This window comes from Microtus pennsylvanicus, chromosome 12 (genome assembly GCF_037038515.1).
Source record: "Microtus pennsylvanicus isolate mMicPen1 chromosome 12, mMicPen1.hap1, whole genome shotgun sequence".
Lineage (NCBI taxonomy): Eukaryota > Metazoa > Chordata > Mammalia > Rodentia > Cricetidae > Microtus > Microtus pennsylvanicus.
The window spans coordinates 8,071,741-8,215,919 of NC_134590.1; the positions used below are offsets into that span (position 1 = coordinate 8,071,741).

The window sequence follows — 144,179 nt, forward strand, 5'->3', positions numbered from 1 at the left end:
TTTCTCATATGGTAACCTTGCTTTTTTAAGTGAAAAACATATGTAGCAAACTGAGGGTGAATTAAAACCATTTTCACTTTCCAGTACTTAGGAGTACTGGCTTGTGGCTAAGGATTGAACATGTGTACACTACAGAAATGCTGTTAGAAGTATATCCTCGGCTGTAGAGACAAGGCGTCACCATATAGTTCAGGCGGGCTTCACACAGTCTTTCTGCTTCTGCCTCAAAGTCCTGCTTGCTTATAGCTTGTGTTCAGTAATCCCAAGCAGAAGCAGGTGGATCTTTCTGAGTTCGAGGTCAGTCTCTGATTTACAGAGCGAGTTCCAAGACATCTAGGGGTGTTACATAGAAAAACCCTGTCTCAAAAAAACAAACAAAAAATAAAACAACAACATAAATATTACTTTATGAAGGCAAAGAAAAGTGTTACAGAAGAGTTGATGTGGTCAATAGGTGTGATATAAAGTTAGGAGAACTCAGTCCAGGTACTAATACTTTATAGCAAGTGGTTTCCTCCCTAAGTGAAAAGTGCGACACTATTAGGATTGGGAGCTCTAAGGAAGGTAGTAATATCCTTTCATTTGAAGTGTTTGGGACCATATGAACCCAGCCTCGTTTGGTTAAAAATTACAGAAAGATGCTGGAATTAGCTTAAGTAGGGAGATAGGGCTCATTAACTATTAGATTAATAGGGAATTCCAGCACTCAATTTCTCTTTTATGTGTTTTATGGGTTGAGTGCCCATATGTATGACTGTGCCCCACGTGCATGCAGATACTGCGAGAGGCCAGAAGAGGCTGTAGGATCCTTGAACTGCAGTTACAAATGGTTGTGCATTGCCATGTGGGTGCTGGGAAATAAACCCACATCTGCTGCAAAAGCAGCAAGTGCTAAGCCATCTCTCCAGGCTTTATCATTATTATTTTTGGTTTCCTTTTTGAAATAGGCTTTCTTGCAGCACAGGGTTCCTGGCTTGAACTTACTATGTAGCCTAGAATACCTCCGGAGTGTGGCATTACAGGCATGGGCTATGAGGCCCAGCTCAGCACCCATTTTCACTCTTCTCTTTGCACTACAGTCCGGCTTTTCTACACTTTTCAATAACTAGACACACACACATGGCAGCTTTCTACATGTTTCAGTAACTAGTCTATATCCCTGATTGAAAACCACACAGCACCTTCAGATTTTCAATTAGGATTCTCTCTAAGTGGCCCACGGCAAGTGGCGAGTGCTAACAGGTCTGAATGCCATGGATATTGAAATATTAAGGAGACCAACTGCATTCGATATAACTCACTCACAGGATCTAAGTACAAGTAACAGCCTTTGGGTGTGTGCGACAAATTCACATTAATTCTCAAAAGGCAAACGCAGGTCGCACGCCTTTAATCCCAGCACTCGCGAGGTAGAGGCAGGAGGATCTTTCTGTGTTCGAGGCCAGCCTGATCTACCTACCGAGTCCCAGGACAGCCGGGCTACACAGAGAGAACCCTGTCTCGAAAAACAAAAACTTAAAACAATAAAACAAAAAGACAAACGTAGACCCAACAGCGTGCCAAGCCAGAAAGAACTCCTGTCTCGAAAAACAAAAACTTAACAAAAACAACAAAACAAAAAGACAAACGTAGACCCAACAGAGCCCTCGCCCAGCCTTCAATCGTCGGGGTTGGGGAGTGTCACCTGCGGCTGCTGACGCTTCAAAGGAGAGCTACGTGGCGTCTCCGCGGTCTCCGGCTCTTCTCTGACGGAGACGCCCAGAGGGCCCTTCCCTTGATCCACCGCCAAGCGGCCTCAGCCCTGCCCTGCGCGCCTCCTCCCAAATCACTGCCGACTCCCTACCTCCAGCCGGACTGGCCTTCCCGGAAGTGCCATCCCGCTGGGGGGAGGAGCGAACGGCAGCTCCCGGAAGTGCCGGCCGGTGGGGTAGGCGTGGCGAGTCGCCGCACCCGGAAGTGGCGGCCCGCAGGCGGGGCTGCGGCTGCCACGTTGGAGCGGAGCGTGGAGGTGGCCCTGGGCTGCGGAGGAGGGGCGGCGGCGGCGGATCCGGGGAGAGTCCGACGTTCGCCGGCTGACGCAGGACAGGTCGCGGAGGCCCGCCAGCTGTGTCTGCCGTTCGGTTCCTGCCCCTTGCCAGGTTCGGTGTCCGCTGCCGAGGCCCGAGGCCCGTTCTCCGCTGACGGCGCGCTCCTGTCTCGTTTCGGCCCCGCCGGGACAACGCCTGGAGTCGCCGCCGCCGGGTGATCGCGCCCGTCATCCTCCGCCAACGTTTCCAGGCTGCCCTGCTCCGGAGTGTGTGTGAGGTTAGGACCCTCCAAGACTCTGCACAAAGAGGTGCAATCCCCGAGGGCGTGGAAGGGAAACGGACCTCAGGATTATTTCTTTCACTTAAATTCGGTAGAGATTTTTTTTTTTTATAAATTGTGTTTGAACTCTTGCCAAATTTAAGGGATTACTGACTACTGTCTACGATTGTATTCTTTAGCGTCAGCAGTCGCCAGTTACAGCCTATACTTCAGACGTGTAGGATTTTGCTGCTGTTGTTACAGTAAATTAAATTGTAAAAGAATTGCCTGGACTTGTGGGCACATAAACTTTTTTGGAGGGGAGCTTGTAGAACTAATTCTGCAGGGGTTTTTTTTGAAGTTGCAAGAGTGTTTTGATAGGTTCTCCAAATTGTTTGACGAAAGTTGGCACTCGGTTCTTTTGTTTACAATTGTAACTGTTAAAGGGATCATTAGAAGCTTACTCTTTCCCTTAAATCCTGATTATTCAGAAGTTAGCTGTGTACTGCCCTTTTGAGTAGTTCTGCCCTTGTTTCTCTAACCCGTAATTATAGCTCCCAGAAAGGTTTTTAGGAACGAGAACTTTTGGATAATTAATTGTTGCCTGATTGTGAATATGTTACACGCATATGGAGTTCGGAAATGGTGAGGTTTGAGATGAGTTTTGGATTTTTCTGATTAATTTTGTGTGAACAGGTTCTTTCTTGAACTATGTACAAGTAGAAAGACGTTTGTAAACTGTAAAGCGCAGTGACTATCGCTCTTTTGGCAATTTCTATTCCCCTTTGAAGGCTTTGGGCTGTCTTCCTGGAAGAACGTGTTTCCACTGTATGCACATGCCTGGGTAGAATTTTCTGTGTAATTTCATGGGGTTTGAGAATCCCACATTAAAAACTTGTAAAGCGATACTGCTACGTTAAGTTCTTTTTATTTCTTCCTCTCTTCTTCCCTCCATCCTTCATTGAGATTGGGTCTATTGTGGCCCAGAATGGCTCAAACTCACCAAATAGCCAAGAATGACCTTGAATTCTGACCCTCCTAAGCTTTCCTCCCCAGTTCTGGGATTCTGGCACGTACCACCACATCTGAACTGTTTCCTTTTTTGTAGGTTAATTTCACCTCAAGTTTTAATCTTGTAGATGAGTGTGTTCAGCAACCAAGGCATGGTTAATTTTTGACTTTGGTTGAATGAGGTGAGCCTGGGACAGTTGATAATGCCGAATGACTCTCGGAGAACCAATATTTCTCTTCTCAGTGAGATATTTTGCTCACATGCACTTTTACTAAAGTGCCAGTATGGAATTTGTATTCCTCTTTAAGAGTCAAAGGTGCCGAGGCCAGGACCTCTGACTGCTTGCCCGAGGTGTGGCGTGGCTCTAAGGTGTTGCGAGGTTGCTACCTTTGACAGAATAGTACTGTTGGGTGTTCATATTCCTTCATAAAGCTTGCAATTTGAAAGTCAGTTTCGGTCTGCAGAGATGGCAGTTAGGAGCCAATATTGCCATTCCTGGTACCCACATCTAGTGGCTCACAATCACCCGGAATTCCAGCTCCATGGAATCTGACTCCTCTGTACCTAGACCTACATAGACACAAACACGGGTCATATAATTTTAAAAATTATAAAGAACATTAGTAGAAAGAAGAAAGTTTTCACTTAAAAATAAGTTCTTGTCTGGAACATTCCTCAGATGTTAGGTTTTCGTCTCTGTTTTTTTTTTTTTTGAGGCACATGATGACACTCAGGATGAAACCCAGGGCCTTGGAAATTCTAGGTATGCATTGCGATGTATGTGATGTGATCTGTATCCCCAACTCTTGAAACAGGAGCTTATCCTTGTAGCCCAGGCTGGCCTGAAACTGCTGGTCCCCTGCCTCCTAATTGCCGTAGATTATATACCTCTGTGTGCCACCTTGCTAGCACTTAGATGTAGTTTTGAAGACTTGTTGGGATAGACCTTTGTGGGAGAGGAGCAGAAACACATCTGTGCAGTGATGTGCGATTTAGAGCTGAGACTTAGGCTGATGTTCAAGTGTAGGGTGTGTGTTCCAGGCCTCAGTCTACCTGCTGTGCTGTAGGTCCTGTCTTGTAGGTAATAGATGCAACCAAACCACTGTCCTCAAAGTGTCCATTTCCTGTTTTTATTATGACTGTGTTCTGGGTAAAATGATCCTGACTGCAACAATAATGTACAACATGACTACAGTCACATAATACTGAAAATCCACACGAAACTATAAGATAAGTTGTAACTGAGAAGTATAGATGGCTTCATTTAATCCCTCATATTCTAAGAAAGTCATCTGTAATTAAATAAATGAGTGTTTCTAAGAGAGGGAAATACTCATATATTCAGTGAGACTGTATTTTCGTGGCATTCTTATAGATTATGGTAGTCTTGTTTAATTTGATTCAGAACTTGCTGCCTAGTTCTAGACCATATTGTAACATAGGGTTTTCTTTCCATAGCTGGCCCCAAGACTTCATTCTGTGCAGGCAATAACAGGAACTACGTTTACTGGACCCTTGAGCTGGGCACGTGAAGGAATGCTTTGAGCTCCTCCTCAGCTGGTTCATGGCCCTGGCTATCTCCGTGTTACACATTAACTAACGGTGGGGATTAGACGGCCCTTGTACCTCTGCTGTCAGGGAACTGTAATTCCACTCAGGAATTTTTTCTTTTTTTCTTTGGTTTTTAAGACAGGGTCCCTCTCTTGTAACTTTAACTTTAGAGCCTGTTCTGCAACTCACTTTATACACTAGGCTGGCCTTGGAACTCACAGAGATCTGTCTGTCTCTGCCTCCCAGGTGCTGGGATTAGATTTTTTGGGAGGTAAGGTTGTTCGAAGCAGGGTTTCTCTGTGTAGTTTTGACTGTCCTGGAACTCCCTTTGTAGGCCAGGCTGGCCTCGAACTCACAGAGATCCACCTGCCTCTGCCTGGGATTAACCCCAGCTTTAAAAAAATACATAGCTATTCATTTGTTTTTTTTTTTTAGAAATAACTCTGAAATTAACCCCTTCCCCACTTTGCTAGTATTTTTTCCCTTTTTTTTAAAAGCAGTTAAAAATTCACAAAAGAAAAGTTATATCCAACTCTAGTCATTTAGCTTATCTAGGTCTCGGTACATTTGTTTCCCTTTAACTATAACATTCAAAATCGAAACGAAACTTGTATATGTTTTCTACATACCTCATATGGATCACATGCATGCAGAGACTCTTGGAGGCCAGAATGTCTTTGGGAACTCAGACTGCAGACAGTTGTGAGCTGCTCTGTGGCTGCTGGGAACTAAACCTGGGTCTTCTGCATGAGCAGTAAGCACTTTGAATCACTGAGCCAGGTGTCTAGACACACCCTAAGCAATATTGAATCCCAAAAGAATAAGACTTAATACCTGATTAAAAATTGACATGATACATAAAGCAGTTAGTAAAATGGCAAATTTGAAAACATAAATAGTATATGCACCAGCTGTGGTATATTGGTTCATGCTCTGGACTCTGAATCCAGTGATCCGAGTTTGCATCTCCATGGGACCTGTTCCTTGAGGAAGAGACCTGGTCAGTCATCCTCATCAACTCAGACCATGAAGCCCAACATAAATGCGCTGTCCATGCAGGCTTCAGCTCTGCCGGGTTTCATGCATGTTTCTCTTTGTTTTCTTCAATGGGATATAATAAAGTATCTAGTTAAAATAGGATGTTATTGTATTCTAAAATCCCTAAAGTGTGACCCTGCTGAAGTGAACAGTCATGAGCTTATTGAGATCCATGTGAATTGGATTTCCATAAATGAACAGTAACTGAATTTTCTATTAAAGATTAAATCAGTTGGCTGAGAGGAGGAAGAGGGCTCATGATAAAATAGGTCCTTTTTTTTCTCTTACAAAATCAGAATCTTTTTTCACCTTTAATTGTCTTAGATAGTAATCTTATTTTAAAACCTGGTCTCCTGAGTTCAATTCCCAGCACCCACATGGCAGCTCAGAACTATCTGTAACTCCTGATCCAGGGAATCTGTCACCCTCACAACAACATACATGCAGGCAAAACACCAGTGTACATAAAATGCAAATAAAAAAATTATTAAAAAAAAAGGCTGGGTCTCACTGTGTAGCCTGCTTGGCTTGGAACTTACTGTATAGGCCAAACTGGCCTCAGCCTAGCAGAGTTCCATCTGCCTCTGCCTCTAGCAGAGGTACCTGCCACCATGGCCAGCCCTCCCTCCACCTTTCTTTGATATGGAGAAGTGAAGCCAGGGCTTTCTCAGGTTAGCCATTGGTAGGTACTCTTTCAGTGAGCTGATTCCCCCTTACTTGCCTGTGTGTGTAAGTAGGTGTGCTGGCTATGTGTGTGTCTGTGTGTGCGTGTGTGTACGTGCAAGTGGAGGTTAGAGGTCAACCTGGGAATTGCTGATTGGCTAGACCTACTCTGTAAGCCGCTCAGCTCTTCCTGTTTCATGCTGAATGTTAGGATTATAAGAATGCAGTCTTTTTTTCCTTTCTGTTTTGAGACAGGGTCTCACCAGGTTGCCCAGGCTGGTCTTGAATTCATTCTGTAGCCCAGGATAGACTTGGGTCTGTGATTCATCCTTCCCTCCTTCTTTTTCTTCCTGAAAAGCTAGGATTACAGCACAAGTAACAAAACACTCATTCGTGTGTGTGTGTGTGTGTGTGTGTGTGTGAGAGAGAGAGAGAGAGAGAGAGAGAGAGCGAGCACAGGTGTGCAAGTGGAGTCAGCTGTGTGTACTGTGTGTGTCACAAGATTATGCTCAGGCTGTCGGGTTTGGCATCAGCCACCTTTATCCAATGAGCTATCTTGCCATCCGTTTCTTAGTATTTCTATCTAATATTTTTCTTAATTATTGTTGTTGATTTGAAACAGGGTCCCATGTTCTAGTCTAGCCAGGAAGTCAGGAAGTAGCTGAAACAGGGAATGTCCCTGAACTTCCTCTGGAGTGCGAAGGCTCTAGGACCCTGTGTGGTACCACCCATGGCATGTGTATGGGGTTGATCCCAGAGTGCCTGGCATGCTAGCTCGGCACCCTGCCCTCCCAGCTATATCCCGTTGATGATGGTAGAGACAAGAACTTGAATTTGGGAGTTAAACTGAGTTCAGTCTTGGCTGTCTCTGAGTTTGCACAAATTGTCATGTGTAGAAACTTGAACTGGAAACTGTTGGAATGTGCACAGTTCACATCGGAAGCCCTTCTCTGGACACTGATGAAAGGAGCTTGGTCCTCTGAAGAGGCGTCAGGACGCTGGCAGGTGTTGTGGAGCGTTGATTGTGTGGCAGTGAAACCAGAGGGTCTGCCGAGGAAGGATATGATTGTAAAAGTCCCGGATACAGGAATTTGATTATTCAAGCAGGCAGCGAAGAAGTACAGAGTAGAAGATGTGAAGTCTGTAGATTTCTGCATCTGTAATCTCGGAGAGTAAAGTCAGTCAGGAGAAATCTAAGCACATTCAGCAGTCCAAAGGTAAATACAGAGAGATAGTGCTGTTGACTTTAACTGGGAGTGCGAGAGCAGCGCGATCGTGTGAGCCGGGAGTGGGGAGGGCTCAGTGGTTGGAGCACTTGCTGCTTTTCCAGCACTACAGCCACCTCCACCTCCAGGACCAGTGGATCTTACACTGCCTTCTGGCCTCTCTGGGCACAGACACATGTGCAGGCAGAGCACCCACACACAGAAGAATAAATGTAGAAAAGATTATGTGTGCTAACTTCATTTGTGCAGCTAGCAGTTGGCGAATAAAAAAACCTGGGGATTGATGTCATTAAATAAATTTTTTTTAAAAATTGCAAAGGTAGAACCAAAAATGTGCTGAAATAAAAATAAAGATCTCAATTACCAGAGAAATAATAACTACACAAAAAGAAAATGAACAATAGCAGAATATAAATTACAAAACCAGATAGCAGAGCTGGTCACAATGGCCTGCATTTACAATCCCCGTGCTTGAGACAAGGGGGATCCCTGGGTTCACCAGCCACACAGCTGAGCTGTATTGGCAAGATCTAGGCTGATTGAGAGACCCTGCCGTAAAAAAGAAGGTAGATAGCTTCTGGGGTAGATTGCTGGCGTGCGCACACATACATACATATGTACATATGTGTATACACAAACACATATGCATACTCACATTTTATATACACAATAAATAATATATACATTTTATACACACAGTATAATAGATATACACATTTTATACATATACACACAATATGTGTATAGTGTGTATGTCTGTATCTCAGAATATGATGGACTAAGACCAACCACATCTCTGGTATCTGTAACTTTTTTTTTTTCCCCCGAGACAGGATTTATCTTTGTGCAGCCCTGGCTGTCCTGGAACTCACTCTGTAGACCAGGCTGGCCTCACACTCAGAGACCCGCCTGCCTCTTCCTCCCGAGTGCTGGGATTAAAGATGTGCGCTACTATCACCTGGCTGGTATCTATAACTTTTAAATGATTTAAGGTAGCCAAACAAACTTCTGATAAGTTCACCATGCACACTCTAAGTTATTTTACTATTTCCAGGACAGTTAATGGAATCAGAGTGGTTTAAAGGTACGCTGTAAATGTACATGTAAAGGAATCTTTTGTTTGTTGTTTTTGAGACAGGGTCTGTCCTAGAGCTCTCTGTGTGGGCCAGTCTGGCCTCAAACTTAGAACTCCATCAGCCTTTGACCCCCAAGTGCTGGGACTAAAGGCAGCACATGGCACACAGCTGTGAAGGTTTAAACCCCAGAAAACTAGGTGCGATATTACATCCCTGGGTTCCCAGCACTTGGAGGCGGAGACAGGATTAGTGGAGCTCAGGAGTTCAGTTAACCTGGGCCGCACAGTGAATCTCACTCTCAGACAACAACACAATGAGATACTGATCTCAATATGAGACATACTTATGTACATGATAAAGCTGTTAAGGCCAGGTCAGTGGGAATGTGTGCTCAATAGATGTGTGATGATAAAGTCACCTTCATGAAGCTGAGCACATCCCAGGAGGAACAGACATTTCCGGTAGGAGGCTGTTGAGGAGAGACCAAAAAGACACTATATGGATATGAAAGACAGTGAGATACGGACCTGACAGATGGTCACTTTAGACGAGAAAGTGTTGATTAAGGTGTCACTGTGGATGTGGACCCTGAAAAGCTGATCATACCACAAAACATCATTGTATAGGTTCCATGTATACAGGGAGAAGGGGAGAGGGAGGGGACGGGATACAGATTTTAGTGTAGGGAAACTACTTTGTGGAATACTATAGTGGTAGATACACCTAATTAGACACTTGCCAGAACCCTAATATAAACTGTGAACCGGATAATGGCTCATGGATTGAAATACGTAAGCCGGGCAGTGGTGGCACACACCTTCAGTCTCAGCATTTGGGAGGTGGAGGCAGGTGGATCTCAGTGAGTTCAAGGCCAGCCTGGTCTACAGAGTGAGTTCTAGGGCAGCCAGGACTGTTACACAGAGAAACCTTGTCTCAAAAAAACCATATTGAATGAATGTTAGGGGGAAAGGGACAGTTGTGGTAACAGTACTTTTTAATGCAGTCTCTCTCTTAAACAAACCTACAGGTGCTCTAAAGCATAAAGCCTCTGTTTTTTTTTTTTTAAAGAGTATTATTTTTATTACCGGATTTTGTTTTTGTTGTTGTTTTGGGAGACACTGTCTCACTCTGTAGCCTTGGCTGGCTTGGAGCTTGATATATAGACCAGGCTGGTCTCAAACTCACAGAAACAACCCCCACAACATCTCTCTCTGGTGCTGGAGTTAAAAGCATGTACTACCACGCCCAGCTATTTATTATTTGTTAGTTTATAGATGTGTGTGTGTGTGTATATGCCTAAGTGTATATGTATTATGCGCTCAGTGAGGTCAGAAGAATAAGCTGGGCCCCTGGAACTGGACTTGGAGGTGGTTGTGAGCCTCTGCATGAACAGCCAATGCTCTTAACCACTGAGCCATCTCTTCAGCCCCATAAAGATTATTTTTGAAAAGTCAAAATTATCTAAGCATAGTCAGAAGATTAAATTTGACAGCCTAATTTTTTATAATTAGGGCTTGGGTAATGGAAGGCCTTGGTTCAATCTCTAGCACAAAAAGAAAAGGAAAATCAGAAAAGAAATAGAAAAATGGGCAAATATGTATGAACCACAATCACATATCATTCATAGAGACATGCAGAGCAGAAGTACACAGAGCTAACTTTTTTACCTCTTAAATTGGTAAAAATCTAAAAATGTGGCTTTTCACTCCAGTCAGGCTGAAGAGCAGGGGTGGACATGTTACTGAGAGTGTAAAAGGATTCAGTTGCCACAGAAAGCAGCTGGTGGTATCTGTAAAAGTTAAAATGGAGCATGTCGTTTCTATTTTTAGTTGTGTATAGGTGTGTGTGTATCTGTGTAGGTGTGTGCAAGTGAGCGCGGGTAGCCAGAAGAGGGCTTCGGATGCCCTGGAGCTAGAGTTAGGTGTTTGTGAGCTGCCCAGTATGGGTGCTGGGAACCAAATTTGTCCTCTTAACCGCTAACCCATCTCTCCAGTCCTGGCATTTATCTTTTAACCTAGCAATTTAACTTCTAGATATTTATGACCGTTCTTACCATAAATGAAATAACATGTACATATGCTGTTTGAGCCTTGTGAAAGTAATGAACAGGTGTTCTAGATAATTAAATCATGGTATAGCTTACAATAAAAATTCCCTGAAAAATTATTCATGAAAAAGGTAACAGAGACATGGAAAATATAGCACAATATCCTGTGGGGTTTTTGTTGTTGTTTTAAATGACAGTAATTTTAATGAGAGTAAACAAGAGGCATATGGCTTTACATCTTGAAGTGACCAATTTTCTAAAACTTTCTTCTTTAATCTTAAATCTACAATATATCTGTTTAATTTTAAAATTAGTATTATCTTATTTTCTTTTGACAGTTTACCTATTTATTATTCTTTGTGTGTGTGTGTGAGGGGGCTATTTTGCCTGCATCTGTATCTATGCACTCATGTGTGCTTGATGCCCGTAGAGGGCGGAAGAAGGTGTTAGAGATGATGGCTAGCTGCTGTGTGGTCGCTGAGACTTGAACCCAGGTCCTCCAGAGGAAGCACAGCCAGTGCTTTTAAGCGCTGAGCCATCTCTCCAGCTGTTCTCTCTTTAGGCAGGATCTTACACCATCCATGTTCAACTCTCACTCCCCCTGCTTCAGTCTCTCCTCGTATGGGAATTACAGGTGTGCACTACCTTACCTGCTCTAAAGTTACTGAATTTATTTTTGTGAGGCAGGCTCTCACTCTGTAACACAGGCTGTCCTGGATTCACTGTGTGGTCCGTGATGGCCTGAGGCCTTGAGCGCTGTGATTCTCCTTCAGCTGCTGAGTGCTGGGATTGAAGGCATACACTACCACATTTGACTATGGAAAGTTTTTTATAATTGCCTAATCCTACCGCAGAAAGATCTGTCATGTTTACTATGTTGTTTTCCTTCCTCCTGGGAGGTTCTCTCCTACCAGGGCACATACAACTCAGCTTCAGTGCTAATTTATGTCTTTTTTTTTTCTTTTTCCTTTTTAAGTTTGAGACAGGGTTTCTCTGTGTAGTAGTCCTGGTTTTCCTAGAACTCACTATAGACCAGGCTGGCCTCCAACTCCCAGAGAGCTGCCTGCCTCTGCCTCCCGAGTGCTAGGATTAAAGGTGTTTGCCACCACTGCCCGGCACTTAGATTTTTCTTATGGGGTGTTTTACAGGATGATTTTTTAGTTAAAGGACTGTGTGTTGAACATCCCTAATTGAAGCATCTGGAGACTTTCCTATTTTGAAGCATTTTAAACTTTGTATCTAGGCATGCTCAGTCAGTAAGGTCTAGAAAATATTCTAGTATCAGAAACTCTGAAATCTGAAGCATTTCTGGTCCCCGTCGTTTCAGATAATGGGCATTCGTCTGTATATCCATAAAGAATTAGAATAATAGAATATTTGTTCCAAAATAGTCCCTTGGTTGATGTCTAATATTGAACATTTTCAAAAAACAATGCATTTGTAGTATTGGTACTTGGGTATTATTAATATTTTAGTGATTTGTTCAGTATGTCTCTATGTATTTTTTTATATTCTGTGGTATGTACTCAGTATTTCTCTGTGAAATGTTCATTTTAGCAGAATGAAGTTAAAGGAAGTAGATCGTACAGCAATGCAGGCATGGAGCCCTGCCCAGAACCACCCCATTTACCTCGCCACAGGTAAGTTCAAAAGAGAAGACAGTGTGATTAGCCTAATTCCTTGTCTGCTTTCTTCATTAGTGCAAGCTTCATCTTCTCTGAAAGGTTTCTCATTCTCCAGCTAGATACCTCCTTCTTCCCTGTCACTTTATCTGGTGACCTTCCTGTGTTTGCTGTGCGTACTTCATGGCGTTGGTCATGGGTTACATACATAGTATCCTTACAGTACCCAGGACTCAGGTTTATCTTTAGCCCAACAGAAGTTGGAACAGCAAATGACATAGCAAAGAGTTTCAGTGAATTATGAGCAAACTTAACAGAGGCACTTTTTAAATATAGCTTTGTATACTTAAAACATGGGGCTGTTTCTCCAGAGAGATTCTAAGATATGTATAACCTTTAAAACCTTACCTGTCACTACCCACTCATAGAGACGTCATCTCCCAGCCCTGTGCCAGGATCTCATTGCTGTAGGAACTTCGACATGCTCAGTGGCATGCATGCTGAGGTTTCAGCCACAGGTGTATTCATGACAAGCATGCTTTTAGTTTCTCTTTCATGCCACTTTCTAAGTCTTTGTTTTGCGGATGTAGTTACCATGCATATATTTTCTGTAGGAACGTCTGCTCAGCAGTTGGATGCAACATTTAGTACCAATGCTTCCCTGGAGATATTTGAGTTTGACCTTTCGGACCCATCCTTGGATATGAAGTCCTGTGCTACTTTCTCCTCTTCTCACAGGTATGAGATTCAGCCTGAAGGTCATATTTTATTTAAGTATGTGTTGTGGTAGGTGGCTTTCTTTTCTTTTCTTTTCTTTTCTTTTTCTTTTTCATTTTGAGGCAGGGTCTTGTGTAACCCAGGCTGACCTGGCACTCATTAGTAGGCAAGGATGCCCTGGACTTCTGCTCCTCCTGCCTCTGGTCGTGAGTCTAGTATTATGGGCAAATCACTACCCCTGCTAGTTATGCTATGCCTGGGACTGAACCCAGGACTTCGTGCATGCTGGACAAACACTCTACCAAGTGAGCTTCACCCGGCCCTGTGCTCTACCTCTGGCTATAATTATAATTATTAGAGACTTTAAGGAATAATGTCGGTGACATGAAAAACTTAGGAAAAATTGTACAAGTACATTTTTATGGAAATAAAATATTTATATATCTATGTGTGTATATGTCCTGTTGAATGTTTCACTGATGTTTTATGTAGAATGGCCGTAAGATTCCAGTTTCTAACATCCTTTTTTTTTGTCTCTTTTATTTTATAAAATACAGATATGAATAAAGAAGGGAGTATATGAATATTTTTGTACACACACATAATTTGTTTTTTTTTTAAAGACAGGATCGCTACTTAGAAATTTTTAATAATGACTCCCTTAACACTTTTATTATTCCTGTCCCATAGGCTATATTTTCATGAATACTCTTTAGTCAAATAGAATGCTTACTTTCTTGCTTTTTTTTTTTTCTTTCGAGACAGGGTTTCTCTATGTCATCTTGGCTGTCCTGAACTCACTCTGTAGGCTGGCCTCAAATTCATAGGGTACCAGGGGCTGGAGAAATGACTCAGCGGTTAAGAGCACTAACTGGTCTTCCAGAGGACCCGGGTTCAATTCCCAGCACCCACACGGCAGCTTACAACTGTCTGAAAATCCAGTTCCAGGGGCTCTGACACCTTCACACCAATGCACATAAAATAAAGATGAATAAATCATTAAAAAAAATAAAAAATAATTCATAGAGTTCCTCCTGCCTTTGCCTCCCAAGTGCTGGCATTAAAGGCATGTGCTACCACTGGCTGACCCAATGTCTTATTTTCCATGAAAGCAGTTGATTAGCTCTTTGTTGTGCAGGTAAACAAATTTTGGAAATATTAAGTAACTTGCCCAGGGTTGCACAAATGATAAAGTCATTGTAGTAAAGCCATTTTTTTAAAAAAAATATTTATGTATGTATTATAAATACAGTGTTTTGTCTGCATGTATCCCTGTAGGCTTAGAAGAGGGCACCAGATCTCATTAGAGATGGTTGTGAGTCACTATGTGGTTGCTGAGAATTGAACTCAGAACCGCTGGAAGAACAGCAGTCAGAGCTGTTAACCATGAGCCATCTCTCCAGCCCAATAAAGTCATTTTTAAGTTCAAGTAAACTTTCTATACTGTATTACTCTGCAGAGTCTTCATTGTTTAGAGATCTGGAAATCAAATACAAATATATAAGTAGACATTAAAATTTTATTTTACTAGGATTATAGTCAGCAGGAGTCAAAGAGAAACTACAGTTTGTATTACATAGATATAGACAAAAATGTGATTTAATATATTAAGACACTTAATTTGTTTCTAAGAATGGGTTATTTATTTTCTCCTTAAGGTACCACAAGTTGATCTGGGGACCTCATAAGATGGATTCCAAAGGAGATATTTCTGGAGTTGTGATTGCAGGCGGAGAAAATGGAAACATTATTCTTTATGATCCTTCTAAAATCATAGCTGGAGACAAGGAGGTTGTGATTGCCCAGAAGGACAAGCATACTGGGCCAGTGAGAGCCTTGGATGTAAACATTTTCCAGGTTTGACTTTGGTTGACATTCATTCTTGGTTCTTAGAATATTTGTTCTTCATTTGAAAAAAACTACTGACTTCAGTATTAGGAATGAAAGGGGAAGACTGCAGTTCAGACTTCAGGTTAGGAGCTGGACATAGGCATGGTGCACACGCTTGTTACCTCAGCACTTGGGAGGTGCAGGAAAAATTTGGATCAGGAGTTTGAGGCTAGCCTATGCTACACAAGACTATCTCAGACAACAACAGAAGCCTAGGGGGTTTAGGAGGTAACTCAGTTGATACAGTGCCTGCATTATGAGCACTCGGGTAGGATTTGCTGAAGGAGAGCAGTAACTGGCGACTGCTTTTGTTCCAGAGATGCAAAACCACAAGCACCGGGCCCTATGTGGCTAATGTGTTTAATTCTTTAACAGTTTAACCTCGGAACTGCTCTCTTTTTATAACATATTGCTTTAAAATAGTTTCATTGTCAGGAGACATATTTCATTTGGAAAGTTATAATGTTTCTCTAAAAACGTTAACTTTGATGAAGAATTTTGGATAATTAGGAAGCCACACATAAGATTGTTTTGAATCACTAGGAAAACTGTATGTATTAAAGTGAACATTTTAGTTTTAGTTATTCTGGGTTTTTAGTTATTTGTTATTTGATTATTGTTTCTTTTTGCAGACCAATTTGGTAGCCTCTGGTGCTAATGAATCTGAAATCTACATTTGGGATCTAAACAATTTTGCAACTCCAATGACACCAGGGGCCAAAACACAGGTATAACATTAATTGTTGATCAGTGTAAGGAAAGAAATCAAGCCAATCTTTTAAATGTATTCATGATGGTTTTAAGTATTTGAACGCAAACTAGTACTTAAATATCATTAAATTCCTTGTGGCATAGTAAAGTATTGATAAATATGTTTCTCTTGTAAGGTGGAGGCAGGAGGATTGCCTTGAGTTTGAAGTCCTCAGGAATATAGAATGAGACTTTATCTAAACTAAAGTGTTGCTGGGTATGATAGCACAGGCCTTTAACCCTAACACTCAGCAGGAAGAGGCAGGCAGATCTCTGTGAGTTCAAGGCCAGCCTGGTCTACAGAGTGAGTTCCAGAGCAGCTAGGGCCTTCATAGTGAGACCCTGTCTCAAAAAATAAAACAACTATAGTCTTTCTACAAGGTATCTTATTGTGTAGATGCCCAGTTTTACTGGCCGTTGGAACTGCTCCTGCCATTTTGAAGTCTTGAAAGGTGGCTTTAATGATATAGTCTGCTACTTATAAAGGTGTTTCCCCAGTAGTCCAGCCTCCCATTTTTGTCCTTTCTGATGCTAGGTCACATTCATTAGCCATCCGTTTTGTAGTTTGTGGTCTGTCTTGCAACAGCTGCAAATAAAGAAATGGCTTAGTTTATAGCAAGAATCAGCAAATACTTGTTGGATGAGACAATATTAAACAACACAAAGTAGTTGGAGCTCTGCAGATCTGTATTTTAAACAATGCCTGGCTGTGGATCTAATTTCTAAGTAATAGATTTTATTTTTTTAAAAGATTTATTTATTTATGTGTATACAGTATTCTGCCTACATGTACACCTGCAGGCCAGAAGAGGGCACCAGATCTCATTACAGATGGTTGTGAGCCACTACTTGGTTGCTGGGAATTGAACTCAGGACCTTTAGACAAGCAGACAGTGTTCTTAACCACTGAGCCATCTCTCCAGCCTAGTAATAGATTTAAAAAAAAAAAAAGAAAAGCTAAAGGGTCAGGCAGGCATGATGGTCCCCCTTTAATCCCAGAACTCAGGAAGTAAAAGCTGGTGGATCTCTGTGAGTTCCAGGCTGGCCAGAGGTACATACTTGAGACCTGTCTGTCTCAAGAAAAAATAAAGACAGAAAAAATTATAAATGAAGAATAAGAATTTATGATTAAATTTAATTTTTAGTTTTTTGAGACAGGGTCTTACTACGTAGCTCTCTCGGGCTGTCCTGAAACTCAACACTGGCCTTGAACTCAGAAATTGACCTGTCTCCAGAGTGCTGGGACTAAAGGTGTGTGCCACCACACTTGGCTTTATAATTAAAGTTGAATATTGTAATATCCTAGTCTGTTGCTGGAGTTATACACTGCCCAAAACCAATTTGGGAGAGAAAGGATTTATGTCGCTTACATGTCCCGATCAAAGTCCGTCATCTCTGGAGGTCAGGTGGCTTGGTCAGTTACTTTCCTTCTATAGCCTAGACCCACGTGTCCAGGGAGGCACCCCACATCAGTCAGCAGTCAGAAAGTGTACAGACACACCCTCAGAGCTAGCTGATAGAGATAGTTCCTCAGTTTTGGCTCTTCCCAGCGACTTCAGTTTGATAAAACCAACAGCACAGCATGGAGATGGTTTTTAATGGTTTGTTCCTTAACAGCCGCCAGAAGACATCAGCTGCATTGCATGGAACAGACAAGTCCAGCATATTTTAGCATCAGCGAGTCCCAGTGGCCGGGCAACTGTGTGGGATCTTAGGAAAAATGAGCCGATCATCAAAGTCAGCGATCACAGTAACAGAGTAAGTATAGGGTTGACTTGTGACGGACATGAGTGCTTCTGCTGTGTACCCTGGGGCTTGTTTCAAGAGATCAAGGCTTTGTAAAATTAAAATTGTCTTTTTATCAATGACTTAATAGTGGGATGAATGCCCCCTCCCCCTTAGTGACAGTAATTAAATACCCAGGAAACCATGTTGGGTATGTTTTATTATTTATTTAATTTCATTATTTTGATTTTTTGAGACAGGATTTTTCTGTGTAGATTTGGAGCCTGTCCTGGAACTCACTCAGTAGACCAGGCTGGCCTCGAACTCACAGAGCTCTGCCTGGCTCTGCCTCCAAAGATTAAATGTGTGCTCCTCCCCCTCCCGGCTTGTTTTTTTATTTTTTTAAGCACTTTATTTTGTAATTTTATGTGCATGTCCATGTGGGTGCATGTGTGCCATGAAGCACATGTTGTGTTCAGAGGACAACTTTTGGAATCAGGTGGGTCTCAGAGATCAAACTCAGGTTGAAGTGGACTTAGTGAGAGGCACATTTGCCCAGTGAGCCATTTTGGTGGTGCCTCTCTCTCTCTCTCTCTCTCTCTCTCTCTCTCTCTCTCTCTCTCTCTCTTCCTCCTTCCCCTCCCTCCCTCTCTTTTTCTTTGTTTCTTAAAACTTAAAAAATACTTATATCACATTTATGTTTTTTGTTTGTTTGTCTATTTTTGGCGGTTATTTGAGCATTCACGCTCCATTGTGCACTTTTGTGCTGGTTCAAGGACAATTTGCATGACTTCTTTTCTCCTTCTTTCATATGGGTCCCAGAGATTATACTTAGGTCTTCAGGTTTGATAGTAAGTGCCTTTATGTGCTGAGCCATGGTGCCCACCCTGGTTAAAGATTTTCTAAAATAAGAGTGCCTAAGTCAGGATGTGTATATCATTTTAACACCACGGACCTGTTGAAAAGAGCCTTCCTCCAGATTACCATAGTGTAAATGGACCAGAAATTTTAAAACCCAAGTTCCAGTGGGACAAAGCATGCAAAAATAGTTTTAGTCATTATATAGACTGTATTAGAAATGAGTCATTATACTATATTATAATATAAATAAATATTATATATAAATACTAGAATGGTCATTCCCAATAATAGTAATGTCTCATTGTCTCAGGAAACTTTAGATGTTTAAGATATTTTTTTCTTTTTTTCTTTTTTTTTTTTTTTTTTTTTGAGGAAAGGTAGAAGGCTTTAGTTTTTAGTTGAGAACCTTATTTTTATTTTTGAAAGTCTTATATTTTAAGTTTGTATAAATTATTCTTAGTTACAGTATTGATAGTAAAATTCATTTTAGAATTATTTTGACTCTGAATTGCTTTATGTGTATCAAGTAGATGAATAAGAAATATCAAATGCAGCCAGGCCGTGGTGGCGCACGCCTTTAATCCCAGCACTCCGGAGGCAGAGGCAGGCGGATCTCTGTGAGTTCGAGATCAGCCTGATCTACAAGAGCTAGTTCCAGGACAGGCTCCAAAGCCACAGAAAACCCTGTCTCGAAAAACCAAAAAAAAAAAAATGCTTAAAACTGTTTAGTAACATTTAAAAGGTTCAAAACTAATCTCAGCCGATGCATTTTCCTGTTTATTTTAGTGGTGACATAGCCCTCCAATTTTAGGTCTGCTTCTCATAAAGTAACATGATTGCTAAGATGTGGCCTTCCCTGTCTGCAGATGCACTGCTCTGGGCTGGCGTGGCACCCGGACGTTGCTACGCAGATGGTCCTGGCCTCTGAGGATGATCGATTACCCGTGGTCCAGATGTGGGACCTTCGGTTTGCCGCCTCTCCTATCCGGGTTCTGGAAAATCATGCCAGGTACCATACTACTGTTTCAAGGAACTTTGTTTCTTTATTTTTAAATCCTAAAACATAATTACTACTTTTTATTTTAAACAGTAGTCAGGATTTTTTCTCTAAAATGGTAGATCATATCATGCTAACATGAATCCTTTGTTAAAGTATTCTTCGCCACTTTCTTTAAAATAATTAAGCCAAGCATAGAGATGTGTGTCTGTAATCCCAGCACTTGGCAGTTCAAGGCCATCTTCAGCTACATAGTGCATTCAGGAAATTAAAATCACCTAAAATAGTGGGTAAAAATTGGAGTCTATTAAATCTTGACACTGATTATACAATTAGATCCATATTAGCCATCATACTTAAGAAAATTTGATGCCATATAGCAACAGTTTAGAAACTGGTTTTATTCTATTTTACTTTAAAAGCAAACATTTTTGAGAAATTAGGTGATCTGCTTTCAGTTTGCAGTAATATATTGAGTAGATATTTTGAAAAATGGGAATTTTCTCATGTCTTAGTGTCTTTGTATTTCATTAATTTGGCAAATTTCTTATCGGTGATACCTATTTAGTAGCAAATTTAAGTAAATTAGTTCAATGTGTTTAAATAAGAAAATCCCTTTTAATATTATACTAATTTCTAGCCAGGTGGTGGCACACATCTTTAATCCCAGCACTCAGGAGGCAGAGGCAGGAGGATAACCGGGTCTACAGAGAGTCTCCCAGGACAGCTAAGACTTTAACACAGAGAAACGTGTCTCTAAAAACCAACCAACCAAACAAACAAACAAAGAAAATGTACTAGTTTCTAAGTACTTTGGGGACTTCCTGGTTAGTGACATGTGACTGAACTTTTAAGTCCTTTCCCCCCTTCTCCTATCTGAAGTTTGTGAAGTTTCTGAAGTTTGTGATCTGTCTATAAGATGCTCATAAAGGAGAAGAATTTGGCCAGAACCAATTTCTCCTTAAATGTTATATTTTAGTCTAGTTTTTAGTAGAAAAAAGATGCTGTTGAGGAGCCTTAATATTTTTCTTATTTTATTTAAGATTGAGTGTATTAATGTATACAGTAAAACACACAAAATTCTCACCTGTTTTAATTGCTTTCTTATTGCTGGGAAAATACACACAACCAAGGCAACTTCTAAAAGAAAGCATTTAGTTGGGGGCTTGTTCAGTTTCAGAGGCAAGTCCATGACGATCATGGTGAGGAGCGTGGCAGCAGGTACGGTGCTGGAGCAGGGGCTGAGCGCTCACACCTGATCCTTAGACAGCAGACTGGGCCTGACCTCAAAGCCTACCCCAGTGTTAAACCTTCTCCAACAAGGCAACACGTCCTAATCTTTCCCAGATGGTTCCTACAGTTGGGGACCTTTTATTCAGACATGAGCCTATGGGAGCCATTCTCATCCAAACCACTACACTAACTGCAGGGAACTGGCATTGTAGAAGGAAGACAGATAACTCTTCCATAACAGACAGTGTGCAACCATTGTACATGGCACCTTAATCAATCCTCATAACAAATAACTGGAGAAACTGCCATTGCATGTCTTACAGGCCAGAAATTGAAGGTTAAACTTGTCCAAAGTCAGCCCAAACACTGATCTCAGAGTTTTTACCACAGAGCTTGGGAATGGGCCGTCATAATTTAGCAAAGCCCAGTGCTAGTGACAGAAACAATCTCTAGTTGGCAGTTTTCTTGTGCTAATAAGTGGTAGATTACTTGATTATTTGGTCTCTTCCAGCCTTATAATTCTATGTTTCTTTAAAATCTGACCTTATATATTAATAATAGCATAATATATAATTTATTGAGCTGGGGAGATAACTCAGTAGTTAAGAACACTTGCTCTTCCAGAGGACCTGAGTTTATTTCCCAGCACCCAAATGTCAGCTCACAATCTGTAACTCTAGCTTCAGGGGAGTCTGATGCCCCTGCACTCCCATGCACACGTACGTGCGCGCTTACACACACATAATTTAAAAACATTTTTTTCTAAATGAACAAACTTTGGCTATTGTATTGTTGCTGTGTCAAAAATCAAACTCAGGGCCTTGTATATACTAAGCAAGTGTTTACCACTGAGCAAAATACTCAGACTTCTAATTATTTTTTTTAATTTATTATTAAAGATTTCTGTCTCTTCCCCGCCACCGCCTCCCATTTCCCTCCCCCTCCCCCAATTAAGCCCCCCCCCCCAGCCCGAAAAGCAATCAGGGTTCCCTGTCCTGTGGGAAGTCCAAGGAACCCCCACCTCCATCCAGGTCTAGCAAGTTGAGCATCCAAACTGCCTAGGCTCCCACAAAGCCAGTGCGTGCAGTAGGATCAGAAACCCATTGCCATTGTTCTTGAGTTCTCAGTAGTCCTCATTGTCCGCTATGTTCAGAGAGTCCGGTTTTATCCCAGGCTTTTCCAGACCCAGGCCAGCTGGCCTTGGTGAGTTCCCATCAGACCTCTAATTATATGCTCTTAAGAAATGCCCAAACTTAATTCTGCTTTCTCATAGAATCTCTGAGTAATGTAGGTATGAATATAGAAAAGACAAAATGATTAATGCTCACTCTCTCTAAATAATTGAGCACAGAAGATTGTGTGCGGGGGGAGGTGCAGGCATGTTTGTGGCAGCCAGAAATCATGCCTGATGGCTTTCTGAGCATCCCTCAGCCATGCAGTTTTGAGACACTGTCCTGGAGCTATCAGGTGAGCTCTGTGGGTCTGCCTTGCTCCATCCCTGGCTTTGTGTGCATGTGAGTGTGGGTGTGGGGCATGGACCCGCTCCACATGCTGTGGAGGTCAGTGTCGCCTCTCACAGAACCCAGGGACTGACCCAGGTCATAGGCCATTACCTGCGAGCCATCTCAGTGGTCTGTCTGTAGACGTGTGTATGGCAAGCACCTCACTACTGAGCCATCTTCCTATCCAAGGATTACACTGTGCATAGCCCAAGGATACACTGTATTTCCGCTATATTGACATAAAAATATCCCTTTAATATAGTGATCTATAAAACCATGTTTCTAGACTTTAGAGCTTAATATTTCTTTAAAAAGTATCTACATTTTTCTTTTCATTATACTCAATAAAGACTACTTCCTGGTAACAGAAGCCAAAAACAGGACTGCGGATGGAGGTTGGCAGTCGAGCGCTGGCCTCCCACGTATGAGGCTTAGTTTGATTTTTTTTTTTGAGACAGGATTTGTCTATATGTAGACCAAGTTGGACTGAAACTTCCAGAGATCCATTTGGTCCTGTCATATGAGTCTGGGATTGAAGGTTTGCGCTGCCCACATCACCCAGCTCTGTGAGGGGTTTTTATCCATGAGCTTTCTCATAAAACCCGGCCTGGGACCAAGTACTCCACAGTCCGTGTTGTTGGGCACTCACTCTCATCTCTGCCCCTCTGCACTGCGCATGGTGTTCAGCAGCCTGCGTCTTTGTAGCACACATGTTCCTGAGTGACTGTATGGTGTTCAGCAGCCTGCGTCTTTGTAGCACACATGTCCCTGAGTTACTGTATGGTGTTCAACAGCCTGTGTCTTTGTAGCACACATGTCCCTGAGTTACTGTATGGTGTTCAACAGCCTGTGTCTTTGTAGCACACATGTCCCTGAGTTACTGTATGGTGTTCAGCAGCCTGCGTCTTTGTAGCACACATGTCCCTGAGTTACTGTATGGTGTTCAGCAGCCTGTGTCTTTGTAGCACACATGTTACTGAATTACTGTATGGTGTTCAGCAGCCTGTGTCTTTGTAGCACACATGTTCCTGAGTTACTGTGAGTCATACTCAGGCCAGCCGTCTGGGCGTCTCCTGGGCCTGCACAGCAGTGATTGGAAATTTGTTTTCCTCAAGATTGAACATGACTTTAGCCCTAGTACTTGAGAGGCAGAGGCAGGAGGATCTCTGAGTTCGAGGCCAGCCTGGTCTACAGAGCTAGTTCCAGGACAGGCTCCAAAGCGATTGAGCATTTCCACCAGTCTGCTCTGCTTTTTTAAGCTAACAGTTTGAACTAGTAAGCGGACTAATATACGACTGTATCTTGTTCTCACTTGTTCCTCTCTCCCACTGTGTTTCTATAGGGGAATTTTGGCAATTGCTTGGAGCATGGCCGATCCTGAGTTGTTACTGAGCTGTGGAAAAGATGCTAAGATTCTGTGCTCCAACCCTAACACTGGAGAGGTAGGACGAGGAACGCTTCAACTTTTCAGCACTCATGACACTTTATTTCCATTTTATCAGCCATTTCCATATGGTTTTAAAGCCATGTAATTAAGCCCACTGGAGGAAGCTCTGAGATGCTGACCCATCAGATCTCTGTCAGGAACATTCTCCGGCTCATGTCCTTCAATGTTTAAAGTTAGTCTTTCAAGCCGGGCGGTGGTGGCGCACGCCTTTAATCCCAGCACTCGGGAGGCAGAGGCAGGCGGATCTCTGTGAGTTCGAGACCAGCCTGGTCTACAGAGCTAGTTCCAGGACAGGCTCCAAAGCCACAGAGAAACCCTGTCTTGAAAAACCAAAAAAAAAAAAAAAAAAAAAAAAAATTAGTCTTTCTCTGTTGGGACATAGTCTAGCTACAGCCTTTTAAAAAATGATTTATTTTTATTATATGTGCATTGGTGTTTTGCCTGCATATGTGCCTGTGTGAGGGTGTTGGACCTGGAGTTACAAACAGTTATGGCTGCCATGTTGGAGCTGGGAACTGAACCCAGGTCATCTGGAAGAGCAGCCAGTGCGCTCATCTGCTGAGCCATCTCTTCAAACCTAGTTACAGCCTTATACCCTTTGCCTTTCCTCTATTAAAGTGTATTATTGCAGGTGCTTTTGTAGGTGTTTTGATGCTAGGCGTGTGGCTCAAAAGTCAAGCAGTTGCTTGTTAGCTTGTGAAAGTCCTAGGCTTCATTTCCAGCCCCATTAAAAACAAACAAACAAAACCCCACAGTCTTCCAGCTGGCAAGATGGCTCAGCAGTAAAGTCTGGGAAGCTGAGTTTGATTCCTGGAACCCACATGAACAGGATGCAGTGGCTCCTGCAGTGAGACAGGAAGCAGGACCGTCTGGATGCTCATGAGTCAGCCATGGCAGAGACAATAAGGTGGAAGGGAGAACTGACTCGTGAAAGTTGTCCTCTGCGTGTGTACTGTAACATATGCCGACACACGTACCCATCACACACACACACACAGAGGAGTAAATGAAAACCAAAAAAAAGTTTTAATAGGTTTTGTTATTTTAGCTGTTGAACATTGAACTTAGGGCCTCGAGTAGCTTTATTTTCATTTTGTGTGTGTGTGTGCGTATGTTCATGTCCAGGTGCATGAGCACTTAGTGCCTATGACCTGGCTGAGAAATCGATAGTGCACCTTTGTTGGTTGTGTCTGCGGATTTTCTGAGACGGAGTCTCATTGACCTCCCTGAGTGGCTGGTCAGCTAATGCAGTAGTCCCCTGCCTCTGCCTCCCCAGCTGTCTGTAGCGAGTACCAGACCTGACTTTCCCTGTGGCTGCAGGAACTTGACCTGCAGACCTCATGCTTGCATGGCACACATTTTACACATGGCACTGTCTCCCTGGCCCTGTAAGAGCATTTGTAAAGTTTTCCCGTGTTCTCTTCCTTCTGTAGGAAAGTTAGAGGAGCTTTTGTTAGGATTCTTCAATAAGAAGAATGAGATAGGCATGTTTTCTTATGTGGCTAAAAGCCAGATTTGTCACTGAGTTCTTTCTAACTTTGGTTTAAAGTTTGGTTTTCAAATGACCTAATTATAGTTCTTTGGATCTTGCCATGCCTAAGCATTTGAAAACAGTAGCACTAGAATTTGATAAAATGTTCTGGCCTTTCCAGCTTGTCTCCTGCCATTTTAGGAAAAGAAATACTGACTAGCATTCCTGTTACAGTGGACCATCCCAGGGACACTGCACCGTAGCGGTGGGCCGTCCCAGGGACACTGCACCGTACCTGTGGGCCGTCCCAGGGACACTGCACCGTAGCAGTGGGCCGTCCCGGGGACCAATACTGCACCGTAGCAGTCAGGGACACTGCACCATAGCAGTGGGCCGTCCCGGGGACCAATACTGCACCGTAGCAGTGGACTGTCCCGGGGACCAATACTGCACCGTAGCAGTCAGGGACACTGCACCATAGCAGTGGGCCGTCCCGGGGACCAATACTGCACCGTAGCAGTGGACTGTCCCGGGGACCAATACTGCACCGTAGCAGTGGACTGTCCCGGGGTCCAATACTGCACCGTAGCAGTCAGGGACACTGCACCATAGCAGTGGGCCGTCCCGGGGACCAATACTGCACCGTAGCAGTGGACTGTCCCGGGGACCAATACTGCACCGTAGCAGTGGACCATCCCAGGGACCAATACTGCACTGTGGCGGTGGACTGTCCCGGGGACCACTACACTTTAAGAAGAACTCGCCATTGGTTTTCTTAGCTAAAGCCTTTTCTAAAGCAAATGTTCAGCTGTTCTTACTGCCAACATTACTTATTTTGGTTATGCTCTGGCTGCACCTTTTTCTAACTTGTGTTTATTTATGTTGGACTAGGTATTGTATGAACTTCCCACCAACACACAGTGGTGCTTTGACATCCAGTGGTGTCCTCGAAATCCTGCTGTCCTGTCAGCTGCTTCCTTTGATGGACGGATCAGTGTTTATTCTATCATGGGAGGGAGCATAGACGGTTTAAGGCAAAAACAAGTTGACAAGGTAATAGGAGTATTCAGGCTTTTATAACTGAGAAAAATATCCGCCTTGTATAATTCCTTTACAATGCTGCTCTGCTAGATAATTGACACTTCTATGCATGATTTGAAAAACTGCAACTTAGTTTATGTAGGTGACTAACTCATACTTCTTTGAAAATAGCTTTCATCATCTTTTGGGAATCTCGATCCCTTCGGCACAGGACAGCCCCTTCCTCCGTTACAAATCCCACAGCAGACCACTCAGCACAGCATAGTGCTCCCCCTGAAGAAGCCACCCAAGTGGGTCCGAAGGCCTGTCGGTGCCTCCTTCTCAGTAGGTGGATTTCGTTTTTATGGTTCAGTGTGGCATATTAGCCGAGACATTGTGGGGCAGCACAAAGGACATTGCGTCCAGGGCGTCTTGTGAAAACTGAAGAGAACAGTGGGAGGTGTGTCAGAGATCTCCGTACAGTTCTTTATTTTGGCAGGCTTATAGTACGTTTACTTTGGGGGCACGGTTTAGTGGCTGATGAGTTTGTTTCTTCTCACAGTTTGGAGGGAAACTGGTGACTTTTGAGCATGCTAAAGTGCAGCCTCAGCAGGGAGCGGAGCCGCAGCAGCAGCGGCAGCACGTGTTCATCAGTCAGGTGGTGACGGAGAAGGACTTCCTGAGCCGCTCGGAGCAGCTGCAGCAGGTTGTGCAGTCCCAGAGCTTCACCAGTTACTGCCAGAGGAAGATTGATGCGTCTCAGACTGAGTTTGAGAAGAATGTGTGGTCCTTCTTGAAGGTGAAGTTGGGTTTATTAGTTTCTGTTTCTGCATGTCTTCGTGCATGCTCCTTTTACAGTGAGCGCATTCACCTGCTCAGCCATCCCTCTGGCCCTAAGGTCGGTTTTATTTCATTACTGATAACTGTTCCTATGATAATCTTAAGTCTGTCTTCCTTCTGAAGACATAGTATGACTTCAGGAATGCATGACGAAATTCAAGAAACCCAAGCTGGGCACAGTAACAGACCCCTGTAGTGTGCACAAACCAGCACTCACGCATATACACGCTTGCATATCTAAAAAGCCAGTTGTGAAAGCTAAGTTCTTTTTGCACCATGAATTTTCAGGATTTTTATAGACTTTAGATTTTTTTTTTTAGTAATTTGATTTAGAATTTAGTCAGTTCTTAGAAAAACTAGATTTTAAGTGTAGGTCTTTGTTTGAAGCTTGTGTCTCTTCTCACAGGTAAACTTTGAGGACGACTCTCGTGGGAAATACCTCGAGCTTCTCGGCTACAGGAGAGAAGATCTGGGGAAGAAGGTAAACTCACACAGACGCTCCTGTGCTGTGTGGGGGCTGTCTGTTTATAGAGTTCTCACGGGTGTTCTCAGATCAGTCACAGACAACGTTTTCAGGGTGAAACTCCACTTCGGCCAGAACCACCTTTAATTCAGCCACTGTCAGGGATAGTTTGTCACACACACCGGGGTGTTTATTAAGGTGTGTCACAGTGGCCTGGCAGCGGGAGGGTGGCGGGGACTGGTTTAAGGGAAGAACACTGTCAGGACAACTGCGCTCTTCAGCCTCGCTAGACTGATGCCTTAGCTTGAAACTTTTGTTTTTGAGACAGTTTCTCTGTTTAGTCCTGGCTGACGTGGATCAATTTGTATCCAGGTTGACCTCAAACTCAGAGATCTGCCTTTTCTTTTTCCTGAGTGCTGGGACTGAAGACGTGTGCCAGGCCACCACTGCCCAGCTAGCATGAAATTCTTAAATGGCTTGTTGTTGACCAGTAACAGGTATCTGGAGGATGAATTTTTGTCACTAAGTAAACAAGGTCTAAGTAGTTTGCTTCGTAGTTTAACTTTTGAAAGAAAGAATTCCCTTTTTGAAAGAGAAAACCACATTAGCATTTTGTAGTCTTCATGTGTCAGTGCTGACGTCAGCGTCAGTAGCAGCAAAAAACGGTGGAAGCCTCAAGAACTCTGTCCTGTTCTCAGACCCTTCACCTCTGTTGATGGAAACTAAAGCTTCCTGTAGCATTGCACAGCGGCCTGAATGGCACGAGCTGCTTCTGATGCTCCTCTGAGGGCAGCCACACTGCTAGTGTCTTCGCTTACTCCTTTAAAGTGTCAGGGTTTATTTGATTTCCTTATTAGCCATAACTCCTTGATGCTCTGATTTTTCTAAGTTTTCAGAAGAAAACTTAAAATTTTGCTTGTATGTCTGAAAGCAAAACAATTAGGAAATACAATCATTATCAAAATACTTCTAAAACAATTCATTCTATATTGAGTACCTGAGGACATCTTTTTAAAATGTACTTGTAAGCCAGGTGTGCAAGTCTTTAACCCTAGCACTCAGGAGGCAGAGCCAATAAATCACCATGAGTTCCAGGCCAGCCAGGGTGACATAGTGAGGTCCGGTCTTAGAAAACAAAACAATAAGAAAAAAAATGAACAAGCAAACAAGCAATGATTTATAGTTATTAAAACAACAAGGTCCAAGAACATGTTTCTTTCAAGGTTGATTGTAGGTTAGATAGAAGAGCTGAAGATCATCTGGACAGTAGAATCCCCTGTAAATGGAGCTAGAACCAGTGAGAACCAGCTGTGCACAGGTGTCTTGCTCTTCCTAAACATACTTCCCCTGATAGGAACTTTTGTGGGGTTTGGCTGAGAATGGAGTAAAGCCGAATCTTGCTGTACACCCTGAATAGAATTGTGTTTAGTAGGTGAGTTGTTGTTTTCCTTTCAGATTGCTTTGGCCTTGAACAAAGTGGATGGATCCGATGTGGTAAGAAGGCCTTTAAACATAGCTTTCTCCTGAGAGTTTGGTTAGATCCTCACAAGAAGGGTAGTTTGAGAAGCTGATCTGTTTTGTGCCTACTGATTTAGAAAATACCAGTTCCAAGGATTTTAGTAAGTTTATAATTCTCATCTTAAGTTTAGCTGGTAAAGCATGTCTTTTGGTATATTTGAACTTCTTAAAAGGGAAAACTGAACCAATGTCTGCTCAGATAAGGTAAATCGCTTGTATGTCATGTGACATTTGGTAGCCAAAAGGGAAGGTGGTGGTAGTGATCGTTCCTGCTTTCCTTTTAATGTTGTTTCTGGGATAAACTTGCCAGGTTGCTGCTCGCGATCAAGCTCTGGATGTGGTTGGTTGGGTCTTTGTCTCGCTTGTTACTAATAACCTTTTAATGCTGCTTTCTTCACCTCCCTCTGTGATTGTTTTCTGTACCAAAGGCTCTTAAAGACCCTGACCAAGTAGCACAGAGTGATGGGGAGGAGAGCCCCGCTGCTGGAGAGCAGCTCTTGGGAGAGGTACTTATTTTTATTATATTGGACAGTTATGTGATAATTGTGTATCTCACATGAAAATATGGACTTTTTTTGACTACTTGTTGTCAATTATGTTTGAATGTATTTTTTCTCAGGTGTTTTAAGGGTAAGAGAGTCTATTTATCTTGCCTAACAACAGTATCTCTGCACACTAGTTCTTTGGCCCAGGTTCTTATTACTATGTCTTAAAATTAGTGGTAGATGTGAGATTTCCTTAATTGGGTCAGATGGCTGCCAGTATGCTAAACTGACAGAGATTTTACTCAGAAATGCAGTTGCTGTGCATGTCAAGTTAATGTGTTTTTTTTTTTTTTTTGACACTTTGATTTGTATAGCCCGCTCTCAGTGATAGATGCTTCTAAATTGGTCCTGAACTGGGACACAGCAAAGAATATTTTGTAAAACTAAGCTAATTGTGATGACTTAACTATTAGTGTGTCCTTAGCTGTGCTTGGTAATTTCTATAACTAATTGAAAAGAGACCTTGAATACACAGCTGTGTCATTAATTTATTTCCTTGTGACTCTCTCTTTCTCCCCCCAACTAACAACTAATTCCATAGTTTACTTTTCTTGCGTTCTATTTTATTTCATCTTGGAAAATTAATCAAGTTCTTATGTCTTATCTAATCTTTGACTTTTCCTTTGCCTTTTATGGTAGGGGACTATCTTGACTATGGAATGCTTATAAATAATTCATAAACATATTGGACTGCTGTAAAGTGATTATGAAATATATTTTCTATTAAAATCAATCTCCCAGAATTTAATAAGGAAATAGAGAACACTGTAAAATCTTGCTAAAAGTTTGAACTAGTTTTGGAGATACCTAGGAAAATTATAGATACCTGCAAGGGTATTCATTTCTGTATATTAACTATGTACCATCAAATTAAAGTCTATTTGTTCATGTACTCATGAAATAATAGGTGATAAAATACTTAGCAAACAGTAGTCATTGCATATTGTGAAGGCTTGAAACAAACTGTGTGTAAGGGGAGAAAATCTTCCCTTTGGTCTTGATGATACTGTTAAGTAAAAAAGTAAGAAGAAAGGTGCAAGAAATCCAGTTAGGTCAAATCAAACCAAATCAAAATGCCCATCATTTTATTAAGTAAGACGCTTTTGGGTGGCCGAGCGCATGGTGGGGAGACAGGAAAGCAGGGAGCACTTACAGACCCGAAAACCACGTTTTTCCACCGGGAATCCCACTTAAATACCCTGTGGGAGTGGTCAGGACCTGGCATGCTGGGATTTGGAGTCCAGACCAAAGCAACTCCCAGGCCAGGGAAGCTGGTATGGATGCCAGGGGTTGGGGGCTACGCTCCCCACTTAACAGATACTATTTGCTTTTCAGATATGGTACCTTGTACATTCAAGGTTTTCAGTATGTAAGAAATTAAGCATTTGGGGCCCTACTTGTCTCTCAGGAGTTCATAAGTAAAGGTGTGTTAACTGTATATAGAAAGCACGTTTGAAATGGGAAGATTGTGCTATTTGTGTCGTCCTAGGGGTTGAACCCAGGGCCTCACGCACCCCAGGTCCGTGTATCCATACCCGGTGTGCGTCTCTAGCCTGAAAGTGTCATTCTGTAAATTTAGGAAACAGAGGTAGTGAGGATGGGTGATGAATGTGAATGCCAGCACTTTCCTAAGGGGAGAAGGAATAGGGTAAAGTGTTACCTAAGTCTTAGATGAGCCAGTGCTGCTCTCTGCACAGAATGACTCAGCTTTCACAGTCAGCTGTGTGGGCAGAACAAATGTCTGCATGAACATTTGAGTTCATATCGGATAACTTTGTTTTCATTTCAGAAGAAAGGCTTGGGATGTCTGTACAGAGTCTTCATAAAGCTGATTATTTTTAATCTGGAAATCTAAGAAGTTTTGAATTTCAGATCATTTTGTATGCTAGACTTTTTCTTTTAGGCCACCAGCCAGCTCCCAAATCATGACACAGAGACTTCTTACTAGTTACGAATGCTCTGCCTAGCTTGCTAGCTCTTTTACCTTAAATTCACCTGTTTCTCTTTAGCGGCCTTCTGCCTCAGGGCTTGTACTTCTCTTTCCTTCTGTACGTCTTCTACCGCTCCTCACGTCTGACTGGCGTCTTGCTCTGGACGTGGACCTCTCTTTCTCCCTGTTCTCTTCTTTCCTTGAGCCTAGATTTCTCCTCCTATTTCTTGTCTCTGACAGCCCCATTTATCCTTTCTCTGCCTCCCTATTGGCTGTTCAGCTCTTTATTAGACCAAACAGGTGCCTTATGTTGTCAAGGTGAAACAGCAACACATCTTCTCATAATTAAACAAATGCAGTTTAAACCGATGTGACACACCTTTACATAGGGTGATATGCAACAGCATATACAGATGTGACATTCTTTACATCGTTAAACAAGTGCAGCAAAAACAAGTATAATACACAGTTAAAGTAATATTCCACAGCAATTTTGTATTTAGATTTTGAATTGAGTCGCTCAGTTTGTAACTTTTGTTGTGTGTGTGTGTGTGTATTGTCAGACTTTGTGCTGTTCAATATATAACTAATTTAAAGGAAAATGAAATGTATGATTTAATTTGGTTTATTCAAAAACATTCAAATGGTTAAAACAGTGTTTATACTGCTTTGTTGTTGTTCTTTGTGGCATTGGAGACCGACCCTACTTGCGAGAGACATGTACTTTGTAACTGAGCCATACAAAACTCTAGGCTTGCTGCACTTTTGTACTGAGGACACCAAGGGATTTGTTTTTGTGATTCAGCTTGGACAGAAAGATTTTATAGCCAAACCTATAGACACTATAATTAAAAATATGTATATTTTGCATTTTGAAGCCACTCAAAGTTGGGGGATCTGAAAAATGTTCCTTACTTTTGACAGCAACTTTTCAGGTCTCTGTGACAAGTGTGGACACTTGATTTGGTGATTTAGATGACTGGGTTTTATTCATGTCTCATGGGAACTCATGCCTTGGAAGTCCAAGGTTCTACACGTAGATTGGGACATTTTGAAGCAGCTTGTTTCAGCTTCATTTTGGCTAATTTGCTGCCTTTTCCATCTCTTTAGCAAATTAAAGAGGAAAAACAGGAGTCTGATTTTCTGCCTTCAGCTGGAGGGACGTTTAACATCTCCGTCAGTGGAGGTAAGTGCTGTTGGCTTTGACTGAAATCTCTTGTAGCCATAAGGAATCAGCGAAAACAATGCACTGTTGCTTTTTGCTTTTACAAGAGGTCTCTGTAGATGAGTGGTTTGGAGCTCCCAAGACCTAGGAGCTAAGTTATGTGCCAGTAGACATCACTAGAAAGGTGGCATCATGCTGGGCAGGGGGAAGAGAGAACTTTTGTCACTTATGTCTAACCAGTGTCTTGAAAATGCTGATGAGTTCTGACACACCTAAGTGATCTTTACTAATAAAATAAGTTACTATATATACATTCTGATCCATTTCCATAGCTTCTGTAAATAGTGACAGTTTATTTTAAAAATTTCATCTGTTAGTAATAAAAAATTAGCCTTGTGTTCTCCATTTGCCTGTGTATAAAACCTGGTGTGCACAGTTTTCTAGTAATTGTTTTTAGTAGCAGACTCTATTTAACTTGGATGTTGTGTTTCTTTGTTGCAGATATTGATGGATTAATTACTCGGGCTTTGCTGACTGGCAATTTTGAGAGTGCAGTTGACCTTTGTTTACATGATAACCGAATGGCTGATGCTATTATATTAGCCATAGCGGGTGGACAAGAACTCTTGGCTCAAACACAAAAAAAATACTTTGCAAAATCTCAAAGCAAAATTACCAGGGTATGTTACTTTTTAAAGTAAATAGTAGCAGAGAAACACATACATGCATATACATATATACTTTAAAAATGTTTTCTTTTAGCCAGGTATGGTGGAACACACTGAGGAGACAGAGGCAGGTGGGTTTCTGGGTTAGAGGACAGCCAGAGACACACAAACCCTGTCTTCAAACCCTGCCGCTGGCCAAAAAAAGTTATTTTTCAGATGGTGGATCTTGTCATTAGCTCAGGCTTTCCCCAAATCTTCAGTTCTTCTGCCCTAACCTCATAAGTATTAGAATTACACACTTTTTATCATTCTGATTATGGAGGTAGTATCCTAGTGTTATAGATAATTAAGATACAAAAATTAGCAAAGAATTAAATTCTTTCACCCAGAAATAGTTGTTTGTGCTTTGATGTGATAAAATTCCAGTATTTTGATTCCCTTCCAGAGGTTTAGTCTAAAAAACCTCAAGGTAAAAGTTTTAGTTGTGTCTTAACTGTGTTACGAAGTTCGTGTTCGTCTTTCCAGGCCTTTCTGTAGACAGTCAAGATCACACGTACATTGCACTGTCATGGCGCAAGCTTCTGCGTTGCCAGGGACCATTAGAAAGAGTCGTAGTTATTCTACAATGTTATGATCAGGGACTATTAGAAAGATTCGTAGTTATTCTACAATGTTATGATCAGGGACTATTAGAAAGATTCGTAGTTATTCTACAATGTTATGACCAGGGACTATTAGAAAGAGTCGTAGTTATTCTACAATGTTATGACCAGGGACTATTAGAAAGAGTCGTAGTTATTCTACAATGTTATGACCAGGGACTATTAGAAAGAGTCGTAGTTATTCTACAATGTTATGATCAGGGACTATTAGAAAGATTCGTAGTTATTCTACAATGTTATGATCAGGGACTATTAGAAAGATTCGTAGCTATTCTACAATGTTATGATCAGGGACTATTAGAAAGATTCGTAGTTATTCTACAATGTTATGACCAGGGACTATTAGAAAGATTCGTAGTTATTCTACAATGTTATGATCAGGGACTATTAGAAAGAGTCGTAGTTATTCTACAATGTTATGATCAGGGACTATTAGAAAGAGTCGTAGTTATTCTACAATGTTATGATCAGGGACTATTAGAAAGAGTCGTAGTTATTCTACAATGTTATGACCAGGGACTATTAGAAAGAGTCGTAGTTATTCTACAATGTTATGACCAGGGACTATTAGAAAGAGTCGTAGTTATTCTACAATGTTATGACCAGGGACTATTAGAAAGAGTCGTAGTTATTCTACAATGTTATGACCAGGGACTATTAGAAAGAGTCGTAGTTATTCTACAATGTTATGACCAGGGACTATTAGAAAGAGTCGTAGTTATTCTACAATGTTATGACCAGGGACTATTAGAAAGAGTCGTAGTTATTCTACAATGTTATGATCAGGGACTATTAGAAAGAGTCGTAGTTATTCTACAATGTTATGACCAGGGACTATTAGAAAGAGTCGTAGTTATTCTACAATGTTATGACCAGGGACTATTAGAAAGAGTCGTAGTTATTCTACAATGTTATGATCAGGGACTATTAGAAAGAGTCGTAGTTATTCTACAATGTTATGATCAGGGACTATTAGAAAGAGTCGTAGTTATTCTACAATGTTATGATCAGGGACTATTAGAAAGAGTCGTAGTTATTCTACAATGTTATGACCAGGATGTATTATGTCACTGTTTACGATTGTTTGGGCTCGTTTTAATGCTTTCCTCATAGACAAGCAACATTGTTTTATATGGTGATTGAAACCTTTGTTTTGCCTAAAGATTTGAACAGAGTTTTGATCATTCGGTTACTAGAATTTCCGGCATGGAGGGTCTGAACATTTTCAAGCTTAATGCTGTTTTTTGTATTTTAAGACAATTGTTTTGGAAGCTTTTTGTTTTTGTTTTTTGAGACAGGGTTTCTCTGTGTTAACAGCCTTAACTGTCCTGGAATATGCCACATAGACCAGGCTGGCCTTGAAAGCAGAGATCCTCCTGCCCCAGCCTCCCAGGGAGTAAAGGCCTCGACCAGCACACCCACCCTGGAAGTTATTTTTCATGGATTATCTCAGTACTGAACCCCAGTGGTGGTTGTCCTGGTTTGATAATCTCAGTACTGAACCCCAGTGGTGGTTGTCCTGGTTTGATAATCTCAGTACTGAACCCCAGTGGTGGTTGTCCTGGTTTGATAATCTCAGTACTAAACCCCAGTGGTGGTTGTCCTGGTTTGATTATCTCAGTACTGAACCCCAGTGGTGGTTGTCCTGGTTTCCAAGCTTTGCCTGTGCGCCTCTGTGCTGTCCTCCTAAGGCTTGAATGCTTTGTAGTTTTTCTTAAGATGACACATGCATGCGCATGTGCCACGGCATGAAGTGGTTCTCTTCTACCAGGTAGGTCCTGGGGATTGAACTCAGTCACCAGCCTTGGTCCTCAGGCTTGGCAGCAGGCACCCTTACCCTGCTTTGCCATCTCACTGGCCCCTAGAATGTTTTAACTTTCTTTATAAAGTTCTTTCCTGCTTGTCCTTCAAATAAAGTCCCTGAACAATTGGACCTAGGAGCATCTTCCTGTTACAATGTTTTGCTAGTATCCTATACTTTTCCCTGAAGCCCTTTGTAAAATACATTGATGCCATTTTCTTTTTGAAGGAAAGATAGCATCTGCTATTTGGTTCAAGAATGTTTTTCACTTTGCGGCTGTTTGATTTGTCATTAAATCTAAGTAGTTGTGAAAGATCAAGATTGGTAGGTATGGGGCCTGAGTCCTGTTTGTCGATTTTCTAGCAAGCGCTAGGAAAAATCGAGTTGCTGTAGATGTTTAGTGACTTAGAAGCTCAGGTACTTCTGCCGCTGTAGTCGGGCAGAGAGGCAGGGAGGAGTTAACGTGCTCTGGCTGAGTAAGTCTGGCAATTGGGGCGGGCCCCGCAGGCTATGGCGTGTGTGGCCGAGTTGCTGTCCTGCCAAGCCGAGGCTGTCTCGGACTCAGCACTGGGGCCCGAGGGGGCGCCTGGCAGCTGGACCAGGAGCGTGCTGTGTGGTTAGGACCCAGGCAGAAAGCTGCGAGATTGGGGCATGCAGCTCTCTCAACTAAAATTCAAGCCTACATCCTGGGCCGCTCCAGGGCGGGGGCAAAAAAGCCCCACGTTGGGCACCAGGTGTAGCGGCTTAAACGAACTCAGACAAAAACTGTAATAATATATACAGTTTTTATTGGGAAATAGACTTACAGAACCAAAAGTTCCAGGGGAGAACAGGAAAACAGAAGGGCAGGCGGGGACCCCGCCCCCTGCAAGAAAGGTGATTGGCTGGGTCTCCCCTACACGCGGCTGTTCTATTGTCATTAAATCTAAGTAGTTGTGAAAGATCAAGATTGGTAGGTATGGGACCTGATGGCAGTGCTTGCCCTGTGTTATGTCACAGCATGCAGACATGACGATTAGACAGTTTGGTCTCGTGTATAGTAAAGACATCATTTTCTGCTTCCCTTTTCAAGCTCATCACTGCTGTGGTGATGAAGAACTGGAAGGAGATTGTTGAGTCCTGTGATCTGAAAAACTGGAGAGAGGCCCTCGCTGCAGTGTTGACTTATGCTAAACCGGATGAATTCTCAGCCCTGTGTGGTAAGAAGCCCCACATGTAACTGTTACAGAGGTGGCAGGGTGCGTTGCACAATTAAGGAGTTTTACTAGAAATCTTTGCATGTCTAATCTGAAGTAAGAATTATAAAATACAAAGATGGGCTGTGCCTGCTGCTAACCGCTCAGTTGTTTAGCATATTCAAGACTGTGAATTTGATTCTCAGTAAGAAGAGACAGACAAGACAGACAGAAGAAGGGAGAACAGATAGAAAATGTGTCATTTAGAGATTGTATGTTCAGTGATAATGGTTTGGGGTAGATCAGAATATAAATTTTGCCTCTGCTACTTACAAGCTGTATGACCCAGAAAAGATCATTTTCTAAGCCTCATTTTTCTCATCTGTAATTAGCACATATGCAGTTCTCAATAAATGTTAGTTGGGATCAATTAGTAATGGTAACAGTTAGGTAAGATCGATCATTAGAGGCCAGGACTAACTTTGTGCCTTAGGAAACAAGCTTGCTTGCTGGCGTGGATGTTCACTATATTTTTCCGGATTTTTGTATCTGTAGTACGTTTGTAGTGTATTTAGCCACCACTGACGATGTATTCTATATGTGCTATTCAAATTTCCCCCCTTATTGTTTCTTCTGATGTTCTTGATGGAAAGCAGTTCTGTAGTTAGAGGTAGAGTCTTACACAGTATATGTAAATTACTCCGTTTATTTAACAGCCAAATAGTCACTGAGCATTTAGAGCGCTTGTGTCTTTTTTCTGGTTCTTACTGATTGTAAAATTTCGTCCATGCCTCTGGAAATACCACGGAGCTGCTTGCAACCTCATACACAGTGAAATGGGTGCCATCTTACCTTGTTCTCTTGATTGACAGATCTCTTGGGAGCCAGGCTTGAGAGTGAAGGAGACAGCCTCCTGCAGGCTCAGGCGTGCCTCTGCTATATTTGTGCGGGGAATGTAGAGAAATTGGTTGCTTGTTGGACAAAAGCTCAAGATGGTAGCAATCCTTTGTCTCTCCAGGTTAGTATTTCCTTTTTTTTAAAAAAATATTTATTTATTTATTATATATACAATATTCTGTCTGTGTGTATGCCTGCACACCAGAAGAGGGCACCAGACCCCATTACAGATGGTTGTGAGCCACCATGTGGTTGCTGGGAATTGAACTCAGTACCTTTGGAAGAACAGGCAATGCTCTTAAACAATGAGCCATCTCTCCAGCCCCAGGTTAGTATTTCTGAACAGCGATGCTGACATTTCAGTGTCTTCTCACCCACTTAGGATTACGTTGGAGATGCTTCTGTCCGAGAACCTTGTTGCTTTTGTCGTTTAGGAGTTCTTTGGTTGGATCATCATGTGTTCATTGTTATCTTTAAAGAAGCCAGGTGTGACGTGATGGCTCGTAAGATGTGGCAGCTGTCAGGTCCCATCACGTTCTGCAGTCACCAGGGCCGGGAGGTAGCAGAGCATTGAAAGTAGCTCAGAGTTTAGCTGCTTTCTCTCAGACTCCTTCTCCCTCTGGCAGAGAGCAATAGTGAGGCCTGGGAAGCAGGAGGCATCCCAGTATTGAGGAGAACATTTATGATCAGAGACCATGAAGTACAGAATGCAGGAACTCAGGTTAGAATCACTACTCAGACTAGAAAGTCAAACTGTGGGGACCATGTAGCTTCAACTTTTCCCTAAATAGTTAGTGGGTGAAGTCTTTGGATATTTCAATATAGTAGTTTTTCTCTCTGGATAAACATTTTATCCATAGAGTCAGTGTTTTAAAGATCATTCTTATGAGACTAAAAGTCAGGTTTAAAAAAAAAAAAAAGCAAGCTTTTCCTTTCAAGTGTTCCTGAGAAGAAAGTGTATTTCTCCTGCACACTCCCTCCTCCCATCACAAGGCTCGCTCCCCAAGAACAGCTCCGCTGCCTTGCCACAGCGTGTATCAGTCAGCTCTGCATTATTGTCATGAAATGGCTGGACAATTAGCTTTTACCAAAAAAGGGTTTTATTTGGGCTCATGGTTTGGAAATTCTAAGGTTGGGTGGCCCATAGCCTCGGGCTCTGGCAAGGGCAGCATAGGAGCTCATGACTGAGCTGCAGAGAGCAGAAGAGCAACAGAAGGCAACCTTGGCGCACAGTCCCCTCCAGGGGTACTCATAGTGACCTAAGGCCCCGCCAGCCTTGGGAGGAATGTTTAACTTGAGCAAGCGGTGAGCCCCCGTGGAGGTCATGTGCCTCTGCCGTGAGCCCCCGTGGAGGTCATGTGCCTCTGCCGTGAGTGTGTGTGGTAGTGTGTTGTTGCAGGAACTGTGGTGTGCCTCTGCCGTGAGTTTGTGTGGTAGTGTGTTGTTGCAGGAACTGTGGTGTGCCTCTGCCGTGAGTTTGTATGCTAGTGTGTTGTTGCAGGAACTGTGGTGTGCCTCTGCCGTGAGTTTGTGTGGTAGTGTGTTGTTGCAGGAACTGTGGTGTGCCTCTGCAGTGAGTGTGTGTGGTAGTGTGTTGTTGCAGGAGCCATGGTGTGCCATGTTTGCGCATAGCTCCTCTTCTGCTGCTGGGTATCTGCCCAACACATCAGTTTGGATAATTGTCTGAGATGGGTGGTCAAATGTCTGGCAGGCTGAGGATGCTTAGGACATAATAACCTATGAGTCCTCCATGGGGATCAGGCATCCTCCTCCTCCCTATTTGCTGTCCATGGGATACAAGCTTCCTCCTCCTCACTGGCTGTCACCTAGATGGTGCTCAGCTTTCCCATGCTTTTCAAGTAGGATGTGGACGGGCACTGTCCACTGGGTGTGTTTGGAAATCTGCTCTTTGGGATCTCTGATTGTCTTATTCTATCATTTAGGATCTGATTGAGAAAGTTGTCATCCTCCGAAAAGCTGTGCAGCTCACCCACGCCATGGACACGAATACTGTAGGGGCTCTTCTGGCTGAGAAGATGAGTCAGTATGCCAGTTTGTTGGCGGCCCAGGGTAGCATTGCCACAGCCTTGGCGTTTCTGCCTGATAACACCAACCAGGTAATTAAATTCATCTTGGTTTGGTTTAGTTTTTCAAGATAGGGCTATCATGCAACTCACTTTAAACCAGGCTGGCCTCAAATTCAGAGATTCCCTTCCTCTGGAATTGTGCCACCACACCTGGCTCATATACATAGTCACTATATATAGTTAATATATGTAAATCTGTTTATTCGTGAATCTTTGTGAGGTCCAGATTTGAACTTAATGCCTTTTCCTGTTAATTATTTTAAGAATGTCTCTTAATCAATCAGTTGGACCTTTTCCATCACTAGCTGCAGCAGTTGCTTCTCTTTGGAGAGCTTTTTTCCAGATGTGTTTTGTAAGATAGCCCTGTGATTTGGGAGCACTGTTATTGTGCCATAAAACGACCAAAGAGCAACGATGGTATGGCATTGAACTGGTGTCCTAACCAAGGGGTACCCATAGTGCCACACCCGCCTCAGTGTCTTAGGAGTAGAATGTAGACTCTGGTAGAGTACTTAACATAAATGATCAGATTGCTTTTAAGAAGTCAGAGCATGCTGTCATACAGCTGGATGGATTAACAGTTTCATTTTCTTCCATTGCTTCTACAGCCAAATATCGTGCAGCTGCGTGACAGACTCTGCAGAGCCCAAGGGAAGCCTGCACCAGGACAGGAATCATCTAAAAGTCCTTATGAGAGGCAGCCACTGTCCAAAGGCAGACCTGGACCAAGTGCTGGCCACCCACAGATGCCCAGAGTTCAGACCCAGCAATATTATCCCCATGTGAGTGATAAGGTTCAGATGATGTGGGAACTTGTGTGCGTCTGTCCTAATAGATGGTTTGAACTGCTCGCTAAAAGACATAGTGAAGCCAGGCAGGGCATCTTGTGTCACAGTTACACTTTCTGTGCACCTGAGGCGGCTGTTTATGCCTGCTTCTCAGAGTCACCTCCTTCATGCAGTTGTCATGTGTTTGGTTGAAATTAGTTTTAATCCAGTCCTTCTTCCCACGTGCCCATCTGCTCTCTAAATGTCTGCTGGACTTAAAGCCTGTAGGTAAAGTGGTGAGGCTGGATAACTCTTCCAAGGACTCGGTTAACTTTAGGCAGTCTTTTTTGACAGTTCTTTTTTCCGTCACCAGTTTAATTTTGCTGTGTGCTCTGTATCCACACAGTCAAGTGCGGCAGACAAACATACACCACAGAGAACCAAGGGCTGGCTCTGCTGTGCATACAATTACTAATTTTGGCTAGTCTTATGTTTGTGGCACAAAATGTGATTATATTGTTTTTCAAATTTTCATATAAACTATATTTACAGACCAACAGATAATGTTTTTTGTTTTGTTTTGCTTTTTCCTTTCTTTGACAGGGTCTCACTATTTAGCCCTGGCCAGCCTGGAACTTACTATGTATATCAGACTGGTCTTGAACTAACAAAGATTTGGCTGCTTCTGCCTCCAGAGTGCTAGGGTTAAAAGTGTGTGCCACAATACCCTGCCCTACCTTCATATTATTAAATGGAAGATTATATATAATGGTCTTGATTGATAGCAAAGTTGACATTTCAGATAGAACAAGTTGGTGGTGGGGTCAATCATTTTTAATTATAGGAAAAGTAAGTCTAATTTATTTTTTGGACTTTGAATCAGTCCTTAATCAGAATTGATTAAGAGTAGAACTTAATCAGATTATATTTGAATATAGCTTTACTATCTAGAACTCTACGTTTCTTTCTTTTTTTCTTATTCATTTGACAAATTATTGCAACTCTTCTGTGAGTGCCTGGCATATTCTTGCTGTAGGGATTATCCAGATAAACAAAATACACAGTTTCTCTGCTTTCCTGGACATTGTGCTTATAAAACCTGGGATGTAAATGGGGGGTGAGATGTTGGCCAAGGAAGTGGAGAGGTAGGATTTCAAATGACCTAGCAGACGTCAAGGCACAGAAATGTCATTTCTCAGCACTGCATGGCTGCTTGAAGCTAAACTAGGATTAGAATTTTCAGTCTTGTATTTGGATTTGCAGTTTCTTCTCTTTTTTCTTTTTTCAAGACAGGGTTACTCTGTAGCTTTGGAGCCTGTCCTGGAACTAGCTCTTGTAGACCAGGCTACACACAGAGATCCGCCTGCCTCTGCCTCCGGAGTGCTGGGATTAAAGGCGTGCACCACCACCGTCCAACTGACTAAATTTCTTAAGATACTAAATAAAGCAAGACTTACTCTACACTGGGAGAAAAGAACAGTTATTCTTTTGTCTTTAGGTTTTTCTTTCTGGGAAATGGTAAAAGCATTTAAAGACTGTTGAACTTTCTTGGGTATGCAGATACACCACTTTAATCTTTTCACTCACTTGGGAGGCAGATGCGGGTGGATTTCTGAGTTGGAGGCCAGCCTGGTTCCATAGCAAATCCCAGGCCAGCCAGGGCTACGCATCGTGATTCAGTCTCAAAAATAAAACAACCCCCAACAAAATCACAAAATAATCTGCTTTACTTTTACTAATATTATCTTTTAAGAAAAACAAGTATATTCAATCACAAAAAGCAGGGATTTTCTTGCTGAGTTGGGAGGACAGTGGTGTAGAGTTTTAAAGTAGTTTTGTAAGTGGGAAAAGGGAAAGAACGGAAGGAAAGGGAGCTGGATCAGTAGTGGGTACATTTTAACTCCTTTTAGCCAGTACAGCTTCACTTTGCTTTATTTTATATGTGTGTGTGTACTGGAGTTCTGTAAAGATTTGCATACCAGAAAGGATTTTCTGATTTACGAGGATTTTAGGAACCTTTTAGACAGGACTTGAGCGTAACAGTGTGGTACAATAGAGGATACACTATTATTATAGAGAAACTGAAGCCCAGTTTACTCCTAGCTCCATCACCCGTGAGCTGTATGGACCTTAACAATCACCTTTAAATAAAGGCTGGGCTTAGATGAGTAATCTTTAATAGCCAGCTTGGGTATGCTTTGATTATATGATTTTGAATCTAATTTCTTGTGAAGTGGCCAGGTACAGCATGCTGCAGATCACTAGGATCTGGAAATGGTTTTACTCGTTAGCCCACAACACCGTCTTTTTCTATCTAAAGGATCGTTCTTCCCTACTTATTCTATTATTTATTTTTATGTGTTGTGGGTATTTTGCCTGCATGTATGTGCTAGATCTCCTGGGACTGGAGTTACAGACAGTTGTGATCTGTCCTGTGGGTGTTGGGAATCGAGCTTAGTCCTCTGGAAGAGCAGCCAGAGAATCTTAACAGCTGAGCTGCCTCTCCAGCCCCTCCTCATATACTCTGGAATGGGCTTGTTCTTGCGCTTTGGTTGAAGCCTTCATACAGAGCCCTTGCTGCCTCTCACCTGCTGTTCTGTTGGTTTCCTGTGCAGCTGGCTGGCCCTGGACACAGTTGCTGGACCATGTGAACTCTTCCACTTTTGCTTCTTGCCGCTTTTGCTTCTTGCTTTGTGTCTTGCTTTTAAGACCTTTTGAGTTGTTTGTTTCTTCTTTTAATGTTTTTACTTTTTATTTTCTGTGATTGGTATTTCTTTGTTCAATTCAGGTTAGAGTTGCCCCTACTGTCACTACCTGGAGTAACAAAACTCCTACTGCCCTTCCCAGGCATCCACCTGCAGCCTCTCCCTCTGACACACAGGTATATCCTTCATTATTCCTCCTTGAGCATGATCTGCTCACTTAAATATATAACAATATATATAGCGATTACCTAATTATATATATATGATTATATATTCTCTGCCCAGCTTCTTCCTTCCTCTCTGGTCCTTACTCTGCATCCGTCTGCTGCTCGTTGCATTTTATTGCATTTGGGATGCAAGTGGCAATTTTTAGGAAAATTAATTTGTTTTCTCATTCTTTCTCTTCTTTTGCAGTTCTAAATTTACTTGAGCTAGAAATATCTCAACGAAGGTTCAAATAATGGTTTAAATTGGATTTTACTGGGGGCTGGAGAGATGGCTCAGTGGTTAAGAGCACTGACTGCTCTTCCAGAGGACCAGGGTTCAATTCCCAGCACTCACATGGCAGCTCACAACTGTTTGAAGATCCAGTTGCAGGGGATCTGACACCTTCACACCAGTGCACAAAAATACTTTATTTAAAAAAATTGGATTTTACTGAAGATGTTTCTCTCGTTCTTTTTTGTAAACATTGCAGAAATCGAAAACTGAAAATCCCCTTTATAATACTTACAGAGTTTGGAGAAGTAAGCGGGAATTGGTGGAGATGGAAATTCTGGTGCTCTACCTCAGTGTTAGCACAGTGTTACCGACCCTGTTATGGGCTGTTAGCCTTTGCCATTCACTGCAGTTTCTTTGGACCTTTAAATCACTCAGAATGTGTCACCTAGAAAATGGGGTGTCCTCAGGAAAGTAGTATATACAAAATACAATTTAACATATTAAAATTGATAAAAAAATAAAGACAAATTTCATTTCAGAGATTACAAGGCCCTTTGGTGATGTTCTTGGTCCCAAATCTAATCTTCCTTTTCACTCTATTCTTATTTCCTAGGGAGAAAACCCTCCACCTCCAGGTTTCATAATGCATGGCAATGTTAATCCAAATACTGCTGCTCCGCTGCCTACATCTCCAGGCCATATGCACAGCCAGCTGCCACCTTATCCACAGCCACAGCGTAAGTAATGGACCCTTGGAGTCTTCACAGTGGCCTGCCCTCCCTCAGTTACTTAGCGGCAACAAAGCCATGGTCAGATCAGCTCTCACAGAATAGATAAGGGGGCTAGGATGTAGCTCAGTGCTAGAGTGCCGGCCAGGAGAGAGAGAGAGGTGGGAGGTGGGGGCAGACACAGAGAGACAGAGAGAGTCAGTCCAGAGTCTGTCTTTCACCCCATTCAGAACAGTGCTCCATTCCGTCATGCTAAAGAAGAGAATTGTGTGTCATGTGGGAGCGGAGCTGTAGAAATTATCAGTACATACCCTGTTCTTCAGACAACATGACAGAAACCACAGCTTTGGGAAGTTGGTTCATGCATTTGTTATTTTTTTTCCACTTTATTATTATCATTGGCTTTATTTAGTGTAAATTTTTAAAAAATAAATTTAGGTTCATAGCAAGATTGAGCAGAAAGTCCAGAGTCCCTCCATGTGCTCCTTGCACACCCCCTTGGCACCGCTCCACATGTGTTGTGCAGTAGTGGCCTGATGCTGCTGCTCTGGCATGCCGAATCCCAGTCTGGGAGTATGCTCTTGGTTTGTATGTTCTGTGGACCTGCCAGAGCAACTGCATTTGAGTAAAACAAATTACAACCAGGTGTGGTGGCAGAGTGTCTTTAATCCCAGCACTCAGGTGACAGAGGCAGGCAAATCTCTGAATTTGAGGCCAGCCTGGTCTGCATAGTTCCAGGACAGCCAGGGCTATAGAGAGAGACCTTATCTCAAAAGAAAAACAAATCAACCAACCCAAAAAAACTACCGTTTCATAACTAAGAATAAAGAACCCCAGTAAAAACCTTAAGGATAAAATTATTAAACAACTATTAAAAATTAAGAACAAAAGGCCCAACCAAGAGGTTGTGGAACACGCCTTTAGTCCCAGCACTTGGGAGTCAGAGGCAGGCGGATCTCTGTGAGTTCAAGGCTGACCTGGGCTACAAGAGCTAGTTCCAGGACAGGTTTCAAAGCTACAGAGAAACTCCTCCCTCCCCCCCCCAAAAAAATCAGAACAAAACAAAAAACACAACAACAAAAACAAGAACATAAGGCCTAAATAAAGATCTCAGGAGACAATTGTAAGATTAAACAACTGGAAAACCCAAGATGCTCCACATAAGAACTTATCCTTGCAAGGCCTTCTGAGCTGTGGGGTTCTTCACACAAGTATCCATTTGACTCCTTTCCATGTAGTGCTTAGTGATGCTGTTTTCAGAGGACAGATGCACCAGGTGTGCGCTGCAGAGACCCTCCCTGCCCTGCCTGCCCTGCTCCTGCACAGTGTGGTGGTGTTGGGCTCTCCCAGGATAGCTGAAGGTTGAAGGTTGAAGTCTTGAGCTGCCAACAAGTTCTTGAAACTATAGAGTTTTCAAGAAAAGGACATGCTCTGAGCACAGAAGTCCTGAGTGACTCTGTCTTGTGATTAGTCTTCACAGGGCAGGAAGTCTCAGGAAGGGTTCAGTTTTAACAGCTCTTTGGATCTTAGTCCAAAATGTCTATTACCAGCAGCATTCTAGGGATGGTGTTTTTCCTGTCATTGTTTTTCTTTTTAAAGTGCTAGAGATGGAAGCCAGGGCTTTGCCCACGCTAAGCAAGTAAGTGTTCTGTCACTGAGCCACATCCCCAGTCCCAAGTGTTAGGTTTTGGTCATATTGTTTAAACAGTAATGACTAAAATCATTCCGACTTCTGTCAGAACAAATGTGTAACTAATTAAAATCTCTGTTTCTTCTCCTGATGTAGCTTACCAGCCAGCCCAGCAGTATTCCTTCGGAACAGGGGGGTCAGCAGCTTACCGACCTCAGCAGCCTGTTGCTCCTCCTGCTTCTAATGCTTACCCTAACACCCCATACATATCCCCTGCCGCTCCTTATTCCGGGCAGCCTCAGATGTACACAGCGCAACAAACCTCCTCACCTACCTCCAACTCTGCTGCTTCTTTCCCCCCTCCCCCTTCCTCTGGAGCATCCTTCCAGCATGGCGGACCAGGAGCTCCACCATCATCTTCAGCTTATGCACTGCCTCCTGGAACAACAGGTACACCGCCTGCTGCCAGTGAGCTGCCTGCATCCCAAAGAACAGGTCTGCGCTTGGAAGGGGTTTGCTTGGGCCTCGGGTTTCAGAGCATGTGGGTGGGTGGGTGGAGGGCATCATTTCCAAGGGTCTGTGAACTGAGTAATGCGAGGTGTTGCTTGAGTGTTTATAACAAGTTCTCAAACTCCCTGTGAGCCTCCATAATGAGCGTCAGTTGCTAGATGAGGAAGCCCTTAGCCTAGAGCTCACGATGCTAAGGGCTATAACCTGCTGCCAACTCACTGTGAAAGGAAGGGAATTAGTGGGTGAGAGGAACAGTGGTTGAGATTGGACTCAGCTGGTCCTGTTCCATGAAATGCAGAAACACAGGACGGGCATCTGGGATTAAACATGGGCCTCCAATGCTAGCGGAGTGATCTACCACTACGCTATAGCTCGGGCCCTTATGGTTTACTTGAGCTGAAGTGAGCTCAGTTATCTTAAAATGTCCTTGATTTTAAAATGATTTGTGGGCTTCAGGCTGGCCCAGTGGGTAAAGTGGTTCACTTTTTGCAAGCCTGACAGTTTGGTCCCAGCAGGGCCCCATGGTAGAAGGGCAGAAGTGACCCCCAGAGGTTGTCCTCTGCCCTCCACACACACAAAAAAAGAAAACTCAAAGTAAGGCCTCTGTGCACATCGGCATTTGAGAGTAGTTCTCTTTCCAGGTTATAATGGGCATTCATACCAGTGGGGCAAAGCTTGAACTTGGTTAGTCCCTATTCCTAAAGCTGTGCTGGCAGAGTCTGTTCTGTGTTTTGCTGGTTTTAATGCTAAGAGTAACTCACATTGGTAGAAGTTTATCATAAGTCTGTGGTAGAAGCATTCTTTTCAAGTAAACACAATAAATGTGGATATAAAATATTTTTAAATTTTCCTGCTTCTAAAGTCTTATGCATGGTAGAGCCCAGAATTATCAATATACCTCTTTTCCCCTTCTCTAATATGTAATATTAGCGTGCAGAGAAGGAAAATGACTGTAAGGACTGTAGACACCTCAGTTGTCTTCCCTTTATCCGTGGATGCTCGCTCAGTGGGCGCCCAACACCACCTCCCCCCATATGCACACAGTTGAGAATAGTGAGAGGTTAGCCGTGACCGAGACACTACAGGCGCTCTGCTGGCTGGAAGGGCAGCGGGATGCCTCGGATGCCAGACAGAGGGACAGCTTGCCCTCTTCAGTCTTGAAGTGAGGCGAGAGAGCTGAACAGCATCAGATTGTGTCAGGCTGCTCAGTGATCTTCATCCTAGAGCCTTTGTTGTTTAGTTTACAACGATCACTTCCAAACCCTTATTATCTTTCTTAACTACAAACAGGGACCTGGCCGCACATATTTCAGTGATGTGCTGCAGACACGGCAGTTTGAGCGTTTACAAATGAGCCCCAGCTCAGAGTAGAGTTCCAGAACCACCCTGGAAACCCGGATCAGCCACCATTCAGAGCAGTGAATATGATCCTTACTAAAGGGTAGAGTGGGTTCACGTGAATCCTCTTAAAGAGCAGTGCGGGAAATAGAAGAGGACTCACATGCGTTAAATGTCTTGGACAGCATCTAGCATTTGCTATATGTTTTGTATTTAGGTCCTCACAACCCCAAGAAACAGAAATTAAAATTGTAGCTGAAGAGACAGGAGCTTTTTAGGAGTTGTGAGCAGTCTCGGGAGTGTGCACACTGGTCTCCGTTAGCGGGGGTCTGTGTCGTCACAGCCTACGCTGGAGGTCTCTTGGTGATAGATGCATCCCAGTGGATTTATAGAAATTCCCCAAACCACTGCTGGGGCATCTGTCACTTTATAACAGGAGATGAATATTTGCACAGCATTGTTCTCCTCGGGCAAAAGTGCATTTTGCCATGAGGTAGTGGATGCTGTACAATTGCTCTAACCTGGCTGAGACAGAATGACTAATGGGGAAAACAGCCAAACTAACGCTCCCTGATACTCAGCATGCACATATATGCCCGCTGCCTGTTAGCCTGCATGTAACCTTCCTTTACATCTCGGGTGCAGTCGCCTCACCATGTCCATTTTGGATTCCCTACAGTTTTTGTTGAAGTTATATTATTATGAGTAGACATCTTGTCATATTGTAGTGTGTCTTGAACCGTGGGTTTGTTGGGGATTTAGAGATTCCAGTTGGCCAGTGGGTAATTCCTTTTGGATCCTGCAGACTTCTGAGCTTTCTGTTAATATATGAGTGTGTGTGCCAGAGGCTCAGAGGAATGGGTGCTGCTGCTAGGGAAGAGGGGGGAAGGAGGTGGAAGGGGCAGGACTGGACAGGGCTGAGCACTAATGAAGGAAAAGGCGAATAAAGTACTCCCACACTGACTCAGAATGGAGTATAAGTATAATAAAGGGGTTCTTTATTAGAAGGGACTCACAGATCACAGTCCTCTGCACAAACGTGGACAGGAACCAAATCCAGCATCCAGGCTAGAGAGGTGAGAGAGCAGGCCCGTGCACCTATTTGGTATCCAAGGCCACGCCCAACCTGGTCCAGCCTCTCAAAGGCCATTGGCTGAAGGAGGATCCCTAAAAGACTAGGGCCATGATAAAAAGCGTTGGCTGTGCAAGCCTTGCAGCCTAGGTTCTCCAGAACCCTTGTGAAGCTGAGCGTGATGGGCCGGCTGCCTGGAGTGAGACTCAGTGACAAAGACAAGAGAGACCCTGCTTCAGCACTCCCGCAGGTCTCCTGACTGCCACATGTGAGCTGTGGTATACCCACATGCACGCATGCACATGCATGCACGCACACTGAATACCACATTTTTACAAAAGAATATAGATAAGCCAAAATTATGTATTAAATTGAGAAAATGACTCGGTTTATTGAAACTAAACATGTTTAAACATTGCATGATTTGATGGTAAGCAGAGTTGGTGAGCGTATAATGGGAGAAGGCTTGATGATTGTACAAGTTTTCCCTATTCGGCAAACCATGTGTTTTGGTTCCTCATTCAAGCTACCAACTGGCTGCTCTCTTGGAAGTCTTGACTCTGATTTGGTTCAGATTCACTGCTAACTTTGAATTTGACTTCATTTTGACCTTAGTATCATCACTAAGGGATCATGTGAAAGTCCTGTGCAGACTTCTCTCTGCTGCTACTTGGTGAAAGCCGAGTGTCCCATGCTTCAGTCCCCAGGCTTTTTCTTGGGAGAGTCTTTGTTCCCTGTCCCTTCCTGTCAACAGGGTGAGGAGAGGGCATATTGCAGGCACTCTCCCTGAAGAAGCTTAAAGCCAACCTGTTTCCAGTACTTGCAGGTGTCATCTGTGATGTCGCCAGCACAGATGCTGAGGTCTGGAGGTGGAGCCCAGCTAGTCTCCTTACAGAGCACACAGCGACCCTCCAGACATTGGCTAGCTGTAGTGTGAGTGTATTATGTCTTCTGTGGGCAGTGAGGCTGTATGGAATAAAGTCATCACGTAAACACAGGCAGCATGGATCACTCTTTTCTTCAGTTAAACCCTAGATGAAGAGATTGGCTTGCACTTAGAAGCCATATGGTAAGGAGAACATGTCAGGGAATGCTGGAGTCATCTTCCGAGCAGTGGATCTTAGGCTGTGGCACCCTCTCCTACCTCTTGCTTTCTCCAGGATGTGTGTCTTGGGTGGAGCTCAAGCCCAGTTGAGTTCATCTTCTTTTGTCTCTTCCCTTGTCAAGTGAAGCTGGTGGGTTCTGAAAGACTGTGTGCTGACAAACGTAGCCACTTTCATGCTTCTGATCTGTGGCAGGCTGGCCACAGAGTGTGGTCAGCCTGTTTGCTTCTCTCCACTGCTGGAGGCTTGACAACAGTGCTGGCGTCACCTAGGGACTCACTGGAAAGATGACATTAGGCCCTGTCTGAACATTACACTCTGTGGTTAAACAAGGTTCTCAGGCAGCTTAGGGTCACAGCTCTCAATGCTGCCAGCATGGAAACACTTGGTGCCATGTGGTATGAGCAAGTGTCATCTGGGGTGCTGTGCTCATAGGACATCCTGAGCTTCGTTTATCAAACAGAGAAGCTGTCAAGACAAAGACTAGGGAACACTGGTCTCTAAGTAAAGGGTAAACCTCTTTTAGAAGAGATAGCATAGTCAGTGGAGAAAATGCTGTTTAAGAGTTCATTGTATTTGATACAACTTTAGGGAATTTACCCAAAGAAACTGATAACTTTCTTAACTGAACAGAAGACATTTCACATAACTTGATTTAAAAGTGAGTCTTAGGGCAAATGTGGTAGTGCCTGTGTGTGATCCCAGCACTTGCAAGGCTAAGGCAGGAGGATTATGAGTTTGAAGCTAGCCTAGACTACATAATGAGCAACCTGGGCTACATTGTGAGCAGTCTAGGTTCTCTAGATAGAGACCTTGTAGTAAGTAAATTTTAAAAATTGTAAAGCAAGTTTTGTTCTTTTGAGGTTCATTTGCTTTTTCTGGGTGCTGTTAAGCAGGGAAGGAAAAGTATAATGTGATTGTTTGAGCTTAGAATGTCTTTCATAATACTGTCTAAGTGACTTTTACATTTTATCTACAGAAAATCAATCTTTCCAAGACCAGGCATCTGTATTGGAAGGTGAATTGGTTGTAAAACATACATTTGAAATACTTTAATCATTAAATGCAGCTAATGAATGGACATTAACAATAATGCATGTGAATGTACCCTAAATCTGATTGGTATCATTTTTATTTGGCTTCTTAATTGAATCAAATTTTAGAGTGATTGAATGTGTGTGATAACTCGGAGCTTTAAATCATAGAAGCTGTGTATCTTACATGAGCATAATGACAGGGTTGCTATATCAAGGTAAGGATATGAGGTGATGGGAGAGATTGGAATGATTCCTGTGTGGTGGTATGTTACACATGGCTCAACAGCCTGAGACCAGCTCCTAAAGTGTTCAGAGCCTCTGTCTCAGGTGAATTTGTAGGAAGTGAGTTCTATTTAAAAAGCAAAGCAGCTAAGTCCGTTATGTTTAGAAAGAGAGCTGGCCTTGTTTGGTAACGTTAAGCACGAACCAGTTTCTTTTGTTTGCTAAGCAGTTTTGTTGTGATTTAATATGCGTATCAGCTTAGCAAACAAGGGGGAAATCTGAAGAAAGCACACTGGAAATGGGCAGGCAGCACTTCCCATCGCCATGCGTTCACTCAACACAGCTGTGCTCGAGCAGCCGGCCGCTTCCATAGTGAGTAAAGTGACCGCATCAGAACTGGGCAGTTGTCGGTGTCAGCGTGCTCTGTAAGGTACTGGTAGTAAAACACCGAGCTCTTCCCATGGCCATTTGTACTTTGAGATGCCGGGGTGCTGGGTTTCTAGTTTCTGATGAAACTTTCTGTAGTGTCTATGGTTTCTTAAGACAGGAAATGATGAGAATTACTCCTGTTGTATAGGTGAGCTCTGTTTTTTTGGGTTTTTTTTTGGGGGGGGGTGTTTGTCTTGTGGTCCTGGGCATGGGACCTGGGCCTCCTGTTCTGGGCAAGCATTCTGCCGTTGAGCTACTATCTGGCCTGTGCTCCTGAGTCTTATTTAATAGGACTGTGTTTAGCATCTGTGATGTGCTTGCTGAATTGCATGTCCCTTTATTCTTTGTGTGTTAAGGGTGATAGAACACCTTGCAGAAGTACACTCGCCGATCTGTGCCTGTTATCTGAAGAGAAGGGTGGACTGGCTTTGGAGGCTGCCTGTCAGTTTAGACACAGGACTTCAGCCTCATCTTGGGGCAGTCCCTTCCCTCTGAGTAGCACTGCTCTCAGATATGATGTCTACTAAGGCAAGCCCTGTGTGACCCTGCGGATTGCTCGAGCCTGTAGGGCTCACAGACTGTATCCCTCACAGTTGAGGGGAATGTGGAAGTGTGAGATGAGCCACTTTCTTCCTTTCAGGGTTCTGGAGGAAAATGACTTCTGTTGTCTGTTCCAGGTCCTCAGAATGGTTGGAATGACCCTCCAGCTTTGAACAGAGGACCTAAGAAGAAGAAGGTAATGGAAAATCCCTCTACCCAGTGGATGTCTTTGCTGTTAGTCACCTGTAGCCATGTAGAGCACAGCACGCTTAACTGATCCTTCTCAAGGCAAAGCTTGCTGATTAATGTGTGTACAACTCATTGCACCAGGATTTCCTCTAATCTGGTGACAGGAAGGCAGTGACAGACTGCTGCTAAAGCTTTACCCTGTGCTGAGGGTAGCCTATACCTCCATCCCAGGCTCGGAGACCTGGGTGGCTGAAGCAGGGAATGACTTAGGAGCTGGGACTTAGCTTGGGCTGAGCTTACATCCCTTCTCTCACCGGGTGCTTGGCAGCCAAGACACTTCCTGCATGTTCCATGTCCACACTCCCTCTCTGCACAGTGCACCTAGCTAGCTACCTAGGGCCTCCATTTTCAACTCCTACGCTGAACAGTGGAATACTTTCTCCTCTCCTTAAAGACCACCAAACATACTTTGCTATGTTCAAACGCAAGGGTAGAAAGGCTGATCTGGCCTGAGCTAGGTTTGGACACGTGCAATAAAGCACAACTGTGTCCGCAAGCCAACTCTTAGGAAGAATTTCCTGCTCACCATCTGTGTCTACACACGGTTTAGCCTGCATGTGATTAAAACCAGAGGTATTGTGAGGTGGACCTAAGCAGTGGATAAATAGTTTTACAAATTATTTCATCAGTTAAAATAGAGAACAAAAACTATACTTCTTAGTAGCCAGCCCCTCCTGCCTTTAGACACCTTAACAAGAAACCTCAAACAACAACAGCAACACACCTAGGACCACTGAGCAACCTCATTCATGTGCTCAGTCTTGATAGTGGATTTCTAATCCGAACCTTTCTCCTTTTTTTTTTTTTGCTTTGAATAAAGTCTCTTTACCACTTTTGCAAAACTATGCAGACCCTTATTTCAGTCCTCTGAAGAAGAGACCACGAACCAGTAAACACAACCCAGATCCCAACTACAGGTCACAGTCTGAGGCCAGTCTTGTCTGGACCCTGTAGTGAGACCCCATCAGCTGACCTCTCGCACCTGTGACCAACCTCAATAAAACCTTTTTCTGGTGACGGCTATAATGGGAAGCCCCCTTAAAAGGCAGGGTGTCACTCTCCTGCAGGCCTCGAGCAGCAGGAAACAGGATTTCACACTTTGCTCCTAATTGTTTCAGTTCTAGCAGTGATCACGATTATATTTTGTAACCAGTGTAATTTATAATTACATTTTAGGTTTTCTTTTGCAATATGTTTTAACAATTGTGTTTTGTCTCATATTTGGCTGTGTGGTGGTATCAAATCCCTTAGAACTGGAGTTACAGACAGTTGTAAGCTGCCATGTGGATGCTGGGAGTTGAATCTGTGTCCTCTGGAAAAGCAGCCACTGCTCCTAACCCCCGAGCTATCTCCCAGTCCCCTCATAATATTTTTTAAATATTTAATATTTAAATATTTCTTATTTTTTTCCCATGTGCTCACAAATGCTTGTGTGTGTGTGTGTCATGCACACTTGTGAACATGCCACAATGTGTGTTTGTAAGTCAGAAGACAGTTTGCAGAGTTAGTTCTTTTCTTCCACCGTGTAAGTCCCAGAGATTGACTCAGGCCCTTAGACGTGGTGGAAGTTGCCCTTACCCACTGAGCCATTTCGCTGTCCCTGTCACAATATTAAATGAAGAAATGCCTGTACTTAGCATTGTTTATATGTCAATAATTATTACACAGTGTCAATAATTTGAACACAATATGGTATTTTTCTTCTCCTTTCTTTGAAGCTATATATATTGAAATTGAAATTCTTGGTGATTTCTTTCCTCCAAGAATAATACTGAAAGGCTAGAACATAAAATTGGGAGACATTAAGTTAGTAAGGAAACCCCAACAAAAGGTAATAATAACCAGAAACGTAATCTGCTATTTTTAGTGCCAAGTAATAGCTACTTAGTGATCTATGAAATTGAACTGACACCCTTTTGTCATTTAATATGTACACATGCACACATGCAACATATGAGCACACATGTATGACACATTGGTTCCTGTACTGCTACGTGGAATGCCATGGCCTCCGTGACTGTTACTGTGCGTCTGTGTGAGATGACAGGGAGATGACCCCTAGTGTATTCCTCTCCCATGTTAGCCATATAGGTCTACACTGATGTCTGCCTCTGGGATGCTGCATAAGATTCCATTTGAAAAAGGGTTCCACTGCAATGGAAATTTAACCATGAGTACTCCAAGACCTTTAGTTTTATTAGCTAAGTGTTGGCAGAGGTCCAGTCCCAAAGAAACACATGGAGGTCTACATTAATTATAAACTGGTTGGCCCATTAGCTCAGGCTTCTTATTAATTTATTCTTACATCTTAAATTAGCCCGTAATTCTTGTCTGTGTTAGCCACGTGACTTGGTACTTTTATCAGTGAGGCGTTCTCATCTCGCTTCCTTTACGGCTGGGTCACGACTGCAGACTGACTCTTTCCTCTTCCCAGAATTCTCCTGTTCTGGTTGCCTTGCCTGTACTTCCTGCTTGGCTACTGGCCAATCGGCATTTTATTAAAATACAAGTAACAAATCTTTACAGGGTACAAGACCATTGTCCCACAGCAGCTAAGGAAATGTTTTCCTTTTTATTCCTAGTTTTGGTGTTTTAATTTTTCCCCTCATCTTTTAAAAGATGCCTGAGAACTTCATGCCTCCTGTTCCCATTACATCACCAATCATGAACCCTGCTGGTGACCCCCAGTCACAGATGCTGCAGCAGCAACCTTCAGTTCCTGGGCCACTGTCAGGCCAGGCCTCCTTCCCACAGCCGCACCTTGCAGGTGGCCAGCCCTTCCATGGTGTACAGCAACCTCTTGGTCAAACAGGCATGCCCCCATCTTTCTCAAAGCCCAACGTTGAAGGTGCGCCGGGAGCTCCTATTGGGAACACCATCCAGGTAACATAAATCTGGCATAGGAAGATGGCTCGCTTCAGTACGTTTCTATTATATGTAAACTTACACAATTCTAGTTTCAAAATAGCAATCCCATTTTAGGAGGTTGATTGTGCATATGTATATTATTTTTCAATTATTGGTTATATGGAAGCTTTTGATACAAGAATCATACATTTTGGGAGTGCATATTTACTATGTCTCAGTAATTATAGTATTTTAATCTAGGCAGTACACAATTTAAGTTTGGTTGAGTATTTACTGCATCTGGAGTTGCTAAGTAAAAGCTATTTTATAGCTTTTTCTTTTTAAAATGTTAAATAAAAATATTAGGAGTTAACGTTATTTAATGTGTTTGTTTAAAACCTACTAAGCTAAACTGGGTGTGGTGACACACTTTTAATCCTAGCAATCAGGCAGAGGCAGGCAGATCTCAGTTCCGGGACAGCCAGGGCTACACAGAGAAACTCTTTCTTGAGGAAAAAAACCAAACCAAAACTAAAAAAAACCCACAAACAACAACAAAAAAACTACCTCCAGAGGGAGACACTTTCATACTTTAGCTGGCTGTACCTCTAGAGGGAGACACTTTCATACTTTAGCTGGCTGTACCTCTAGAGGGAGACACTTTCATACTTTAGCTGGCTGTACCTCTAGAGGGAGACACTTTCATACTTTAGCTGGCTGTACCTCTAGAGGGAGACACTTTCATACTTTAGCTGGCTGTACCTCTAGAGGGAAACACTTTCATACTTTAGCTGGCTGTACCTTGTGACACTTTCATACTTTAGCTGGCAGAGTCCCAGAAGTTAAAAACATTTAACACCTTTCACAGTGATACTTAGGACAAAGATGTTTTAACCTGCACATAAAAATGTGAAGAGCTTGGGTCAGTATTCAGTATGAGGAAATGGAACAAAGACCTGCCTGAGAGGAAGGCTGTAGGTGGTTGTTGAGAGATCATCCTGACTGAAGAAGTTCTCAGTGCTGCAAGTTGCATCATCTGAGTTGGTTCTTACCCTGTCTTCAAAAACCAGAGTGAAACAGAAAAGGAGTCAAAGGATAGAGGAATGCTAGGATAAACAATAAGGGATTATGTATGTAACTAGTCAGTTACTCAGGCTGTGTGTGTGTGAGAGAGAGAGGGAGAGAGAGAGAGAGATGTAGGAATTGATCCCAGGGCCTCACAGTCATCGAAAAAGCTTCCTACCATTTAGCTAGAGCCCCAGTCCATATAAAATCCAAGCTGCTCAAGGAGCACCAGCACTCATAATGGTATCTTATCCTGGGTAATTTCACACATTAAGTCTATAAGGTGATTGGTCCTCTCTTTCACATAGAATCAGGATTTTGTATATGAAATACTTTATGATCATTTCTGATTGTTTTTAAAACACTAATTCCTACAGCACGTTCAGGCTCTGCCAACAGAAAAAATTACCAAGAAACCTATTCCAGATGAGCACCTCATTCTGAAGACCACGTTTGAAGATCTTATCCAGCGCTGCCTGTCCTCAGCCACAGATCCCGTAAGTATTTTGCCCTGAGTTTATTTAGTGAACATTTGACCTTCATGACAGCCTTATGATTGGTAGAGTCTTCGTTCACAGATGAGAAAGTTAAGGGAAGACCTGCTGAGTAGTTTATTAGACACAGTTTCTATCGTGTGGCACATTTAGTGTGCAGTGCTGCTCTATTGGCTTCATCTCCTCTGCTGAGACGCAGGCTGGGCATCCCTGCCTACACACACCCTGGCACTTGTGCTTGCTGCCCCTTCTGACCACCCAGCTCCTCCAGGCCTCATTTGCTCAGGCCAAATTTAGACCTCTGCTCACACGTCAGAGCCTCAGGACTTTCTCTACTCCCCCAACACTGCCAGTCTCCTGTCCTGTTCATTTTGGACCATCTAGCGTAAAAATACTATGGTTATTATTTTTCCCACTTATTAGAATTTTTGATCTGGGGCTGGAGAGATAGCTCAGAGGTTAAGAGCACTGGCTGCTTTTCCATAGGTCCTGAGTTCAATTCCTAGCAACCACATGGTGGCTCACAACCATTTATAATGAGATCTGGTGCCCTCTTCTGGCATGGAGGAATATTGTATACATAATAAGTAAATAAATCTTTAAAAAAATTTTTTTTTGATCTGTAAGACTTTGTCTCCGGTATAGGACATGGTAGACTTTCATTAAGAATGATGTGATTTTTCTAAGGCTAGTTGGTGTGTTTATTTTTAAAACCTTTCATTTTAGCGTTTGGAAACGTTTCCACTATGCACTTGAGTATGTGGATTGAAACAGGGTGTGACTCTTAATTTACAGATCTGTCTCACCACTTAACTCTTAGTCATCTGTTTTGGAGGGAGGAGGTCTGGGGATCCACATCCCCCAGGGGACGGGGCACATGCTAGGGGAGTGCTCTCTCTATGACATCCCCCGGGAGACAGGGCACATGCTAGGGGAGTGCTCTCTCTATGACATCCCCCGGGGGACGGGGCACATGCTAGGGGAGTGCTCTCTCTATGACATCCCCTGGGGACAGGGCACATGCTAGGGGAGTGCTCTCTCTATGACACCCCCTGGGGACGGGGCACATGCTAGGGGAGTGCTCTCTCTATGACATCCCCCGGGGGACGGGGCACATGCTAGGGGAGTGCTCTCTCTATGACATCCCCTGGGGACAGGGCACATGCTAGGGGAGTGTTCTCTCTATGACACCCCCTGGGGACGGGGCACATGCTAGGGGAGTGCTCTCTCTATGACATCCCCTGGGGACAGGGCACATGCTAGGGGAGTGCTCTCTCTATGACACCCCCTGGGGACGGGGCATATGCTAGGGGAGTGCTCTCTCTATGACATCCCCCGGGGGACGGGGCATATGCTAGGGGAGTGCTCTCTCTATGACATCCCCCGGGGGACAGGGCACATGCTAGGGGAGTGCTCTCTCTATGACATCCCCCGGGGGACAGGGCACATGCTAGGGGAGTGCTCTCTCTATGACATCCCCCGGGGGACAGGGCACATGCTAGGGGAGTGCTGTCTCTATGACATCCCCTGGGGACAGGGCACATGCTAGGGGAGTGCTCTCTCTATGACATCCCCCGGGGGACGGGGCATATGCTAGGGGAGTGCTCTCTCTATGACATCCCCCGGGGGACAGGGCACATGCTAGGGGAGTGTTCTTGCTGTGACACTCACCCCATCTTACTGCCAGAGATGCTTCCTTTGTCTTTTCTGGAAAGAGGCAGGATTAAACAGAGCAAATGTTGGGAAGTGTGTAACTGGGATTCCACAGTTTCCCTGTTTTCCTCTTGCATCGTCTCCAGTCACTGTCCTCTTCCCCATGGCACTGATCCTTTGCTGTCACTGAAGGTCTTTGAACGTGTCACTCCTTGTCAAGCAATTTCACGATCCACGTGAAACTTTCTTACACCCCATTTTGTGCTGTGAAAGAGAGTCATCCCCTCCCTGCCTTCAGTAGAGAACTAATGTCCATTCCACCAACTTGTTTGAGCTTGTGATCATGGTGGCTCCATTGCATTGTTGGCGTTGAAAGATTCAAGTGTAATGCCTGTTCTTCTCTTCTGCAGCAAACCAAGAGGAAGCTAGATGATGCCAGCAAACGCCTGGAGTTTCTGTACGACAAACTTAGGGAACAGACAGTAAGTTATTTCCGGGACAAAGTGAGCCCTCTAGCAAAGACCAGAAACACAAACTGGACTGTGTGGCCCAGGGTAGCTGGCCTGCTGCTCATTTCATGGCCATGTGTCAGAAACCAGAGACAAGGCAGGGACTCTGGTCCATCTCTCAGGAGTCACAGCCTGGCCAGGGAGTGTTCTGTGACGGAAGAGGACCCGCAGCAAGGAGGCCGCTTGAACTCACCTGCTGCTCCTCTGAGAGTTCAATAGAGACAGTGCCGAGAGTGGGGGACAAACAGTGCCTGACGGTGTTGTGTCGTCCTGTCCGTCACACTCGTGAGACCCAGAGCAGAGAGAGCCGATCTAGTAGGAAGAGCCGCGTCTGACTGATCCTAAGGAGAGTCTGCTAAAGTAAGGGGTGTACCGAGTGACACCATGACAGAGAGCTAGACTTGGATTTTAAGAGGTGGCGGGCAAGCCAGTGTGGTGGGTGCAGGAGAGTCAGAAGTACATCCTCAGCTGCATAGTTCAGTGTTAGCAGAACATATCGTTAGACACAGAGAGGAAGAAGACACAGCCAGGTAAACTTGAGAAAGTAGGGAAGGTCACTTGAGCCCAGGACTGTGAAACCAGACTGCATAATGTAGCAAGATATAGTTGCAAAGAAAAAAAGTAAAAAAAAAACAAAAATTTAAATGCCAGAAGAGATTGATGCATGTGTAGTTCATCAGTGACTTTGCAGGAGCCATCTTACCATGGTTCTACTTTAAAATGTAACGTTTACTTGGTCTAACATGTTTGCTTGCTTTATAAATATTCCAGAAATGCTAGCTACTTATACATTCTTAAAGAGTCTGTTTCAGGCTGTGTGTCAGTCTCTGGAGTTAACGCTCTCGGGGTCTCATAGGACAGTCCCCTCATGCATTCCCTTTGTTTCAGCTTTCCCCAGCCATCATCAACGGTCTGCACAGCATTGCCAGGAGCATTGAGACGAGGAACTACTCGGAAGGGTTGAGCGTCCACACGCACATCGTCAGCACCAGCAACTTCAGTGAGACGTCCGCGTTCATGCCCGTCCTCAAGGTTGTCCTCAGTCAGGCCAGTAAGCTGGGCGTCTGAGACAGCAGCCCAGCCCGTTGCCATCACTGCTTCTCCAAAGAAAGCCATGCTAAGACTGGACCAACCCCTCATTAGCATGTTTCCGTGGCAGCCACTCAGGAGCTTTGACGTTATTTCTGCAGGTACACTCACCCTAGAACTGCTTGAGCCCTGGTGCTTTCTTTCTTTTAACTCTCTTGCCCATTATGATTTCCTGTTCTGCAAATAGTGTCTGCCCTGGACTGCACACAGTGGCTTCATGAGGGCTCTGACAAAGAGTGGATTTAAATCTTCAGTGTACTTTTTAGAAAAACTGCATCTGGCTGTGTATAAAATGGACCTAAAACTAAATTTCTCTCATGTCTTCCCTACTTTCTCCATCAATCAGATTAAAGTGTGTAATCCTATCTTACATGTTTGTGGGTTTTTTATTTCTTTACATTTTTATTATATTTTCTTTATGGGTATACCACTGTGTATATGTGGAAGTCAGGGCTGTAGGGACCAGTTCTCTCCTTCCTCCATGTGGCTCCCAGGGATGTTACTCAAGGTGTCAGGGTTGGCCTTTGCCCACTGAGCCATCTCCCAACCCTGTGAGTGGGGCTGTACTTCTGTGATGGAGCACTCGTTGGCATATATAAGATCCGGTTCCATTTCTATCACTATAGAGCAGTGATTCTCAACCTTCCTAATGCTGTGACCTTTTAATACAGTTCCGCATGTTATGCTGACCCCAACCAAAAGATTATTTTGTTGCTACTTTATAACTGTAATTTGGTTCTGTTATGAATCACAATGTAAATATCTGATATGCAGCAACTATGAAAGGGTCATTCACCCACAAACGGGTTTCAGCCCTGAGGTTGAGTGTCGCTGCTATGGGGGGAAATGCACTTTAGCCTGGCCCAAGCATGTAGGTATATATGGAAGTTGCTACATAGGTATTGGCAGATGCCAATGCAGAGTGGACCATTAGCTTTCAGTATAAACAGGAGGTCACTGGGCACTGCATATATGCAGCACACATTATCAGTGCTCTGCTTGGCTTCAAGATTGAATTGTCTCATTTTATAATTAGAGGTTTGCTCCCCTGTATAGGTAGTAAGTTACCTATAATCTTAAAGCTAAATTCAGAAAGAAAACGTTTGTTACAGTCAGGCTCCTTAATAAAAGGCACATATGTTCCAGTCATATCTTCTGTCAGGTGACTTTCATCTACTGTTATGCATAACAATGTGACAAGCAAAAAACCATTGATTCCCATTGTATCTGAAGGAGGACTGAACACTAATAATTTTCATTTATGCCATATTTTCTAAGCAGGTTAGAAAACCAGGAAATGCATAGTGAGACTGCTGTGTGGGTTGATGCGCTGTTTGAGGGAGCTGAGCGTTGGTCCAGTGGGCTCTCACAGCCTGTATGAAGCAGCTTGCAAGAGCTGCTCAGTTCCCTTTGTAGACGCCCCTCTGCCCACATACACACTTAAAGATAGTTAACTTTGGGGGGGGGGGGTGGCGCACACCTTTAATCCCAGCACTTGGGAGGCAGATGCAGGTGGATCTCTGTGATTTTAAGGCCAGCCTGGTCTAAGAGAGAGTTCCAGGACAGACTCAAACTACACAGAGGAGAAACCCCATCTCCAAAAAACAAAAATAAATAAAGCTCAACTTCGTAGTTGGAAAAGCACAGTGCTGGCATCAAAGTGTCAGGAGACTCGACATCAAATCTGCAGCACGCACGGGCTGAGTCTCCCGTGATTCAGCAGATGGTCTCAGCTCCAGTAACTGGGGCAACCCCTTGGCCTTCTGGATGGACCCTGAGCTGCAATGTGAGCTCAAGTCCCCAACCGAAGGTGAAGGAATTGTCTTCACTCATGGCCTTCTCACTATTAGGGTGTGTTTTCCCTGGAGTGAGAATGCCATAGCTGGAGAGAGACTCGAAGGAAGGGAGGCGAGACACAGGATAGGTAGCAGTGTGGCTGTGATCCAGTGCCAGCAATTCCACACGCGTGGGTACAAAGCCCTGGCCCCCACTGGCTCTTTTCACTGCAACATTGACTTCCCCCACTGTAGGGTGTTGGGGACGTTTCATGTCAACAGATGGAGGTGAGCTCAGCTAAACCCCAAATAGTTTTTTTTTTCTCCAAAGTTTAAAGATTATGGGAAGAGGAGTTTGTTACTCGAGGATAAACTGGATTTTGTAAATGGTTCTATTTTAATATATGACTCTACAGCTCAGGATTTTTGGTTTAATGCTAATCCTGCTTAAAGGTCGGTGATGACTGAGCTATATGGGGATAACACCTGTAATCCCAGCACTCGGACAGCTGAGGCAGGAGGATGATAAGATCAGTTTGGACTATATGTACCTCAGGTTGGTAAAAGTGGTTGCTGTTTACTCTTGGAAAGATACGGTTCCCTCTTACACATTTATCCTTCATGTACAGGCAATAGCTACTGTTTGGTCATCACAGATATGTTCAGGTTTCTTGTGTTATGCTTTTATTTTTAAGTGCAATTCTAAAACAAAGATTATAAGAATCTGGTCAGTAGGGCAAGGTGTTGACAAAGAGATGCGTCAGGACACACTCTACCTTTGCTTTTTAAGGTTTACTTGCTTAAAAGATTTATTTGGTTTTTTGACAGAGGGTTTCTCTGTAACTTTGGTGCCTGTCCCGGAACTAGAAGATTTATTTTTATGTTATGTGCATGAGTGTTTTATTTGCATGCATGTCTGTGTGCCGCTTGCATTCCTGGTGCCCGCAGAGGCCAGAAGAAGGCATCAGATCCCCTGGAATTGGAGTTACAAGCAGTCTTGAGCTGTCGTGTGGGTGCTCAGAACTGAACCCGGGTCCCCAGAGCTCTTAACCACTGAGCCATCTTCCAGCTCCCATCTCTACCCTTCTTTATGCCGTTCTTTGTATGAAATGTACCTACCCTTCAGCGCTGCTTAAGAATAGCCTGTGGGATGAGCCGTTTAGCTAATGGGGCTGTTATCCACTGGAGTATGGGGAGCAGGCACAGGTTGGGAGCAACTTCTCTACACCTCACTGTTGAGAGCCTTAGAAGTCATTCGGAGTCAGTAATTCCCCTGGTGCCCTAGAGGGAGCCCCCCGCAGACCACAACAGGGAGAAGTTAGGAGCCCCAGGCTTCTGGACTGGAGAGAAGCTGTAGGTGATGGTCTAGCCTAGTTGGTCCCAGCTGCAGGAAGTGTGTCCTGAGGAGGACTCTAATCTGGGAGTCTTAGGTTGCTTATCACTGATAGAACATGTCATTTTGTTCTGCCTCTGTTTCCCTGGCTGTAAGACAAGTGGGTAGAGTCTCACTCAGGGCCCTGGAGTCTATGATCCATCTACAAGCCTTCTGAGGGGATGGAAAATGAACTTGGATGAGCAGCAAGATTTGAAGAAAGAACAGAAACAACTATCGGAAATTTTCCGCCTTGAAAGTTCCTTTGCTTTCCAGTCTGGAGAAGATGGGAAATGAACGGTTAGCACAGAAGAAATGGTTTATGATGTCTAAGTAGTGAGCCTCCTCCTTGGCCATGTGCATATACCACCCGCAGCCCTTCTGTGCACCCATTTCTCACCAGGAAAGGGCTACCTCTGAGTGCCAGCTGCCACATACAGTACCTCCTACTTTCCCTTTGGTGCTGCAAATCTGGGTCACTGTTTTGACATTCCTGAACTCTGTTTACAGATTCCTTACCCGCTGCTGGAGAACAGCAGGACCTTAGCCTTTTAAGGGCAGCCCATGGCAACTGACAAAGCAGGAAGGAAAAGAGACCATTGGAACAGAAACAGTAACAGCTGATGCTGAGAAACCCACAGGAACTTGTCTGTCTGCCCTTGGGACTGAAGCAACTGTCCAGAAAGAAAAGGAGATGGGTGTTAGTGAGGGCAGGGGAACCAGAGGGTAGGAAAAGTTCTTTCTGTACTGTCTTCTCTCACAGGAGTTATTTCTGAGAGCTGTGGTGGCAGAAGGCGAAGAAATAGGGGTTTGGTTGGGTTTGTAAACCTTTTTAGCTTTGTGTTGAGCAGTGGGGGCACTTTTATCGGCCTTAAATGGTAACCTTCCTTGACTAGTCTCATAAAGAGATGCTACACTGCCCATCCTGACTGATGATTGCCTGCCTGCCCTTATGTGCTGTGAGTTCTCTGAGCCCAAACCCACATAATGCTGCTTGTAGACTGAGCCAAATGCATGGCTTCTGGAAGAGTCACAACAAATATATAGTATAAAAATAGTAATTTGAACTCAAGATTAGCTGGCACAGGGGTGCATGTCCATTCAGGTAGTAGGCTATGTTGTGGAATATTTGTTTACACTGAAGCTGAATGGCAATAGCTAGGCAGGATTTCCAGGAAGAAGTGAGTCTGGGCACTGAGGGAGACCCAAAGAGACACAAGGAAATTGGACATACAGTGGCAAAGTTAGCGACTGGGCAAGAAACTGCCCTTGCCTCAATTGCTGACAGTATGCTCTCCAAATCAGACAAGCAAGACAAAAGTGACTGCTGAATTTTGCCAAGACAAGGTAGGACAATCCTTCAGAATATCCTGCTTCACAGAAAAGTGTGTCAGATATTCTAGGCCTGTAGGCCAAAGATGGATGCCCCAAGGTTGCAGAGGAAATGTGGGTGACTGATCAGGCAGCCAGCTGTCCATCATTTCTACTTAGGCAATATATCCTTCTCAGGTCTTTGATGGGGTTGAAGATTAAATATAGTTTTACAGTTTTCCTTGTCACCAAATTCAAAAAAGAAACTCAAAAAAGAGATGTAAACTGTATAAGGTTGAGAGACATAAAAGCTTAAATGGTTTATCTAAGAAAATTTTTTGAGATCTAAAAAAATATTTTTAGGTTGGTAATGCAAGTTATGATAGAAAGTGGTTTGGGTGTAAAACTTTGAACTCACAAAGATAGGATAAATGATGGAGTAATTTCTCCAAATTTACCAAATACAAATGGACTGGACATTGTAAATGTAATTCTTACCTGATAATTGTTCTTATTATATATAGTTTTACTGTGTTAGAGTTAAACCTTTCCTTTTTTTATTTAGACAGAAAGGGGAAGATATGATTGGTTTAATAAAAAGCTGAATGGCCATTTAGTTATGCAGGGGAGATAGGTGGGACTTCCCAGAGAGGAACTCGGGATGAATCTAGGCACACAAGGGAGACAGACGCCAAGAAGACATGGAGGGGGGATACAGAATGAAAGGTAAAAGGCCGCATGAGAAAATGTAGATTAATAGAGACAGGTTAGTTTAGGTTGTAAGAGCTAGTGGGAGAAGCCTAAGTTAAGGCTGACCTAATTTGTTTTTGAGATGGGATTTTCTGTAAACCTCCGGCTATCTGGAATCTCACTCTGTAGACCAGGCTGGCCTCAAACTCAGAGATCCATCTGCTTTTGCCTCCCCGAGTGCTAGGATTAAAGGCGTGCACAACCACCACTGCCCTGCAGGCTGAGCTTTCATAATTAGCAAGTCTTCATGTTGCTATTTGTGGACTGGCGGTTCCTATGAGAAAGTAATACTTCAAGGATGCTAGGGCCAAGGAGTTTAAGGTCAGCCTTGAACTCTCTCTCTCTTTCCTCCCTCCCTCCCTCCCTGCTGTGGTTTTAGGATTGTGTTCAGCTGACAAATGGGAAGGTCAACCCACCCAAATATGCATTCTGATGGAGACAGGCCCAGATGCAAGATGCTGGGACTATTGTCTTTTGAAGCCACAGTGCATTCATTTCCCCAAAAGATTCAGCAGTGTCTTAAATTATTGGGCACAATTTTTCCCATGTACTGGTATATTGGATAATTTTGCCCTATTCTATGAGACCTTGGTAAGAAAGTTAATCACAGTCAAAAAAAACTTTGTTCCCACAGTCAAATCTCCACTCCATTCCCTAAGATAAACGTAGAAGCCAGCTCCCTGCAATTATCTTTTATTGGCAGGACATTTGGCCAGGAGAGGAGTCTTCCAAATAGACCACATTTGGGATGTTCACAGACAGGCACTAGGAAGAGGGTGTGGCACATCTGGGCTTGTTGATTCATTGCGCTCACAGATAAGGAGACCAAGGCCCCGAAATCACCTGAAGCTGATTTGGGGGAGGTGCAACCTCAGTTAACCCGGCTCTAACTCTAAAAGGCCATTAATACCGTGTCTACTCTTACCTCGGTTTATTGATACAGGATTTTAATCTAGGAAATTAACTGCATGTGACTTAACCCCAAGAGATAACAGGAAAAGCCATTGATCATTTAGCCAGCTCCAGAGAAAAGTAATCCTTTTCACAGCGACGGAATGGGAACAAACCCGCTGCTGTTGACATGGCGGCTGGAAATCGTCAGGCCCCCGAGTTTGCTCTATATAACCATAATTTCCCCTTGTTCTAACCGCTTAGGGTGATAGATGTAATTCTTAGAGCTGAGAGATCCCTCTAGCCAGCTAACATTGGCAAAAAGGCTGACAGGGACCAGGCTCTGCATGTCTTCTGCAGTTTACGCTGGTCGCCATGGCTACCTTGAGCCGTTCCCAGGCACCACAGCTCTAGCCCGCTGAGAGAGTACGGGTCGCTGCGTTCCTCCCTTTTACATTTATCCATCACAAACCTGTAGTCTAATTAATCACACAGAAATGTTGCACACGAAATCCCCCTTTTTCCTTCTTAGAATTTAAAGCTTCCCAAATAAACCTTGTCCCCCTTTAGAGCTTCCCATGGTGATTTTGCTAGCCACGCCCACCTTGACCCATAAAGGAAGCTGACAGTTGCTGCTTTGTGCTGCTCTTATCTGTTTCATAACCTTGAGAAATTCAAGCTTGTAATTTTGCTGTCGCCAGAGAATTGCTGATTGTGTGTGTATGTGTATAAACTGGAAACAATAAAGAAACTGAATCAGAAAAGCATGGAGTGAGAGAGTCCTTCGCTGGCTGCTGCTTCCTCCCTGAAGCCTGAGAGGACATTGGGGCTGGCCCCCAAAGGCTCTCATTACCTCCCCCTTTCTCCTTCCCTTCCTTGCTCCCTTTCTCCCTTCCTCCTCCTCTCTACTGTGGTTAGAATGGGTCTAGGCCATGCTAGGCAAACACTTTAATACCCAACTGTGTCCCCGGCCCTCTTTTCTGCTTTTGAAATTTGTTCTATTTTTTAAGTTAAATTTTTAACATTAGCTGATGTGGAATGTCCTTTTATATATGTGTTACTTTTATTGGTTGATGAATAAAGCTGTTTGGGCCAATGGCTTAGCAGAGTAAAGCCAGGCAGGAAATCAGAACAGAGATAGAGAGGGAGAGTAGGTGGAGTCGAAGAGGTGCCATGTAGCTGCCGAAGGAGAAAGCCGCCAACCACCAGCCTCCAGCCAGAACCTTACTGGTAGGCCACAGCCTCAAGGTGATTCACAGATTAATAGAAATGGGTTAATTTAAGATATAAGAGTTAGCTAGATATATGCATAAGCTGTTGGCCCAACAGTGTTGTAATTAATATAGTTTCTGTGTGATTATTATTATTGAGGTCTGGATGGCCAGGAAATGAGCAAGCAGTCTCCATTTACAAAATAGCACCCAATGTGGGGCACAAGCCCACAACCCTGAGATTCAGAGTCTCATGCGCTACCAACTGAACTAGAAGGCTTAGTTCTCCACTTACAATAGCACATATAGCAACAGGTGTGTAGCTTTTTCATGCATGCTGGGTTTGGGTTGATTCTGCCCTTCACTGAGCTCTGTCTTCTATCTTACCTTCCACCTACAGTATTTCCCCCACCCTCCTCACCTCACCTCTCCCTTGAAGCCTGTGACTGCCCCTTCTATTTCAGGACTCCACCTACACTCGCTCCCATGTGGGTGCAACTGAACAAAAACTAGGGTTGGCACACTAGAGGGAACACCCGGCACACAGGTCTCCAAGTGTGGCGCCATCTCAGGTTGCACATAAAACACCAATTTCTGAGATAGGCTGGCAATTCCACAGAGACCCCCCAACATTGACCTGTCTCAATGCCTATACTATACTGGGTGACACTGAAAATCTGAGAGGCTGTGTCCCCCCAAGTCACAGAATTCTCAGGTTTGCTAATTCAGAGTGGGTGGGACTGACTTACCATGCAGGTCTGTGGCACGCTTGGTGGTTTTCGTGAGACTAGCACCTGTGGTCAAATGCCCGCTCCCTTAGCCGACGCCTACAAGTGGGACTCATTGTATCTTTCAACTCAAGCATGAGTCTTCTTCATCCTCCTCTGTGAAGCCTAAATTTCTGTATTAAAATATTTTGGCCATGGTTTAAAATATCTTGGCATTCTTTGACTTGTGTATATCTCTGCAAGCTTATCTGTTAGGGGAGTGCATATGTGTGGCGGCTGTGTGTGTACCTGTGTACCCCTTCCTCCAATCAGTTGTATCCCCAAAGGTATTCTATTCACTGGGCGCCTCCTGTGTGCTTACATCATCCTTGGCCGCCCAGTTTGAGCAGAGAGCAACTGCCCACCCCCTCCACCGGGCCAAGAAGTTTTACATATAAACAGTATGATTTAAGAGTATTTTGGTGGCTCTGGCCCCAAGTTAAGTACAAGCTAAGGCTAGAATTATTCTACAGAGATATCCTGTGGTTTCAGAAAAAGGGGAGTGGGGTTCCCAATAAGGTATGGTCTAGAACTGGGTATTTGGGGAAATCTGGAGAAAAACGCGCATACCACGACAGGAGTGCTGTGAGATGTCCACCTGCCCAGGGAACCTCATCCCATGCATCACCCAGGCCACAACTGCCGATTTCAGTTCCTGGTCTGCCCCAGAGGTCGGGAAGGGAGGCCAAGGGCCGCCTTTCCCTTTCAAACTCCCCGTAGGCGATCCTGATAGGTCCCTGTTGTGCAGGTTTTCCTTCTCCTATTCCTCCTGTACGGTGTTCCCGACCCTCCCAACGACCCCCTGTCCCTCTGCGCGCCGCTCCTCTCCTGCCCCTGCCACCCCTCGTCCTCCTCACAGTTGACAGTGCTGGCTGATGTCAGGCCAGCAACAGATGCCAACCGCTAAGATCTGTACCCTCGGGCCACTCTGAAGAACCATTCTAGAAGACAGCGGAGACGTGAAGTGTGGTGTGTCCACTCAGGACTGCTTCCCGGTCATGCCAGCCTCGGCCACCGACCCGGCCAAGGAGGGAATCCAAGCGAGGCTCGAGGAATCCGCATGCAGCGGTGGCCCGGAGCAGCTGGGCCCGCGCTGGAAGCGGCTGAACATAGTCAGGTGCCTCGCACCGCGGGCCCCATCTGCAATCTATGCTTTAGAATCCAGTTCGCGAGCTTCCGGCAAGGGGCTGGAGGTTGAGGAAACACACGCAGAGACAGACCGACACACGGACCTCCAATCACTGGTACAAAAGCCCTTCTTTAATAGCACCATGGAGGCTTAAATACCCTGCAGTCAATGGCCAACAGGTGAAAATCCCATCCTCAGATCCTCTAGGCAAGGCACAGCTTTTTAGTAACTCCAATCAGAAGGCTCTAGACAGGGAAGAGCAGCTGAAGGCCGGGACTCAATTGGTCCCAACAGTCAGGAGGAACCTGATCCTGATGTGCCTGCTGCACTTAGGGGCTGTATACTCCCTGATGCTCCTCCCTGAGTCCAAGCCGCTCACTGTGCTGAGGGGTAGATCCCGCGGGTGGCCGCTGTGTCCGCAAGATGCAGGGGCCAGAGGGGCGCACGAGGTCGCCTCTCTGCAGCAGAGCGCCCCGCTGTTTCTCAAGCGAGTGCTGACCCCAAAGTGTGCAATTCTCCGTCCGTAGGGGCGGGCAGGTATTTCTGTCTAAGGAGTTTGGAATTTCTTTTCGGCCTCCACTCCGCAGCAGTCGGCTGAGGGAAAGCCGAGGCACCCGGAGTCCCCTGTGCTGCCCCCCTATGTTGCCACAGTTGCCCAACTTGCCATCCCGAGGAGGAGGGACTGGCAATGCGAGGCGAAGCTAGAGATTTGGCTTTTATGAGCGAGGTATATCGCCTTTGAGAGTCCCTGGGGTTCCATCTGCCGCCCTCCAGCGTCTAGGTCTCCCGAATCACAGTCCTTGAGGCCGAGTTAAGAAAAGAGGCAGATGGTCTACAAGAGCTAGTTCCAGGACAGGCTCCAAAACCACAGAGAAACCTTGTCTCGACAAACCAAAAAAAAAAAAAAAAAAAAAAGAAAAGAAAAGAAAAGAGGCAGAGAGCTGCCCGAGGTGGGTAGGGTGTCTATTACAGGCTTGAGCCCTAAAGTTTGGAAAAAACCCACCTCCCTTTCTGCTTCGCCGATGTCCCCCACAGCCGCACCTGTTCCACGGTCTTCTATTCTATGTCCAGTTACAGGGTAACAGAAGTTTCTAGACTGTGGCTTGAAGTGTGGCTATGCAGAGTCCTTTCCAGACCCACCCCCCATCCCCACCAGCCAGTGTGGCTCTCCATTTCCCCTTGGGAGTGCACCTGTGGCTCCTTCCTTATAACCCCACCCTTAGGGGAGGGAGCCATCTGCTGACTTTGATCCCGAGTTGCCAGGAACTTGGTGCCTGCCTGCTGTAACATGAACAGGGGGGCCAGGCCTGCTTGTCTGGGTTCCTGTCCCGCCTGGTACCCCACAACTGTTTAGCCCCAAAGAAAATCACACATAGGTCTCCAGAAATTATAAGCTGATTGGCCCATTAGCTCTAGCCTCTCACTGGCTAACTCTCACATCTTGACTAACCCATTTTTCTGATCTATGTTTGCCATGTGGCTCAGTACATTTTTCAGTGAGGCAGATCACATCCTGCTGCTTCAGTGGTCTGGGTAGGAGTGGGAGGAATAAACTTCCTCCTTCCCAGAATTCTCCTGTTCTCCTTACATTATTTCTACTTCCTGTCTGGTTTTCCCATCTATATTTCCTGCCTGGCCAATCAGCGTTTATTTAAAACATGATTGACATTCTTTTACAGATTGACATCCAGTTTTGCCAGCACAATTTGTTGAAAATGCTGTCTTTTTTCCATTGTATACTTTTAGCTCCTTTATCGAAAATCAGGTGCTCATAGGTTTGTGGGTTAAAGTCAGGGTCTTCTATTCGATTCCATTGGTCGACTTCTCTGTTTTTATGCCAATACCAGGCTGTTTTCAATACTGTAGCTCTATAATAGAGTTTGAAGTCAGGGATGGTAATGCCTCCAGACAATCCTTTATTGTATAAGATCGTTCTGGCTATCCTGGGTTTTTTGTTCCTCCATATAAAGTTGATTATTGTCTTCTCCAGATCTGTGAAGAATTTTGATGGGATTTTGATGGGGATTGCATTGAATCTATAGATTGCTTTTGGTAGAATTGCCATTTTTACTATGTTGATCCTCCCAATCCAAGAGCAAGGGAGGTCCTTCCATTTTCTGGTGTCTTCTTCAATTTCTTTCTTCAAAGACTTATAGTTCTTGTCGAATAGGTCTTTCACTTCCTTGGTCAGGGTTACCCCTAGATATTTTATGCTATTTGTGGCAATCGTGATATTAGAGTATTACTCAGCAGTAAAAAACAAGGACTTCTTGAATTTTGCATACAAATGGATGGAAATAGAAAACACTATCCTGAGTGAGGTAAGCCAGACCCAAAAAGAGGAACATGGGATGTACTCGCTCATATTTGGTTTCTAGCCATAAATAAAGGACATTGGGCTTATAATGCATGTTCCTAGAGAAGCTAAGTAAGAAGGTGAACCCAAAGACAAACACATAGGCATCCTCATGAATATTAACCTTCATCAGGCGATGAAAGGAGACAGAGACAGAGGAGCACGGGACAGAAATCTCAAGGTCCAAATCAGGAGCAGAAGGAGACGGAGCACGAGCAAGGAACTCAGGACCGCGAGGGGTGCACCCACACACTGAGACAATGGGGATGTTCTATCGGGATCTCACCAAGGCCAGCTGGCCTGGGTCTGAAAAAGCATGGGACAAATCCGGACTAGCTGAACATAGAGGACAATGAGGAATACTGAGAACTCAAGAACAATGGCAGTGGGTTTTTGATCCTACTGCACGTACTGGCTTTGGGGGAGCCTAGGCAGTTTGGATGCTCACCTTAGGAGACCTGGATAGAGGTGTGCGGTCCTTGGGCTTCCCACAGGTCAGGGAACCCTTATTGCTCTTAGAGCAGATGAGGGAGGGTGACTTGATTGGGGGAGGGGGAGGGAAATGGGAGGCGGTTGCGGGGAGGAGGCAGAAATCCTTAATAAATAAATAAATTAAAAAAAAAATAAAAGTCCAAAGTCTCTTCCGAGACTCAAGAAAAAAAAAAAAACATGATTGACAGAATACAGACAATTCTCCCGCACCACCCTGCAAGCTACGTTGACCTGTGGTCCCATCTAGGAGACTTTTCTGGCCCCAAATGACTGGCTTTGGCTTCTGTCGCTTGGAGACAAAGGGCACAGACACGGACAGGTTGGGCTGGGTATCTAAAGAGGTAATCTGAGATACCGTAATAAGAGTCCCATTAGTTCTAGTTTCGGAGATCTTGGAGAACAGAGAAACACAACCTGCTTTTATTTCCAAAGGGGGATAGGGAGGCAGGCAGTGCGAAGACTGCTTCCTAGGAATCGTTTTCGACGTGGACAGTGCTGCAGATTACCATATGGGTGCTAGGGCCATTTTGACCCTGAGTGCCGAGTTGAACCGGGAAGCTCTGCACACCTGACTCTTGGCAGCAAACCCATGTGGGTAACTCTGGGCACGGCAGACTCTTCTGTAATGAAGACGTGAGAGTTGCAGAGCAGGAGCCAGGGCAGGAGTCCTCGCACTGCTAATTAGCTCAGGTTTGGACTCAGATTCTTACAGTCGTAAGCCTCAGTGTCATTGTCTGAAGCCAAACAAGAATACTGCATACTGAATTGGCCAAGGGGCATATGCCCCAACATTGCCAAGGACAACCCCTGAAGCCTGCTTACTATTTTTATCTCCCAGGAGATGGGCCCTGGGCAAGAGGGGACCCTGAATAATTGTAAATCAGAGAGAGACATGACTTTAAAGTTTCTGTCCAGCCCGGTCCTGCAGCAAAGAAACACACTGAGGCTTGTGTTAATTATAAACTGTTTGGTCTATTAGCTCAGGTTTTTTTATTGACTAGCTCTTACAACTTAAGTTAACCCATAATTCTTATCTGTGTTTAGTTGCATGGCTCAGTACCTTTTCTCAGGCATTCTCATTTTGCTTCCTCTGCATCTGACTGATGACTGCATCTCTGCCTTTGCTCTTCCCAGAATCCTCCTAGGCTAGTTGCCCTGCATATACTTCTTGCAGGTCTATTGGCCAATCAGCGTTTCAATAAACCCATATGAGTGGCAATCTTTACAGTGTACAGGAGCATTATCCCACAGAAGATGGGTCCTCCTCCATCCTCCTCTTTTACTCCCAAGTGCCCAGATCACTGACACCAGAAGGCTCTGTGGGCCCACAGCTGCAGGCTTCTTTCTGGAGACAACCCAGATGTTTAACGCCAGCTACCACCCCCAGGCCTCAGGAGCCTCATGGGGTCTTGATCACCACTAGAGAGCTTTGTGGGCCAGTTCTTGCATTTTCACCATCTCTCCAGGTACCTCTTCCATACACACCAAGAGTGACGCTCCTGGACTTCGAGTTCCGCCACTGCTAGGCATTCAGAAGAAGCTGAACTTGAATGGGATTGTCCACTTTTCCCTGTTAGTGCCTTTTTCTCTCTTGCCTCCCTCCATGACCCTTCTGATTCCTGAAGCTTATTTTAGACCAGGTCAGGCTCCTGCCTTTCTTATAACAAAAGGCTGCTGAAGTCTTTCATCCTGCAGCAGTCCTGATGTTTAATTCATGGGCTAGAAAATTAATTTCATTCTTGTTAACAAAGACAGTGGGAGAAACGGAGAGACCCTGTGCACAGCCCTGGGAGTTCAGTGCCCCTGTTGTGTGCTCTGGTGACAGTGAGGTATTCTGGAGGGAGGGCCTTTTTCAAACCTGAGAAGGTCTCAGCCCCGTTCCTGTCAGCGGTGAATGAAACCCAATGCACAGCCTCGGAAACAAAGTTTATCATGAGCATTTGGCCATCTCTCTAGCCCCACTATCTTTTTAAAAAATTACTTCTTTTAATTCTTTAAATTATAATTATTTCATTTTCTTCTCCAGGAACTCTCTCCTAGTCACGTTTAACAGTTTTTCTGTGGTTATTACAAAGATTATTCCTGTAAGATGACAAGGAAGGTTTCTTTATTTTTTTCCTTTATTCTTCTCTTGTACGGTATATTCTGACCACAGCCTTCCCTTCTTTCCTTTCCTTCCCATCCTCGCATGCCCTCCACCTCAGCCCCACTGCTCCTCTGTTTCCCTTCAGAAAAGAGCAGGTCTCCCAATGATATCAACTAAAACCTTTCTACAGTTTTGAGTGTGTCTGTCTGTGTGTGGGGTCATGCACATGAGTGCAGTGCCCTCGGCTGCCAGAAGGGGATTTCTGATCTCTTAGAACTGGAGCTACAGGAGGTTGTGAGCTGCTTGACTTAGGTGCTGGGAACTAAGTCCTTCACAAGAGTAATGAGTGCTCTTAACCACTGAGCCATGTTCCCAGCTCATATAAAAAAAAATCTCTAATTGTAGCAATTAGAAATTCTGAGGTGAGGTCAGGGCTGGAGGTGTGGGTCAGTGGCCGAGTGCTTGCCTGGCATGAAGCTGAGGTTTTGATGCCAGCACAAGAAAAAAAAGTTCGATAAAGTGTACTTCCAGATGACCCTGCAACCTCACAGAAGTTTCTTTGTCCTATGGAGGAAGGGAGGACCTGTCCCTCTTTAAGTCCTGTTTGATCATCATATAAGACTTTCCTGGTCCCCTCAGTTTCCCTTGCAGGACTGGGTGGAGCGTTCCTTTGGTAAGCCACGGTCTGGCTGGCACGGAACTGGGTTAGCATGGGTCATTCCACCTAAGGAGGCAGGATTACTGTCTCAGTAAGCCATCGTGTGGCTTTGAAGCAGTTGAAATTGACAGTGTGGGGCACTGCAGCCATTAACGGCTCTTTGCATGGCTGCCCATATCTCATCTGACCCTTTCTGATGTCCTTGATCTGGGTGAGTTCCATCCTTTGTGGGTTTTGTTTGACATCCATGCGGGGATTTGATAGCTATGATATCAGCGTCTTCTCTGAAATGGAAGCGGAACCCTGTTCCAACACCTTCGTCACCCAAGCAACAGAGAGAAATGCAAAGCGGTGCTTCGGTTAGCCGTGACTGCCTAGTGCCCCAAACACGGAGGCTTCAAACCGGGGACACCGTTCCTTGTAGTTCTATGGGTTTCCTGATGACTTCTTTGCTGATTGTTACACATACAAGTGGTTTTTATTTCCTTGTTTTTCCTCGACAGTGCTAAGATACTTAAAGTCACAGCCAGCCAGGTGGAGGCAGGGTTGTACCGAGCAGAACTGGGAAGCGGAAACTCCAACCTGGAAGTCAAGAGGCGGGGTTGTAGTCCAACAGTGCACCAATCCAAGCCACAGGTAGTCATGGGCAAGAAGAAATCAGTGAACTGCAGGGTTTGGAAGAGCCTCTTTCGCTTTAGGTATCTAGCAATTCGTGAAGCTGGTAACCGTTAATGGCTGCTGTGTTTCCCTTCTCCTCACACTGCAAGGGAAGATGGGCAAAGGTTGTGTTTCCTTCATCTCGGCCTCTGGGGAGACCTTGAATTACCCCTCCGAGAACTTTAAAATATTTTCAGCGAAGCAGAGGAATAGCAGAGTGACCATTTCTAGTCTGCTCTTGCTGCAAAAGTCTAGGCCCTGCATATTCTTTAGCTAATTAACTTGACCTTATGTCTTTTCTGTAACACGTTTCAAATATTTATTTGTTTTTTTAATATTTATTTACTTATTATGTATACAATATTCTGTCTGTGTGCCTGTAGGCCAGAAGAGGGCACCAGACCCCATTACAGATGGTTGTGAGCCACCATATGGTTGCTGGGAATTGAACTCAGGACCTTTGGAAGAGCAGGCAATGCTCTTAACCACTGAGCCATCTCTCCAGCCCCCAAATATTTATTTGTTTAAATTCAGATTATATTTGTCTGTTATTTTGTGCCCCTCCTCTCCTCTTGCATGGCTATCACCTCACCTTGAGTTCAGTTCCATCAGCTGTGAAATGCTTCCAGATGGCAGTGTACAAGTCCCCTTAACCAGAAGCCATGGTGGAAACCAGAAAAGCAGAAATGTAAGCATGGACATAGTTCTCACTTGTTTTTCAACTGCACACAGCACAACGTTGAATAAGTGGCGGGCATATTTGACAAATTGGGAGTACAGTTCATCTGAGAGCTTGGGAGCCTAAACATCATGCAGCTTACTGAAAAATTTATGAGAATATTAGACTGTGCAGTCACCAGAAAACAGGGCACCAGGAACTCAGGCTGGATTGATGAGCTTCCTCCCGAGTCGGAGCTGTGCTCACTGAGCAAGACCTTCTCTAGTCAAAGTGACGCAGGGGAGGAATGTTGGTGAAGAACGGAATGAATGAAAAGAACTGATACCTAGAAGACTAAGAGGACAGACCTAGACCTGCAAGGCAGGACCAGTTGTACTGTATAGTCAAGGAACTATGGCCTCATTCATCCCATAGCAATAGAAACACGGACACTTGGGAAAGACTCAGCCTCCATGACGGTAACAAGAGCAAACTCCCTGAAGCCACAAAATGCCATAACACTGGTGAAGTCACTGGCTCTTACTTTTACCTCTGTCCGAAATGGTGATCCCCAAAGAAAACTGACCATCTCTCTCCTAGAAGACATCACCTGCCAATAGCTCCTCAACTAGGGGGAGCCCATTGTTTTGTACAATTGATATATCCTAGTAAATAAATAAACAATAAAAAGATACAAATGTACATTTTAACAGAGAAATTATAGTGTGATCATAGGCCACAAAATAATATATGTGCAGGATTAGAAGGAAGCCTGCTGAGCAAAGATGTAACCCAGTATTAGCGGCAGTCAGGGCAGACTGTCTGCTGTAATGGGGAATGGAAGGTTGCCCAGGCGCAGATGCCCACAGAATAGAGATAGGATTGCCTCGGGGAAGTTCTGGGTTTTCAGTGAGTGTTCCTGGGAGATGTGGACAGAGATGCATTCGCATGACATCATAGGAGACATGCGTTCAGCACGATTAGGAGAATGTGGACGCCAGAGAGGGGCTATTGGTTACTAAACGCATAACTGAATTCAGAAGGTTTTAGTAATAAAAAGAAACCCCCTCAGCCCAGTGTCCAAGACTTTGTGGAAATCGTTCTGATGTTGAGAGAACTGTTCACCTAGTACATAGAACAAAATCTTGAGCCATGACTTGAGGTCTAGCGGGAACTCTGTAGCACTCTTCCATGACAGGGGTGAGCATACAGAGCCCTGCCTGCATCACAGGCTGCCTTTCCTAGCTAGCTGGCACTTGAATCATCGGCATCAGCGCTACCTATGAGTCTGTTACACACGCAAGCATGACTGAACACCTGAGATTCCACACTCTGGAGGCTGAGTTCCACACAAGACATAGTGAGAGAGACCCTGTCAAAACAAAACAACTTCCAAGCCAAACTAAACCAACTGTGTTAGGCAGCGTTGTCAGGATGCAGGTATGTTATAAAACGCAGTTTATTGGGTCGGCTGACATGGCCTGGGGAGTCGAGCAATGACTGACTGCTTGCTATAGAGACTGAGAGCTCATAGCTGCTCAGCCCACAGACCCGATGCCTCTGCAGCCTCAGAGAAGATCCCTCTGTGGTCCCTCACTGGGAAGCTGGAGAAGCAGGGGTTTGATGTCTGCAGAGGTCTGACATCAGCGATGTCAGCAGTGATGGGCACACTCGCTCCTTAAGTGCAGGCAGGCCGGCGGCACTGTGTTATCCTCAGACCTCTCTGTATGTGGGCATCTGTCGGAGGGTGCTGCCCACTTTGAAGTTAATCCTCTCAGGAGATGCTCTCACAGACACACCCAGAGATATGTCTCCTAGGCATTCCAAATCCTGTCTAGATGACAACCAAGATTAACCATCATGGCAAACAAGCAAGCCATGCCAGACGTTAGTGCCCCCATCTCAGTACCGCTGAAACAGAATCACCGGAGTGGGGCCAGCATCTGCATTGACCAATGTCCTGGTGGCCTATATGGTGTGATCCTAAATGCTACTGCTCTTTATCCTAATCGAATCTTTCCACTTCATTTATTAAATTACATCACATGAATTGTTTTGGACTGGGGAGATGGCACGTGCATGCATGCACGCACGCACACACACATACACACACTCTCACACACGCACGCACACACACACACACACACGAACACACGCGCACGCACACACACACACACATAGACACACACTCACACACACTTCTAGCCAGCCTGGCTCTGGCTGGGTGTTTCCTTGCTGTAGCGAGTCTCTGTGTTTTGTACGCTGCTTAGTGACAGAGCTGCTTCTACCCACTAGAGGCCAGTATCGCCCTTCAGGTTTCCGCTGTGACAACCAAAGATGTAAAGACATTCCCAGAAGTGCAGTCCTGTGGCATGGCAGAGAGGGAAACCTGGCCTGTGCCTGAGAACCACGGGCTTAAAGTGAGGGTATGGTCTTCCCTGATAAGACAGGCGTAGCTACATTCCAGGGTCATCGTCTCACTTCTCAGGGGTGGCTTGAAATTTGCGTGTATTTTATCTTTTCATCTTTACAACAAACCCAGGGAGCAGTGCAATTCCTCATTTATGAACGGAGAGCCAAGCTTTAGAGAACTATCAGGTGAATTGTTTAACAGGGATGTTCAGTTCGGAGTCCATCTTAATCATTATGCCCTAAATCAGAGGACAGCGTACATATATGTACTGCTTTTCATATGTGTGTGTGCACATGTATGTGTGTCGGTACCTGCACATTTGTGTGTGTGTGGGGGGGCGTAGAGGTCAATGTCTGGTGTCTATCTCTCCGCCTTATTTTTTGAGCTAAGGTCTGTCACTGGTCTGGATGCCCTGAGTCAGCTAAAATGGCTGGCCCAAGAGCTCCGGAGATTGTCCTGGCTTTTACATTGGTCCTCAGGTATGAGGTCAGACCTCATGCTTACTTGTGTAGCAAGCATTGTAGCAGCTGAGTCACCTCCCTGGTTCTGACTTGTGTTTTCTCTATCTGTGCCTCCATCTATGGGCATGCATGCCTCCCTCTGTCTCCCAGTTATCCGGAGATAACTGGAGAAACAGCCAATAATTGGCCAGTGCCCAGATCTGATTTCACAAGCCCTTGAGTTAGCTGGCTGGAAAAACCAATATCAGAGAGGGATGTTTCTTTTTTTTTTTTTTTTTTTTTTTTTGGTTTTTCGAGACAGGGTTTCTCTGTGGCTTTGGAGCCTGTCCTGGAACTAGCTCTGTAGACCAGGCTGGCCTCGAACTCACAGAGATCCGCCTGCCTCTGCCTCCCGAGTGCTGGGATTAAAGGCGTGCGCCACCATCGCCCAGCTAGGGATGTTTCTTTGATGCTCCCAGAGGCCTTACCTTGTCCCCAGGAGTCCCCACCCTCTGTTTCTCCTGCTTCTCCCCAAGTCTTTAGTGTAAGACAGTTCCCCACGGTGGCTGCACGTGGTCTGATATCAAAGACTCTGTCATGAGGTGCCTGGGGCAGCTCAGACCATCAAAGCCATCTGGGTGGGGAGCCAGGAGAATGCAAACGGGACCTGGACGGAGTTCACACCAATCAGTCACTTAGCGTTTACCCAGCTGGAGGCATCTGCCGTGGGTTGCCAGAGCGGCAGCCCACCTCAGCCTTGCCGTTTGAACACTGGATACTGAGTTTGACCGAGCAGCTGGGACATGCGCTCTTCTAAAAATGCCACATCCGGGCCATGGTTTCCCAGCACCTGCCCCAAGTCCCATTTAAGATCTCGGGACCATGATGGACAGCCAGGATCTAGATCTTTTCTGCTGGTCTGCAAGGGCTTGGAGCTGGGTATTTGAGCCCCGGTTCCCGCACTCAGAGATCCCGTTATTTATTTAATGTCTCTGGGCTTCAGTTTTGCACATCTGTAAAGCAGGAATCGTGGTATCCACCTCACAAGAGTGAGGCTGTGTTTGGTAAAATGGCAATCCCCAGCGGATCTTCTGTGACTCGTGGCATGGCTCCCAGCCTCCTTCCCTGTGCTCTGAGGCTGCGGGCTTGCCTCACCTGCTGACGGACACTTGGTTTGCGTCTACCTCTGGTGACATGAATAATGCTGTGAACATGGATGCACAAAAATACATTGAACCCCACTGCTTTTAGAGTGCAGACCTAGATGTGGCGTTGCTGGATCCGATGGCAACTCCAGCGTTACCGTGTTGAAGACCCGCCATACATTTCCACTCCAGCAGCTCGACTTCACATTACCACAAGCAGTGCATGAGCCTTCTTGCCCTTCATATCCATGGGAATGTCTTCAATTTTCTGCCTTTTTGATAGCTGCCATCCAAGTGGGTCTGAAGGGGCCATAAACTACACATATATACATAAACAGGACCCTCTTTTCCAGCCTCAGGGTGCTGTAGTCACCAGCAATTCTGCTGGAATGTTGCCTCCTCTTCCTCCCACCTGCTTGGGTCCCTTTTCATCCCTATGGTATTGACTTAAGCTGCACAGCCCTGCACAGCTGCCTTTGGAGCCCCAACGCTAGCCCCCTTTGTATCTCTTGTACACTGTTTGCTTCAATTTCTCTGTCGACATAGCTTGAAATAAGTCGGCAAGTGGTTTAATTTTTAAGATGCTGTCAGCTCCGGGGAGAGGAATCCTCCATAATCATGTACCTGCCACGAAAACCCGAGACCTAAGCTCAATGACTGGAACAATTTGGGAGCTCAGGAAATGGTCTCAGGAACTTGGGTATGCTGGTTTCTGGAAACGGACAGAGAACAACGGCCATGGTGTTGTCAGCGAGGGAACAGATTTACAAGCTGGGATTTACAAGAGGGTAAAGCAGGACTTGGACAGCATCCCTGTGTTCTGATGGGGACCGCGTGCCTGTGTTCTGATGGGGACCATGTGCCTGTGTTCTGATGGGGACCATGTGCCTGTGTTCTGATGGGGACCATGTGCCTGTGTTCTGATGGGGACCATGTGCCTGTGTTCTGATGGGGACCGCGTGCCTGTGTTCTGATGGGGACCGTGTGCCTGTGTTCTGTTGGGGACCGTGTGCCTGTGTTCTGATGGGGACCGTGTGCCCGTGTTCTGATGGGGACCGCGTGCCTGTGTTCTGATGGGGACCATGTGCCTGTGTTCTGATGGGGACCGTGTGCCTGTGTTCTGATGGGGACCACGTGCCTGTGTTCTGATGGGGACCGTGTGCCTGTGTTCTGATGGGGACCGTGTGCCTGTGTTCTGTTGGGGACCGCGTGCCTGTGTTCTGTTGAGAACTGTGTGCCTGTGTTCTGATGGGGATGGCACACCTGTGTTCTGATGGGGACCGTGTGCCTGTGTTCTGATGGGGACCGCGTGCCTGTGTTCTGATGGGGACCGTGTGCCTGTGTTCTGATGGGGATGGCACACCTGTGTTCTGATGGGGACCGCGTGCCTGTGTTCTGATGGGGACCGCGTGCCTGTGTTCTGATGGGGATGGCACACCTGTGTTCTGATGGGGACCGCGTGCCTGTGTTCTGATGGGGACTGCATACCTGTGTTCTGATGGGGACCGTGTGCCTGTGTTCTGATGGGGATGGCACACCTGTGTTCTGATGGGGACCGCGTGCCTGTGTTCTGATGGGGACCGCGTGCCTGTGTTCTGATGGGGACCGTGTGCCTGTGTTCTGATGGGGATGGCACACCTGTGTTCTGATGGGGACCGTGTGCCTGTGTTCTGATGGGGACCGCGTGCCTGTGTTCTGATGGGGACCGTGTGCCTGTGTTCTGATGGGGACCGTGTGCCTGTGTTCTGATGGGGATGGCACACCTGTGTTCTGATGGGGACCGCGTGCCTGTGTTCTGATGGGGACCGTGTGCCTGTGTTCTGATGGGGACCGCGTGCCTGTGTTCTGATGGGGACTGCATACCTGTGTTCTGATGGGGATCGTGTGCCTGTGTTCTTATGGAGACCGCGTACCTGTGTTCTGATGGGGACCGCGTGCCTGTGTTCTGATGGGGACTGCATACCTGTGTTCTGATGGGGATCGTGTGCCTGTGTTCTGATGGAGACCGCGTACCTGTGTTCTGTTGGGAACCACGTGCCTGTGTTCTGTTGGGAACTGCGTGCCTGTGTTCTGATGGGGACTGTGTGCCTGTGTTCTGATGGGGACCGCGTGCCTGTGTTCTGATGGGGACCATGTGCCTCTGTTCTGAACTGCGTGGGAGGAAATGCACCAAAGCTTTGCCTGCTGGACAGAGGGTGGCATGCAGTTGAGCAGCCAGCAGGCATGTCAGCATGAGCCTTCCTGCCTTGGGCTGGGCCGGCTCTCTCACTTACTGTCTCCTTCACCTGTAAGACAGAGATCATAATGTCGCCCCTCCTTAGCCCTCCAGCAAGTATCAGAGGAGTGGCTGTGTAATCACGGTGGAGCTGGAACACAGCAAGCTGTCAGCTGATCTGATCAACGATTGTTTATTAGCTTCCGTTCTGATGTTAGAGAGACAGATCAAGACCGGAGACTTCTGCTCATTGCTCCTGCCTGACTCTTGAGGCACTGTCCTCCCTCTCTCTGGTGGGGTCCAGAAGGATTAGATCTAACTTTAATTATTTTTAGCAGATCTTTTTCTATTGCATGGGAGTTACTGCTACCGCATTGCCATTATTGCACCAAACAGGAGAGTCAGAGTAGATGAGGACTCTGCCTCCTGCTGTAGAACCTCTTTTTGTTCTGTTCTGTTTGTTTGTTTGTTTGTTTTTCAAGACAGGGTTTCTCTGTAGCTATTTGGAACCTGTCCTGGAACTCACTTGGTAGACCAGGCTGGCCTCGAACTCACAGAGATCCACCTGCCTCTGCCTCCCGCATGCTGGGAATAAAGGCGTGCGCCACACAACCTGGCTAAGTTCTTAAAGTTCTGCCTTAGCTCTTATCTTGTCCCTAGCAGCTAGAGCTGAGGCTTGGGACCCGAGCAGAGTGAAGGAGCTTTTCCTTCTCCAGGTCCTGCCTGGGTTTTGGTGGATTTAGACCTAGGTCTTAGATCATGGAGGCCTGTCTCAGCAGCTGTGAAAGACTTGTGGTCCTGAGGTCTAGAGGTAGCCAACACCTGGTTGATGCTTACACTAGGGGTGTCCTGGGCCAACAACTGACTTTGTTCTGTGACATGAGACTTTCATTTTACACCAGCCGGGAAACATCAGTTAAAAATAAAACCTGATAAAGTAATAATTTAAAAACAATGTCTTTATTGGATTACGATTCCCATGTTCACTTATCTGAAGACTACCACTTTCTGGTACATCCATGTAATTCTGCACCATCACTAAAGTCAGTATAGAGCAACCTGGTCACCTCTTACCTCCCAAACCCAATACTGGTACTCCCCAGCATCTCCCGCCACCTACAGTCCTGCCCTCACGCCAACACTAGTCTACTTTTTAGCCCTCTGATGGGAAACTCTTCTGTAATCAGAATTTAAATCTTCCTTTCCTGAAGAAACGTTCCTGCATAATAAGGCCTGCGCTATCTATCTTTTGCTGCATAACGTATGGTCCCCAAATGTATTGATTTAAAAAGGCATTTTCTTTCTCACAGTTTCTGGTCTGAGGCAGGGATCCAAGAACAGCTCAGCCCATGGTTCTGCCTTGGGATTCTCGTGTGGATCTGGACTGTGATGTTGTCTACAGGCTTGCCCGGGGAAGGACCTGCCTCCATGGCCATTCACGTGTCTGTTGCGGGATCCAGCAGCTGCAAACTGTGCGGCAGGCGCCTTGCTCCCTGTTGCTGGAGGAGACCTCTATTTCTTGCTGCATCGGCCTCTCTACTGTGGCAGCTTATTTCATCATAACTGACTCATGAGATAACTATGCTTACAAATCATTTGTCATGTAACCACAGCGCTGGCATTCCTTCACACACTATCCTCTTCTGCCCAGAAATTAACTACTGAAGGGGACACAGGCTGTGAGTGAACGCTTGTCATCGCTGGGTCGTGACCAAATAGTTGCTCCCCTCTCAAGAGGGTCTATAGGAATAAGCATCAGAAATCATATCACCTGGAGCATGAAGGGAGTCTATTGACTCTGGCGGTTCAGAGGAACATGCGGAGACTCCCAGGACGGAGGGAATCTTCAGGCTGCCAGCCCGCATTCTTCTTGCTCCTGTGGTCCCAGCACCTTTGGACCTCGTCTTCATTCTCTGCGTGCTTGGTGATGTGTGATGCGTGACAAAAGCCCACCTTGGACTTTGACCTAGAATAAAGGCAGATTTGGCCCAGTTGTTTACTCTCGCGGTCAAGAGGAGAGGGTTTTGCTTAGCCACACATAAATTATATGTAAGTCCCAGGAAACCAACAACTGACCCTGCCCAGTGCAGGTGCTGACTGGAACCCAGGGCAGTGCCTTGTGCACGGACAGTCAAGCGGTGCAAACAGCCCTTACGTGTTTGGAGATTCCTCCCAGGACAAGATGATGCCGTAGTCTTCAATATGGGCCTCAATGAGAAACAGGGATTGGAATGGCATTACCCTTGCCCCCTATGTCCTTTCATGGACTCTTGGAATTAATGGTATTGTATCCAAGGTCTAGAATCTTAGTTTATTGCCAAGTAGAGTCACAGTGAGATTTTCCATTCTAGATCTTATCTCCCAATGACTTGGCGGTTGAAGAAGTCATGGTAGAGACATCAAGGCCGAAGATGACATGAGAAGCCACTTTCCATCCACGGGCATGTGGCCAAGGTTACACTCTAATAGCAGAGGAGAGCAAAGATGTCTGTTTTCTTCCTTTTCTGTGACTCGTGGGCAGGCTGCTGTTTGCTTTTTGCTTTTAACCTCTCAAGTAAGGAATGAATTGTCAAGTTCATAAAAGCCACTTGTATCCGGGAACTCATCTGTCTCGGGGCTGAGGATAAATCTTGCTTTCTGAACTGGATAAATGTAGATTGAGATTAAGATCAGTCAAGCATTCAAGTATTGTAAGACGTAACATTGTAAGATGTAACGTTACTATTAAACATGTACATTGACGGTAATTCTCCCACACAAGGGCTACACAGGCTGCCCATTCTGCCTGGGGACTATTCACAGTCACTGTGGGGATTGACACACAGCCCAGTGGTTCTTCCCGGGTGGCCCTGCAGTGCTAAGTGCATGGACCATCTTCCTGCAGCCTGGCTTAGGACTTTCTCTTCCCTAGATGTAGAAGTGAAGCTTCCTCACTTTATAACAGCAAGGCATAAAGGATTAAAGATAACACTTACTGGATGCTTTCCAAAAGCAATCAGTTGTGTCATGGTCAGGAACTTCATTCTTGGCTCAGAAAGACTTGAATCTGACTTTTAGCAAACATGTTCCAGCTTCAGGACTGTGGAAACCAAAAGTCATACCTGTGAGTCTTTGTTTTCTCATCTTTGAAATGGCACTAGTAACAACACAAAGCCTGTAGACTTGCTTAACATGATCAAGATAGCTCAGGTAAAATAGTTAATACCAGTGGACATATTGTTTTAACGTCATGGCTTTCCAGGTGGGATGGAGGGCTCCTGGGGACCAGCTAGCAATATGAGAGGAGCCAAAAGATGAGCTGATCCTTCTCTTCCCTTGCCCTCGGCCCGATGCTCAGCTCAAACCCTCTCAGGCTGCCCCAGAGTTTTCAGATTTAACCTCCTGGAGCATTAGATATAATAATTGTGTCTTGGGGAGTTTGTGCCTCAGGCCATGCTGCCAAGGATGGAAGGAGACTTCTTCATCCAGAGTCCATGGGAAGATACCTTGAAGCCTATATCATTTTACACTTTAGCTTCACAGAAGCCCATGAGCTCGTAGTTACAGGGACCCCATTTTACAGACAAGGAAATTAGTGGGGTTGTTTCTTTATTTTGTGACAAAGTCTCAAGTAGCCCAAGCTAGCCTCAAAGTCACTGTGTAGTTGAGGATGACTTTGAATTCCTGATCCTCCTGCTTCCACTTCCCCAGTGCTGGGATTAGAGGCATGCATTGGCACAGGTTGTTTCTGTGGTGCTGGATGTGGAACTCATGGGGGCTAGGCAGGTAGTCACAAACCGCTTCATATTCCTGTCCCCTAAACCTTCCCAAGGCTGTGACCCTTTAAAACAGTTCCTCAGGTTGTGGTGACCCCCGACCATAAAATTATTTTTGTTGCTACTTTATAACTGTAATTTTGGTTCTGTTATGAATGGTAATATTAATATATTTGGAGGTAGAGGTTGGCTAACGGGTTGTGACCCACAGATTGAGAACTGCTACCCTAAATGATACTTAATAAGGTTAAAAAAAACCCACTCAATGTCTAGAGGTAAAGTGTGTGACGTTCAGGACGGGCAAATGCCGGTCCTCTTACACCGAAGCTACTGAGTTTACAAAACCTAGTTTTTCGATTGCCCTGCAAAATCACGGTGGGCGGTCTGTTGGCTCTGGAGTCCAGGACTCGGGGGCTTCACTCTGACAGATGCTAGCTGGCTAGCTGTGAATCACACATCCTCTCTAGTTAGTTCCTCTGCAAAAAAAAAAAAAAAAAAAAAAAAAAAAAAAAAAAGAGTGCCTTCATTGCCAGGGTTGTTACATAATCACCAAAGGTTGCTGGAAGCTGGAGAAACTTAAGACACTGTTGGCTTCGCTGGAGCTGCGTCCTTCAGGGCAATTCCGGCCCTAGACCCTCGCCATCACCTTGGACACTTTCTGAGCTGCTGAAATTTTGCTTTGACAAGAGATTTCTGTTTTTCAAATTCCTCATCTGATCTAGGCTGCTTGGGTCGGAACAACTGTTTTCCAAGTGTCTACCCATGTTTGCCCACAGATGACTCTGGGCCTGGCTGATTTTCGCTCATCCGGAAGGAATGATGGTTTAAAATCCAGGAAGAAAAAAAATCAACCTAGGGGCCTCCTCGTGGCCTCAGACACACACCTGCTGTGGTCACCTCTGACGTGGGTCCCCTAAAAATCTGAGCCGTGTGGTTCTCTAACCACCTTCATGGATAAGAATTCACTCCCCCATTTTAGGTCTCTCTACAGTTGGATTGTTCATAAAGAAAACAGGGGGCCACACAATGGCTCAGTCAGGAAAACACAGTCAGTGGGAGAGGCATTACTCCTAATCTAACACAGCCAGGATTTACTACCAGGGTGCCCAGAATACACCAAGGCGCAGCCAGTGGCCTCTGGGCTCCATTTCTTTTGCTTGCTCTATGCAGTGTAAACTCTGTGCCTTTTACTTTGAGTTCAGTCATGTCTTATTGCTGTGTTGGGCTTTGTTTATGCCATAGATTAGAATCTCATTGACTGAGGTCTGAGATGTCACTCAGGACTTATGATTTTCATTTATTTTGCTCAAGAAGTTTATTGTATTTTGCTTCCAATTACACATTCATGTAGTAATAAAACAACTCGATTATTGGAATGCTTTTTCAAGATAAATGATGTATAGTTGAGAGCCTAAACTCAGTGAAATTTTTTGTTTATAACTCAACATTTTGAAAACCTGCATTTCCATAACAAAATATCGCAGAACAGAGAATGTGGCTTTAAAGAAAGTACATGGTAGGGGAAGGACCCAGGCATAGAACAAATCCTTGGCTCAGCCCTTGCTGACTGTGGGCCTTTATAGAAATCTTCAGTTCTTTGCCTACAAAGGGGACACAGTCCCATCACCCTCACAGACAGTCACTGGATGGGGCGGGAGAAGTAGCCAGTGAAAACTGTGAACCAGCCCAGTGTGGTAGCCCATGCCTGTTATCCTTGCGCTTGGGAAGCTGAGGCAGGAGGATTTGAGTTCAAATCAGGATTTGAGTGCTGATCAGGACAAAACTTTAAAAAGTGCTCGTAGTAGCATCTGGTAAATGTGATTATTCACATATCTTGTATGAGAATCAGTCTGCTACCACTCATTTCTATGCCCTAGCACACTCATTCCTGTGTTCTAGCACACTCATTTCTGTGTTCTAGCACACTCATTCCTGTGTTCTAGCACACTCATTTCTATGTTCTAGCACACTCATTTCTGTGTTCTAGCACACTCATTCCTGTGTTCTAGCACACTCATTTCTATGTTCTAGCACACTCATTTCTATGTTCTAGCACACTCATTTCTGTGTTCTAGCACACTCATTTCTATGCCCTAGCACACTCATTTCTGTGTTCTAGCACACTCATTCCTATGTTCTAGCACACTCATTTCTATGTTTTAGCACACTCATTTCTATGTTCTAGCACACTCATTTCTGTGTTCTAGGACACTCATTCCTATGCTCTAGCACACTCATTCCTATGTTCTAGCACACTCATTCCTATGTTCTAGCACACTTGTTTCTATGTTCTAGCACACTCGTTTTTATGTTCTGGCACACTCATTCCTATGTTCTAGCACACTCGTTTCTATGTTCTAGCACACTCATTTTTATGTTCTGGCACACTCATTCCTATGTTCTATCAATCACACAGAAATGGTGACTTCAATCAGCGAAGTTAAATAAACAGAAGTGAATGGCTTTTGAAATGACCTTTAGAGATCAAATCTGAAGTGTGCTCACATTTTCAAGGCCCACATTGGAGCGAACTCTTTTTTAAAATTCACTACTGTACTTGTTAAGTATCTACCCCATGTTGGTCACTCATGCAGGCACTGTGGTCATAACAGGGAGCAGTGGTCACAGTTCTGCCTTCACAGGGCTCTTCCATCTGGCTAGATAATAGAATTACAACTTCCCAGTGAAAAATTAAGACATGGGGGCTGGAGAGATGGTTCAGCTGGTGAGAACTTGCTCCTATTGAGGACTGGGATTAGGTGGCTCACAACTGCCTCCACCTCCAGCTCCAGGGAATCTGACACTGCACTCGTGTGCACAGGACACACACACACATACACACACTCTTTCCTCGCTCTCATCTCTGTCCTTCTTTCATCTCAACTATCCCATTCCCTCGAGTTCTCCTCACCCCTCCCCTTCTCTCCTCCTCTTCTCCTTCTGCCCTCCCTTCTCCTCCCACCCCTATGTTCTCAATTTTGTCTGGTGATCTTGTCTATTTTGATTTTCCAGGTGGATCTATATATGTTTTTCTTAGGGTTCACCTTGTTACTTAGTTTCCCTAGGATCATGAACTATAGGCTCAATATTCTTTGTTTATAACTAGTGTCCACTTATGAGTGAGTACATACCATATTCATTTTTTGGGGTCTGGGTTACCTCACTCAGGATGGTGTTTTCTAGTTCTATCCATTTGTATGCAAAATTCAATTCAAGATGTCTTTTTTTCCCCCTCTGAGTATTACTCTAATGTGTAAATGTGCCACATTTTCTTTATCCATTCTTTGGTTGAGGGGCATCTAGGCTGTTTTCAGGTTCTGGCTATTACAAATAATGCTGCTATGAACATAGATGAACAAATGCCTTTGTAGTATGATTGAGCATCCTTTGCGTATATGCCCAAGAGGTATTGCTGGGTCCTGAGGTAGTTGATTTTCAATTTCCTGAGAAACCACCATACTAATTTCCAAAGTGGTTGTACAAGTTTGCATTCCCACCAGCAATGGATGAGTGTTCCCCTTACTCCACATCATCTCCAGCATAAGCTATCATGGGTGTTTTTGATCTTAGCCATTCTGACAGGTGTAAGATGGAATCTCAGAGTTGTTTTCCTGGCTGGATTTGAAAGGAGATTTCATCTGCTCCTCAAGAAGTCCAAGGCTGTTTTCCTGAGAGTTTCATGCTGAGAACTTGACAAGACCCTGCAGGTGAAATACATGGACAAGCTGGGCTTTCCTAGAGCTGGACACCCTTGTGGACTGAGGTTTTATTGTCCACCCTGAGGGTCACCATCCATCACTTAGAGCATAAGTGCTTTTTCTCCTGACTCCAGATGCAGTCCTCTGTCCCCGGACTATGAGCTTCTACAATGTGTCCATCTTGCTGGTTTATAGGGCTGCAGTATGACCTCAAGGCTTCAATAGGTGTAAGAATTTCTCGTCTTTAGTTTGTTTGGCTGTTATTTACTGTGAAGGTGGAAAATAACTTCTAAAAATTCTGGGCCAGAATGCAGAAATTATAGTGTGATTTGGGAATGGACCAAACTTTACATTTAAATACACCAGGGAAATCACATAATCTTGACCTTTGAACTTTGGTATGAATATAATCATCACAACAATAGTAGCATAATAAGAATTAATGCTGGGTGGTGATGGTGCACACCTTTAATCTTAGTGCTTGGGAGGCAGAGGCAGGCAGATCTCTGTGAGTTCGAGGCCAGCTTGGTCTACAGAATGAGTTCCAGGACAGGCTCCAAAGCTACACAGAGAAACCCCGTCTCAAATAACCATACAAACAAACAAACAAACAAACCTGAAACAAACAAAATAAAACATTTAGTGCTAATTGCATGTAATGGTGTACACATTACCCTACCCTGCAGGGAGTCCCTGTCCTCATGACACATGCGTTACAGAGGGGGAAAGCACTAATGGACATGCAAACAAATAAATAAACAAATGTATCCAGATGAAGAAGGACACAAAAAATTTAAGGACAGCAATGTGACCTAGCAGGGAGGTGGCTTCTGTAGAGAAGACCTGGCCAAGGGCGCCCTCAGGAACAGAGAAGAGCACTGGAGGAGCAGCAGGGATGTAGCTCAGTCAGTAGAGTGCTCACCAAACATGCAGAAAGCACTGGGCATGAACTTTAGTGCTGGATAAACCAGGCTTGTTAGCGCACACCTGTTGTTCAGCGCTTGGGAGGTGAATGCTGGGGAAGCAGAAATTCAGGCTCATCCTCAGATGCACAGAGCCATAGATTTGAACTCCCAGAGTCAGGGCTACATGAGATTCTGTCTCAAAAAAAAAAAGGATTAAAAAAAGTAAGAACATTCTAGTAGCTGTAGCAAGAAGGAAGAGTTAAAGCAGAGTCTGGTATGGCCAGCCCATGTATGGCGTAGGACGGTTATAAAGGAGCCAGAGAGGTAGTCAGGGACCACACTCCCAGAATACTTTGTCAGGAAGTTTAGACATTGTTCTGGATGTCCTGGGAAGGCCCGAGAAGGGAGTGACAGGTCCATGGCTTTCATTGGCATGAGTGAGACTCAGACCACAGTCATAGGAGCCTGGAGATCTTGAGCTACATTTAGGTCCACAGACTATGTCTAGGGCATAGATTTCTGTGGGGTTGCGTACCAAGGAGGGAGCCCATGGGCTGGGACCCTCAGTGCAATTTGTGCTATCGACAGCATCTTGCAGTGGCAGTTGGGTAGGCAAACACCAGAACACCGCAGCAGGCTCCAGGGGCCAGAGCTCCTTCAGTGGCTCGCAGATCTGAGCTTGCAGATTCTCTTCAGGTTTGCTGCCTTCCCTAAGGACAAGCACAAGCTCCACGTGGATAACGTCCATCAGCACACCAGCAACAGCCTGTGGCCCTCCTTTCCAGACAGGTGGGTGTGTTTCCTTCTCCATGCAATCAGACAGTGCGAGGGACTGACCAGACTCCTGAGATGCTTAACTTCCTGGGTGACTAAGGAAGGCCCACCCTGTCTTCCTCCACCACGTCTTGCTTTTCTGGGAACACTGGGACAAGGTAGCAAGGGCAGGAGTGTTGTGTCCTTGAACAGTTCCTTTGCCCTCTCTTCAGCATGGGGCTGATTAATTTAAGCATCGCCTCTCTTTCTGACTCCTTCAGTCACAGCAGGAGTCTCCGATGAAGTGGGGGTGACAGTTGGGAGAGTGGGCGACTCTCAAGGCTGCTGGGAGAGACGTTTTCCATGTGTGACATTTTCTGTCTGTTTTTACCCACGGAAGTCAACTACCAATCCTACCGATACAAAGGTTCGCTTTCAAGTAGAGAGTAAAATTATCACACCCCCTAAGATGTCGCTCTCCCTTCAGTGTTGGAAATCTAGGTCAGTGATAATAGGTGAGATAAAATTGGCCAACCAGCTGTCGCCGGAGGACGGGAGTGTGACAGCTGCGGCAGACCGGACAGAAGAGAATGAGCCCGCGGGCGGCACACTGCCCCCCACGGACGGACCCACACTGCCCCCCACGGACGGACGGCACACTGCCCCAGCGTCTAGGCGGGCTTCTCCAAGTAGGGCGGAGAGCTTTCTCTCTCCCTTAAATAAAAAGCTCTTTAAGAATTTTATATGTATTTTGATTGTATTCATCCCTCCCCACACCACCTCCCAGGTCCACCCCTTCCCTACCCACCCAACTTTGTGTTCCCCCATTTTGCCTTTTAAACCATCAGGTCTGATTTGTGTTACCTGTATCCTCTTGGGTGTGTGCAGTCACTGGAGTGTGGCCGACCCACCAGAGACCACAGCCTTAAAGAGAAGCAGCTTTCTCGTTAGTAGCCGCTTCCGTTACCAATAGCTCCTCCGCTAAGAGTGGGGTTCATGCCCACATCCCCTCCCTTTGTGTTGATCGCCATTTACTGCAAGAATAAGCCTCTCTAATGAGGGTTGAGCTTATACTTACAGTTGGGCGTAATCATAAACCATAGGAGGTTTAATGCCAGGCCCATTTAGCAGAACGATTGTGCTAAGTTCTCTTCTAGGGTCTGTCATCTGTCTAACTGCAGGTTCTTGGCCCTGGTGATGGTGCTGGGGGCTCATCTTGGGGAGTGGACCGTAAATCCAAGCAGAGATGGCGGCCCCCACCCACGACATTCAGGCCTCTGTTGCTCCAATGTGCACGCCTTGACAGACCAGTCATGCTTGTCGTTCTTGGGGGAGACTGATGAGTACGTTTCTCCAACAGTGGAATGCATAGCACCTTCTAGAATGAGGAAAGACAGCCAGTAGGGATGACTCTTCTAGGTCAGGACCAGCTTGGTCTTTCTATGTGTGACTTAAGGGTATGAAATCTTTAGCAATAAGGATTTTTCTGAAGGGTGACCAAGCAAATATTGAATAGACCCCTGTAGTGTTTTGGGGGTCTATGGGATCTCAGTAGTCAAAACTCCACAGGAGAAGTAACTTGTTCCTGGCACCGGGGTTTGTTTTTAATATATGTGCATCTGTGTATTTTAGGTAGCTTCTACAGAGTAGATTTCCATTTGACTTTTTGAAAGGTCTTTAGTGTTGGTTATGTTACCCTCATCTTTCCCCTTCTGTCCGGCCCCATCCCCCACACCCATTCAGGTCTTAATGCCCCACTGCCCCCCTCTACCCTGTCATAACATAGTGTTCTAGGTCTCCTTCTTTGAAAGCTCTCTCTCCTTACTACCTTCCTGCCCGCTGTGGGTGTTCCAAATGAAACACACATATCTAGAGAGTCAAACTACCTCCAGAAATGAGGAAAAACACATGGCATCGGTCTTTCTGGGTCTGAGTTACCTCAGTCAAAGCGATGGTTTCCAGCTCCATCCACTCACTTGAAAGTTTCATAATTTTATTTTTCAAATCAGCTGAATAATACGGAATTGTGTGAATGTACCACATTCATCACGCGACAGACATCCAGGCCGTTTCCAACATCTGGCTACTGTGAGTGGAGTAGCTGTGGACACGGATGAGCAGCTCTCGCTGTAGGGGGATGCAGAGTCCTGTGGGCTTATGCCCGGGAGTGAGCGAGCTGATCATGAGGTTAGATCTATTTACAGAAGAAACTCGACAAGTTTTCATTCCCCCCATCAGTGAATAAATGTTCTACTTTCCCCACATCCATGCCAGCATGCATGTATGTATGTGTATATATATCTTCTAGACATTCTGACTGGAGTAAGATGAAATTTCAAAGTAGTTTAATTTACATTTTCCCAAAGGCTAAGGATGTTGAACATTAAAAACAAACAAACAAACAACTGTTTCTCAACTATCTGTATTTCACCTTTTTGAGAACTTTCAGTTTAGTTCTGTGCTGAAAAGAGTTCCATGTTTGTAAATTGAGTTGTCTTCCTGATGTTTAGTTTCTTTACTTTTTTGACTGTTCTAGGTACTAACCGCCTGTCAGAATGGACAGCTCAAGAGCCTCCCATTCTCAAGGCTGCTGCTTCCCTTGAACGATAGCATCCTTTACTGTGTAGTAGCGGTTAGTCTTATGATGTCCTATGTATTAATTATCAGTTTTGATGCCTACACCACGGGATACTGCTCAGAAACCCCTTCTCTGTGCTGATAAGCTCAAGTCTACTTCCTATTTCTCTCTCAGACTCAGGACATTAAATCTCACGTTGAGGTCCTGGATGCATCGGGAGTTGATTTTCATCACGGTGAGAGACAGGGATCTGATTTCATTCTACACGTAACTATTCAGTTTGGCCAGCACCATTTGCTGAAGATGTTGTCTTGTTTCCAGGGTCTATTGTTGGCCTTTTTGTCTATTAGCATGTGTCTGCTGGAGTGTGGGCTCATATCTGGGTCCTCAATTCCACTCTTTTGATCAGTGTATCTGTTTTTATGCTGTTACCATGTTCTTTTTATCACCGTACCATGTGGTATTACTTGGCATCTGGGATAGTGAAGCCCCCAGCAGTAATTTTTATTGCTCAGATTGTTTTAGGTTTCCTGGATCCTTTGTATTTCCCTATGCAGCTGAAAATTGTGTTGTTTTTAAGTTCTCTGAAGAATTGCATTAGAATTTTGATGGGGATTATATTGACTCTTAGACTGTTTTCACAACATTAATCCTACCAACCCATGGCGGAAAGGGGGTCTTGCTTTCTTCTGCTGTCTTCTTTGATTTTTTTTCATTGTCTTAAGGTTTTTATCATGTAAGTCTTTTCCTTCCCTGATCTGATTTAGTCCAATATTTTTGAGGCTATTTTGGGTGGTATTGGTTCTCTGATTTCTTTCTTTACATCTTCTCATTGTTAATAGCAAGGCTACTGTGTGTTAATTTTATGTCCTGCTTTACCGTAGAACATGTTTATCAGTCTTAGGAGGTTTCTGGTGTCATTGGGGTCCTTTATGTTTAGAGTATTATCATCTTCAGATAGAATATTTTGACTTCTTCCATTCCTATTCGTATCCCCTTGATCTTCACTTAGTGCTCTAGCTAAGACTTGAACAGGAGGGGGAAGTAAATACACCTGTTTTGCTTTTGCTTTTAGTGAAAACACCTTCCATTTGGTCTGCTTAGTAAGATACTATTTGTGGCTTGGTATGTGAACATTTTAATGCTGAGATGGGTCTCCTTTACTGCTAGTCTCTCCAGGACTTTTATCATGAAGGGATGCTGGACTAGTCTCTCCAGGTCTTTTATCATGAAGGGATGCTGGATATTTTTTTTATTATGAAGAAGATTTTTAGGGGAGCTGCAGGTAGTTAACCCTGCACTGTCTTACCAATTCCTCCTGCCAGAATCACAGAGAACTACAGTTCGGGTCCTGAGCTGCGAGGCTTGGCTCTTTTTAACAACGGAAGGAATGAAGCCCAAATGCCAAGCGTGGTTTTGCTGGCTTCTTTTCCCAGCTAGTCCCCTACACTGTTTATAGTTGTCGAGGAAGACTGTTGCAATGCAGTCTTTGACAGTTTTTTTCTGTTCCTGCCACCTGCCATTGGGCTGAGCGGCATGCTGTTACAACATGTCCCTATTCCCTTGCTGTCCTCACAGACACTCTTCGGTGGCTGCTTTCTAGGTTTCCCAGCCTGCGGGCGAGCCTGCATTGGGGAGGATTTCTCCCCTCGCTGCTTCTGTCTGCATTTCTCCTAAATCATACCTCATTGTGATAATTTTTATTCCTATTTCTAGGCTCTGTAGACCCATCTATGGAACTTCCCTGTCCTCAGTGAGGCCTGCTGCACCTCCCAATTGAGAACCTGCTCAAAATGCTATTAACCAAATGTGCAACCCTTGATTCTGCCGTTAATGAAGATGCTCAATGAAACGGGGTCTCCCAGACACAGGGGCTTCCCATCAGCGGCCCCAGCCCCTCCCCCTTAGCCGCCATCCTCCTCATCAGCTGTGCTATGGCAGCAGCTCCTGTTCATCACAGCTCAGAGTTTTCAATTATCCTGCCCCAGTTCCTCCTGGTGCAGCCTCGGGTCCCCTCCCAGGAGAGTTCCCGGATGCTGTTTCTGTGCCTCTTAAGCTACAAAGGTCTGATATCTGCAGAGTCACCAAACGAACAGATTTAATTGACAGCAAAACTGACTGAACGTCACATGACATACGGAACATTTCTAACCTTGCACTAGAAAATTATTTTAAAAGCTAGAAATGTTTGCTTGGTTTCATCCATGTTCCACGGAATCGTTCATTGTTCTTGTGTAAATCCACTGCGAGTCCCCTTGGAGGGCACAGAAACCACTCCAGGCTGCTGAGGAACGCAGGGAGCTGTGAAAGAAATGGCTCTTGTCACAGGGGCTTACAATCCAACCGCACTGACTAGACTTGTGTACAGTAAGGACAGTCTCCTGCCAGACAGTGTGGACTTAAATTATTCAGAGGCTTCCCACTGTCTGTTCTGGCTGCAGAAATATGAATAAAGCTGGGGTGTCTGGAGAAAGCCTAATGCTGCCCACAGGTTTTGAAAGGGCCCTTTGAAAGATCAAAAGGATTTATCTAAGCAGAGAAAGGGGGGAGGGGAGGGAGACACTGGGCAGAGAGGGACCGTCATGTGTGGTGTGGAGTGACAGCATCCTTACAACACCATCCGACTGAAGAAATAGAGTGACAGGCTTGAGTGTGGTCCAGATCCAAGACTCAGCATGACATTGGTGCATTTGCACGTGGGTGCACACGTGTGTGCAAGGGTGCACACGAAGGATAACATGTGTAGTCTTCTGTGGTTGCTGTCCAACCTATTTTTAAGGACAAATTCCCTAACTGAACCGGTTGCTCAGCCATTCAGCTAGATTGGGTGACCAGCATGTCCCCAGCGGGGGTCCCCATATCTCTACCTCCTCAGGGCTGGGATTACAAGCATGTGGGCGGTGTGCCGAGTTTTTATGTGGGCACCGGGGATCTGAACTCAGGTCTGCTTGCTTTCTTGGCAAGACTTTACTGAATGAGCCATCTCCCAGCCCCAACTAAACACCAGGTTTCTTCCAGGTGAATCTTGAAAGATGTGCAGGATTTCTCTAGATAGGAAAATCAGGGAATGCAAGGCTGGGAGAGGAGACTGTCCTCACTTGCTGTGTGGCAGTGGCTTAGAGCATGTCTTACTGGGGAAGCAGATGGATGGCTGTCTCATGCTGCAGACCCAACACTCCAGGGAGTGTTGTTGGAGCTTGAACTCACTGTGTTCAAAACCAAAGTCAGAGCCCTAAAATCTTTTTCTCCTGTTTCCCACCAGAAATGGAACTGTCACCATGGTTTCACCATCCCTATAACCACCCCTAGCCAGTCTCTTGTCCCCTTCCTTTGTTCCTACTGTGCCCAGTTGTCATCTCTAGTTCCTGCCACAGTCCCGGGCTGGGATGTGGCTCAGAGATAGACTGCTTGCCTGGCATGCATGAGGCCCTGCATGGAGTCCCTGCTTTGAGAGCCAAAGGCCTCCCTAAGGGGTGTTCTTGCCTCAGTACTCATTGGTGCCATGTTGCAACTCAGGAGAATGACTGAGAATTAAACCCTTCTCTAGCAAAAGAAACCAAGAGTTTCAGTGGCTTAGCCTTGCCAATGGGTTCAAATCCAGCCTCCTTGTTGTGGCTAGAAGTCTATGCATGTTCAGGCATTTGCATATCAGTTTTCTGTTTTCATTGCAATTCTGTGTACTTCAGTTCAGTGGTGGTGCTAACCCGGTGTTCATGGCTCAGTCATCCATATGGTGCCCACATTTCAGGTGCCAGGTGGAAAAACTCCAGAACAATGGTGGAGTCTCTAGTCCACCCATGCTTCTAACTAGTCAGCAGCAAACCCAGGACTTCTGCAGCCTTCATTCATAATGACTGCCTGGCTCAGAGCTCAGGAAGGTGCTCTGTTTCTTACAAAGGCTACATCTCAGGCAGCAATGAAATCATCTCAGCAGGTCTGGAAGAGTCCAGGGCTCAGAGCTGCCACACCTTGTCCCTGTGGGGTGGAGGAGCATCACCTTCCCTGCACAGCAAAGTGGTCACCAGCCCATAGGCTTTATCAAGCTGTCATGTCCAGAGATTTGATCGCCCTTTGTTGTTTAGGTATGGCTGATGGCGTGTGTGTCAGGTGATCCAATTCAATGCAGTCTCCTCCTCTCCCAGCGCCAACCTTCCAGTCATCTGGTTTGTCTTTTTGAGGATCTGTCCCCATCTTGAGGCTCTAGGGGTCCACTTGAGTCACCTCTTTAGCATGACAAAGACTGGCCTAGCAATTAAGCCATGCCAGGCTCCTCAAAGCTCCGAGCTGAGAACCAGGGACAAAGGCCACACTTGTTCTTTATCCGCATCTTTGTCTGCATCCTGCACCATCTTGCCTCAGCTCTGCGCTGCAGACACGTGACCTAAGTCCTTCTTTTACTTCCAAGACCTTTGACTCTACTCGCTTCACCAGCTCTCCCTCACTCTCATCCCCAGCTCCTCCCAACCCGAGGAGTGCTGGGTGAGAGAGGCTTAGCATCTGTCTGTCTGTCCTTCCGTGTCCCTGCTGATAGCCCCTGTATGCTCGCTTCTCTGCCTCGTGGCTCCAATCTCAGTCCTCACAGTGTTTGTATTTTTATCTCATTCCCTTTGTGCTTGCTTTATCTTCCTCACAATAGAGATTCCCTGAAGACAGAATCTTGATTTTGCCGATCTTCATGTCTGCCAGCATAAACCCAAACACAAACGTTTTTCACACTGAAAGCGACCGTGGGGGAGATAAGAACGACAGGGCCAGGTCTTCCGAGGTAAAGATCACTGATGGCTGCAGAGCTCAGTTTTTTGTGAGAGCAGCAGGCTGGGCAGGTTGTCACATAATAGCGAGAACATGGCAGGTGCTTGGGGAACGCGAGCGCTGGAAGGATGTCGGCAGAGTGCCCGTGCATGGCGCTGATGAAAAGACGGTGGGGGAGGCTGTAGGAAAGCCGCAGCAGGAGCCTTCGCAGAAAGGATGCCTTTGAAGTTTTCCTCCTTAGGTTTCACTTTCATTTTGAAGTCGTTTCTGTTTAAAACTTGGGCTTTGACACTTGGAGAAATGTGAAACCCTCATGGAGACCATCGGTATCTCTCGCTCCTAGACTAACGTCTCCTTTGCGTGTTCTTCTTCCCTCATCCGTGCGCACAATCATTCATCTGTATTTTCTGAAATCTTTTGAGAGTTTATTAAGCATCACGCTATTTCATTCCTAAGAATCTCAGAGTGCGTTTCCTGCTAACAAAGCCACTTAGCATAGACATGGCTCTTATCAAATCCAGCAATTTAAGGATCCAGCGCTAATCAGAGTCCTAGCCCAGTACCCAGTTTAGGGCTACACATTATAGTGAGTTGTGTTGTCTCTCTATGATCTGGAACAGTTTCTAAGCCTTTTCTTTAATTTTACGAGGTTGACATCTTTGAAATGGACCGGCCAAGGTCATTTTCCGTGTAGAATGGCTCAGATAGGGCTTGCTCGTTTCTCCTTGTTGGACTCCGAGTGTGCATTTGGGGCAGGCATACTACTCTCGCGATCTCATGCTCTTCTCTGCATGCAGCAAGAGGTGCATGATTCCACGCTGGCACATCTTGGTGGCATGAACTTCAATTGCTTCGTAGAGGTGGCCTCTGCCAAGTTTCTCTGCCTAAAGATGCCTAAGTTTTTCCTTTTGTGGTGAAAGGTGAATTTTGCAAGGCCTCAATGTTTACTGTACTGTGAGACCCTGTAAATATTTTATGTTCATCACATTTTTACCCAATAGTTTTAGTTTACATCGGCAATGCTTCCTAAATCAGTTGTACCCAGGACAAATGCGAAATAAGGATTTGTAGCTGTCATTTCTTCTGCATCTGTTGCTTGGCATTCTCCTGTGAGGAAGACTGTTTGCATCTTTTGTTGTTGTTACTCATTTTGGACCTGTGGATTCTTTACTGGATGAATCACACCTAATGGCTGTTGTTATTTGTTTTAATGGTCCAGTTACCTTAGTTTATTCAGTTTGAGGCATTGCAGATAGACTCACACCACACTTCTGGCCTAATCCACTCAGACTATTCTTTTTTTCTTTGTAGTGCTGAGGATTAAACCCAGGGCCTTGTGCCTTGTAGGTGAGCCCTGTACCTCAGGGCTCCATCCCTAGCCCTTTATTCTGCCCTGCCATAGGCCCAAAGCAGCTTCTTTATAAACTAATGGTAATAAAATGCATTCACAGCATACAGAGGGGAATCCCACACATGCATGCAAGTGTTTAGTTCACTTTCTCTACTCATAAATTCCAGGATCCCTGCTCAGGGAATGGTGACGCCCACAGTGAGGTAGCGCCTTCCACCTCAGTTAATGTAATCAAGATAATCCCTAAGAGACATCCCCCACAAGTCCCCCTAATTTAGACAACTCCTCACCGAGACTCCTTTAGGGTGATTCTAGATTATGTCAAGTTGACAAGTAAAACTAGCCATTGCAGCCATTTTTTCTCACCAAATTTTTACCAATAAAGCAAAGGAGATCTAGCTCAGGAGTCTAGAATAACAATCAGCCCTCTGGCCAACAATTCCTCCCAACTTGAACATGGAAATTTTCATTGAAGAACTATCAGAGACATCTTTATTGATTTTTTTATTCTTTGGAATTTTCACACATATATACAATATATCTTGACTCTATGCACCCGGCCAGTCCTTCTCTCAACTCATCTCACATCCCTCACACATCTCCCTCCAAACTTGGTTTCCTCTTCTTCATAACTTGATTAAGTCCAATTAATGTTGCCCATACACATTTGAGGGTGGCATCTTCCGCTAAGGCTTGAGCAACCTGTCAGAAGCCACTCCCCAGGGTAAAGTGACTTTCCCACCTCCAGCAGCCACCAACAGCCAAGAGTTGAGGCTTTCTGAGTCCTTCCTCTATCCACCCAAGCCACTTTTAAAACAAACATTTTAAATGATTTTTTTTGTGGGGCTGGAAGGTGGCCCAGTGGTGTAAGATGCCTGTGTGCAAACATGAAGACCTAAGTTTGAATCCCCAGAACCCACTTTAAAAAAATAGGCCCAGAGGCACACACCTGTGACCCCAGCACTGGGGGAGGGGGAAGAACCCAGGTGTATGCCTGAAGCTCACTACCAGATGGAGTAGCAGGATTGATGAGCTCCAGATTCAGGAAGACACCCTGTCTCAAAAATAAAAAGGTGGAGGACGATTGAGGAAAGACACCTTGATGGTTTGAAAGAAAATGGCCCCCAGAGTGGCACTGTTAGGGGGTGTGGCCTGGTTGGAGGAAGTGTGTCACTATGGAGGTGGGCTTTGAGGCCTCACCTATGCTCAAGCCATGCCCAATGAGACAGACCACTTCCTGTTGCCTGTACAAGATGTAGATTTCTCAGCTGCTTCTCCAGCACCATGTCTGCTGGCATGCCACCATGGTGATAATGGGTTAAACCTCTAAAACTGTAAGCTCAATTCAATGTTTTCCTTTATAAGAACGGCCATGGCCATGGTGTCTCTTCATAGCAACAGAAACCCTAAGATAACACCTAAGGTCAGCCTCTGGTTCCACGTGCATATTCATACACTTATATAGATTAACAAGTACACCCCCATCCAACAACATGCTTGTAGAAAGTATCAACCAGGTGTGGTGGTTTTTACCTTTAATTCTAGGAAACCAAGGCAGGTAATTTCTGCAAGTTTGTGGCCAACCTGGGCAATATAGTGAGTTCAAGACCAGCTTGGGCTAAATAGTGAGACTTAAAAAGGAGTGTAAATGATGGGGGCTGGAGAGATGCTCAGAGCTCAAAAGCACAGACCTCTCTTCCAGAGGTCCTGAGTTCAATTCCCAGCAACCACGTGGTGGCTCACAACCATCTGTATTGAGGTCTGGTGCCCTCTTCTGGCGTGCAGGCACACTTGCAGACAGAACACTGTGTACATAATAAATAAATAAATGTAAAATAAAGCGTAAATGATGCAGCATCCCTTTACCTCTTGGCAGACTTTGAATTCTACCTTTTAAACCCCTTAGGTTGTCTTTTAAACTCCCGTCCAGCGTCTCAAACCTGCTGTAGGCTGAGGAGCCTATTAAGACAAGCACTGGCAGGTGGCAGCCGGCCCACTCAGAGCCACCCCCTGCCAGATGGTGGACACGTGTGCCAGGCCCTGTTGGAGACTTTATGGACTAGTTTTACAGATTGTACGCATCATCTGTAAGTGAATTAGTGCTGGCCTAGCATCAGCAGTGGAGAAAGCATTGAAAGTTCTCCACGGTCTAAACAGCACAGCATTGGTGTGTGAGCTGGACTGGAATAAGACCAGACCTCTGAGACTGATTTCCAGTGACTTACAGCTCCCAGGAGGCGTGCACCATGCCTTTTCCTATTTGACCCCTTGGCAGAATGATACCTTTACACTCAGAGTACAGCCATGCTTGTGCGCACGAGCCCTTCCTCTCCCAACCCCCCCCCGTCTCAGCAGAGATTTTGACATGTTGGGTCTAGTTCCCTTTCCAGAACTTACTGGAAGCACAGACAGGTTATGAATAAAAGCGGAATTCCCTTTGGCTGGGTTTCGAGCCCACCTGGAAAGTTCTTTTGGACTTTTAAGCAACCAGAAAATTGAATTAGAGAACGGAACAGCCGCACTGTGTCTGCTCGGGAGCAGACATCTGTTTCCACGGGAGCCAGGGGAACCCCAAGCAGTGATTTGTTTTCATCCTTTGGGAAGAGGCAAGCTCAGAGCTGTGTGTGGCCTGCAGCCTTCCTCTTGCTCAGCAGGGGAAATGACAAGGTCTTACAACACCCACGGATGGTTGGATGTGTTTCCCTTGGAGGCAGGGTCTCCCTGAAGCCCAGGTTGGCCTCGAGCAAATGCTATTTCCATGTCAACCTCCCAAGTGCTGGGACTTCAGGGGTGTGCCAGCATGCCTGGCAGGAATTTGCTTTGATCATGAAATAAAGGAGGAGGAAAGCAGTTGCCGAGGGCAGGCTGCTTCGGGGCACGCTGCACTGCAGCTTTTGAGGTCCGTTGCCTTTGCTCAAGTCTCCTGTGGCTGTGAAGGGTGGCATATGAGGAAGAATCTCTGGGAGGTCAGCTTGGTCCACGGGTGACCTTGCTTATGGACATTATCCGTGATAGGCAGTACAGTCGTGCAGGCTAGGACAGCGCCCTGCACACAGGCTAGGACAGCGCCCTGCACACAGGCTAGGACAGCGCCCTGCACACTAGCCGACATGACAGTCATCAGCGCTAGGAGAGCAGACACAGAAGGAGAGGCACGAAGGTGTTAACTGGTGGGATCGCTTCTCTGGCTGAGTCTCAGTGCTTCATGCCGACTCCACAGGACAGGGCCCACCGCAGAGCAGGACTATTCTTTCATATACTTTTTAAAATTTTGTTTTAATTTTGAAAACTTCAGGCCCAGGAAAGTTTCAAGGAAGGTATAATGAACCTCTCTATAACTATGTTCACTAGCTTTTAAGCTTTGGTTGCATTTTGAATGTTTGGTGTGTGTGTGTGTGTGGTAGTATGTATAAACAGACATTTTCTAAGACAGTTGAAAGACTTCTTCATTAATAAAACCTGCCACCATCACCGTACCCTCTCGATTTTCTCAGTTCCTAGTTCTGTCCCGCTCACTCGCCTGCCTCTGCCAGTTATTCCTTGGGGTCTTAGAACCAACGTCACACTCCTTCAACTCTGCAATGGTTTCTCAGGAATGACCAATGAATGTCTGGAGGTGCCCATGTGCAACGTTAGTGGGGGTTCCGCGTTAAGACTGGTTCGTCAGAGCCTACCATTAAATATAAACTCCAAACTGTGATTTTAATAGTTTAGTTGCTGGTTTCGAATGTGTATGAATTTAGGCTTTCAGCACTGTGACTGACTCACTATTGTGTCTCTTTCAGGGTGTGCACCCAAGACAGGCACAGATGGAATACACGGGCATGAGAGTCAGGGCATCAGTTGGACTTGCTCCGCTCTGTGCCTCTCTACTCTGTTCTGTTCTACGCTGTGACATGAAGAGGAGGTTGTGGCATCTACAGTTTTAGCCTGGAGCCGTCAGCACTGTATAACATGGGCAGGAGGAAAGTTCATGAAGACACTATGGGACTCTAGCTTTTGTCCCCATTGTCTCTGCATCCTGAGGTTCAGTTTGCTCCTCACGATCTTCTCACTCATCCCCAGCTTTCCTTCAACCATCTATAACGTACACAACGACTCTACCCAAACACACCCTCGGCACACATACACAGTGACTGTGCCCAAGCACCCCCGGCACACATACACAGTGACTGTGCCCAAGCACCCTCGGCACACATACACAGTGACTGTGCCCAAGCACCCCCGGCACACATACACAGTGACTGTGCCCAAGCACCCTCGGCACACATACACAGTGACTGTGCCCAAGCACCCTCGGCACACACACCTTTTTGCCAGTCACGGATGCTGTCCCTAGGTAGGCACTTTCTCCTCCACCAGCTGCTTCCTGTTGTTACCAGATCAGACTGAAATGCAGGCTAGGTGGGGGAGAGACCCGTGGGTCAAGCACGTGACTCTTGGTTTCTTTTTTCTGCTCTATTATTGGCTCTCCGTTTGTTCTTTGAGTCCCTTTCGCTGGTCTCAGCTTCACAGTGACGATCACAGCAAGAGCAAAGGTATCCCTTGAACTATTTTTGGAACGGGACCCAAAGCCTTCCTTCATCCCATTCTTACAGAACTAAGCTTCTGTAAGGAAGCCGTCCAGCAAGAGGAATGAAAAAGAATGCCTCCGTTCCGACCTGTCAGCATCATGCCCTTGCTTAGCTGTGCTTCATTTCGTTTTGCTTCTGGATTATGCCTGGTTGGGGGAGAGCAATGTCCCTAGCCCTTTGGAATGTCCCACTTCGGGTTTCCTCAGAAATTGCATACGTTAAAGAACTGTTACACTCTTTTAAAAGGGTCGAGTGGTCTCTGTAGATGATTCTCCCCTTCATTCGATAAGTAAGGGGCACATCTTAGGAGTGTGAACTGAAGACTTAATTCTAACCGTTCTGACAACTAGATCAATTTAAGGAAATATTATCTAAGCCTTAATTTTCATAGTTGTGAACAGGGAGCACTGTGTTCTTCCTTCCCAGGTCATGTTCAGATGGACCCTGTGGTAAGCTAAAAACTTTCCTTTCCTCACTGTTGGGACTGTCTGGAGTCCTGGTCTCCAACTGCTCTCCTTCCTCCATTAGTGATTTGAGCTTCTGAGAGCTGTGTCAAAGTTGTTTACCAACCCTGCTTCCTGAGCACGCATTGCCCTGGCCTTGATCAAGGATCAGGCGATGAAATCTTCACCTGTTGGCCCACCTGGCTGTGTTAGGTATAAAACCTCCGTGGTGCTGTTCAATAAAGGGCTTCTTCTACCCACAGCTAAAGGGGTGGATGCGTATTCAAACCTGATGTCCTTTGCTCGGTTTTGGTTCCAGGCCGTGCAGGCTTGGCACCTAACCCCGAACTGTGTGATTATAATTAATAAACTGTGTTGCCATGGTGTACACTGCGCTTAGGTATCATGGGGGGAGTCACCTGGTGGGTTCTGTCTGATACCCCGGATTCCTCACAGAGCTGAAGTTGCAGCCCCTCTCCTGCTGTGACACCCAGTTGGAGCAGTTCTTCAACATCATGTGTGCCTTGGCCTTTTTTAGAGTTGGAGAAGGAACTTGGTGGTGTTCACTCTCTTACTTCCCTGTGCTCTCTTAGTTGGACCTTGTGGAGGTCATCAAGTCAGGAAGGGAGGCAGACAGGTCCAGAGGAAGGGTTGACCTTCCGTCGTGCTTAAGGGTACCACCCTCCTGATGACTAACGTGTCTTGTCCTCACAGTAGATCTCTCTTTCCCCAGTGTAAATTGCCCCCTGGGACTTGAGAATCTCACCAGCACCTTGTGTTTCAAGTCTTCCCCTAGTTCCCAGAATGGACCTGACCAGCATTCGTCATCCAATATTTAATTAAAACTCGCTTCAGATTTGGCTTGAAATGGTGGTAGTGGCCGTATTCTCACCTGGTGGGATTAACACATCCTTTCCCTTTAGCTAGGCAATGCCACGTACAGTGTTCATGTTAGCTGGGGTCCGCAACACTGACCACCCCAAAAGCATTTATAAATAGGCTTGTTGCCCCGAAAGCAATGGAGTTATGAGTGAGGAGGACAACTTTGGGGCCATGCCGTGCTCAGGTCTTTGGGATAACGTGAGGAGTCAGAGGTTACTCAAGACCATCTCAGCCAGACTGCAGGCTGCTGGGGGCCTCTCAGCACAGAATCTATGCAGGCTGAACCTGGGAACGGACACCGTGCCTTTGTCTGAACCAAACATCCTCGCACAAAGGAAGTGTGGCATAGACTGTACTCATGAGCAGAGGAGACCACCCTGATCCGCCGCCATGCTCCCACTCGCCAGCGAACAATTAGTTATACTGTCTCTGTTTTGTCATAAAATGGGGTAACAGTAGTACTTACTCCACACAGCTTTGTGAAGGGAAAGTTTGAGAAATGGTTGGTGGATAGTCAGGGCTCTCTCCCACCCCCACCCTCCCCTGCACATTAGCCCAGGTGAGCTGCTGGCTTGGATGCAGAACTGTGTTTTTCTCTCTGCTCCCATGGCTGTACTATAAGGTCTCTGCTCTTTCAGGCAAACATACCCAATACCACGAGCCAAAAGTGTTAGAGCAGAAATAGCAGTGTTCTCAGTTAGCGAGGAAGAGATTTCCTGATTTTGAGTTTTCACCATGAAAGAAAAACATTAAAAATCATAGGGCTGGAGATACAGCTTTCTGGGGCATACCGAGAGGCACAGGAAACAGAATCACCCACAGCCTTCACATCAACATGGTCACTGTTAACACTCTGCCGTCTCTATGTTCAGGCATATCATATATTTGGTGGATTTGGCATGACGGCAGTCAACTGCAGATGGGATTTTATGTCCCACTTGGTCAGAGCATATATTTTTTTTAGACAGTGATGTCAACTTATATTTTGTTGGCATATTTATATGGCATTTATGTTCATGAGAGATAGTTTTCTGTAGCCATCTTTTTTTCTTACAGGGACCACTTTTATTTTATTTTTTTAAAAATTTATTTATTTATTAAGGATTTCTGCCTCCTCCCCGCAACCGCCTCTCATTTCCCTCCCCCTCCCCCGATCAAGTCCCCCTCCCTCATCTGCTCGAAGAGCAATCAGGGTTCCCTGACCTGTGGGAAGCCCAAGGACCGCCCACCTCTATCCAGGTCTTGTAAGGTGAGCATCCAAACTGCCTAGGCTCCCCCAAAGCCAGTACGTGCAGTAGGATCAAAAACCCACTGCGTTTGTTCTTGAGTTCTCAGTATTCCTCATTGTCTGCTATGTTCAGCTAGTCTGGATTTATCCCATGCTTTTTCAGACCCAGGCCAGCTGGCTTTGGTGAGTTCCCGATAGAACATCCCCATTGTCTCAGTGTGTGGGTGCACTCCTCGCGGTCCTGAGTTCCTTGCTCGTGCTCCGTCTCCTTCTGCTCCTGATTTGGACCTTGAGATTTCTGTCCGATGCTCCAATGTGGGTCTCTGTCTCTGTCTCCTTTCATCGCATGATGAAGGTTAATATTCATGAGGATGCCTATGTGTTTGTCTTTGGATTTACCTTCTTATTTAGCTTCTCTAGGAACATGAATTATAAGCTCAATGTCCTTTATTTATGGCTAGAAACCAAATATGAGTGAGTACATCCCATGTTCCTCTTTTTGGGTCTTGTAGCCATCTTTTTGTAATATTTTTAAATGTCTTTGGTATTATGGTGATGTTGTGGAATATTATTTTAAGATGTGTTACATTTGTTTATGCTATGGAACATTTAATGATGCAAAGATGTGTTGCATTCTTTTATGTTGCATTTGTTTAGCTCTGTGAAGCTGTGTTACTTTGCCTGTCTAAAACACCTGATTGGTCTAATAAAGAGCTGAATGGCCAATAGTTAGGCAGGAGAAGGGATAAGCAGGGCTAGCGGGCAGTGAGAATAAATAGAAGAAATCTGGGGGAGAAAAGATAGACAAGGACAAGGACAAAACAAGACAAGGAAGTAGAGAAGACATCAGGGTCTAGCAACCCAGCTACACAGCAAGTCAAGGAGGAAGAACTAACGAAAGGTATATAGACTAGAGGAAGACAAAAGCCCAGAGGCAAAAGGTAGAAGGGATAAGTTAAGAAAAACAGGCTAGAAATAAGCCAAGCTAAGGTAGGACATTCATAAGGAATAATAAGACTCCATGTGTATTTATTCAGGAGCTGGGGACGGGCCCCCAAAAGAGTAAAAAGAATAAAGAGTTAAAACAACTACATGGTGATAATATCTCATAGAATAAGTTTGGATGTATTCCCTCAATTGTTATCTCCTGAAAGATACTGATAGAGATTTAGGATAATTTGGCAGAATCCTCTAATAAACCTGTCTTGGCCTGGTCTTTTTTATTTTGGAAAATTATTGTCAATCCTATCTTTTTTAGTAGATGTAATTCTACTCAGAATGCCCATTTCTTCTTCTGTGAGTTGGAGAGGTCGTACCTGTGATCTTTTTAATGTCCACGGCATCTTTGTCTTCTTCTGTGAGTTGGAGAGATCGTACCTTGTGATCTTTTTAATGTCCATGGCATCTTTAGAGAGAGCACCTCTTAGACTAATGATTTCTGATGATAAAAATGTATTTGTTTATGAGGCTAATGATTTTATAGATCTTTGTTCAATAAACAAGCTTTGGATTTCATTAATAATCTCTACTGATTTCTAGTTTGCAATTTCATTTGGTGTTATGGGTTGTTCTCTATTTTATTGATTTTACAAACTTATTTTTATGATTTTAAACTAGTGTGTGTGTGTGTGTGTGTGTGTGTACACTCACATGCACGCATACATACAGAAGTCTGTAGAGGCCAGACGTGTTGAATGCTCCTGAAACAAGTTACTGACGGTTGTGAAGCCACCTGCTACAGTACTGGGAACCACGATAGTAAGCTCTCTTAAGTGCTGAGCCATCATCTCTCTAGCACCCCTGTCTGTCTGTCTGTCTGTCTGTTTGCTCTTGAGACAGGTTTTGCTGTATAGCCCAGGTGGGCTGGAATTTAAGATCCCACTCCCTCAGCTTCCAGATTGCTGGAATTACAGGCATGGGTCACTTTGTCTGGTCATTCATGATTCTAATATTTTATGATTACATCGTCTTTCTTTGAATAGCAGGTATGTTACTCTTAAAAAAATAAATTTAGCGGTTGCCCTAAAGCTTATAATATATGAAGCTTATATTGTCTAATTCGAGTTCACTTTGAAATGATTCTATCTTACCTCACATCTAGCATTCCGTATTCAATGAAGACCTTTGAATTCCTCCCCTGTCCCTGATGCCCCTGTTTTACTCATTTCCCTTATCCGTAAGCACACAGAAGGCCTCTTTATCTCTAAATATACATTTATAGATCTCCATATGTAGATAAGGACACATGTAGACACTCTTCTGCTCTTATTACTTTGAACATTTATGTTTTTTTTTTCAGTTACTCGTCCTTCTTTGATGTTTTTTCCTTTCTTTCTGCACACTGCGTTTCTGACCTGCATGGTTCTCTTTCTTACTTCTGGACTCCTTTTCCTGTGTTGTGAAATGCAGATGCAGGTAACAGACCCCATCAGTTTTCTAGGTCTGAGAATGTTTTTTCCCCACTCTTCGGGGATAATTTCATTTAATGCTTTCTTCTTTTAAAACATCAAGACCTTCGGCCTACTGTCTTCTTGCTTGTTCAGTGATGTTTTTATCATAGCCTCTGTATAGGTAAAGGGGCTTGTATTATTCCCTTTTAGACTATTTCAGTATTTTTCTGTGTCTTTGATTTCTTTTGTCGCCCTACATATAGGATTGCTTATTTTTGTCTGCCGTTCTTCTCCCCACCCCCATTTACCTGCTTTGTATTCTCTGAGCTTCCTGGAAAGTCTGCCTTATTGCTTTAGCCATCTCTCCTGCCTCCTTCCTGTCTTCTATTGTTCTGCTACCCCAACAGCTTGTTAAGGCTTGTAGACTAGACTCCCGGCTCTTGAAGACTCTCCCCAGCTGTGTCTACAAATCCTAAAAGCCCATGGCGGATCTTTGCCTCTGCTGTAGTATCATTTCCGGGTTTTGTGGGCCGGCAAGGCTGTGACCACGATTACTGATTTTCCGCCTATGCTCTCACTGGGTGCCTGTTTCATGGGGCAGAGCACCTAGCTAGTCACATAGTTGCTCCCAGTCCCCTGCCTGTTAACTCTGCCATCTCTGCTGCAGCTCCTTCTGACACCTCCTCTGCCTCTGCACACTGCTTTTGTCTTCAGTATGCCTTGCACTTTTTCTTTTGTTCTCTAGACACGATATACTGGGTAGAGTTTGTGCATAGCCTCAGCTTTTGGGAGTGTGGAAGTGAGGAGTCAGGGAAGGGGAGCCCCCTGTAGTTCTGTGACTAGGCCTCCGTCTTAGGGCACCTAGGCCCTTGCATTGAGAATGTCGCAAGTGTTCCTCGTTCTTTTAGGCTTTTTTTTTTTAGAGCAAATGTTCCCTCGTCACGTGTGGAAGGCTATATCTAGCTTTAGCTGCATATTTTCCTGTACCCATGCCAATGTTCTGAGAAAGCACCAGCATGTCCTCTATAGCTAGTTTCTCTTTCTGGTAGACATTGTTAAAGAACAGAATAAGTTGGTGCATTTAAGAAATGGCTCCCTCCAGAGGCTGAATTCAGCAAGTGCAGGGCCAGCAAGGTTCTGCACCTGGTCCTCGTTTCTGTTATAGCTTGCAGCTTAATGTTTTTATGGGACTCCTGAGTATGTGACCAAGCAGGTCTCTGATTCTTGCACTTGCTCTTGGGGCTCTATTCCTTCTGTTGGTTTGCCTTGTCCAACTTCGACGTGATGGTTTTTGTTTAGTGTTTTGTTATGTTTGGTCATTATCTCTCAGAAGCCCGTTCTTTTCTAATGAGAGAGAGAAAAAGCGCAGATTTGAATGGGAGGTGGGTTGGGACTGGAGGGAGTAGAGGGAGGGGAACCATAGTCAGGATGTATTACATGAGAAAAAAAATCTCTTTTCAAGAAAATAAAAAAAAAAAAAGAAAAAATGGTCCCCTTTTCCTCCCTCTACATCTAAGTACAAGGGAAGTGTGCGTGTGTGTGTGTGTGTGTGTGTGTGCGTGTGTGTGTGTATGTGTGTGTGTGTGTGTGTGTGTGTGTGTGTCTGTGGTTCTACTGTGGAAACCTACTCAAGCTCCTGGACTTAAAAGTCACAAAAGCATCAGAGCCACTTAGGACGAGGTCACCTGCGAGTATCAGCTCTCACATATACGCCCATCCATCTTAACTCATCAGTTAAGCTCAGGTTTCTCTGCATCAGCACCAGGTTCTGTAGAGACAATTGTTTCTTGTGTTGTAATTTCTGGTGTTTTCCAGATGTCTTCTGGTGCAGGTACAGGAGTTTACCCTGTGACTTTGTTTATTTCACTGCTCTAAAAATTGTTAAATTTTCAACCTGTTCAGCTTTTTACTTTAAAACTCCGCATTTGCCCAGAACCTAAGTATATCCCTATATTTTGAGCATGATCTACTCAGGGTGGAGCAGTCAGGCCATCTGGTATACCCCAGGCAGAGCAGTAAGGCCGTCTGCGCCAACCCATCCTTGCCAGCATTGTCTTCCACTTTGGGGATTTCTGTGGGGAAGATGAATCATTTGGAGATTCATAACCATCCTGGCCCCACATTCCTTGGGCAACCCCTCTGCCTTTAATTTTGATTCTCTGGAGGGCTGTTAGGAAATCTGCCTCTTCTGAGGCCATTTACCATGGATCCTTCTCTGCCAATTGTTAGACTGATCGACCATTTCTTATTCAGACAGTAGTGGCTTTGAATGGCTGAACATATTCAGGACTTTGGTTGTTATTTGTATTGTATGGAAACTATAGAAATGATCTCCAAAGGAGGTCAAGTGATGACATGCAGACACTGAATGTGTGCTTGAGTCTTAGGGGCGATGTGGAGACTACAGATGTCTCCATGACCAACTCCCAAAGTCATCCCCTCTTGGCTTAGCACACTTCCTGTTTCATTTGGGTCCTGGGCAGTTCCTGAATTATGGAAAACCAAATTTGGTTCAATTATAGCAGAACCAGTTCCTTGCCATCCCGCCTGAGAACCTACCGTTTGATAACTGATACCAAGCGCTATGCGGTACTTTGTCGGGTAATTTATCCTCACTCTGTTTCCTTCACATGTTACTTTAACTCACTGAACACCTACTATACTGAGCGTTCATTATATCCCAGTCATTGGTGAAGATGCTGGGGACTGAACAGTGAACAAGAGAGCAACATTCAGGAAGCCATTTGGACCTTCTTTCTAGAGCTTCTCAACTTGGATCTGGGATGCAAGAGAAGGATGCTCCACCAGGAGTCTGTCAACCACTGGTTGAGTTTCTCTGCTCATCTCATTGTTTGGTCTCTCCCGTAATTCTATCCCTGCAGCAGATCTGTTTTTGTTGATCTGTCCTAGATGTCTGTCTGTCTGTCCCCTTGCTCCTTTGCTTCCCCTGCCAGTCAGCTCTGCTCTTCACCGTGCGCTCTTCTCTGCATGGGGACCCTTCCCCTAACTCACAGTGTGCTCTGTCCCATGCTTCCCTTCCTTCCCAGCTTTATGAGAGAAAAACCCACTTGTCACGTCCCTTAGCAGACCGTGCTTTTGTGTCCGGTAGGAAGACAGAGAGTTTCCGTTTCTCACCCTTTTGTAGGCTCTCCTCACTTCACCATCTTGCTTTGATTTAATCTTTCTGAATATCCCTATGAAAATAACTATTTCTTCTTGGTCTCGTGTTCCCTTTGACGGAAGCAGCCTGTCTTTGGTTTCTAGCCCTGAATCCCAGACTGTTCCCACTCCACTTAACTTCATCTCTCTGCATCTTATCTTAGCTCTACAAAAATGTTGAGAATAACGTAATTTTGTTTCTTTGAGTATTTCCTCTGCACCCAGATAGAGTCGCCAAAGATGAAAATTCTGAACGAATTCAGCTCCACAGACTTAATAAAAATCAACTCTCCAAGTGTATCCCGTGTCTCATTATTCCTTTCTGCTGAAAGTGGGTGGAAGGGATAAGCCGTTCTCTCTCTGCTGTTACTCAGCTCTTGGTCCTTTGAAGGAGACTTTGATTGCTGGATCATCTGAGTGCAGGACAGAGATGAATTGGGGCCCAGCTGACAGTCTCAATACAAAAGTTTCCCTCTTAGTGGTTCAAATTTCAGGAAGCAGTCAGTGTGGCTGGCAGACAATTCAACGGCTTGTTTTGACTTTAAAAAAATTTCCAACTCAAAATGTCACTTGTCTCTCTTTGTGTGTAAGGTAATTTCCCTACTTGAGTGTTGGGAGACTGTGTGTGCATGTGTGCACGTGTGTATGTGTGTATGTGTACATGCATGTGTGTTTGTGTATGGGGGTGTGAGTGTGTAAGTGTGTGCATGTGTACAACAACTGCGTTAGTACTCACTTTTCTTTCCCCACATTGTTCGTGTCTGTGTACAGGAAATTCCCCTGGAAGAATGAGAAAGTGCTTTCTCCCGCAGCGTGGGAGACCTTCTCCAGCAGGAGTCAGGGAGTGCGGGCGCTGCTGTCTGCGGGTGCGACCCCACCTTGACTGTTGATAACAGTGAGGGACTCGCTGGGCATCCTGATTCACTTTAGTAGCCAATGACAGCTTCATTTGTTAACTGTGTATTTACATTTGTTCTTTACACAAATTATTTCTGATCCTTTCAATAATTTTGCCATGTAGATGATGAAACTTGGATCCTGGACCTGAATTTTAAATACCCTAGCTCTCCATTGCTCTGATTAACCAAGTCAAAAGAATAAGTGATTGTTTTCACAAGCTATTCTCTTTCCAATAAATACTTTCCAGACTAAAGAGGGATTACTATTTTAATCTAATGCAAAATCCTTCCAGGCAGGTATATGGCTTTAGCTCCAAGCCTTCAGGCAAAGATTTTTAACAATAGCCAAGAGCAGCATTAGTTATCCCTGTTTCTTCTCTGAGACATCGGATGTGGGTGGGTGAAGTGGCTCAGTGGGTAAATAAGTTTGCTGTTGAGCTTGGGGTTGCTCCCGGGCACCTGCATGGTGGGAGAGACCTGACTCCCAAGAGGTAAATACTGTCATCATAAAAGAACAAAAAGAGATCAAACTCAATTACTTTTATTCTTGAGAATACCTTATTTTTCAGGCTGCTATTGTGTGAATGAGTGGCAGGGATTACAGAATGAGCCAGTTAACCAGGGGCTGATCTGCATCAGATGCTGCCATTGCTCTAACCAATGTGAGTGCTCCACAAGCTTCAGGGGGTGCTCCACAAGCTTCAGGGGTGCTTCACAAGCTTCAGTGGTTGGCTGATGTTCCCAGGTGTGGAGTCCAGGGTGCCAGAGCAGTTTTCTAAATCCTCAGCCCTCAGCTCTCAACCGTGCAAGCTCAGGATGCACCCGAGGCTACCTCCCTTTGCTCTTTCTGCCCTGGCTACCCCCTGCTTGTCTCCCTGCTTATTGGAAGAGTGTGGGCTTCTTTGCTAGCCTGTCCAGAATCAACCTTGGCCATGGAGTTTTGGTCTGAATCTTGGGATCACAGTTCTCAGCCTACTTGCCTCCTTCCCAGTAATAAAAGACCCGTGCTTTGGACCAGTAGAGAATTCTGGGTAAAGAGGATCTCCTGACTCTTCCTTAAGGACCTAAAACTTTTTTTTTTCACCTCTTTCAACAGTGTTGGCTTGTTGCCTTTCTTTTTATACCCCCTTCTCTAAATCTGATTTATTTTTATTGCTTATCTAAATCAATATTCTTTTGTCTTATTCCAAAGGCCAGGTTTTCTATTTTATCTGAGTAGCCTAGGATTTTTGCCTTGCAGGAGACAGCTCTGGGGGAAAAGACAGGATGTCCCGCTGGCCCCCTAACACAATTGACCATTCCTGCAGGTCTATGCAGCAAAGGGCAGGTCTGGTCTCACACCTGTTCCCAGGTTTTTCTCTCATGATCCTGAAGTGGGGGTCAATGGGTAGGAGTTTAGCTTGATGCACACTCTACTTCTGCTGGGCAAAGGTAGGAAGGACACAGAATCCGGTCTACTGGTCTACCTGAGATCCTGTCTCAAGCAACCCGAACTCTATGTGCAATAACAGTTAATGCTCCACACTTTATGAAGAATCCGGCTGATACCCAGCTAGGAGGGGCATAAGAGAGAAGCTTTGTCTAAACAAAAAGAGCCTGAAATCACAGTGCCTGCGTCTAAGAGACGAACTGGGTCACCACAAAGCAGTTTGCCTCACAACTTCTTAGTTTTTCCAAGAAATGATTTACGAGGTTAATGTCTTTTGCGACAGCTAGGTTTTCAAAAGAATGACTCTGGGCTCCCTTTATAATGGAAAGGGTGTGATTCATTGGTACTTGTGAAGTTAAGTACACTTCTCTCTTACCGACACAATGGCTGAAAGCCACGTATTGTGGAGACCCATTGCTGGTTGACAGTTGAAGTGAAAATATTGTCTTCAAAATGAGTTTGTTGATAGCTGTTCGATACCCCAAATGAATATTTAGATTAGCCACCTGCGGGCTGCCATGTCAGAGCTTCGAGAGTATTCCCCGCCTCTGACACAATATTTTCTAATTACTTGGTCCCATTTTATTCTCTTCTATCCAACCATGTGTGTTAAGGGAGGATTAGGTTGACCTGTACGGAGTTTTCTTGGGCACACAGTTTATACAGGAACGCTGGAAAGGCTAACCCCTGTCTGAGAATGCCTGGGCAGAACCGTCAGTCATTTTCTTTCTTTATTCATACAAAAATGTCCCCAAACAAGGAGGAGCCCTCAACCGAGAGGCTGTGTTGTGACATGCTTTTTGAGAGCTATCAGGAGCACATTCTCAGAGCACACCACTTAGCTGTCACAGAATCACTAAAGCCAATCTTAGAATTGCTGCCTGGTGCCACATGCTCCTTCCAGGTCCCTGGAGGTATTCTGAAGGCCAGACTCACAGTAAGACATGAACTAACGTGACACAGGAAATCAAAACACCAAAATATTTTTAAATGGCATGAAGCACAGACAGAATTATCGTCTGGATTGGCCTCGAGATATTAGCTCATTTAATCGGTCCGCATGGGGAGGCGGCTGCAGAAGTGTAAGATACAAGAAGGAAAATGCCCATGCGTTCATTCTCTCTCTGAGATTCTGTTTCCACAGTGATAAATGATGATGGAGTTAATAGCTCCCTTCCAAAATAGCTGAATGAGTTACTTACTACGGGTGAGCTTACTGAGGAGGTGAACATGGAATATCTGTGTTTTTAATTGCATACACAGCATTGTAGTATAGCCATTCCACAAATGAAGAGTTTAGGTCCTAAAAAGTCAAGACCAAATCTTACTGCAGGGCCCAAGCTGGACTTGAACTCATGATCCCTCTGACTCAGCCTGCCCGGTTCTAGGATTATAGGCATGCACCGCCACACCCAGCTGCCATTTCTGTCCTTTTAAAGGCATAACTCTTCCTCTTCTTTAAAGGTTTATTTGTTTATGTGTTTATGTAGGGGGTTGGAAACACGAGTGTGTCAACAAAGGCCAGAGGCACCTGGTCCCTCTGGGTCTGCAGCTACAGGTGGTTGTGAGGCATCCAACGTGGGTCCTGGGAGCCAAACTTGCTTCCTCTGCAAGAGCAGTACATGTTTTTAACTGTTGAGCCATATTCTCAGCCCCTAGCTTCCATTCCTTGAAATCACCCCCAAACGACTAAGATCCACTTAAGTTACTGATGTCTGGACTCATTTCCATAGCTACAGGCAGCAGTGCTCCCAAGAAAGCTTTAAACTAGGAACACACTTCTTCGTTTTCTGCTGCATGCCTTCCTCACTGTGACTTCTGCAGTCTACAGCTCCTTGTTACTGGAGCTCAAAGCCTAGGCCCTGACAGTCCTAGCCAGCTGGCCTTCAGTATGCCAATTGAAAAAGACAATTAATATTGAGAAGCAGAAAAGGGAGATTTACTCCTTGTGACCACAATGGGAAGAAGAACAAAGAGCTTCAGGAACAGCCTCCCCAGCGGGGGTATTGGCATGACATTTTGGGTTAAACAGAAGGCAAGAGGAATGATGGCTAAGCAGTCCTGGTCCTGGTATGGTCCTGACCAAACTGCCTTACTGTCTCAGAACCTGCCTCCTGACATGTCCTACGGTGGTCAGCACTTTGTAAAATCCCTTCCTGAGAGACAGGTTCTTCCCCAGGTGGGCACCAGACCTTAAATCTTTCTCTTTCCAAATACGAGACTCCCGAGGAAACTTCAAGTCCTTGGGGAATTTCCAATTACTGTCTCTCTAGTCTGATGGCTGAAGAAAGAGGCACAGGCGTCTCTTTGAATACTGTTACTCCTGCAGGGATGGAGACACCTCCACTGCCATCCAGCCATTTGCTGCTCTGGTGTTCTGATGGCCTGAATGTGCAGCTCTCAGCCCCCGGAACTACGCTGGCTTCTATCCGATTTGTCATCCACAGGCTCTGTCTTACCTTCCCTCCTGAACTCCTGGCCTTTCCCAGCACTAAAGAGCTTAGACCACGATCACTCATTGCTGCTAACCTTTAGCTGCGATCCCACAAGTTGCCCTTTTCATTTTTCCATTTCCACTCTTTGCTTCTAAATCATCACTCACTCTTTGGACTTAATTTCCCCCCAATTTTGCCACAGGCTCCTTCTAACATTTAGCATTGTCCCCTGACTTGCGGATTTGAAAAAAATCTCTACTTTTTTCCCCAATCCTAAGCATGTGCCTCTTTTTAGCAGTGTTTTAACAGACATTCATTTTTATACTCTTCAAACTGACAATGCACTGATGCTCATGAAATATCCCAGGCTGTGTACAAATCCTGCTCTCATACCCCGGAGTAACCAGCAGTGTGTGGCTACTAACACCATCTGCCACAGTGGGCAGTGTGGGTCTCCTAAACTCTGCTTTGTTCGTACCTGTGACTATCTTTAATGGAAAATTTATAAGCAGAGGCATTTCTGTACTAAGAGGGAAACATAGAGGGAGAAAAGAGATGGTCCCTGTGATCTTATACCCTGACTGGTAAGTAAAGACATGAATGAAGACCAGCCAGAGACCCCACCACCATCCTGTCTACACATGAAAGGGTTGCTGGAAGTCTTAGAGTGCCCCACATTGGGTGCCCTATAATAGGAAGGAAACTGGGGTGCCCCCTTTGGGTTCTTAGTCGTCTTAATACATAATTTGGCCAGACTTTGAGAGAGAAGGACAATGGCATTCAAGCCATGAATGCTGGCGGCAGATGGAGGGAGGGAGATGGAGGAGAGGAACAGAGAAAGATGCGTCCTTTGAGCCAGACTGGCATAGTCAGCAAGCAGCAGCATGACTCAGCAGCAGGCAGGCTTAGCTACATGGTGGCAGCTCTGAGTGCACAGAGGGCAGGGGTCCCGGGAAGGAAACCTTATCTCAAGAAGCAGATAACTATTCCTCTCTTTCACCTGGCTTTAGGTGATCCAGCCGTCTTAAAGGGTTGACTCTTAACGGAGGACACAGCCGTATATAATGTTCTAATCTCTGTAGCAGTTCAGGAGGTCATGTCTTCAGCCAGGACCAGAGGTAAATTCCATTAGGGAAGGTCCATCCTGGAAGATCTTTAAGGTGCCTGTTACATCGATCTCTTAATTGGGGGTGGGAGGACCCTCACATCATTGAGGAGATGGGCTGAAATTGGGAAATAGGTATAATCCATCTCTATCATGGAGTTTGTTGTCAGAGGCCACCCAGACCCGAAATAACCACACAGAAACTGTATTATTTAAAACACTGCTTGGCCAGTCACTTAAGTGTATAGCTAGCTAGCTCTCATATTTTAAATTAACTCATTTACATTAATATCTGTATTGCCACATGTTTGTGGCCTACCAATAAGGTTCTATTTGGCGTCTGGTGTCTGTCTCCTGCGACAGCTACATGGCTTCTCTCTGACTCCACCTTCTTTCCTCCTCTATCTGCTTGGAATTCCTGCCTTGCTCTATTCTGCTAAGCCACTGGCTGAAACAGCTTTACTCATTAAATCAACGGTATTCACAGCATACAAAGGGGAATCCCACATCGGGAATTTATGTCTAGATTGGCGTCTCAATGACACCTACACAGAGAGCTCTGTGGATCACGACCCCTTTGGGAGGATTGCATACCAGATAGATATTTGCATTATGATTCATGGCAGTGGCAAAATCACAGTTATGAAGTGGCAACAAAAATAATTTTATGGTTGGGGTCATTACAACATGAGGAGCTGTGTTAAAGGGCCACAGCATTAGGAGGGCTGAGAACCACTGGTCTAGGCGTAAGAGCTCTTTAAGGAGGAGAGAGAACAAGGAATTAAGTCAGAGCCCTCTTCTGGCCTTCAGCAAGGACTGCCTTAGAACCAAGGCTTTTGGAGACCTTGCCTTAAGATGCTTACATAGTTTTTATCTTCTGTTCTCATCAAAAGTGACTCTCTGTGATGATTTCATCAGAAGCTGAGGCACTCCCTGCCGGCAAGAACCAAGGTGGATGGAAGTCCTGGCAGTTTTATGGAAATGACATCTCTCCGTCTGTGCTTCTCTTCAGGAACGGAGTCCATCCCGACTCAACTCTTGTCTGTGTGCATGTGAGGTCTGTGGCTGAGCCCAGGGCCTCGCTTGTGCTAGGCGAGTATTCGACCACTAAGCTACAGTGCCAGCCCCACCAATAATATCCACTTTTGTCTGTGTTTGAAGTCCTGTGGTGTGGGCCTTCCGTGTTTCTTACTTGCTTTGTTTCCAAACAACATAAAATCATTGTTGTTGTTGTCCACAGGGATCACAGCTCTTCTGACACACACTGGAAAGATACGCAGACATCTGGCCTGGCCTGCTTTGGCAGCCTGGGTTAACACAGAACTGACAAGTGGCCCAGGAAGTTGCAGAGCACCATGGGAGCCACAGCCTGCAGAGACCGTCTTCTGAGTGGTTGGCCAGCGTGATGCCTACAGGAGGAGGAAGGCCCAGTAGAGGCCCACTGTCTGGATAGCTAACACAATCCAGCCTTGAGAGTTCACCCTCTTCTCTCTCCTTGACTTAAACACATGTTTTCATGGGTTCATAAAATTTGAAAAATTAAAAGGAACATGGGCATTCTCCTTCTTAGGGAAAGAATGCCTTATTGCAGTGTTCTAAGAGTTGACGTCTTAGTAGAAATGCTACATTTCCTAAGATCAGAAAGGATCCCGTGAAATGAAAGAGAGACCAGAGCGACCTCCATCCGCCTAGCAGGGATGAGCTGTGTCAGGAGTTCCCTCAGATCAGGCACTGAGTGTGCTCCTCTTTCCACGCCTGCTTCCTATATCACGAGCGGGGTGCACTGATAAGGAGCCGGGCTGAGATAATGCAATTTGCCGGAGCGTGCATCTACTCAACAGAAAGGTGGAGCTGGCTGCCTTCCAGCTCTCCTGAACTGCTTTTAGCTGCCTTCCATGATAGAGAAAGTCAGAAGCATTACCGTCAAGAGATCGGAAGAAGCAGTGTGTGTGTGGAGGGGAGGTTGTGTGTGTGTGTGTGTGTATCTGTATCTCTCTCTCTCTCTGTGTGAGAGTGTCTGACTGTTGTTTTGTGTGTGTCTATGTGTCTCTGGATGTGTGTGTGTGTGTGTGTATGTGTGTGTGTGTTTCTGTGTGTCTGTACCTCTCTTTCTCTGGTGTATATGTGTATGTCTGACTGTCAGTCTATCTGTCTGTATGTTTCTGGATGTGTGTGTGTATGTGTGGACATGCATGTGTGTGTGTCTGTCTTAGTGGACAGAACTTGTTTATTTCATCAAAAAAAATGCACACATAGATTTTTTGTTTTATTTTTGAGATTATAATATGATATAGCACTTCTCCTTCCTTTTCCCCTCTCCCATATGCCCTCCCTGCTCTCCTTCAAATTCATTCTCTCTCTCTCTCTCTCTCTCTCTCTCTCTCTCTCTCTCTCTCTCTCTCTCTCTCTCTCTCTCTCTCTCTCTCTCTCTCTTATGTGTATAGGTACTTGGAATTCGTGATGACGAAATGTTCAGCTCCAGGAGCAGCTAGGTCATATCCTGAGTGGCTATGGTTAGCTTTAGGGCAAGTGTGGGATATTGAGCTCTCAGAATCCCCGCTGGTGAGGAGGGGATTTCTGGACACTAAAGGACAAGTGTTTCCAGAGAGAAATAGGAATTAGGAAGCCCTCTGACATGGGTGCTCAGGCAGAGGAGGGTCTTTTTTTTTCTTATAAGAGGATATTAGACAGGAGGGTCTTAAAATGATAATGACTCTATTTAATAGACACTTTCTTCCTCTTAGCCCTTCAGGCCTTCATGCCAAGAGAGAGGACGATGGGAGAGGAGAATACGAGTCAAACCATTCATGGGCATATCGAAAGTGGGGCCAAGCTGGTTTGAAGCAGGGCTGAGTCACTTGAAGTCAGACTTTTCACTGAATTGCCAGCAGCATGTTTGCATCCCCACTTCCTCTATTCTGTGGGTGACCACGAGAGACAATGCCTTGTGTATAAATAAGCAAAACATGTGTGCAGGATTCCCCTCAGCAGGTCACCTAGAACAGCTTGCTCTCAAAACCCGTAAGACTTCTCTTTAGTGGAATGTAAGTCGCACGTCACAGTGGTGACCTTGGGTGTATTGCTTCTGTAACACAGGCGTACTGACGTCCAGAGAGTGACTGTATACACACAGTAGACTGTTCTTGGTATCTGATAAACCTGCACCACACCCGATTTGCACAGCGCAGACTCCTGGGTTCTGCCTCTGTGTTGTCTTATAGCTACAGAATTGGAGCTGACATGCTTCTGTCAGCCCGAGCACATTTCTTTCTTGCTGGCAATACAGGGAATCCCATCTCTCTCCTTTCTGCTCCTCTACTTCACCCTATTGTTGACTTACTTTACTTTGATGTTTTATATTTCACTGCGGTTCTGAGTTATTCAGAATAAGAAGTTATGAATGGTCCCCTGCTTGAAACTTGTCAATAGCTTCCCCTCGGGAAAAGTTACAATCGATACGTCCACGATGTGGCTACAATCGCTTTACCCTTAGGCCCCTCTAGCCCATTCATTCTGGTCTTGTTGCTCTTCATGGCTTCTTGTGACAATGAGGCTTTGCTTACACTAATTCTTGGGCTGAGCCACTGCTCCTTGGTGTCATCCTGTGACCAGTGGCAACCACAGCACCTGGGATTCTGCTGGAAGTGTAGCATCCCGGCCCCTGGTGACCTCGATGTGTCACGATTTGAGAAGCTAGGAAAACCTGGTCACACTTTCACATAATCCATTCTTATTCTTCAAAACTCACCCCCAGAAAAGGGGTCAGACGCTTCTAAAACGTGTTTCAAAGACTTGTATGTGGGTAGGGCAGGACGTTCAAGGGTATCTTCTTCCAGTGGCACACATGTGTGACTTCATAGATGTCAGCAAAAACAGTCCATTACAGCACAGTGGCTCCAGAAACAGATGTGAGAATCTAGCTGTGCCTGACACTCAGAAAGTCAGTGTTCAAGACATGGCAGTGCACACCTGCATCTCAGACATGACGGTGCACACCTGCACTCTCAGACATGGCGGTGCACACCTGCATCTCAGACATGGCAGTGCACACCTGCATCTCAGACATGACGGTGCACACCTGCATCTGTGCACCTCAGACATGGCGGTGCACACCTGCATCTCAGACATGGCGGTGCACATCTGCACTCTCAGACATGGCGGTGCACACCTGCATCTCAGACATGACGGTGCACACCTGCATCTCAGACATGGCAGTGCACACCTGCATCTCAGACATGACGGTGCACACCTGCATCTGTGCACCTCAGACATGGCGGTGCACACCTGCATCTCAGACATGGCGGTGCACATCTGCACTCTCAGACATGGCGGTGCACACCTGCACTCTCAGACATGACGGTGCACACCTGCATCTCAGACATGGCGGTGCACACCTGCATCTCAGACATGGCGGTGCACACCTGCATCTCAGACATGGCGGTGCACACCTGCATCTCAGACATGGCGGTGCACACCTGCATCTCAGACATGGCGGTGCACACCTGTATCTCAGACATGGCGGTGCACACCTGCATCTCAGACATGACGGTGCACACCTGCATCTCAGACATGACGGTGCACACCTGCATCTCAGACATGACGGTGCACACCTGCATCTCAGACATGGCGGTGCACACCTGCATCTCAGACATGACGGTGCACACCTGCATCTCAGACATGGCGGTGCACACCTGCATCTCAGACATGACGGTGCACACCTGCATCTCAGACATGGCGGTGCACACCTGCATCTCAGACATGACGGTGCACACCTGCATCTCAGACATGGCGGTGCACACCTGCATCTCAGACATGACGGTGCACACCTGCATCTCAGACATGGCGGTGCACACCTGCATCTCAGACATGACGGTGCACACCTGCATCTCAGACATGGCGGTGCACACCTGCACTCTCAGACATGACGGTGCACACCTGCATCTCAGACATGGCGGTGCACACCTGCATCTCAGACATGGCGGTGCACACCTGCACTCTCAGACATGACGGTGCACACCTGCATCTCAGACATGGAGGTGCACACCTGCATCTCAGACATGACGGTGCACACCTGCACTTCAGACATGGCGGTGCACACCTGCATCTCAGACATGACGGTGCACACCTGCATCTCAGACATGGCGGTGCACACCTGCACTCTCAGACATGGCGGTGCACACCTGCATCTCAGACATGGCGGTGCACACCTGCATCTCAGACATGGCGGTGCACACCTGCACTCTCAGACATGGCGGTGCACACCTGCATCTCAGACATGGCGGTGCACACCTGCATCTCAGACATGGCGGTGCACACCTGCATCTCAGACATGGCGGTGCACACCTGCATCTCAGACATGACGGTGCACACCTGCATCTCAGACATGGCGGTGCACACCTGCACTCTCAGACATGGCGGTGCACACCTGCATCTCAGACATGACGGTGCACACCTGCATCTGTGCACCTCAGACATGGCGGTGCATACCTGCATCTCAGACATGACGGTGCACACCTGCATCTCAGACATGGCGGTGCACACCTGCACTCTCAGACATGACGGTGCACACCTGCATCTCAGACATGGCGGTGCACACCTGCATCTCAGACATGGCGGTGCACACCTGCATCTCAGACATGGCGGTGCACACCTGCATCTCAGACATGGCGGTGCACACCTGCACTCTCAGACATGACGGTGCACACCTGCATCTCAGACATGGCGGTGCACACCTGCATCTCAGACATGGCGGTGCACACCTGCACTCTCAGCACTTAGGAGATGGAGGCAAGAGAATCAAGAATTCAAGGTCAGATTCAGCTGCCTAGAGGGTTTGAGACTAGCTTGGCTACAGGTAACCCTGCCTCAAATAAGTAAGTATCAATGACAACAAAAATACAACTCAAAAGCGAGTTTATAAAACACTTCACAGAGTTTTTTTTTTATCAACTTTAGAAAAGTATAATTTTCAAGGAACTCTATCTCGAAAAAAAGTATAATTTTCCTTCATAAAATAAAGATTGCTTCAATAGGTGGTTGATTTAATATTCATACATCTTATATTATTAACACTATATATTTAACATATGACATTAAATGCATAATTTTTATTTAATATTTAATGGGTTACTGACAATTTTCTGGGTTAAATTTCCTACAAAGGCACACAGCTATATCAAAGGCTGTATAACCCACACAAACAAAAGCACTTTGGAGTCCTCAGTATTTTAACATGTTAAAGGGTCTTGAAATGAAAAGTTTGAGATCCATTTTCCTGGGATTGATTAGGTGTCCCTCCTCAACAGGCCTGCAGTGTCGCAGGACTGTCTTTCTTTAATGATTATCACTTTATGATATACATATATATCATCTAAGAACAAGTATATGAAACACACGTGTGTGGGGAACAGCTGTGTCCTGTTCATCTTCTTGCTTATTGAACTTAACGAAGTCCCTCGACCCTTGAACACTATGAAGCGTGTTTACTATGCAGTCTACAGAAAGCAGTAGTCAGTCCAGGTAGATGATGCGTGTATCAAGACGTGAGTCACGTGCAGACCGTACCAGCAACAGTCCTCGGCTTGCTCTGGCCCTCTGGGTTTGCTCAGTAGCTGGCTGTTCTAGCTCCGGGAGGTGTATGGAGGGCCAGTGAGCACACTGCCCATCTTTCTTTCTCCAACACTGGTAGATGAGGGCTAGGGAGATCCTGAGAGGAGACGGGGAAGCTGAGACCTCAACCCAACGCTTTCAGGTTCTTGTCACCTTTGGAAAAATAATTCGGAGACGAGGCAGAGGAAAGAGAAGCAAGAAAGTGTGGTTTATTAGGGGAAGTAGACACTCAAGGCAGAGATGTGAACTGGGCACAGTGGTACATGACTGTCATCCTGGCATTCGGAGGCTGAGGCATGAAGATTACCCTGAGTATAAGACCATTCTGGGCTGCATAGCAAAACTCTGTCTCGGGGGCGGGGGAGAGGGGGAGAGAGAGAGAGAGAGAGAGAGAGAGAGAGAGAGAGAGAGAGAGAGAGAGAGAGACCTTCTTAAGAGTCATGTTTTACAGATGTTTTTTGCAAATTTTCTGCTAATCTAGGGGACAGTGTGTGGGTTATCTGGGTTTTTGCTGTTTTTTTTTTGGGGGGCAGGTGATTTAACAAGAATTATTTCTTTTTCCTATCATGATACAGGATCGACGGTGAGAAATGTTGCTCACAGTTGAGGCTGCTTTTCTTTCACGGTGAAGACCATGGTGCTGACCCCACGGATGTGGGCACAGTGGTGTGTGGGCTGTGTTCTCACCTTCCTTCTTTTCAACAGGTCTCTTCTCACACCCTGGTCCATCCCTACCTCAACATCACTCTTCCACCGGGCTGGTTGTGTCTTCTAAAGGGTGGTGCCTCTCACAGGTATGGAGAGAGGCCCACAAGAACATAGACAATGAGGTGGATCTCCTTCCTGTCATCGGCTGATCTTGACCAAACACAAAACCCACCATGCTACACTCCTGTCAGCTTGATACCCCAAGTGCTTCCCTTTGGACCTGCTGGCAGTCCCCTGCAGGAAACGGTAGTCTTTCAAAGTGACAAGCAGCACAGCTTACTATTTGGTGAATCTCACCACAGAACCCCATCGTGGTCCAGCAGAAACAAAGGAAAACCCAAGTTACAGCATGCTGAAGAAAGGTAGGTGCTGGGAGGAGCCTACACAGGGTTTCAACCAATGGTATTGCCTCTTGCATTGCCTGAACAGTGTTTCCACCAATGGTACTGCCTCTTACTTTACTTACAGCATTTCCACCAATTAGGTATCATCTCTTTACCAATGAAAATTTCATTCTCTGACACATGACATATCTTGGTCAATGCTAACTAAGCTGTCTACAGGGTAGTTTCCTCTAACTAAGCTGACTACAAGATGGTTTCTCATTAAGGTACTTTGTGTGTTAATGAGCTTCCCCTAGGTTCAGGAATAAAACACACATGCAAACCCTCTAGGGCTCACTGAGCACCTGCATGTTCTTGATCTGCACACACAATGAACAAACTCTGATCTCTGATTTTCAAATTCTTCACAGATTAAGAAAACTGAGTTCCAAGGGGACAGAGAAGAGAGAGTAGGAGGGGACACTGGTGACCGGAAGTGGCAGCTTAACTCTGGATGAGGTACTAAGGGTCAACGACTTGCTAAGTAGGGGCTGGAGAGTTGGCTCAGCGGTGAGGAGCACGTTCAGTGTGGACTCAATGCCAACCACTCTCCAGGGATCATCCAAGTTGTCAGTACTAGATTGGGACTAAAGTATCTCCCTTCCCATATCAGGAGCCTGGATCTCTGTCTTTCCATAATGTAGTGAGCACAGTCTACTGACTACCCAGCTTCTGTTGTGAGTCAATCTGATAAAGTTAAGTAAGCACTTACCCTGATAAGTTACCAGAAATTTCACTAGGAGAAGAATGAGTGAGTGGTAAAGTAGACAGTCTGAAGAATATAGATATATTCTAATGGTTCTGCTCCTCTAGAGAATCCTGTCTAACAATTCAGCTTTACACTTCCATTACCATCCGAAGAAGATCAAGGTCTTGATTATTAGGGCAGAAAAGTGAACAAAAATATTAATATACTATATATTGAATATGTATATACATATATTGCAATGGGGGCAGGGTCTCACTACATAACTTAGACTGGTCTCTCAGACTTATGGTGTAGTCCATACAGACTTGAACTTGTGACCCTCCTACCTCAGTCTCCCAAGTGCTAGGATTACAGGTGTGCTCCAACATCCCTGCCCATAAACACTGATTTTTCATAAGTTTCTGTGGCTAAGCCTTTCCACTGTCAATCAGTAGGAAAACCTTCAGGTCTTGGCACAGCCACAATGAAATTCAGAATGTGTGAAGTCACAACAGAGAACAGACCTAGCAGTGAGGGCTTCTGCAATTTGGAAGAACAGCACATCTTGAACACAGGAATGGAGCCCATGTGACATGTGTGAAGGGTGTGCCTTTTACACATGGAACAAAGTGGCCATGTTAGATCAGCCAGTTGACTTGTGTCCCCAAAGAGAACAATGGCCCATCCACCTAATCCTTTCAGTTGGAGTGGGCTGGCTGGTCCTGAAGGGACCTCTAAATGACTGCATTGCCTCTTTCCCCTCAGAACCTGGCTGACTGCTTATCACTGATAGACGTGGCAGAATTGGTTGGCAGTTGTCTATCCAGAACAAGATCTTCACACACACACACACACACACACACACACACACACACACACACACACACACGACAGAATAATCAAGGGGACACATACACACAAACACACACTTATCTAATGTCACTATAATTATTTCTCCATTTTTTCACTGACAAAAAAATTGGGGGTGGCAGTCTCATTTTAAAAAAGGATCACACTTTAAATTGAATTAAATTTCTCCTGTGAATCCTAAAAAAAAAGAAAATCACAGTTAAATAACAGTACCATCATCAAAGAAAACGTATTCTGCTACAAATACGTTCCCTAGAGTAGCTAATCTCTCTGGCAATGTCATAAGAGTTATAGCTTTTGCCCCCCAGGAAAATGGAAACCCACAAATGAATTGCATTCAATTTCATGGGTCCCAGATTAAGGAAAGCAGTTATGTCTTCTCCTGCAGAAATCGGTTTATCTCAGGAAGGAAGAGTGAACCAGATGGGGTCCTAAGGGTGACAGCCACTGGAAATGCAGCCACTTGGTTTTAAAAGATAACTTTGCAAATGATTTTTGCTTAGTTCAGTAATCCTGTGCTACAGCCACTAGCAGCTGGACTATTGTCCGTATAGTTTATTGAGTACAAATGGTGACTAATAAGGGGGGAGAGAAACAGAGAAAAGCCAGGATGGTCCTGGAGGGCACGTGACCTGACAAATGGTTCCTCAGCCTTAGTTCTGCCTGGTGCAGTTTAACCAGGCAGATCAAGCCAAAAGGAGAGAGAGAACACAGGGGCGCCATTTCCCCATGGCTCAGCAAGGTTCTGACTGATGGTTTTGGGGTGCTGTGGTTTATCATCTTCCTGATGGAAGACCCAGGACTGTGCCTCTAGAGATCCCATCAACAGGGTTCCTTCCATGGGGATGTTAACCTTGCATAACTGATGTTAAAGACTCAGTAGGGTCAAGGCTGGGTCCAGAGCTTTCAGGGGATATTTTGAACACAGTAATCATTCCTGCTTTTTGCTTAAAGACACCACACATGAAAGACAAAGCTCTTAATGGGAGGATGGGAGGAAGTGGAAATTTTTAATAAATAATAAACATTTCCTTCCTTCCATCCGTCCTTTCTTTCTTTTTTCTTTTGGTTTTTTGAGATAGGGTTTCTCTGTGCAACAATCCTAGCTGTCCTGGAACTAGCTCTTATAGACCAGGTTGGCCTCAAACTCATGGTCTAAACCACCCCCGGGAAGCTCCTCTGATTTCTGTTTCTTTGAGACAGCTGGTCTGGTCTCAGAGTTCCCTTTGCAGTCTGGCTTGTCTAAGAGGGACTCTCAGTTTTTATTGCTTACTCTGGCTGGGAGAGGCCTAGTGAATCGGTTCAGTTTCAGGAACATTCTGAAGCCGTTTTGAGTTGTTTGCCTCCCTGCTTAAGGAGCTTCCTGCAGGATGGGACATTTTTATCTGGTAGGAAACTATCATCAACAGTCACCTAAGAGGCCAGCTCAGAGGGAGTCACCTGGGAGTGCCCCTAGGATGAGCATCCACGGAGGAAGCAATGGGACCAGGAAGGGACAAGAGAAGAAGCTAGTCTCTGTGAAGTGTCCATAGCAGAACCAACCAAGACCACAGGGACCCGGTGCAGGCAGTGGTCTACTTCTGTTAGTCACTGTGGTGGTTATCCGTGGAGGGACTGTCCCTGGTGCAGCATGATTCTCCGCCAGTGGCAGCAGTGCCAGCTGCTGGGAGATTAGGGGCTTTCATTCTAAGAAGGGATCCGTGTGGGATACGACAGTGTCCTTAGAGAATCTCCTGAAAAAAATCTTGATTCAACTGGCTTAAACAAAGGAAAGGATCCGGGATACAGCAGCCCCAGACTGGTTAGCACAAGGGCTCTATGACATTTTCAAGGCCCTTCCAACTTTCTGGATGCTTCTGGTCAGAGCCACAGATGCTGGAACAAGGGGTCACTGCATGAAACAAGGAACCATGTCTGTCTCTGTGACTTTCATGTTGTAGAAAAGGGTTCTTCATATCCATCTTTTTTGTCGTGATAATATGTGTCACGATATTTACCATTTACCATCCTAAGTGTACAAGTTTGTGGCTTTAAGAACATTCACAATGCTATATAGCCATCTGCCCTAGTTTTTTTGTTTTGTTTTTTTTTTTTTTGTCAATTTGATCCATACCTAGCCATCCCTGGGAATAGGGACTCTCAATGGAGGAACTGACTCCACCAGATTGGCTTGTGGGTGTGTCTGGCAGGGCATTTTGCTGATTAATGACTGATGTGGGAGAACCCCAGCCATTGTGGATGGTACCTCCCCGGGTAGGTGGTTCTAGGTTACTGGGGAAAGTAGCTGAGCAAGCCATGGGGAGCAGCATTCCTCCACGGTCTCTGCTGCAGTTCCTGCCTTGAGCTCCTACCTTAGCTTTTTTTTTTTTAATATTACAGACAGAAAGCTATAATATAAAACAAATTCTTACCCGCCCTCCCCCCAAGTTGCTTTGTGGTCATGTTGTTTATTGAGTAATAGAAAAGACTCTAGGATGTCATCATCAAGTCACCCAAACCTTTATCATTCTCACCCCCAAAAGTCCTGGTGGTTACTAAACAGTCCTGTGTCTTCTCTTCCTGCCCCTCGCTTTATGGACAGATAACCCTTTGTCTGTGCATCCATCTATTGATGAACACATGCACTGATTGTACATGTTGCTACTATGAATTACATTGCTACAGCGGCAAACGCATTTCTATTCGGGTCTCTGCTTTGCTATACCCCAGAAGTACTGAGCACGTCATCACTTGACATTGGACTTTTCGAGAAAGTGCCAGCTTTTCTTTCTTTCCTTTTTTTCTTTTCCCCATGGCTGCCCCATTTACCATCCCCACATTCCAGTATCTGGGTCCGCACTGTAATTTCTCTGGGCCTTCTCCGCATTTATTATTTCCTTTTGAAAAAACAGTCATCCTTTCTCTCCTACCCTGTTAGTCACTACGGTGCCACATGCCCATTCCAGAAATAATTATTGATGAGGTAGATTCGATCACAATCAGCTTTGAGCCAATGAGCTGACATAGATAGGATCAGCATTCCCCGGCACACAGTTACGAGGAGGACAAAAGCAGTCCCTGCCTGGACAAAAGCAGTGCCTGTCAGAAAGCAGGACCATATAGGCCTCCATGTTTACAACATAGGAAGGTTTTCAAAATAGAAACGCTCACCAGAGGTTCTGAGTCAGTGGGTCTGCACCATGGGTTTCCAGCGTTCATCTCTTTAAAACGTTCTCCAGTTGCTTTTCACATGAAGTGAGGGCTAAGCGCATTGATCTCTGCGTGAGACTTTGCATTAACGCAGCAGGCAGGAACACTGGGAGACTGGCACATTACAGAGTACCTTTCCTGGCCTGTGGGGACTGAGGAAGCCCCTAAGAAGACATAACTAGGCCGATACTTGCACGGGTCAGCCACACGGGCATAAGGAAGCATGGACAGACAGACTCACGGAGCAGGGGGAATGTGCTTCATCCAAGAGTGGGGTAGTAGCTCAGTTCACCTAGAGTTTGTCTTGAGTCTGACCACGAGAAAACAGAATTTTCACTTCTGTATGAACACTTACAGTGCATGGGCGAGTGGGTCACCCCTGAGTAAGTTCTCCTCCCTCCCGCGGCCTCGGTGGGTAGCTGTGCTCTGAACCATTGTGACCTTAAGAATGTCCAGTGTCTCTCTGGACCACTGCATCACGCTTGGAAAGGAGAGATGATAAAACAGCTTTGTGGCCTGTTGTGGAATTCAGATGGGAAAGTGCGTGTGCCTGGCACACATAAAGATGCAGACATGTTCCAAATGTCTACTCCTGTTGTGTCCTCTGTCTGGAGCACCCCTTAACTCTAGGCACCTGTGTCAATGCCCCTAATCCATGTCAATGTCCCCAACTTGGGATCCCTGGCTAAATACACAACAGCCTCGCTGACTTCTGGCCTAAGCCCTCATGTGCTACTTGCTCGCAGACAGCAGCTCTTGCCCATGCCAGCTAATAGTGTCTCCATTCTGGTGTCTTCTTCCACTCCATCTCTTCTCTCCGACATCAGGGTCTTTAAAAAACAAATCTTATCACTTGTCTTTTGAAATAGACCCAGAATTTAGCCACTCCCGGCCATCCTTACTGCCACAGTCCCTTCGAGACCTTTTCCTCTTGGTCCCCCATCCCCACCACTTGTCTCCTTCCACTGCCCTCTCCTGCGCCTACCTGAAGTCTCCTGAGCCTTTGTGTTGTGTTTCCCCTGCCATACTTAGATAAATGGGTAGCGCCTCACTTTCTTTAGGTCTTCACTGAGAAGTCATGGTGTAAGTTAGCCCTTCCCAGACCCCTTATTTCACAGTACTTGCCCTTAATATATCCTACTGACCTTCGTTGTTTCTCTTGCACTGATGACTAACGTACTCTATGCTCCATCTATACTGTTCAGCCTTTGCCTTTCTTATCAGAATGTATCAGCCGAATAGGCTGCCTCTGTTCCACACAGGAAGTGATTTTTATCTGTTGACTTCACTGGAGTCTCAGTACTAAGGGAAGAACCTGGCATAGGGCCAGCACTTAATAAATCTGTTAGTTCAGCATTTTACAGATGAGAAAGCAGGGGCTTGACACAATGAAATATTCTACTCAGGGTCACATAGCTCGGAAGTAGCCAAGTTGAGTAGTTAAATGCTCTGTGATGTTCTATAAAATTCAAAAACCCATTAAGCAAAAAGCCAGACATTACCAATGGCCCCTCTCCAGCCTTCCTCCCTGCCACTGACTGAAGAAAGGAGTTTTAAATGAGCAGGGTTTCCACGCTGGAGGCCTTCTGGAGATTGTCTGTGGGCAGCTGGCAAGGGCATCAGACCATTTAGACTGAGCGTTGTTGAGGAAGGAAGCCGATGAGTCATCTCGTGTTGGGCTTGTCCTCAGACACAGAGGCCAATGCCTGTAATGAAAGGCAGACCAGCTTGGCTGGCGCTATGTTGGGGAGGCTTCTTGTCCACAGGGGACAGAATTGTGGAGTCTGGAATGGTCAGGGGGAGTAACGGTTTGGGGTATAAAAACCCAACCCGCGATCATCCCACTTGGACTCACGCTGGCCCCTGTGCTCCCCCTTCCATCCACACCATTGTGAGCATAGAAGCCTCGCAGGGAACCAGGATGGACTATTTGCAATTGGACCTGCTGTGCTTGGGATGAAAAGGATCTAGGGTTTGCTCTTAGGTTGGGTTCGTATTGCTTCATTTTGGTAAGGAACATCTTTCTCAGGGAAAGGGGGTTAGGCTGGATGTGATCTCGTTAACCAGTGAAGCCAACTGCATTTTCCTCTTGCATTTGGGGAAGCCGTGTTGGGGGTCTTTTCTCTGCACAAGATGTTGATGGCCTTGGCCAATTAGAGTTTTGGAAACTGGAGCCAGCCGTATAGTTAGTTCCTTGGGCAGCTTACAAGGAGGAGGCAGAGGGCTTTGAGTAGAGGCTGAATCCTGCAGGCTGCAGCCAATCTTCAATGAATTCTCAGAGGGTTGGAGCCAGAGAGGCCAGGGCAGCTCTCTAAGGGGGCCATTGGTGAGGGAGGTGTTGAGAGCCAATGGGGAAATGGCAGCCAGATGTTATTGACTTTGAGGGAGGGAGGGTTTTATGGCTATAAGAAAGAGAGTAGAGGGGTGTGGAGAAATTAAACTTTGGCCTTGGCATCCTAGCTCTTAAACAGGTCGGGCGACTTCTCTGATGTATGGTTTTCTTATCTGTTAGATGGGAAATAACAATGTCTCCTCGTGAGCATACACACTGCTCCGTGTCGCTCTGGAGCACAGAAGATGCTGCATAAATGGTACAATAGTTACTTTCATCACGAAAATTTCCCACAGGAGAAGCAGCAATTGCTTTTCTCTCAAACAGTCCTGACTGCTCTAGGCTGATCTATCCAATCATTTGTCAGGGAAAAAAAGTCTTCAGGCAGGTGATGACAAGAAAGGGGCTCATGGGACCACAAGTAGCTAAAAGTAAGGCCAGTGCAGAGTCCAAGTTAGGTTACATCCTGGGTCCTCTGTTTTCTCTCTGGGTAGTGTACTATCTAGCTCCTCAGACAACAAGTAGCCCTTCCCTCCTCCCTGGGTCACTGGAGGATGAGGTGAGTTGATACACAGTGCTTAGCATGAAATAGGCCTTCTGTGGCACTGCCTTCTGGGCCGGCTTCATGGTCTTAGGTGAGTTACTTGTCCCTCCTGTGCGTGTCTGTGCTCGTTTTAAAACAGGGATAATCATGGCAGTTAGCTGAAAGGCATGAAGGTAATCATTGTTACCACGGAGCCCTCAGTGCTGTGCTCAGCGTGCAGTAAGTGACTCGAAACTGTTAGCTGCACCTTTCCAGATGCAACTCGGCCTGAGGAGACATCTGAGCCCCCCATGTTTATGGCAGCACTGTTCACAGTAGCAGGACACTGAGTGAACATTCACCAACGGAGGGTTGTCACAGACAACACGATGCATGAGTGTGTGATACACAGTGCTCTTCAGCCTGAATGGAGAAGGGGAACTGTCATAGGCAGCAAACTTGAAGGCTTTGCTGCGACACTTGGGGAAGTGCTCCAGGCACAGAAAGACAAAGGCTGTAGCATCTTGTATATTTGATGAGCCTCAAAATGTGGAACTCAAAGAAACAGGGAGCAAAACTGGGTCACAGGGTACTGGAAGATGTCGGGTGTTGTGAGACAATGGTCTTGTACCCTGTAAAGATTTGTCACTTGTATTGGTTTAATAAAACACTGATTGGCCAGTAGTTTGGCAGGAAGTATAGGCGGGGTGACCAAAATAGGAGAATTCTGGGAAGAGGAAAGGCTCAGTCTGTAGTCATCACTCAGACACAGAGGAAGCAAGATGAGAATGTATCACTGATAAAAGGTACCAAGCCACGTGGCTAATACAGAAAAACAATTCTGGGTTAATTTAAGATGTAAGAGTTAGTTAATATAATAAGAAAACCTGAGCTAATAGGCCAACCAGTCTATAATTAATGTAAGTCTCTGTGTGCTTCTTTGGGACTGAACACCTGTGGAACCAGGTGAGAAAGAAACCTCAGTCAACAGTAGGGAGGGGGAGAGGTATTGAAACACACACACACACACACACACACACACACACACACACACACCACCGGATAAAAGAAATCCATTAAAAACACACAATACGTTGTTGACACCATAATTACCATATTATACAAATATTATACAAATATGGTGATTATAGGTGTCAACAACATATTGTGTTCTTAAAATTGTTTGTAGTGGTTTTTTTAGCTTCTACCACGAAAACTAAGTATGGAGGGAATGCATAGGTTAATCAGCTCGGTTTGCTCATTCTACAATGCACATATATTTTCAACATATGTTGTTATATGTGATACTAACGTTTTTGCTATTTAAAAAAATTAGTAGAAGAAAGACAAAGAAAATCGAATGAGTGAAGGTCTCAGGTCGTGAAGATGACTCTTTGGGAGCCGCATGGAGGACCGCTCAGCGGGAGACGGGACAATGTTCAGAGGATTGGATCTATAAAGGTTCGGGTCTGCAATTCCCTCACCTCTCTGAACATTTTCACGTTTCCCACCCAAGCTTGAAGGAAGTCTTCCTGTGCTCATTCCCGCCCACAGAGACTACTTTCCTTTTATGAACAGATGTCAAAATGACCTATTGTCGGCCTCATGGCATTTACCTCGAGAAAGGAGGCCCTGAGGGAGCAGCAACTTTTCTGCCCTCCATACTGGAAAGCTGATCTTGCTGTGGCTGAACAACTGTTGGTATTTTCTGTTCAACTTAGCCTGTCTAGTAACAAAGTGAATGTTTCCGGGGCTGGAGCCAAGCCCTTTGCCCAAATGCACAGTCTGAAGCAGCCTTATACAAGGTAGACCCTAAACACTGATAGAACTCCTCAGCAGGCATATGTGTTTGTAGCTGCTCAGTTAACAACATTCAGGAAACAGAACCAGTCTAGATGTCCATCAGCAGATGGATAAAGAAATGTCGTCCTTCAGGATTAATCCCTAGTGCATGAGCTGTCTTTTTGGAACCCATTCTCTATGAAGGGATACCCTGCTCAGTCTAGATACTGGGGGGGGGGCTTGGTCCTGCCTCAAAGTGATGACTCCCCAAGAAAAGCCTTACCCTCCCTGAGGAGTGGATGGGGTGTGGAGTAGGGAGAAGGTAGGGGGAGCAGGAGGAGAGGAGGGGAGGGAGGAGAAACTGGGGGTGGTATGGTGGCGCACGCCTTTAATCCCAGCACTTGGGAGGCAGAGACAGGCGGATCTCTGTGAGTTCGAGACCAGCCTGGTCTACAGAGCTAGTTCCAGGACAGGCTCCAAAGCCACAGAGAAACCCTGTCTTGAACCCCCCCCCCAAAAAAAAGATTGTTTAAAAAAAGAAAAAAAAAGGAATATGGTCCATACGCACAGTGAGATTTCATGCAATGGCAAGGCAAGGTGAACTCATGAGTCACAGGAAAATGACTGGAACCAGGCATTATGACAAGCAAAATAAGCTACGCTTAGAAAGACAAGTGCCACATGTTTTATATGTAGAATCTAGATTTAGAATAATATGTATGAACAGATGTGTGCTAATGTGCATGTCATTCAGAAAACTAGAAAGGGGATCTTTAGAAGGGGGAGGTTTCAAGGGAGGGAGGGAGGGAAAGGAGCAGGCAATTGAGGACTTTCAATAAGAAAGCAAGGAGTGGACTCACTGGGGAAGGAGGGGAACCAGCCGGGGCAAGGCAGAGGATAGAAGAGAAGGCAGCAAGGGAGGGGGAACAATTGAGAATGAAAGAATGGCACTTGTGTATGAAGATGTTGTAATGAAACCCACTACTCTGTGTCTTTAGTCTTCCAGGGGAAGGCTTCCACCATTACTACCACACCTTTCCCTTAACTACTCTGCCAGTGAATTTGGCTTAAATTTCAACCCAACCACCTGGCTCATTGACTTCACGTGCTTCCTGGGACTTTCCACCGACCTCAAATGGGCCACCAAGCAGATGATCGAGGTCTGCAAAGCCAAGATAGGAGATGGCAGTGCCTGAAGCCTTCCGAATGCTGTCCACAGTGGCTACCATGACAACCGGCTAGCAGCTTTAGTCTCTGCAGTTCTCTTGCTCATTGGCTTGGAGGAAGGGGTAGTGGGGGGAGGGTGAAATACATATGAACGGGGAAATTTTGTCTCAGACAGTGTCAATGCTGTGGGACAATGGTCTATACCCTGTCACTTGTATTTTAAATAAACGCTGATTCACCAGTAGCCAGGCAGGAAGTAAAGTAAAATGAGAGTTCTGGGGAGAGGGGAGTTTCAGTCTGCGCTTGTCACCCAGACTGAGAGGAAGCCAGACACAGAGCAAGCAAGGTGTGAAAAAGGTACCAAGCCATGTGGCTAACACAGATAAGAATTGTGGGCTAATATAAGCTATAAGAGTTAATAAGAGCCTGAGATTCTAGGCCAATCAGTTTATAATTAATGTAGACCTCCATGTGATTTCTTTGGGACTTAATGACTGCAGGAACCAGACAGAACAGAAAACCTCAGACAACATATCAACAAAAGATATGAGTCAACATTAAAACTATGTTTCACTATTAGAATGTGGATGTGTGATTCAGTCACTGAGGCTGTATCATCAAATACACAGTGTTATGTATATGTGCTCACACATGCTAACAAGGGCAGGATGAAGATGGAATCATGTTTGTGTGACCCCAGAGAGCATTTGATTTCCTTCTCGCTCACGAACACAGCATTTGCTTCTAATCACACTGAAGGAGCAGAGAGACAGGGTGAGGCCTCAGTGGTGAGTGACAGCAGGGCTCCTGGCTTACAATTTACTGTGCTGTGTACGGCACAAGAAAAGGTAAAAGGGAAAGATGGAGAAAATGGTTCTCAAAGCTGGGCGTGGTGGCACACACCTTTAATCTCAGCACTCAGGAGGCAGAGGCAGGCGGATCTCGGTGGCTTTGAGGCCAGGACAGCAAGGATAACCAGGATATCCAGGACTGTTACACAGAGAAACCCTGTCTTGAAAAACCAAAAGAAAGGAAGGAAAAGGAGATGTGTCTGCAGTATAAGTGCTGTTCCACTGTCTTTGCCTTAAAAGAGATTTGTTTGGGGTCAGTGAAGTGGCCCAGAGGGTGAGAGGGGAACAGCACTTGCTGAGTCTGACCGTGGGATCCACATGGTGAAAGGAGAGAACTGGATCCCACAAACGAGCACATGTGAGTGGACGTGAGAACCTGCACACCCAGATGTGTGCACGTGCATGCTCACAGTCACTTGTGTGCACACACAGTAATTAACTTTAAAATGTTTGTAAAGGGCGTGTATTCACTGCTCAGCCCACGCTATAAATCAATGCCTATTTAGATGTTTGATTTCCTCTTTGCTGTTGCCATTTGAAAGGTGTATAACTCAGACATGCCAGGCATCAAATTAAACACAAATTAAGCCTTCATTCTACTGTTTATACACCTAATTTGTATTCTAATTGATCTCAGCCACTGATGCATGTTACTTTAGCGACTTCTACTAAATAAGTGTATTAATTTTCCATACCAGGCCACCACCACTTAATAACCAACGGTTCATCTGGAACTCTGTGTCTGCTAATGTGTCATGTGCATGTGGCCATCACTGATTTCGCCGCAAAATATAAAGTGATCATTATGTAGCGTCTAGGTAAGAACAGTTTTGGATGCTAATTTGCCTTGTAAAGAGCGTGTTGAATCGATGGGACAGCATGCCAATTGTGTTAGATGTGAGGGCGAAAGGAAGGCTCAGTCGTGTTGGCATCGGGAAGGTTCAAGACAGGAAAGATAGGCGGCACCGCAAGGTGTCCTGCCGCAGTGCGGGATGCAGCATGGAGCCCAAGAGAGGGCAGCAGAGGGGCGTGGCAGCGCAGCCCCGACACAGCTGCCAATGGGGTGCAGAGAGAGGGGTCACAGGCCGGAAGCCTCCAGGCCTGATTTTGGTGTTCACTAGTTGGAATCTGTCATTCCGAAATTCTCTCTGTGTGAAGAGCAGCTGTGTGTGTTGGTCCGTGTTCAGCACAGCGATGAAGTATCCAGGCACACAGCTTAAAGGAGCCCTTTTTATTTTGACTCACAATTCCCAACAGTCATCAACAGGTATTGAGTCAGGGCATCTGACCGGATACCTGCATCAGAGGCGTGTCCCCAGGGACGACATCCTCCAGCCAGGCCCCACCTCCTCATTTACATACTCTATCAGTTTCGGAATTCACTGAGGAGGTTGAAGCCCTGTGGTCCACTCACTTTTTCAAACCCACTGACTGGCCACCCAACCTTTACCACAAGAGCTTTTGGGGTGCACGTCACCCCCAAACCATAACACTGTGTCATCCATCAGAGTCTTTTTTCTCTGAAACTCTGTCTTATCCCTGCGCCTCACGTTGTTCCTATCCCAGGGTTCACTTGGGGGCTAGGACGGCAGGACTGGTGAGGAGGGAGGTCGAAGCTCATGAACACGTAGCTTTGTTTGGAGTTACTCGTGTGTGGTTCATTTCTTTATTTCAGTCCTGTCCCCAGGCACAGGGACAATGACGTAAAGCTGTGTCCTCGTTGGCTGATGATGGGACATTGAAGAAAGCACACATCCAACTAAACTTTGTGATCCTATGTTTAAGTTTCCAAATTCCCAGGAGTCACTCAAACTCCTTTCCTCTGCGTCACAGAAGCGTTGTAAATGAACTGGAACCTCTTCCTTCCTTGCTCTCTCTGCCCTTCCCCTGCGGACCTCTGTGCCTGAGGCCCCACCCCAGCCCCACCCCTGGGAATAACCCTGATTTCTAAATGTACAACATCAGATTTCCTCTTGGGAGGAAGTCCTGGTCTCAGGCACCTGTGAGCACAGCAAACCTGGTAGGGAAGAAACAGGGCGGCTCTGCCACAGCCTTCAGCAGACTTTCTTCCTCTTGCCCTCCACAGTATCTCTGACTGTGTGTGGAAGGGCAGCCAGCCATACCTTGATGGTGACTATCTCACAGGATTTTGAAGTTCTTAGGAAGACCTTGCCCTGTGTGGGAGGAAGGGCCACTTGTTGGTTCCCAGCTGCCTAGAACCGAAATAATCACACAGAAACCATATTATTTAAATCACTGCTTGGCCCACTAGCTCTAGCTTCTTATTGGCTAACTCTTACATCTTAATTTAACCCATTCCCATTAATCTGTGCATCACTTTGCCTACCAGCGAAGTTTCAGCATATCTGTCTCTGGCAGCGGCTCCATGGCTTCTCTCTGACTCTGCCTCCTTTCTCCCAGCATTCAGTTTAAGTTTCCCTGCCAACTGAAGTCCTGTCCCATCAACAGGCCAAGGCAGATTCTTTATTCACCAGTGGTATTCACAGCATACAGAGGGGAATCCCACATCATCCCCGAGAAAGGGCACCCTTCCTTCCAGCCCCTGACCTGTGATTTTTGAGAAAACAAGCCTTGGGTTACTTGTCCATGTCATTCACAACTTGGGGTCTGTCTTGCAGTTCCTGTCCTTCTATTTTCTCTCCTCTATGAGGCAACATGAAAACGTGGCTATTGGCAGAATCGTCAGAAGATGCTTTTCTGCCTGTGCCATCCATGGATAAAGCAGCAGGGCTGGACCTGAATGAGGTGTAGTTACGTACTTTTACTACCGAATTTGGGGTTCACAGCCCCGGTCTGGGGCATCTTTGTGTAGATGGTGAGTGTCTCCCAGCTGGGGTAAAGGAACAGGAAAGTCTCCCATCAGCTCCTTGTGTAGATGGCGAGTGTCTCCCAGCTGGGGTAAAGGAACAGGAAAGTCTCCCATCAGCTCCTTGTGTAGATGGCGAGTGTCTCCCAGCTGGGATAAAGGAACAGGAAAGTCTCCCATCAGCTCCTTCTGTAGATGGCGAGTGTCTCCCAGCTGGGATAAAGGAACAGGAAAGTCTCCCATCAGCTCCTGGGCTCTGCAGTTGCTGCTTACAAATGCAAGAGCAGCTCCGCCAGACTTGATGGAGCTCCCTTCACTTCCACCTCAGAACTAAAGGGCACTTACGCGTCTAGCATCAGAAAGTGCTTCTCCCAGAGGTGCCAAGCAGTGAGTGCATCCATTTACACAGTCCTCTGCAGTTCCTGCGACTGAGCGGCTTATAACAGGGTCAAGCAAAATCCTGAAATTCAGGTCTTGGAGTGTACACATTTCCGTTACAACTAATGATGCTGGGGGGGGGCAGCCACAACATGGATGCTTTGATCTTGGTTTGATCTTGAGACGATACATGATATCGAGGCACTATCTAAAAATCAAGGATCTTGATTCTTGTTTCTATATGAAAAGACAGGGATCTAGGTCAGCTTTAAGATACTGAAGACAAAACAGCACTTAATTTTTTTCTAAATTTATTTATTTTATTCATGTGTTTTTCTTGCACATATGCATGTGTGTGTACCGTGTGTGTGTGTGTGTGTACGTGTGTACCAGGTGTGAGCCTGTGCCTTCAGAGGCCAGAAGAGGGCATTGAATTCCATGGAACTGGAGTTACAGAGGATTGTGAGCCATCAAGGAGTGCCAGGAACCAAACATGAGTCTTCTGCAAGAGCAACAAGTGCTCTTAACTGCTGAGCCATCTCTCCAGCCCTTCAACAGGTCATTTCAATGTGGCTTTGTTTGTAGTACAGTACCTAACTCTGCCCCACATGGACACTCTTAAATTGTTGGGTGCAAATTTAGCTTAAGGAAAAACCACACATTTATAATAAATAAGTTAGAGTCAACAATTGCTTAGGTTTCTTTTCAGCTCACAAACTATGGGGAAATATCCAAGATAAAAGGGAAATATTAATTATGGCCGATAACTTTCTTGGTCACAACCCAGGACTGATTGGTCCTGATGTTCTGGGTCTTTAGTGACCCATCCTGGCGAGAATAAATGGAAGAGAAAAGGCATCTCATAGCCAGGATGCAGGAGAATACGAAAGGGCTGGGTCCCCACTGTCCCCTCAAGAGCACGTTCTTCTTGACCAGAGACCTCCCACTGGCCCCACTCCTGAAGATCCCATTGTCATCTGATTTGTACACAGACTGCCCTCACAGCAGCCTCACTGCTTGGAACTCTTCACAGAGGCCTGGAGGAAGCTTCCCTGTAACCGCAGCTGCCTGCTCCAGAAGGTGCTGTTCAAGCTGCTGATTTTTCAAACAGTTTGTAAGGACTTTTTTCCACCACATCTCAGTGATTCCATCACGGGCATCTCAGTGAGCTCCGGTGCCCCTTTCCCTCCAGGCCAGAGAGGGAGCACTTCCTACAATCAGCACAGTCTTTCATTTGTAGGGAGGACTCTGCTGCAATCTGTTCAGGTCATCGCAGCCCTTCTGTATGAAAGTCTGTGGCATGATTGGGACAAACACTCTCGCTCGCCCCCTCCTGATTATAAAAGCAGTCATTTCCAATCACTTCTTGAGTCAGCACAGACACCCTCCTGGGATGTCCCCTAGTGCTGCAATACTAAACCTGATGATTTGCTTCCCTCGAGTGGCTTTTCTAGACTATTTTTTATCTTTATGATTAGTAGAGTGAGCCCAGGTGGGAATACATAGAGGAGACAGTGGAGGCAGCGGGACCAACGGTGACAGTCACGCCAGCTGTGAGAGACAGCTGCAGAGGTCCTGAGAATGACCAGGACCCGGGACACAGGTGTGGAAATGACAAAGGCTGTGAGCAGCTGAAGACAAGAAACCGTGGGCCTTAAACACTGGAAGAATTCCAGGGACCTGTACGCTGTAAGGACCAAGGATTCCAATACCATGAACCTGTGGGAACCGAGGGCCCCATGTCTGAGGATGTCCAGGAGCTAGACCCCAGCAGGCCTTGCCTGCTGCTGGAACCACATGGAACTGGAGCTGCTAAGTACTAGGGCTGTTGATGGTCACGATCCAGAGAGCAATGAGCTTTCATCCTGAGTATCTAGAACAACAGCTTTTAAAACCCAAAACAGCAGGCCCCTGCCACAGATGGGAGCTGTGAACTCCGGAGTCTGGCAGTCCAGGGTCTGGGCATTGGACACTCAAGGACCTGGTGCTGCTGACACTAAAAGCTCCTCTTAATCTACTCATGTCCAGGTAGGGCAAAAGGGTCCCAGCCAGCTGATTACTGAAATTTCAGATCCAAGGTATAGTATGATGAATGGGTGGATGATGGGTGGATGGATGGATGTGTGGATGATGGATGGATGATGGATGGATGATGGATGGATGAAGGGATGGGCAGATGAATGAGTGGATGAAGGGATGTGTGGATGGATGGGTGGATGAAGAGCTGGGCAGATGGATGAAGGGATGGGCAGATGAATGAGTGGATGAAGGATGTGTGGATGGATGGGTGGATGAAGAGCTGGGCAGATGAATGAAGGGATGGGCATATGGATGAAGGGCTGGGCAGATGGATTAAGGGCTGGGCAGATGGATTAAGGGCTGGGCAGATGGATGAAGGGCTGGGCAGATGGATGAAGGGATGATGGGGGGAGAGTTCTGTTTTGTGTTAATTTCATTGGTTAAGTAATAAAGAAACTGCTTGGCCTCATAGGTTAAAACATAGGTGGGAGGAGTAAACAGAACAGAATGCTGGGAGAAAGAAGCTGGATCAGGGAGTAGCCATGATTCTCCCACTCCAGGCAGATGCAGGTTAAGATCATTCCTGGTAAGCCAGCTCGTGGGCTACAGCAGATTATTAGAAATGGGCTAGTCCAGGTGTGAGAGCTAGCCTAGAAGAGGCTAGATAGAAATGGGTCAAGCGGTGTTTAAAAGAATACAGTTTCCGTGTAATTATTTCGGGTAAAGCTAGCTGTGGGGGTGGCCGGGTGCTGGGGACGCAGCCCCGCTGCTCGTATTACAACAAAGGGATGGGTGGATGGATGAAGGGCTGGGCAGATGGATGAAGGGATGTGTGGATGGATGGGTGGATGGATGGGTGGATGATGGATGTGTGGATG

The 144,179-nt window shown here is 45.3% G+C and overlaps 1 protein-coding gene across 38 annotated transcripts; it reads left to right on the forward strand.

Annotated features, from left to right (window-relative positions):
• The first annotated feature begins 1,955 nt into the window (after window positions 1-1,955).
• On the forward strand, window positions 1,956-60,683 carry Sec31a (SEC31 homolog A, COPII component). 38 transcript variants are annotated; one of them, XM_075943182.1, is made up of 29 exons: window positions 1,962-2,304; window positions 12,457-12,539; window positions 13,136-13,259; window positions 14,897-15,095; window positions 15,761-15,856; window positions 17,496-17,636; window positions 19,331-19,473; window positions 23,539-23,638; window positions 26,006-26,167; window positions 26,327-26,479; window positions 26,697-26,933; window positions 27,381-27,455; window positions 28,893-28,931; window positions 29,384-29,461; window positions 32,541-32,616; window positions 33,097-33,275; window positions 36,799-36,925; window positions 37,774-37,919; window positions 39,742-39,915; window positions 40,494-40,667; window positions 43,441-43,533; window positions 44,412-44,535; window positions 46,313-46,651; window positions 51,159-51,197; window positions 52,545-52,603; window positions 55,276-55,539; window positions 56,946-57,065; window positions 59,126-59,197; window positions 60,113-60,683. In XM_075943182.1, the coding sequence occupies exons 2-29, from the start codon at window positions 12,461-12,463 to the stop codon at window positions 60,290-60,292; spliced, it is 3,792 nt and encodes a 1,263-aa protein (XP_075799297.1). In that variant the 5' UTR covers window positions 1,962-2,304; window positions 12,457-12,460; the 3' UTR covers window positions 60,293-60,683. The 38 variants fall into 38 exon arrangements, with proteins under 38 accessions (XP_075799303.1, XP_075799317.1, XP_075799308.1 ...); XM_075943191.1 differs by having other exon boundaries at window positions 46,313-46,606; XM_075943183.1 differs by having other exon boundaries at window positions 1,967-2,398.
• The last annotated feature ends 83,496 nt before the right edge of the window (window positions 60,684-144,179 follow it).

What these genes read in the sequence shown, in the direction of transcription:
- Sec31a (XM_075943182.1), top strand. Translation starts at nt 12,461, where the DNA reads ATGAAGTTAAAGGAAGTAGATCGTACAGCAATGCAGGCATGGAGCCCT. An exon ending in TGGATGTAAACATTTTCCAG is followed by an intron (nt 15,096 to 15,760) that starts GTTTGACTTTGG and finishes TTCTTTTTGCAG; the next exon opens with ACCAATTTGGTAGCCTCTGG. An exon ending in GCCTGCATCCCAAAGAACAG is followed by an intron (nt 46,652 to 51,158) that starts GTCTGCGCTTGG and finishes TTTTATCTACAG; the next exon opens with AAAATCAATCTTTCCAAGAC.